This window comes from Mesoplodon bidens, assembly GCF_964165515.1.
Source record: "Mesoplodon bidens genome assembly, chromosome: 11".
NCBI classification, from domain to species: Eukaryota; Metazoa; Chordata; class Mammalia; order Artiodactyla; family Ziphiidae; genus Mesoplodon; species Mesoplodon bidens.
Window position 1 is genome coordinate 82,974,367 of NC_138167.1, and position 121,896 is coordinate 83,096,262.

The following is a 121,896-nucleotide window of genomic DNA, read 5'->3' on the forward strand; positions in this document are numbered from 1 at the left end:
CTAAGTATGGATGATCAGTAAACCTGTTTTTACTTCATCTTAACTGCCAGCTTTGTAATTATATGTTTTTTTTTAACTGAGTACAATTTTAATTTTTTTAATTTTCTTTTTTTTCTTTTTCTCTCTTTTTTTTCTTTCTTCTTTTTTGGCTGCATCGGGTCTTAGTTGTAGCATGCGGGATCTTCACTGGGGCATGGGGGATCTTTCGTGGTGGTGCGCAGTCTCTTCATTGTGGCACTTGGGCCTCTTGCTAGTTGCAGCGCTTGGGCTTCTCTCTGGTTGTGGCGTGTGAGTTTTTTTCTCTCTGTAGTTGTGGCCTGAGGGCTCCAGGGAATGTGAGCTCTGTTGTTGTGGCACGCAGGCTCCAGGGTGCGTGGTCGCTGTAGTCTGCAGCGCACAGGATCTCTAGCTGAGGCACACGAGCTCAGTAGTTGTGGTGCTTGGGCTTAGCTGCCCCGAGGCATGTGGGAACCTAGTTCCCCAACCAGGGATCGAACCCGCATCCCTTGCATTGGAAGGCAGATTCTTTACCACTGGACCACCAGAGAAGTCCCTGTAATTATATGTTTTTATCTTTACAAAGAAAACTGCCATAATCCTCCAAGATTTTCCAAGTTTGAGAATGTCTTCTCCCTTCTACTTCTTCCCTTCCCACTTTTTTAACTCGAATTTTGCCTGTTCACTTTGATTAGTGATTTTCAGTTTTAACTGTGTCTGAATTTTCTCTATCTATCTACTTACCTACCTATGAATGACAGATAAAAATTGTATATATTTAAGGTGTACAACATGATGGTCTGATATATGTATACATTGTGAAATGATTACCACAATCAAAGTAATTAATATACCCATCACCTCCCATAGTTACCTTGTGTGTGTGAGTGTGTGTGTATGGTAAGAACACTTGAGATCTACTCTTTATGCAAATTTCAAGTATACAATACATTATTACTAGCTACAGTCACCATGCTGTACACTAGGTCTCCAGAAATTAATCATCTTATAACTGAAAGTTTGTACCCTTTGATCAGTATCTCCCCTTTTCCCCTATCTTCTAGCCTCTGATAACCACCAGTCTACTCTGTTACTATGAGTTTGACCTTTATTTTAAGATTCCACGTGTAAGTGGTACCAGGCAGTATTTGCCTTATTTTACCTAGCATAATAACCTTCAGGTTCATCCACGTCATCTCACATGACAGGATTTCTTTCTGTTTTAAGGCTGAATAATATTCCTGTGGGGGGTGTGGGGTATGGGTGTGTGTGTGTGTGTGTGTGTGTGTGTGTGTGTATGTTTACAGAGAGAGAGAGAGAGATTTTTTTGATCCAGTAATCTGTTGATGGACACTTACGTTATTTGCATACCTTGGCTATTGTGAATAATGCTGCAATGAACATGGGAGTATAGATATCTCTTCAAGATAATGGTTTCATAGCCTTTGGATATACACCAAAAAGTGGGATTGCTGGATAAGAAAGGAATTTTTAAGGTTGCATAAATTTTCCTTAAAGAGTAGGTTGCTATTAATTGACTCAATTAAAAATGATTCAAACACAATTAAAATGAGTTTAAGCAAAAGAGCAAGTGACCAGGTTAGCTGAGAAGTTTAAATACAACTATATCCAGGGACCAAACCAATATTGGCAGCTTTCATTTTCTCTCTGTTTCTCCACTCTGCTCCTGTGTGTTAGTTTTCTCTTAATATAAGACAGACTCCGTGAGGTCAGAGAAGATTACTATGTGTGGTTTCATGCTATATCCTAATCTAGCAGCTTCTGTAGAAGGAATCCTCTCTACCATCATCCATCAGTTGAGTGAAAGTCTCTGATTTGTCCTGCTTAGGTCAATGCCCACTCCTGAGCCAAACACTGTGTTTAGAAGAAGAGGTTACTGTGAAAGGCCAACTTTGGTTCATGTGCCATTACTGTGGCCAAATGAGTTAGCCCCTGGGAAATGTAGCCCATAAGAACTACAGGAAGTAGAGGAGAGGCAGTTCTTGTAAAGAAAGGACGCTGGATAGAAAAAAAAAAAAAAGAAAGAGTCCAGTGTAGTAGGAAAGCAGAACTTTGGGTAAACGATATTACCCCAGAACATTTGTATTCAAGTATTTAAGGAGCCTGTGACAATTAGTGCTCTTCCAAGTTGAAAGGTTTAGTGGGGAGGGAAAACACTGGCCTTCTGCTCTGGAACTAGTAACCTTACATCATAGGAATTTGCATTGTGTTAACCTTACAACCTTATAGTTGTCCCATAGATCAACTCTTCTATTTTGCTCTTACCTCAGATAATATATTTAGCTCCTAGATATTCTGAGTATATCATCTGTGAGACAGGATAAGTGGACCCTAATATGGCATGCAGTCCTTTTCTAAAGCACTTTGAAATTCTGGGAGGACCGGGGTTATAGCATATGCTCCAGTGAACCTGTTAAGATTACTCATAATGACTCTAGGCTATGTTTAGAACTCTTTCTGAAGTGAATAAACAGATGGTCAGCAGTGGCTAAAATTGAAAGTAGTTTTAAAAATGCTGAGAATCAATTACTTTAATACTCTCCAAGCTTAAAGGTCCTTTAAAAATGACTGGACAATATTTACTAAGAAACATGTTCCTTCTGGAATGAATTCAGCTCAAGGAGAGCAGATGTGCTGTAATATTCTGAGATGTGATGTGAAAAAAAATTACTGGTTTCACATCGATATCACAGAAGTCCTGAGGCATAATTAATTGATGATGATTGCTTCAGAAAGAGTCTGAGCCCAGACTCCACCAAAAAAGGGAAATATTTTTCTCATTAACTTTCTAATAGCACATATTACTCATAAGAAATTCACATGGATGGACATGCTATGTCTTGGAAAAGTGACCCATTTAGGAGTATTCTTGAGCCAGAAACAGCAAAATGGTGGGAAAGGCGAGTTTCAGGATTCTGAATCCTAGAAACTATGCCAGTAGGATTTTCTGAGAGCCAAGAAAAGACAGTGAATCAGCCAGTCCAGCCGTGAGAATGCAGCTGTGAGATTGCTGAAGGAAATGATGAAGTAGAAAGCAAGCTCATAAAATGGACACACCAACAAGCTGAGCTCATAAAATGGACACACCAACAAGCTGAGAGCAGTATTAGCATGCTGGAGGATAAAAATCAGTATTCAGAATGACTCTGGCAAGTTAGAGACTTGGGTCTAAGGAAAAAAAAAGAAAAAATTTCAACAAGAACAGTCACAAATTGGTATGAAGAATCTGTAGGACCAACACAGGGCTGCAGGCAGAAGTTGAGTAGCAATGTGTTGAACAAGGTGGACCACACTCTAATTGAGAGTTTATGCTATATGGAAATTATCTTGTCCAACTAATTCATTTTACAGATGAAAAAAAGTCTTGCACAGAGAGAGCATTTCAATTGTCTCTGGCTATTTAACAAATTACCCTGAAAAACAGTGGCTTTAGAAAGTTGTTTGTTTGCCTATAATTCTGCAATTTTGGCAAGGCGTGGCAAGGAAAGCTTGTCATTGCTCCATTTGGCTTCAGATGGGGTGGTGTAACTATGATTAGAGAATACATCTACTTCCAAGATGGCCTCACTCATGGGCAGTCAAGCTGGTGTAGTTGGCATGGTCGGTTAGATCGGTGAGGGCTGTTGGCTGGGGATTTGTTCTCCTCCACAGGCCTCTCCATGTGGCTAGGTTGGGCTCGTGGAGAGGCCATGTGGAGCACAAATGTTCACAGCATGGCAGTCTCAAAGTAGAAATATTACATAGCAGCTGGCTTTACCCCAGAAAGTGGCGAGGTCTTCTTAAGGCTTAAGCCTGGAATGAGCAGTGTCACCTCCTCTGCATTCTATTAGTTAAAGCAGGTCTCAGTGCCAGCCCACATTCAAGGGGAGAACACCACACAGGGGCATGAATAAACAGGAGGCATGGTTCAATTTACCACAGATGAGATGTGACTTTTGTAAAGTTAACTGTATACTACTATCAATTAGAGTAAAATTTGACTCTAATATGTCTGTATAATAAAACATAGGGAAAAAAAGAGCACTGTTTTGCATGGTCAACACGGGAAAGAAAGAAAAAGAAAAGGAAGAGAAAAGAAAGAGGAAAATAGGCAGAAATTGTAAAACAATGATTCTGTTATAAGGACCATGTTCAAATCTTAGCTTCACAGCTTAAAAGAAACCTGGAAATCTTGGAGATAAGTCTGAGGAAAGCAGTAATTACAACTGGAGGATAGGAAAATAAAATTTATGATGAAAACTTTAAAAAAATTATATAGCCTGGAGAAAAGAAGACTGGAGAGTGATTTAATGATCCTCAAAGCCTGTATATGCACATTCACCACCAATCCCTATTCTCCAAGAAGAGAAAAAGAAGATATCTGTTTAAACTGATCATATAAGATTTAGGTTGAAACAACTTCCTGGAAGAGATGATGGATTAGAAAAAGGGGACACAAATTTTTCTTTCTATATGGGAAAGTTTTCTCTGCCCTGGACAAAAAGGAGCCCTCCATGATGACTCCCTCATGTTAAGCTGTGAAGCTCCTAGGGAGGGTGATGCTCTCTATAGATCAATTGTCTATATCTTCCCACCTGCATTATTATTAACCCTTTAATGCCCCTGCCTTTGCTCCCTGCCCTACATCCCACCTATATCAAAGGTTCCTTGAGGGCAGGGACTACGTCTTGATCTTCTTTTCTCAGAGCCTAAAACTTGCTCTTTACAGAATATGTGCTTAATATATAAAGTGTTTAGATACCTTTGCCCATGCTAACTGATTGGATGCTAAGCACAGTGATTAAATAATTGTCCATTTATTCAATTCAATTGACATTCACTGCACATTGACTCTGTGCCAGGCACTACACTATATGCAATGATATACTGTGGTCAGCAAAACATAGTTTCTGTCCTTATAATATAGTAAGAAACTGTATGTATATATAGTTTTTGAAGGAAAACTATAGGATTATATGAGAGGTTAGGGGAACTATTACAGAATAGTAAGTGATTATATTAGCACAGGTTGTGGAGTTGGACGGACTGTAAGTTTCTTAATTTGAACACTAAGTTTTTTGATCTGTAAAATGGAAATAATAGAATCTAACTCGTGAAATTGTTTCAAAATGTAACCGTGGTATGATGTCAGTGTCCACTGGATTCATTTTCGATTTTTGAATTTCTTTTTTGAGCAGTTCTATTTGTAAAAATTTTTCATAGAGGTCTTTATTTAAGAAGATTGATTTTTTTATCTTAGAGGTCTTAAAAAGCAAAGAGAATTTTTGCTTTTTTATTTTTTAGGTTAAAACTCATTATATCTTGAAATTACCAAACAGGTCCAATGAACTCTTTAAAATCTAACATATGGTATCTTAGAGATATTTTTCTCATATCTTCAATTACTTTGCTATGTCATCATCCTTGAAATTAGTTCATCATTACTGACCAACTATTCTTAACTGTGATTTTTTTAAAGAATAAAATAATAAGAAAATGGAAGAATTATTAAATTACCTGGAAGCATATGCACTAGTGAAATAAGTCACCACTGATATATCACTCTTCAGTTTCTTATTGTACTAAACAAAATGCTGAATCATCTTTCAAAAGGTATAAAAGATATAATAAAAACTATTTCTTTTGTTAAGATTTTTTAACACAGTTGAGAGATTTGAGTATACAAGTCAAGTTCTGGAAACAAGAGTGCTCAGAAAGGGGGAAGTAATACTTCATGTGGTACACATGACAACAAAGAAAAATAGTAAATGAATAATTAAGGTGCAGAAACACTCCCCTTGATCATCTTAAAATCTTTCCAGTCCTGGGCTGTGCTGGGTTCACAGTATGTTTTCAATAAACAATTGATTAACTGAGAGAAATCAAGGACTCAAATCCTTGAAGGACTCAAATCAGTCCTTCGTGTCAGTAAAGTGGAATGATTAGAAATATGAATCTTGCAGCCCAATTATCCTGGGTTCTAATTCCTGTGCTGCCCCTTGACTGGATGTTTGACCTTAATCAAATTACCTTTCTGAACCTCTGTTTCATCATCTATAAAAGAGACAGTAACAGTATCTACCTCAGAAGACTGATATATGAGATAATGCAGGTAAAATACTTAGAAGAGTACTCAGTAAGTATTATTGGCTTCTTTTCTTTTCCCCCTGGGTAACAGATATTTTTCATCTGCATAGCAGTCAAATGTACAAAACCAAATGTCAACAGCATTAACACAATAGTCTCACACGACTATTTTTTCCTAGAGCAGAAGCTGGCTTTTCATTTATTGTTATGACTTATGATGGGATTACATTTGTCAAGGGAATGAATTTAAAATCTGGGCCTAACTTTTTTCTTAATAAACCAGGAAAGAGAGTTCCTTGGGAATCATCAAATGACACTGAATTATAGCTTATAAAATCAAAAGGGAAGAATAAAATTCTCTTTATCATATGAAAGGGATTACAGGAAAACAACCTAAAATTTGAAACTTTTTCAGGATAAAATTAATATAATGTATGTTCAACAGAGATGTTATAATATTCTTTTCCGCTTGTACCAGCTCTTCTCCATGATTAATAAAAACAAAGCTTGGGAAATTACACTATGTTTTTTTCAAGACATCTGCCAACTAGGTGAGAATAATAATAATGGTATTAATAATTATGATAATGATAGCTAGCACTTAATAAACATCATAAGTATTTCACATGACTTATCTCATTGAAGTACCATACTGATATGATTATGTAATGGGATTACATATTTTAAAAAATGACACATAAATGGTTTTAGAAGTCGATCCCAAGAATAAGAAGGGTGCATGAGGTAGACATTGTGGTGTGCCACCCAGATTCTTCTTCGCTGACTTGTTGCTTCAGCTAGAATACTAGGAGTACTCTAGGCAGACAGCCTTACCCTATGTTAACACCTTTCAGGAATTACCTCAATCAGTCTTCTGCTGTCAGCCAGCCCTTTCCAGGATTGCCTCAGAAGCAGAGCCTGAAATCTTGCCCCAAACCATGCCCCTTCCAGGGTGGCCCCTATCCAATGGCTGGTTGATGTGGGAGTATAAACACTGAGCCACCTAGGGCCAATTTAGGACAACCCCGAACAGCCATTCTAGCTTCAGAGCTCTTTGTGGGGTCAGCTGAGACTGTGGTTGGTGTGCACCACAGCTGGATTTATCCCTCTGCTTCCTTCCCCATGTCTCAACAAGCTTTATTCCCAAGGGCACTGCTTAATAAACATCCTGCATGCTAAGCTGTGTCTCAGAGCCTGCTGCCTGAGGAACCCAATTTGCAACACTGCAAGTACACTACCAAAAAAAAGCCATCTTTACTCACACAAAATATCTCACATCTTTAATAATTTATGTTACTACATTTAGTTATTGTAAAATATGGAATCTCAAACAAGTTACATTATTCTTAGTCTTATTCTGCACATTTGTACAGCCTGTAGGTTGGAAGGAAGATAGTCATGGTATAGCTGTGCTTTGACATGCATAGCACTAGTTCCAGCTTACAGCTGTTGGTGAATATTGGGAAACAAAATTTGTCAGACTGATAACTGATCCTCTTAACCAAAATAAAATCAAAATAAAGAAAAGTAGGATCTTCTTCTGGAATAAAGAACAATTGTAAGAAATACACTCTGATTGGGGAAAATTTTAATTACAGAAATTTTATAAAATCAAAAAGGAATGATACACCTCTTTCCTCACCTCAGCCCCTGTCCCATTCCCCAGAGGTAATCGCTGTTGGTTTGGTGTGCATTATTTCCAGAACTTTTTCCATGGCTACTTATTTATACGTGTGCATATGTTTGAATATGGATTTTTAATAAAAATGGAATTTACTCTGTGTATTGCTCAGCAACCCACCTAATGGAAGGTAATCTGCTTTACTCAAACTACTAACTTAAATGTTAATCACATCTAAAAATACCTTCACCACAACATCTAAACTGGCATGTAACCAAACATCTGGGCACCATAGACTAGCCAAGTTTATACATAACATTAATCATCACAAATCCACTACTTGTCAATTTGGTACTCTTTAAACCATACCTGATATCTAAACAAAGATAATAACAAGTGTCTTAGTTCAGGCTGCTATAACAAAGTATCCTAGACTGGGTGGCTTATAAACAACAGAAATTTATTTCTCATAGTTTTGAAGTTCAGAAATCTGAGATCAGTGTGCCAACATGGTCAAGTTCTGGTGAGACTGCTCTTCCAGCAACTCTTCCAGTTACTAAGTGCTGATTTCTTGTATCCTCACATGGCAGAAAGCAGGAAGGGACAGGAAGCTCTCTTGTGACTCTTATAAGGACAGTAATCCCATTCCTGAGGGCTCTATCATCATGACCCCATCTAATCCTAATCCCAAAGGCCCCATCTCCTACTACCATCACATTGGGGGCCAGGTTTTCAACATATGAATTTTGGAAGGACACAAACATTCAGTCCATAATAATAAGGTTATACTTCCAGCTAATATAATACAACTATACTCTGTTCAACGGAAGAAGCACTAACACTTTCTCCAAAAGAAGATGCAAAGTTCCTGGGTGATGTTCACTCTTCTTGATACCATACAACTTAAATATTATAGTGTAAAGTCAATATATCTAATGTTATATGATAAGAGAATAAGAGAGAGAAGAAAACTAAGATACTTGCTAAGAATGCACACACACATATTCATAACAAAATAAGGAAGAAATACTCATGACAATTACAATTCTTATTATTACTGGTCATGTGGTCACAGCTGGTATTAATTAATTTATTTTAATAAATTTATTTTATTTATTTTTGGCTGTGTTGGGTCTTCATTCCTGTGTGTGGGCTTTCTCTAGTTGCAGTGAGCGGGGGCTACTCTTCGTTGCGGTGCGCGGGCTTCTCATTGCGGTGGCTTCTCTTGTTGCAGAGCATGGGCTCTAGGCACGCGGGCTTCAGTGGTTGTGGCATGCGGGCTCAGTAGTTGTGGCTTGCGGGTTCTACAGTGCAGGCTCAGTAGCTGTGGTGCACGGGCTTAGTTGCTCCGCGGCATGTGGGATCTTCCTGCACCAGGGCTCAAACCCGTGTCCCCTGCATTGGCAGGCAGATTCTTAACCATTGTGCCACCAGGGAAGTCCCACAGCTGGTATTTAGAATACATTCTTCCACTCCCTATTCTGTATTTCCCTTGTCCTCAGCAAGCACCTCAGCTGGTCGTGGTTCTTTACCAGGTAGATAACTCAAACTTTCATTCCTAAAGGGTCTGTGTCATTACTAGTCCTGCCTGAATTAGGTTGCTGTAGTTTTCCATCAACTTTGATCACAGGGCATGGTAATAATAAGAGATACCCTAAGAGATCTGTATGCCAGACATACACTTCCTTACCTCCACTGTGAAGTAGTAGTCCAATTTCCCCTTGGTTTTCAAGATCAGTCACCCCAGCCAACATAGTAACTCTCTTCTTTGCCTGTTTAGAGGCATGAGGAGCCCAAAGTGGCCGGGTGGCAGTCTTAACTTCCATCCATTGTTGTGTCTCCTGGTAAAGTTATTCTTCCATTTAAAACTAAGACCTCTAGGCCAGCAGAGTATGAGCTCATGAGGACAGGAAGAAAAAACTTTGCTAGTGGGTCACCAGGGGAAAAATGGTACTGCTCCCATTTCCACCCCTTGATTCCTGGACCCATGAATCCTGGCGATGGGAGAACAGCAGAAAGTACAGAGCACGTAGAGCCTCCTGGTGAACACTGTCCTAGTCCTACAAGATGCTGCCACCTCGCTGGCACTACAACTGAGTCTTCAAAGGGCCATTCCGCTATTCTATGAAGCCAGCTGCCTCAGGATGATGGGAAACATGAGTTTCATGAGCATGGTCCATTGTCACACTTCATTTGTTGTAAATTAAGTTCCTTGATCAGAAGCAATACTGTATGGATACCATGACAGTGGATAAAGCATTCTATATGTCTATGGATGGTATTTTTAGCTGAAGCACTACATGCAGGGAAGGCAAATCCACATCCAGAGTGTCTATTCCAGTAAGAACAAAATGCTGCCCCTTCCATGATGGAAGTTGTCCAATATAATCAGCCTGTCAGCAGGTAGTTGGCTGATCACCCTGGGGAAGGATGCTGTATCGGGACTCAGTGTAGGTAGCAGACGGAGCACTCAGCAGTGGCCACAGCCAGGTCAGCTGTGGTGAGTACAAGTCCATGTCACTGAGCCCAGGCATAACCCCCATCCCTGCCACTATGGCCACTTTGTTCATGAGCCCATTGGGCAATGACAGAGGTGGCTCAGGAAAGAGGCTGACTGGTATCCTCAGAATGGGTCATTCTATCCACTTGATTATTAAAATCCTCGATTAATAAAAAAAATAATAATTAAATTAAATTAAATTAAAAAATAAAATCCTCCTCTCCTGAGGATATACTTTGGTGAACATTCACATGAGACACAAATAACTTCACATTTTCACTCATTCAGAGAAGTCTACCCATATACCTCTTCCCCAAATGTCTTTGTTACCAGTTTTCCAGTCGTGCTCCTTCCAAGTCTCTGACCATCCAGCCAAACCATTGGCCACAACCCATGAGTCAGTGCATAGGTACACATCTGGCCATTTTTCCTTCCAAGAAAAATGAGCAAGCCGGTGTGATGCTTGACGTTCTGCTTACTGGGAGGATTTCCTTTCCCCTCTGCCCTTCAGGGATGTCCCAGAAGGGGCTCGTAGTACTGTAGCTGTCCATTTTCAAGTAGTGCCTGCATACTGCACAGAATCATCTGTAAACCAGGCCTAAGATTTCTCTTCCCCTATCAACTGATTGTAGGGAACTCCTGATGAGGTCACAGGCACAGGCTGGGAGAAGGAAGGTAATATAGTAGAAGTGGGAATCCTTTTACATTTATACTATAAATCTAGCTCATTCATTTTATCATTGTATTCCATTTTATCATTGCACCATAATACAACCATCCCACTGCAATGGGCTTTTAGCTTGTCTTCAATTTTATTTTTTCCTTTAAAAATGTTCCAGGGAATTTAATAGGGATTGCATTGATTCTGTAGATTTCCTTAAGTAATACAGTCATTTTTACAATATTGATTCTTCCAATCCAAGAACATGGTTTATCTTTCCTTCTGTTTGTGTCATCTTCAATTTCTCTCATCAGCATCTTATAATTTTCAGAGTATAGGTCTTTTGCCTCCTTAGGTAGGTTTATTCCTAGGTATGTTATTCTTTTTGATGCAATGGTAAATGGAATTGTTTCCTTAATTTCTCTTGATGATATTTTGTTGTTAGTGTACAGAAATGCAAATATCATATGATATCACTTTTATGTAGAATCTAAAAAAATGATACAAATGAACTTATTTACAAAACAGAAAACAGACTCACAGACATAGAAAACAAACTTACGGTTACCAAAGGGGAAAGGCTGGGGGAGGGATAAATTAGGAGTTTGGGATTAACATATACACACTACTATATATAAAATAATCAACAAGGACCTACTGTATAGCACAGGGAACTCTACTCAATATTCTGTAATAACCTATATGGGAAAAGAATCTGAAAAAGAATGGATATATACATATATGGATAACTGAATCACTTTGCTGTACACCTGAAACTAACACAACATTGTAAATCAACTATACTCTAATATAAAATAAAAAATAAATTAAAAAAATGTTCCAGGGGGACTTCCCTGGTGGTCCAGTTGTTAAGATGCCACGCTTCCAATGCAGGGGGCACGGGTTGGAAAAAAAAATGTTCCAGGGAATGAATATATGTATATGTATATATATATATATATATATATATTATATATATATATATATATAATGAATATATATATATACACACACATACATATACATATATATATATATACCCTTGTGCACTTGTGAGATTCCCATAAAAATTAGGTAATAGAAGTAGAAAATAAAATATTAACTGTGGCAACTAGATTGCCTACCCTGAAAAAAACAAAGATGCATCAAGATATTTAAACAACCATTTAGAAATCTATTACAGGTATCCCTGACCACTCAGAAAAGAAACTAATGAAATTCTCAAGAAAATGTGTGTGTGTGTGTGTGTGTGAGGGAGAGAGAGAGAGACAGAGAGAGAGAGGGAGAGAGAAAGAATCTACAGTTGACACTTGAACAACACATGAGTTAGGGGCATCGACTCTTTGTGTAATAGAAAAGCTGCATATAAATTACAGTCAGCCCTCAGTATCCCAAGTTCCTCTGTATCCACGGTTCAGCATCTGAGGATTCAACCAACCTCAGGTCGTGTAGTACTGTATTATTTACTACTGAAAAAATCCACATATAAGTGGACCCACACAGTTCAAACCCGTGTTGTTCAAGGGTAAACTGTACATATTTTATCACCTGTTTATATTATTGAGCTAACATTTAAACCAATATAGGAGCAATTCTTTTCACCCACAATTATGAGGTGGATTAGCAATTATTTTCACCCAATGAATTTTGGGTATTCAACAGTTAGATAGTTGAATATTAATTCAACTAATTAATATTAATACTAATATTAATACTAATTAATACCAATTCAATTAATACTAATTGAATTAATATTAATTCAACTAATTGGACTAATTCAATAGTCCAACTTATAAATTCTTCTGCTTGGGACTTCCCTGGTGGTCCAGTGGGTAAGACTCCACACTCCCAATGTAGGGGGCTTGGGTTCAATCCCTAGTCGGGGAACTAGATCCTGCACGCATGCCGCAACTAAGAGTCCACATGCCGCAACGAAGATCCCGCGTTCCGCAACTAAGACCCAGCACAGCCAAAATAAATAAATAAACAAATAATTTAAAAAAAAATCCTTCTGTTCACTGCAAGCACAGATCCATAAATTACCTACTCGATCAGTTAGGTATTTAGTACTCTCTGATGATTCCTTCTATCCCAGGAGACGATCCAATCTTGGGGATAATTATTTAAAGAATGCATTTCAAATTCAGTAGAAGTCTTATACTTATGCAAAATAATAGATCTTTTCTAACTTTGCCAAACTAGTGATCTTAACAATTTATACTTTATAAGTCAAAGAAGCTCGTTCCATTCTAGCCAAGAATATAATTTTTCAGTTTCTTTTATGAAGGACTTATAAGTTTCATACTTTGGTGGCTGGTTATATTTCATTTCACTGAACTGAAAATAGCCATCTCATAACATGGACAACTAAAATGTGTATCTCTATTTACAATTCATTGAGTTAGTAGAGATTTCACCTCTTACTCACAGAGCAAAAACTTCAGGCAAAGTGCTTTAAATCTTTGTCAATTTCAAAAGAAACCAACCTCCAAGCTAGACAGGGGTCTCTTCTCTGGTGGACCTTCTGCAAGCAGAGGCTGACTGTTACTCACAAAACCTTACACGTGAGTCACGCTGTGAAAAATTGCTCCACATTTTTAAAAAATAGCTTAAATTCCATTATCTGAGATTTTATTAGGGGTCTTTAAAGCCTTTCAGTCTTCTTTAAAAAAATCTCTTAAAATAAAAATTCCTGGGAGAGTTAATCCCTTAAGCCAAGAGAGCAGCAATCATCTTCATTAAATAATTTAGAAATGAGATGCAGGGTTTGGGCAAGGAGATGAAATCAAGAAAGGAGGTGGCCAGAGAGCCAAAAAACAATTTTTGGCCTATTCTACAATATTACCAATAATCTACCCTCATACGATTTCAGGTAATAAATGAATCATTAATATAAGCCCATGCTAACTTAGTTAGGCTTGGATATGAATTTATCTTCTAAAATATTTCAGAATATCGATCTGATAACTCTGGATGATACCTTATTTATAGATAGCTCTTCTCTTAGACACACTTTCTTTTCAACTCATGAACTTTCTATACCTTGTTCTTTCTAGAAATCATCAATACTTGGCTAACTCTGGAGAATGGATCTTCTGTTATTCTCCCATCCCCCTAGAGTTAACCATTATCTTTACTTTTATCATAATCATGTCCTTGCTTCCTTTAGTTTTACCACTCATGTATGTATCCTTAAATAATATAATTTAGGTTTGTCTATTTTTGAACTTTATAGAAATGGAATCATACTGTATGTATTCTCTTTTGTTCCATATTGTTGCTTATAGCTATACTTGCGCATTTTCATTTCTGCCTAATTTTCCGTTTTCTAAATATCCTTTAATTTATTCCTCCATTGTACAGTTGATGGATATTTATGACATTTCCATTTGGGGACTACTAAGAACAATGCTGTTATGAATACTGTTAAACATGAACTCTGATAAACATAAGCACACAGTACATTCCTAGGAATGGAATTCTTATGTCATAGGATATGAGTATCTTCAACTTTACCTGATGATGCAACCTAATTTCCAAAGCAGTTGTGCCAATTTATATTGCCGTTAGAAACCTATGACCGCTCCAGCTGCTTCTTCCCCTGGCCAGTCCTTGATATTGTCAGATGTACTAATTTTCGCAAATCTGGTAGGTGTGTAAAGGTATCCCACTAATCTACACAGCGCTGATAGAAATGAGGTTGAGCATCTTTTTCATAAATTTTATCAACCATCTGGATATCCTTTATTGTGAAATGGTGAAATGTTATGTTTAGTGATTTCTGTGACTTGTTTAAGGGCACTTAACCCTTGAGGTATTCTCCTGTATTGTCTCCCAATAGCTTTATAGTTTTGACTTTCATATTTAAGTCATTAATCTACCTGGTATTGATTTTTGTCTATGGTATGAGGTAGAAGTCAATTTCATTTTTTTCCATAGAGATACCCAATTGTTCCAGCACCAATCCTCCAGAGCAAGAAAAAAGAGGCTTCTGAGTTGTTTTTCTTTTTCTTTTAATCCAAGTGTAGGAAACCTCTAGCCCTTGACTCAAATGTTTTCAGCTCACAGAGAAGGTAACAAGAAGGAGTTCAATTTATTCCAATAGCTGTTAAAACTCAAAAGAGTTTTCTTTATGTTGTTAGTTGTAATAATTTAAGAGAGGCTAAATGTGGAAATAGGATTTTCTATCTAAAAGTGAGATTTCGCATGCCTAATTTATAGTATAGAAAATAGGCTTGGGACTTCTCAGGCGATCTGGTGGTTAGGACTCTGCGCTTCTACTGCAGGGGGCACAGGTTTGATCCCTGGTCAGGGAACTAAGATCCCTCATGCCCTGTGTCACGGCCAAAAAAAAAAAAGAAAATAGGCTTAACTATATTAAAAATGAAAAAATATTATCCATAAATTATTCCTGGGCTTATAATATTTAACCTAATTCAATTCAACAAACACTTGAGAAGTAAAATATAACATTTATTTTATGCCTAAAGGATATGGGTATTTACTTCTTTGCTTATTTATTTATTTTCACAATATTTGCAAATAAATTGAGTTTTGAGTTTTTTTACACTCAAGGCTTTGGCAGAATTGAGGCCATATCTCTATCTCATAAACTTTATCCTATTGGCATGGCATCTTTATATTGAAATCTTCTCACCAACATTACTGCCCAATGGTCAACTATTTGAAGAGCTCAATATTGAACCAAGTTTGACCAATCCCTATTTTTCCCATCACTGAATAAAATTCAACTTGGAGGGTCCTTCCAGAAGCCTGATCCTTCTTCCTCCTCTTGCCTCTTCCAGTCTTGCCTTCTTCAGACTAAACAACATTAAGATTCTTTCATTCTTCCTTGATGTCCTAATTTCATATCCCCTCATCACCCTAGCTCTTCTGAAGGAAGGGGCTGATCATAAAATTGACTAGCAGAAAGTAGAATAAATTGTCACCTTCTTTACCTCAGATATAATACTTTCATTAATGTATTTCCTTTTTTAAAGATTTATTTATTTTTATTTTTTTATTTTTTTGGCCGCGTCGGGTCTTAGTTGCGGCACGCAAGAACTTCATTGAGGCACGCGGGATCTTTCGTTGCAGCGTGCAGTCTCCTCTCTAGTTGTGGCATGAGGGTTTTCTCTTCTCTAGTTGTGGCGCGCAGGTTCCAGAGCACGTGGGCTCTGTAGTTTGCAGCACTCAGTCTCTCTAGTTGAGGTGCACAGGCTCAGTAGTTGTGGCGCACGGGTTTAGTTGCCCCACTGCATGTGGGTCTTAGTTCCCTGACCCGCATATCCTGCACTGGAAGGCGGATTCTTTACCATTGGACCACCAGGGAAGTCCCAATGTATTTCCTTTTTTTGAAGCCACTTTCCACAGTTTTTGTATGCCATCTACAACTAGCCATAATAATGACATAAAATTAAATGTTTATTTTTAACACTATCAAATAGCATTTTGTTCACATTTAAAAAGTGACTGAGTCTAATATTTCTACATTTCTCTCATTCTTAAAAAATAACCTGTTATGTTGCTTATGTACTTATAGATGATCCCAAATGGTTTAAAGCACATACACATTTCTTGAGAGGAAATAGAACCACTTCTAGTATAACATGTATCTAAGAGACTTTTATATTTCACTCTTCAGGTAAAGATTTTTTTAGTCACTTTGTTTTCTTCATGATTTTTTTTTAAGTGGAACAAGGAAAACTCTGTTTCTCTGCTTATTCACAGTTCTCAGCATGTGAAGGGGACAACACCTTTTCCCCTTTTGAAAGTTTTTTTTTCTAGCATAGCCAATTATAATTTTGAAGGCTTTCCTTTATTCAACTGTAGAGGGTTTTTTCTTTTTGAAGAATTATGACTGATGATCCAAAAAAACTCAATTATGCCTAGCAAAATTCCATTATCTAATTTCCCAAGGGTTACTAGTGAGCCCTGCCCCATGGCCAGGATACACAAGAACTCTGTTTTAAAGCAGTTCCACGTGAATGCCTGTTTCTCCCTTGTGTCCTCCATGACTGGGAATTACCTCTTTGAAAAACATAATGCCATGTCGAATGTGCGTTTTTCGTTAAAATGTGGCCTGTTACTAGGCTGGTATCTGTGCTCCACATTCAAGTAACCCTTTGGCCAAATTCACACCCACATATTTTGGACATTCTTCTGGCCTAAAGCTGCACCCAGAGCATCTGTTCTGTGAAAAGGATTAATGGACAAAAATGTGTGTGCAGGTCAGGAGCAAGTTTAGTGACTGCACTTCCCCCTTCTGATTCTTGATCAGCCCACAAAATGTGTGAGACCACTATCAGCCACATGGAGTCTATGGCTCACTTTAAATCTTAAAATTTTTAAATTTATAGATGGGAAAAGAGCAAGAAAAAAAAAAACTTAGAGAATATTTTCTTTCTTTGTTTTAGTTCCTGGCCATTTGATAACCTCTTAGGGTTTCTAATATTAGACTCTTAAAGAAAGTCTTTTCCTTAGGATATTCCATTATAATCAAGAATCTAAGAAAAGTTTGGGTTTTTTTCCCACAAGTGTAAAGAACAAGGAAAATACTATTTTAAATCTTAAAACTGAGGAGGAAAAAGCTTATGTACATTTTCCTTTACCCAGAACTCTTTCTTTTCCTCATTTCTCTGCATCACCTCTAGAAAATAAATAAATAAATAAATAAAGGTAACCAATTATCGGAAGTGGAACTTAACATATATTTAAGAAAAATGTATTTTGGGGACTTCCCTGGTGGTCCAGTGGTTAAGAATCCGCCTTCCGATGCAGGGGATGCTGGTTCGATTCCTGGTTGGGGAACTAAGATCCCACAAGCCACAGGGCAACTAAGCCCGCGTGCCGCAACTAGAGAGAAGCCCACATGCCACAACTAGAGAGAAGCCCACATGTTACAATGAAGAGCCTATGCACCGCAACAAAAGAAACAGTGTGCCACAACTAAGACCAGATGCAGCCAAAAATAGATAAATAAATAAATATTTTTTAAAATAATAATAAAATAAAATGAAATACCAATTACTAAAAAAAAAGAAAAATGTATTTTAAAATATAGATATTGATTTTGATATACCTTGTTTTTTTAAAAAAATTAATGCCATGCATAAAGAGGACACTAAAGACTGATGAATAGACATTATTCTAAAAATCTCCCAAGTTATACTATTTATATAAATCCTCAGCCAAATTTCCCTCTTGTATATAGAGTTAAATGGTCATAAAGATGACTAAAGACGGACTTCCCTGGTGGCGCAGTGGTTAAGAATCCACCTACCAATGCAGGGGACATGGGTTTGATTCCTAGTCCAGGAAGATCCCACATGCCTCGGAGCAACTAAGCCCAAGCGCCACAACTACTAAGCCTGCGCTCTAGAGCCCGCGAGCCACAACTACTGAAGCCCGTGCGCCTAGAGTCCGTGCTCCACAACAAGAGAAGCCACCAGAATGAGAAGCCTGCACACCTCAACGAAGAGCAGCCCCCACTCGCCGCAACTAAAGAAAGCCTGTGCACAGCAATGAAGACCCAACGCAGCCAAAAATAAATAAATAAAATAAGTAAATTTATTTTTTAAAAAAAGATGACTAAAGAAGTCTCAAAAAAAAAAAGAAGTCTCACATAGTTATGCCTAAGGAGATGGGTTTAGGGAATATATAGCGAGAACTACTCTTTTATAAGCAAAGATATAACATTTCTCTCTATCCCTCTACTATATACCAGGGCCATTTGTCACCCAGGCAATAAGGAGCCAACACCTTCAGGCATCCTGCAGTAGAAACCTGTTGGTGACCTTGAGTAGTAAGTTGTCCTTCACAGCATTCTGCGCCTGGAATAGCTACTATGATTGCCTCTCATTTTCCCTTCCAGTCTATAAAAACAGAATTGAGTTTCCTCCCCACTGTGTCACTCCCCACACTTAGGGAGGCAAGAACAGAACCTAAGAACTGGTCAATAAATGTGGCATAGGTTAACGGAAGAAGTTACAGAAACACTGACAGAACTTTGCAAGAAAGCAGTTTCAACTACAATGCATCCCCATAGCACTGGCCAAAGACATAGTGAGAGTAATGCCACAGAAAGGAACTAAAGTAAAAGAGTAAATACTAATTCCTCAAGATATGGCTTTAGTTCCCAAGCCAGCAGAATTCAAGTGTAATTTTGCTTTATTGTGTATTTTGTGACATGTCATCTTTCATTAAACCATTCACATCCACTAACCTCTGAACTTATTTCTTAAAAAAGGAAACAAGGGTCTACACAAAATGACACTGGTTATTTTAAATTGTTTTCACTATTTTTTTCATCATTTTAATTTAAATCGACACCTTTCAAAGGTTAGTGAGTCTGGATGAGAAGTAGAAGGAACGAATCTACGTTTGCTTTTTTTTTAGGTAACCAAGTAGAAAAGACAGCGGCTTTGCTGAAAAGTATTATCCCAGAGCACCCCCTTCTGGCAAAATGCACTAAGGAAAGTGCTTCATGGAAAAAGTCAAAAGTGTTTCAAATCTTCAATATAAAGAGGTAGATACTGCTTTTCCACCCTTAAGACCTTTTCTCCTTTTTTGATGGGAAATTAGAAAGCCCCTTAGCAACTTCCCTGGTGTTCCAGTGGTTAAGACTCCGCGCTTCCAATGCAGGAGGAGCAGGTTTGATCCCTGGTCCGGGAACCAAGATCCCACATGCCGCGCAGCCAAAAAATAAAATTAAAAAAAATAAAAAGAAATCCCCTTGGCACTCAAAAGAACAGTCTCAGTTCACTTTATAAGTAGATTCATTTACTACTTCAAAAGTTAATTTTTTTTTCATTCTAGAATAACATGGAACCCTATACTTTAGATTCATTCAATCACGGCAAACCTAAACAAACCCAGTTTTTATACTCCTGATGAGCTTAATTCCCAGATGGATTCTTATACCACCAGCTGGACTTGAAGTATTTTGTGACATGTCATCTTTCATTAAACCATTCACATCCACTAACCTCTGAACTCCTCTTGTATGTCAGCTCCAGAGCCCGTTCATGTTATGAGCACCGTCTGAGCTGTTATTCACTGAACAGGATCATTGATTCTTATTGTTAAGTTCATGAAAGACTCCAGCTATAAACATGGTTTTCTTGAGGGGTCTTGCTGCAGCTGGATAGACAAGAGATGAGATAATAATTCTGAACCAAGCAGGCAAATGTTTATAATAATTTAGCATGACAGGAAATTCACACATAACTTCTGTATTCTGGGTTTTTTTTAACACATTATTTAGACTTTACAAGTATTCTGTAAGTTAAGAATAAGTCTCTATGTTCTTATATTAAACGTCAGAAAAAGGCATTCAAATTTAAACGTATGACAGAGCCTGGTTTAGTAGTATCTTTAAATGCTGATCAAGAGAATAATAGTAGATATTGAGTTTTTCTTTCCCTTTGAGAAAACATTATTAACCTATGATCATGCTATCCGGAAGACACAATATATATCCCATCATAGCAGGGTTCCAAAAAGGTCAGCCCTAACTAGAGAAGCCTGAGCCCTACAGAGTTAGATGAGATCTAGGTGTTAAACATGGGACCAAAGCCAGGGGATGGTGACTTGAGAAACAGGCTCACGGGTACAAGACTAAATACCAGGTTAGAGGGGGCAAGGGCAGAAGGGATAACTGATAGACAAAAGGCCCAAACCAAATGTACAAACCAGCTGTTCCCCACCATGAGTGGGCCAGCTGCTGCCACGGCTTGGGTCCTCATGAACAGAGTTGGGGCAGCGTATCCTCCCCAGAGCAAGCAGGAGTGGGCATATCCTGAGAGGTAAGTCCAATAAACACTCTTAAGGACTTCTAAGGAGCAAAGCAAGTAACCAAGGTCAAGCAGGTCCAGTGGGCAGGTAACATGACCTAGAGCCAGAAAAGGGGCCAGAGTAGGCCCTGGGGAATGACTGTGAACAAAGCTTTGCCTTGTTTTGGTTGTTGAGTAAGGCTGGATAAAAGGTAAAGGGTGAGGGTGAGAAAGACAGAGACTGGGAGATTGAGAGACTATTTAGCCCTGAGTTGGAATTTTTTAAACGTTTATTTCCTTCTCTTCCCCCTACCAACATGTCCCAGCACTCAAAACAGAACATAAATTGTGGAATACTTACCTTCTCTTTGCCTACAAGGTCTATTATGACTTCAAGTCCCTCTCACTGTTTATTATTTCAAAGAGAAAATTTCTTTTCCCTAAAATCAATCCAGTGGGTTGGTCATAACCTAATCCTTGGTCCTTTAGAGAAATGTTAGTTCCAGGAAACTCAAGGTCTCTTGAAGCCTCTTTTAACCAGTGATGAAACTTGCTTCATTCGAATGTACCTCCCTCACCTGTCCCAGCCTTGGCCTTGAAGATGACTGTACATCCAACTGAACTTCAAGCACTAGGTAGTTGAATTAGCTGCTCTAATTTCAGTGGTCCGCCCCTCCACCAGCAATGATGGCTCCTTATTCCAGAATGTCCCGGTAATTACCATTAGAGTCCACTAGAGGTCACCTTACTGTCACTTGCAATGGACGGGGAAATTTCAGAGCTTCATTTCCCCTAAAAAAGGTTATGAAGGGCCTCCCTGGTGGCGCAGTGGTTGAGAGTCCGCCTGCCGATGCAGGGGATACGGGTTCGTGCCCCGGTCTGGGAGGATCCCATATGCCGCAGAGCGGCTGGGCCCGTGAGCCATGGCCGCTGGGCCTGCGCGTCCGGAGCCTGTGCTCCGCAGCGGGAGAGGCCACAACAGTGAGAGGCCCGCATACCGAAAAAAAAAAAGGTTATGAAAACAGGAATAAAGACGCAGACGTAGAGAATGGATTTGAGGACATGAGGAGGGGGAAGGGTAAGCTGGAACGAAGTGAGAGAGTGGCATGGACATATATATACACTACCAAATGTAAAACAGATAGCTAGTGGGAAGCAGCCGCATAGCACAGGGAGATCAGCTCGGTGCTTTGTGACCACTGTGACCACCTAGAGGGGTGGGATAGGGAGGGTGTGAGGGAGACCCAAGAGGGAGGAGATATGGGGATATATGTACATGTATAGCTGATTCACTTTGTTATAAAGCAGAAACTGACACACCATTGTAAAGCAATTATACTCCAATAAAGATGCTAAAAAAAAAGGGTTATGAAATAGTGTTGGTATTGAAGTTGTAAAAAAATATAATAGCAAATTGGAAATAAATTCTCTTTCCCATGCCACAGTGCACAGTGTTCCAAGAATTTCAAACATATGAGCCTAAAAATGCCCATGGAAATTATGGAAAAGTGGGAGGAAAACAGTTTACTGTTTCTCAAAAGCCACATTCACTACTTATTCCTTCATGTTAGATCAGAACCCATGTGACTCTAGAAGGACACTAGGGCAGACAGGTTCCTAACTTGGAGATGGTACACTCATGGGTATGAGAAGGTCTGTGAACCTCTAAAATTGTGCATTTTTCTGAGGACAGAAAGATTCTCAAAGAGGTTTCAGAGATGAGAGAGAGAGAGAGGGAGGGAAATTCAGAACCACTGAAAAATGACTTTTTTCCCACTCTTTATGACACCAAAGAAAATTCAAGCAGAAATTTGGACTCAGAAACCCCCTCCAATGCTGACTACCTCAGCCAGAGACAGATCAAGGAACTGACATTTGAGACCTTGTTCTTTAGAAAAAGCCTGAATGACAGAACTGAAAGGCTAGCAAAGCCTCAGCATTCACCACCAAACTAAAAGTTACAGAATAAATGATAATTGTTGATGGTTAGGGCAGAATGCAGGTTGAAAACAAAAGGAAGATAAATGAGAATGGCTCACCAGGACCTGAAACCCCAGGCCCTGGGGACAAATGGGGATCATTGACAGAGAAAAAGGGGTGGAAACCCCCAGTGTGATGCAGATTTGTTTGAAGCTGAGTGACCAGCTCCTCGAGATGGGGCTCCCCACAGGCCAGCTCACCCCTCCCCCACAGCCCGTGTGAGCTCACAATACCTAGCCTTCTGATGGCAGTTGCCTCATAGGGATTTAAACTGATCAAAACGGAAAGCTTTGGATGAGTGGAGCTGAAGCCTGCCATCAGTGTGTAGTTGGAGAATTCAGAAAGGTCTGAAGTGTGGGCAGGTGAGGCTGATGGGAAAGAGAATTCAGAGAACTGTGATTTCTTTCTGTTCCTTTAGGGATTGAAGATTTGGGCTTTGATGTGTACTTAAACCATCTCGGTGGAGTTTGGAGTTTAGGATGCATTAGAAAATTAAGGCCTTTGTTTTTTACTGTTATTCCTGACCCTTCCCATCTATAAACTAAAAGTGACTTATTAACAATATCTAGCAAAAATCCTGTCCATTTGAAGATGGGGCTACGTATCCTTGTACCTAACTACTCTCCCTAATCCTTTGGGGAAAAGACCATGTTCTTTTGTTTTAGCACTGGGCTCCATCAGAACGGGCCAGGCTTAAGAAAAGAACTGGGTTTTATACTATGTCTTAAAAGCAAGCAAACTGGAAATCCTAGAGTGAAATCATCTCAAACTAGAGGCATAGCCCAGTTTTGGAGCAGTATGCTATCCCTAGCGTCCTAAAGATACCAACCAGTTCTTTTTAAGTGAAAGGATCAAACAGGCATCACTGTCTGCAAGCCCTCTGGGGAGAATAAGCCGAATTTATACTTTCAAGCCAGTGACATCCAGTAGGCTAGACAAGCAAGTACAAACAGAACCAAAAGACTGCAAGACTGATTCCAGCTCCAAAACAAGTTCTGTGATCTTACCTTCTCTCTACCACAGATAATCCATTTGACCTGACATGCAGTGTATTACAGAGCAAAGATTTAAAGCCCAGGCATTCATCCTTTGGGAACTCTTGAGTTCTAAATGCCAATGTAGTCACTTTCTAGTTGGGTGATTTTGAAGTTATTTAACCTGTTTCCTCACCTGTAAAATGGGAGTAATAAGATCTAACTTGTAAGGATTAGGGTCGTGTGTGTGTATGTGTGTGAACTATCTCAGCCTCCCTCTCAGATGAGAGGGTAAGACAAAATACCATGTACTACACAGAAAGCACCTTAAGAAAAAAAAGTACTCTATAAAGTACTATCCACAACAGTGATGTAAAGAATATTGAGGGCTCTCTTCTGCCATCACGCACAACAAAAATAGATTAAGACTTGTTTCAGACCTATTGAAATTGCTCTTTCAATCACTTGTAGGATGAAAAAGAAGCTACCAGAAGACTAATTCCCACTCAACAACAGGAAAAGTTACAAACAGTGGTCCTAAAACAGAAGGGCTGCTTCTGGAAACTGAGTTCTTTGTTACTAGTAGTAGAACCTTAGGAAGGGGAAATAAGATTGGAGGGGAATGAGAAAGGGACTCAAGGATGTCCAGATCATCTACTGGCCTGTATTGTATAAGGTATTTTTTCAAACCTAAAAACTCTTCGCTAGAGAAACTATAGAAGGAAATTCTACATCAAGGCTCTACTCTTGACCTAGATTACTACTCTTGCACGACTTCCCAATAAGCATCTTTCCTATACAGGTTACGCTAACTAAAGAAAAAATGTCATTACCTGCTTCTTTGCACGTATTCTTAAAAACACTCAGTCACAGGGACTAAAAACCTAGCTCCAGGAGACAATGGCTTAAAAAGCAAAAGCTACATTAATAATGTAACAGAGAATTTTGCAGTATTATTCAGATTAGTCAAAAACAGATCTTTTGTATATTTGAATTCTCCAGTTTATCTTTTTTTTTTTTTTTTTTTTTTTTCTTTTTGCGGTATGCGGGCCTCTCACTGTTGTGGCCTCTCCCGTTGCGGAGCACAGGCTCCGGACGCGCAGGCCCAGCGGCCACGGCTCACGGGCCCAGCCGCTCCGCGGCATATGGGATCCTCCCAGACCGGGGCACGAACCCGTATCCCCTGCATCGGCAGGCGGACCCTCAACCACTGCGCCACCAGGGAGGCCCCTCCAGTTTATCTTTTAATGAAATAGTTAGTTGCCTTTCATAAGAATTCTAAGAAAAGCAAAAATATTTTTTATAAGAGTATCTGACTGCCTATTTACACTAAGCTTTTAAAAAGTTAAAATAGTCTAGAAGCCACCAAACAGATCTTGTGTGTGATATACCTAACGTAGACCCAAGGCAGAGAGCCTCCTTTGCCTCAGTGTGTGTACAGACCAGGACATTGTAACATAGTGGAAACATGAACAGGAATCTCTGGAGTCAAACTTCCTGGATGCAATTCCTGGTGTTGCCATCTGCTAGCTACATGACCTAAAGTAAGTTATTTGATCTCTCTGTACCCCAGTGGCTTCATCTTTTAAATGGAAATAACACTATACTTCATGGACTTATTGTGAGGATTAAATGACAAAATACTGATAAAACTGCTTGCACAGTCCCCAGGCATGTAAGTGAGTGCTTATAAAATAATAGCAACTATTAACAGTGGCTCCATCTGGATGGGTGAAAACAGACCTTTTGAAATATTTAAGAACGAAATTTTTATTATAGAAATAACATATGCTTACTGTAAAATGTGGAAATGACTACAAAGAATTTAAAAAGAACATTAAAAACCCCTGATCCTACCAGTCAGAGAAAAGGTATTTAACATTTGGCTTATGTCTTCTATTTTTCCTTGCACACTTTTTCCTAGTTGGGGACCACATGTACACAGTTTGATAGAATGAGGACTAGGGTTTGGAATCTGGACTGTGAGATTATGCTGCACTTCTTTCAGTGTCATAGGTGAGCTAAATTCCCAGAGATACCACCTTGAAAACCATATTTTCCTTTTCCTATTCTTCACTATTCTTTTTCTCCAGGAACTTGCTATCTACCTAGTAAGGACATAGCCCTATGATCCTTGGCTTCTTAATGTAAATTTTGTCACTTTCAAATGTATATCTCTTTCCTTAAGAGCCTCTGGAGGTACCCTCTCCTTATATAGTTCACAACTTCTCCTTCCCCTTTCTCTCCAACACCCCAACTCCAGATTCAGTCAGGCTCCACAGCCTGCCCTGCAGAATTCCTCCCCTGATTGTTGTGGAGAATGATATTTAGAGATGGAACGTCTTCCCAAAACAACTTCCTTCAACATGCTTTAATTATACAAATTACATAAAGCTTCATAGATATAATTACCCATTTATACCCATATTAGATGTAGGACAAGCATAACTTTAATCTGGATAGTCAAGTAATTGATTATTCCCTACTCTATAATAAGGACCAGTGGTTGGCAAAGTCAGGGATCATCAACTGCTACCATCTAATCTAGCAATTTTAACTCTAGTTCACTCTTACTATAGCTATTGCTATTTTCAGCAATAAAATATGTCACCATAATAATAAGGTACTATCCCTACCATCAGCAACCACCTACCATTTATCATATGCCTAAATAATTGGTTATATCTATTAGTTTTTACATATATTAACTCATTCAACCCTCAAAACAACTCTGTGAGATCACCTATTTTGCAGGTGAAGAATAGAGGATTTGAATCAAGGTCTTTTTTAAATCCAAATCCACTGAAATTTTATTCTAATTCATACCTTGAAAACCTTCTTTGGATCACTCCTAATTCTGGAGTCTGGGCACAGTAATATTTCATGATACCCTAAAAAAATCTTCTAGATCTATGCTACAATATTAGAGCTGAGAGAAAGACATTAAAAAAACAACTGTGGGGCTTCCCTGGTGGCGCAGTGGTTGGGAGTCCGCCTGCCGATGCAGGGAACAACGGGTTGGTGCCCCGGTCCGGGAAGATCCCACGTGCCGCGGAGCGGCTGGGCCCGTGAGCCATGGCCGCTGAGCCTGCGCGTCCAGAGCCTGTGCTCCACAACGGGAGAGGCCACAACAGTGAGAGGCCCACGTACCGCAAAAAAAAGAAAACAAACAAACAAACAAAAAAACAACAACTGTGTCTGGGAAGGCAGTCCTCTTTGAAAGGGTATACTTTCTGGAGGAAAAAACGTGAAATGGGGAGACACAGAGAAAATGCCTGTCCAACTAGCCAAATTGGCTAAATCAATCCTAGAGGCAGCTATCCCATCCAGCACAAGCACAGCCTCACGAAAACTGGTTGGTAATAAGACATTTCAGGTAACCAAACCCCCTGGAGAAGGAGCAAAACAGTTCAGTGTGCCATCAAGTACTTCCGCTCTTTGGCTGACAGAATTAAATAGAGGGTCTTAGGTTAAATCTTTCTTATATGACAATTATCCTCTCCCTTGGTGAATTATTTTCCAGCCCAAACCCCATAATCTGGAGTAACAGTATAATCTGTGCATTTTCTTCTGAGGGCTAAATATAAAGTAAAAGCTCAATTTTCCAAAATGCTCTGGGAAAAGATACCTTTTAATCCATTTCCCTGCCTCTCTGTGACGGGTCCTTTACCTGGCCAATGGCAGTGAGAGCAGCAAGGGACTCAGGGAGAACAAGCTGCCACTGCGCTGCCATTTTCAAGCCTCTCAAAATGAACAGAAAACAAGCAAAAAAATTTAATATCTGTCATCCTATCTATAATATCCATCTCTGGTTCCTCCCCACCCCCACCTCCATTATCTGGCTCATCTGAAGCTTCTGGCTGGTCTTAGACCCTCATAGAAGCAACTTTCTTATTATTGATCTGGCTGATGATGGCTCAGAGAGCCACGTTGGAGAGCACAGCACATGCAGCATGCACATGTACTCACACACGTGTACACACATGTACACATGAGATGGCCAGCAGGACACACATACACAAAGGATATGCAGAAAGAGATGCACCACAGAATTAAAGTAATGTTATTCTAGAGCATAAGCAAAGAGCAGTATTAAGAGTTGAAAGGAAATATAAATGAACACTGGTAGTCAAATGAACTTAGAAAATTTAATCTCAGAAGTCTGACTAAATGGAGGTATGATTTCATAAGACCAGTCTTTACTCAATGACCACATATAGCAAAAGGTCAAGAAGGCTCCAAGGCAGACTGCAAGGCGTACTATCAATACCAGTATCGTAACTTGATTGTTGCTCCATGATTTAATAAGGACTGTTACATCCATTCTCTCATTAGAGCCTTACCATAGTTCAGGAAGGTGAAACTAAGGCATCATTTTTGTTGTTTGCATTCAATTCCTTCCTTCCTTCCTCCAACAAAATATAGAGTGCCTAACATGTGCCAAAGAGTGTTTGAGGTACTGAAAATTCAGCAGTGAACAAGACAGATGAGAGTTGCTGTTCTCATACAGCTTACATTCTAGTAGGAGACAGACAATATACAATTTGCTTATGTATATATATAAACAAATTATATAGTTATTTAGAACATACTATTAGAACAATGAAGTAATTTAGAAAGTACAAAATGCTACAGAAAAATAAATAAGTGTAATGGGAAGTGCTGGGGGAGAGGTGCAATTTTATTTTATTTTTTTTTTAATTTTTATTTTTTTTGCGGTACGCGGGCCTCTCACTGCCGTGGCCTCTCCCGTCGCGGAGCACAGGCTCCGGACGCGCAGGCTCAGCGGGCATGGCTCAAGGGACCAGCCGCTCCGCGGAACGTGGGATCCTCCCGGACCGGGGCACGAACCCGTGTCCCCTGCATCTGCAGGCGGACTCTCAACCAGTGCGCCACCAGGGAAGCCCGGGGGGGTTGCAATTTTAAATAGCAGTGTCAAGACAGGCGTTATTTGAAAGAGTATATCTGGGAGAAGAGTGGTCTAATCAGAGGGAACAAACATTCTGTGTAAAAAGTCCAGGGGCGGGAGCTTGCCTGGACTGTTTAAAGTGCAACAAAAAGACAACTGTGATGAAGAAAATGATAAGAGGTGAGGAAAGACAAGGGGGAAGGGGCAGGGCCAGATCTTTTAGGACCTTAAACGTCTTCGTAAGGACTTTAGCTTTTACTCTAAGAGCAATAGGAAGCCATCCTGGCTGTTTTGACGACCAAAGACTGTAGGGTGGCAAGAGTAGAAGCAGGGAGACTAGTTAAAATGCTATGATAATAATCCAAGCAAGAGATGACCGCAGCTTGGTCCATGGTGATAGCAGTGGAAGTAGTGAGAAATGGATTCTGAATATTATTTGAAAGTAGAAGGGACCTCTTGATGTAGAATGTGGGTGGCAAAGGCACATGGTGCCAAGGAAGATGCTAACATTTTTGGCCTGTGCAACTAAAAGGGCAAAGATGCTATTTACTGAAATTAGAAAAAATAGAGCAGATTTGAAGAATCTGAATTCAGTTTTGCAAATGTTCAGTTTAGATATCTATTTGTCATCCAAGTAGAGATGTTGAATAGGCAGATATATTGAGTCAGAAGTTAATGGGAGAAGTCTGGGTTGGGGATAAAATTTGGGAATTGTCTTCATTTAGATGGCATTTAAAACCACATACATAGCGACCTCCCTGGTGGTGCAGTGGTTAAGAATCCACCTGCCAATGCAGGGGACACAGGTTCGATCCCTGGTCCAGGAAGATCCCACATGCTGTGGAGCAACTAAGCCTGTGCGCCACAGCTACCGACCCTGCAATCCAGAGCCCGTGAGCCACAACTACTGAGCCCACATGCCGCAACTACTGAAGCCCGCGAGCCTAGAGCCTGTGTTCTGCAACAAGAAGCCACCACAATGAGAAGCCCGTGCACCGCAAGGAAGAGTAGCCTCCACTTGCCATAACTAGAGAAAGTACGTGCGCAGCAACAAAGACCCAATGCAGCCAATAAATAAATAAATAAATAAATAAATAACCAACCCCTCCCCCCCCACACACATGTATAGATGAAATTACTAAGAGAGTGAGAAAGAGGTAAGGACCAAGAAATGAGCCTTAGTGCTCTCCAATGTAAAAGGTGGGGGGAAAAGGGAAGGATTCAGCAAAGGAAACTGAAAAGGAACAACCAGTGAGGGAGGAGAAAAACCAGGAGTGTGTGGAATTCCTGGGAGGCAAAGGAAAGAGAGTATTTCTAGGAGGAGGAAGTGATCAATTGTGTTGATGCCCCTAATGATGAAAATTAAAAACTGACCACTGTATTTAACAATGTGGAAGTTACCGGAAGCTCAACAAGAGTTGCTTCTATGGAATGATGGAGACGGAAGCCTTATTGGAATGAGTTTAAAAGATAATGGGAAGAAAGGACTTTTGCCATTAAGAGAACAGAGGAATGGAGCAATTGTTGCTGGAGTTAAGAGATGGTATTTTTAAGAAGGGAGAAATAACAGCATGTTTCTATGGTATTAGTAATAATCCAGCAAAGAGGAAAACTGATGCCACAGGAGACAGAGGGAAGGATTACAGTGTACTTGAGTAGATGAGTGGGTATGCAATCTCATTCACAAACCAAGGCACAGAAGAGTGATTTATTCACGATTATGCAACTAATAAATGATAGAGCCTATATTTGAACCCAAGCCCCATGGTCTGCATTTCTCTACCACACCATAATGGAGAAGGTCTTGGTGTCTGTCACCCGCTATAACGTGCCTGGCAAATGGTCATCAACCTCTGCCTAATTACATTATCTCAGAACATTGCTGATTTCATAGGCAATTCATTTCGACATATGGAGTGTTTATCTAATATGTGTCAGGCTCCAGATTGGTGGGGATAGAGGAAGGAAGAATATAGACGTGAATGACATACTTTCTCTAAGGAAACTTACAATTTGGTGAAGCTTAAATAACTAAGAGAAGACAAAAAGAAGTTAGTGTACTACTGGACAGTTCTAATGATGAAAGTATTTCCTCACACTGAGGCACACTCTTAACTCTAGGCAATGTCTCCCAATTTGCTTCTAAATCTGCCCTCTCCTGGAACAATGACTAGGGAATGTGGATGAATCACAAGTCCTTCTTACTGGTAGAAAACTGTTCCAACTAGGATCCAGGAATAAACAATAGATCACAAGCCCGTAAGCATATATAAGGTAAAAGTAATGAAACCACCAACATGAACTTATTTTATATCTTTATTTTCAACCCCACATTTTGTAGAATGAAAGGCAATTCATACTTAAGGTATTGAACTCAGTAGTGCGACTACTGCAGGGTTTTACAATATGGAGATAGCTTACATTCCAGAAAATTCTCAAACTTCTTCAATTCTCTTGACAAATGTTTTAAATATTTCAGAAGAATAATGCTTTTTGAGTACAAAAACATGAGTTCTATCCCTTAGCAAAATACCTTATGTGTGTATGTGTGTGACTTCTTTAGGTTATTATAATGTCTTGTCAGTTCTTTTTATTAAAACAGATATAAGCTCCATTTCAAAGTCCCATGGACTTACAGAAAACAGAATTTGTGATCCAAGTATCTTTTTCTTTCTATCTAATAACAGAGCATTTGCATGAAAAAAAATGCATTCTCTTCTATCTAGGGTATTCTTTAAGGAAACCAAATCTCCAATGTATTGTATCTGCAGCAACTAACTGTGATGATAACTAAAGAAGAGCTAATATTTTGATGAAGAAAAGCATCAGGAGCAGGCAGACATAAGAAAGCCACAATCTATATATTTCCTAGGCCTGGAATTCCCATGGGCACTCCTTTTAGCAAACACCTATTCAGTCTTTTAAGAGCCTTTGCAAATGTTAACTCCTTGGCAAGTCTTCCCCACTGCATGCCCATCCTCATCCCCACCTTACAGTCCCTTTGCTGCACTCTCATAGCATTTTGTAAACAACTCTATTGGAAACTACATTGAATTTATTGTCTCTAATTTACTTCCTTGAATTTATCTGTCTCCAAATCTGTGAGCTTCTTGAGGGGAGGGGGTTATTGTATCTTGTCTTTGTGTTCCCAGTGTACCACATAGTGCCTGGAACATGGAAGGTATTCAATAAATGCTGATGGAATGAAGGAATGATGAATGAGTCAGTGAATGAATGAAATAAAATGGAAAAGCAAAAACAGAACTAAGGGTTAGGAATAAAAAGAGCAGTGAGGGCTTCCCTGGTGGCACAGTGGTAGAGAATCCGCCTGCCAATGCAGGGGACATGGGTTCCAGCCCTGGTCCGGGAAGATCCCACATGCCGCGGAGCAACTAAGCCCGTGTGCCACAACTACTGAGCTTGTGCTCTAGAGCCCGTGAGCCACAACTACTGAGCCTGCGTGCCGCAACTACTGAAGCCCGTGCGCCTAGAGCCCGTGCTCCACAACGAGAGAAGCCACCGCAATGAGAAGCCCGCGCACTGCAACAAAGAGTAGCCCCTGCTCTCCGCAACTAGAGAAAGCCCGTCCGCAGCAATGAAGACCCAACACAGCCAAAAATAAATAAAGAAAATAAATAAAGAAAAAAAAAAGAGCAGTGAATTTTAATAACTAAGAGGTTCCCTTATTTAGTCACACCCCTTCATTTTACAGAGGAGGAAATTGAAATGTGTATTAGTTAAATGACTTGTCTAAACTAGTTACTGTCAGAAGCAAGGCTATAGAGCAACAAGTGTTTGAATCTCAACTAAGCCCCTGAACTTTTTTCATTATTATAACACCGACCACACTGTGTTGTCAGTCTTCCCATTACGTCTAATTCCTTGAAGACAGTAATGATGTCTTATCTATCTCTAAACTATCCTTTGATTATAATGATGAAGGTAATGAATATAGCCCAAGGTACCATAGAAATAACCTCAAAATTAGACATGTAGACTTACAGTCCCCTTTAACACAACTTGGCTATACTAATTTCCAGACTGCCAAAGATATCTGAGTGGGCTTTAGTGAAATAGTGAAACAACCCTGAGCTTTAGAACCAAACACAACTGAGTTTAAATCCCAGCTCTGAAATTTACTGTGTGATATTATTTAAATTTTTTGAACTCAGTTGCCTCATCTGCTACCCAGATCAGGAAACAGGGTATATGGGGGGAGTTGAAGATGATTCTAAGTTACCTAAAATAAATGGTTGACTAGATGATGATTCTATTATCAAAAACTAGGGAGTAAAAGAAAAAGAGGAGATTGGGGACTGGGAGGAAGGGAAGGACAAAAGATATTTAAGACATTAAATCTTTTGCAAGTAGGCACAAGTGGGCATTAAAAAGAGAGGGAAAGAGATCTAAGATACTGAAAATTCTTGGTTGGAGATTTTTCCTTAGGAAACAAAGCCACTTCTGATCCTAAACTGCACAAAGACATAAAAGAGACTGGGGTAGGGGGTGGGGGAAATGGAGAAAACAGTTTGTTCAGTGAGGCTCTGGAGGGCAGAAATAGGATCAGAGAGTAAATGTTACAAGTAAATTTTGATTTGCCCCCCAGAAGAATTTTCCAATAACATGAGGACCTGGTTATGGAGTCACTACATCTTGGAGGAAAGAGCTCTGCTTTGGAATCCTGGAAGCTTAAGTATCCCATTGTTTTACTTTGGACCAGTCATTTTACCCCCCACTTCAGCTGTCTCATCTGCAAAATTCAGACCAAAGATTTTATCCTTTTTGTTTGGATGCTGGGGCTTATTAGGACACTTCCTGTATCCCTGAGTGTAACAGAAGAAATTGATTCGTGACCATCAATGCATTTCACAATCAAATGCAGATGAATAAATGAGGATATAGCTCAGATCAAGAAGAGGAGGAAACACCTCGTGTATGAACCAGTTGATCCTCACACCCACCCTTATAATGCATAAGTTAGAGAACACATGCATTTCTGTTTCTTCTCTGAGACCTTTCTTTCTTGTTTTTCTGCTCACTCTCCAAGGTCATGAGTTTACCTATGGGTGAATAAGTTATGGTGGAAGAGCTTCTATAAGTTATAATAGAATGGCCTTTAAATCGATTTGGACACCTTGAAACGTATGTCAAATTAGCTTGGCAAGGCAGCTATCTAACAGAAGGTAAACTGTAGGTAAAATTCTCTAAACTATGTTTTCTCATTATAATCTACACAAATTCTGTTTGGGGGTTCCAAAACACTATTCTGTCTGATTTAGGCAGTCAGATTTAAATCCATTTTTTTCACAAGTAGACAAGCTGAGAGGGGAAAAATGGTTTTAATAACTATTACTCAAATCACTTCTATGGTATCTATAAGGTACACGGTAAAGAGCAATGCCTGGTCCTAAGAAGACTTGTCTTCTAATCCTAGTCTGATAATTGCTGTGTGGTTTCAGACAAGTCCCTTATTACCTTAATTTCCTCAGCTATATAATGCGAAGTATGAAGTAAGAGAATGTGTACGAAAATCCTTTGAGAGGTCTAAACTGTTCTGCAGTGAACGACTTTATTACTAATGCATAATTCTTCTTTTCCTCGTTCTATTTATGTTGAAATGATGTCCTTAATATATCTTTGGGATAACTCATAATTCTCTCTTCCCTCCAACAGATTTGTAAATCAAATTGTGGGAGGCATTTTGGGAGAAAGGTAAAAGATTTAGTGAAAAAACTTGCTAAAGAAATAAAGCCAAAATGCCTCTGAAAAAGGTAAGGGTGCGATAAATGAAAAAAATCAAAGACCTACATTTAATGTGTTCATAAGACGGATACTGTGTCTGTATTATTTTTCAAATTTGTCAGTTAAAAAACAAAAGTAGTGGCGTAATAAGAAGTTTAGTATTACTTTAATCAAAGCTGACAACGATGAAAACCATTTATTGTTGTATTTGAACCACTAATTTCAGATGAAATCTAAAACACTCAAGTTCCAATTGTTAACACTGACATGCCAACAAAAACCTTAAGGATATCTTCTGTAGCTAGCTAGATTACACTGTTGTTATGCACTTACTTGAGAAAACAAAATATGTATGTAACTAAATCCTACTGTATCTCTACAGTGGCTTCAATAAAACATACGCAGTCAGTCAAAAGTTGAATAAATTACACTATATAGCTTAATTTAAAATCTATGTTGTCATCCACTGAATCCTGATAACTATACTTTTCAATTTAGTGTATGTGGTTAGAGCATTGCCTAGCCTAAATGAGTCCAAGGTTGCATTTCTATTCCTACAAGAGTTAGTTAACTTGAGAGAAAAAATGGACTAGATAAAATTGTGGATGGACAGCCTGGGCAAAAAACTCCTTGAAATGCCATCTTCACAAATGAAGTACCATAACACTCCAAACTACAGATAAATAGGGAAAATACAAAAAGCTCTACCTAATCTAAATATAGAAACAGGGCATGTTGGGATCCAGTTAGGAAAAGGTTTTCCTCCCTATTGTTAAACCTAACACTTCCCAAAGCAGATCTTGTTCTAATGTGTGCATTTGAGCAAGCTGATTAAATTCTGAGCATGTTTCCTCAACTGTAAAATGACGATAATAACACTGACCTCCACAGGATAGTTGTGAGAATTATGGTAAACAGTGAATACAACTGTGTGGTGATAGATGTAAACTATATTTTTGGTGGTGAGCACACTGTATATAGATGCAGAAATATAATGTTGTACACATCAAACTTATATAATATTATAAGCAAAGTTACCTCAGTAAAAAAATAAATCTAAAAATTTAAATGAGGGAAAATCAATGAATACAAGCTAACTACTAAGTGAAAGCAGCAATAGCATTAGCAGGAGCAGCACCAGCGGCAGCCAGTGTTCTCATTCTCTCCTGATGCCTGCATAGGTCTTTAGAATAAAAACTAAGAGCGTTTGAAGAAGGAAAGGGTGATCAGTTTTAGCCAGTGGTGGAGGAATATCAATGGCTTTTGAATTTGACAAGAAAGGAACTGCTGGTGACCCTGTTTTAAGGGAACATTTTCAAAGCAGAAAGGTGGGAAGCCTGATTATAGGTGGCTAACAGAAAACACATGAAAAGAAAATGGAGGTAGCACGTACAAACCAGGGATTTTCAACATTTTGTATCCACCAATCACTCTCATAGAGACATGATTTTTAAAAAATCGGGGAAGGACTGTTTCTAGGCTTTTTATTATAGTTCTCATTTATAGAACGTTTTAGGATTGAGAAAAATACTACTAACTGAGACTGTCTTGTTCCACGGTTCTAATTCACAAACATGAAAAACGTTCCATTAGTTCTTGACAATATATAAAGGTATTATTATTTCTACAGAACACTTTGATGATGAATTAAAAATTGCTAAGTACAGTGGGCAGGGGGAGGCCAGACATATCTCTAAGTAGATATGGAGATTGAAGGAGAATGAATTTTTAGGGATTGTGATGAAATGTAGTTTCATGCCAACTAAATTATTTCTATGCCATTGAGATCTACTGATACAAGCTTCTCATTGATGACATAAAGGAGAAGAGAAATAAAGTGGTTGAGACAAGAAGTAATAGGTCAAGCAATTACTTCCAAGTTGTAGAAAACTGCATGTTTTAGAGCAGAGGGTAAGGGGCCGGCAAAAGGGAAGAGAACGAAGATACAGAACAAGGGGAAAAGCTTAGCAACAAAATGCCTCACATGTTAGGATAAGATTCAGTAATATTTGCACCTAGCATTTGTTGGGAACCATTATCATTTAAAAATTTTGTTAGATCTCTGTTTTGTTTGTGTGTTTGTTTGTTTTTTGCTGCACTGCGCAGCATGTGGGATCTTAGTTCCCCCGACCACGGATCAAACTTGTGGAGTCTTAAGCACTGGACCACCAGGGAAGTCCCACATCGCTGTCTTATACATAATAACAGCTAACAGTTATACTACAACTTAAATCGGATTTTTATTGTTGTCAATATAAATTAGGTAGAAACATCATTTATCCACCTTTTAGACTTAAAATTTACCTTGAATTAATGTAGCTTCGTAGTTTACAAAAGCTTTCATATAATCCTCACAAAAACAAAGTGAATCTGCAGTCAGTTTTGTAATTCTTATTTTCAGATAGAGTAACTGAAGGCATGAAGGTTAAATGACTTGCAAATGAGGTTTTTTTAAATCTTCTTAAGTACAGAGTTGATTATGAAGAGTTATTCTTCTCAGAGAATTCTTAGGTTTTTGGTAGATATTTAAAGCGTTGGACTTACTGACTAGCACTTAGTCTTCCATAAAATGTTTTGCATGCATTCAGATTCCCTCTTTCTGTTTCCCCTAAGACCTGTGTCCTGATGTTGCTCCACTCTTGATCAAGCCTCCCAGAGGCAACATAATATCCATGCACAATTCTCATTTTCCCTCCTTATTCCCTAAACTTAACAACTTATTTCCCATTATTTTCAGAGCACTGTTAACTTACCTAATTCATTAACTTGCACTAAGATATCAGAACTAATAACAGTTTAACAAATTACCTCCTCCCAGATTTGCATTTTAACCTGGGCCTCTTAAACTTTTTAATAATATGGGCATTTCTGACCCTCAGAACAGGGTCAAAGAAGCTTGGTTTCTCCTGACATCCCATCACACCACCACAGCAAAAGCACACTTTATAGGCCTTTTTGTAGGAATAACCCTAATATTCATTACATGATCATATTAAACAAAATAATAAGGGGGAATAAGACTAGTTAAAATTATAATTCTTTTGCACAGTTTAATTTTGTGATTGGCTAATGATAATGGTAAAACCAGATTTAATCTTAATTCAATAAAATGTTATGGACATAAGCAAGTAAATTAAATGTTTAAGCCATCCTTTAATACTATCATTGATTTTTTTTTTTTTTTTGCTGTACATGGGCCTCTCACTGTTGTGGCCTCTCCCATTGCGGAGCACAGGCTCCGGATGCGCAGGCTCAGCAGCCATAGCTAACAGGCCCAGCCGCTCCGCGGCATGTGGGATCTTCCCAGACCGGGGCACGAACCTGCGTCCCCTACATCGGCAGGCGGACTCTCAACCACTGCGCCACCAGGGAAGCCCTATCATTGATTTTTAAGAAGAGATAATTTCATAAGTGTTTAATGGTGAATTTATACGAATTTCCTATGATCATTCCTGAGGCATTTTAGAGTTTTCATACAAACAGACAAAAGAAAGAAAACTTTATACTTGTTAAAAAAAACCTCCTTCATGTCACTTTTTTTTTTCTGACTGACTCATCCTTCATTGTTTTTCTAAAGATCAGGAGCCATATATTTAGTTTTGAAAATTAAGAAATCTATGTCAAGTGTCTTTTCTGCTTAGTTCTGTAAGTACTAGTTCCAGAATCATAGATAAAATGAAATAGATGGGGCTATCTCCTTTGCATACAATCGCCTTGCCCCTTAAGAATCTCCTGTGGAAATATGGTTTTCTAGGACTTCATTAATCTCTGGTTAGCTGAGGAAAGGGAGGCTTACAGACACTACTTACAGACGGCTGAACCAATGATTATTATCGAGACGGCCTTTGACCTGAAAGGAAGCAATAAGATGGCAGAGAAAAGAAAGGTGATCATCCTAGTTCTTGCACATGAAGAATTGTTAGCTCTTTTTATCGCATGCATACATCCTGCATCTACAGTACATGGTTTCCTTTATATGATGCAGTACCTACTGCATTGACTGCTGTTCTCTATTCAGCTTTCTTTTTAACAACCCAGGAGCAACACTGCAGGATTTTAATTTCCAAATGGCTTGGGAAGATGTAAATAATTATACAAACAACTATGGTTAACTACCTATGCTTTTCTTATTCGACTTTTTTTTTTTTTTAAAGTGGGCTTGGGGCTTCCCTGATGATGCAGTGGTTAAGAATCCGCCTGCCAATGCAGGGGACACGGGTTCGATCTCTGGTCCAGGAAGATCCCACATGCCGCGGAGCAGCTAAGCCCGTGCGCCACAACTACTGAGACTGCGCTCTAGAGCCCACGAGCCACAGCTACGGAGCTCGCATGCCACAACTCCTGAAGCCTGCGTGCCTAGAGCCCATGCTCTGCAACAAGAGAAGCCACCACAATGAGAAGCCCGTGCACCGCAGCAAAGAGTAGCCCCCGCTGGCCACAACTAGAGAAAGCCCGTGCGCAGCAACGAAGACCCAACGCAGCCAAAAATAAATAAATAATTAAATAATTTTAAGAAAAAAAAGAAGTGGGCTTAAAGAAATGTACAGGATATAAAATAAAATTTAGGTACCTCAATTATCTTCCCTCATGAACAATTACTAGTATCTTTTTGGCATGGTTTATTAAAACGTTAAAAGTTAAAATTTCCACCCCTAATGTTTTTCCTTTCCCTTCTCTCTCGCTGCTTTTCCAGATCCTTTCCCCCCTGCTGTAAGAAAGGGAGACTAAAACTTTGTTCTGCATGTTTCTCAGAGTACTGTAATTAATCTGAAACTTAACAGTATTTATCCTCCAACTATTACTTTAGTACAGAAGTAAAACTCAATTCAAAGGATTATAAATATGGGCTTCCCTGGTGGCGCAGTGGTTGAGAGTCCGCCTGCCGATGCAGGGGACACGGGTTCGTGCCCCTATCCCGGAAGATCCCACGTGCTGCGCAGCGGCTGGGGCCGCGAGCCATGGCCGCGGAGCCTGTGTGTCCGGAGCCTGTGCTCCGCAACGGGGGAGGCCACAGCAGTGAGAGGCCCGCGTACAGCAAAAAGAAAAAAAAAAAAAAAAAAAAAAGGATTATAAATATGAACAAAACTCAGTTCTTGACCTCAAGGAACTTTACAGGGTGGTAATAATCCTAAGAGAAATAATAATGATAAATACATTTACTTTTCTCTTTACACGGAAGGAAGGGTTTACACACGCAAAACTTCATTTGATATTTAATACATCCTTGTAAGAAAGACAGGACAGATAATATTTTCCCAACATTACAGAGGAGAAAGAGATAAAACATGCAACATATGTAAAGAAGTAAAAATAACTAAATTCATATACTGTGATCATAAATAAATATTTATATAGTTATCTATGTATATATATGTGTTGACTTTTAACAACACGAGTTTGAATTACACAGGTCCACTTACACATGGATTTTTTTCAATAAATAAGTACTACTGTACTACAGGGTCCATGGTTGGTTGAATCTGTGGATGTGGAGAAACTGTAGGATATGGAGCACTGACTGTAAAGTTATACTTGGATTTTTGACTGCAGGGAGGGGTCGCCGCTCCTAACCCTCACCGTTTTCAAGGGTCAACTGTACACACACACACACACACACACACACACCATAGCTTACCCTTGGAAAGGTGTCTTGGCTTAAGAAAATATTTATCCCATTAATCTGCTACAATGCTTAAAATTTCATTTTAGAAACTCCATACTCTGGTATCCACAAGAAGTCCATTAGAACACAGACCTAAATAGAGAGAAATGCAAAAAACATTACTAGATGCTAATAATTTACAAGTGGGTCAATTTACTACATGATAATTGGGCTCCTTAGAAAAATGGAAGGTTGCGATAACAGTCCTAGAACAAAATGGGGAGAGTTTTGATGGGAGGAAAGAGAGAAAGGCCTTGATAAATTGAAGTAAAGCCCTGGGCACGAGCAGCCTGACGATCCCTGAAAAACTGAGTACGGTGGAGGTGGTGAGGATGTTAAAAGGACAGAGACATTCACTAGCTTCACAATTTTTCTTCCATTAATGCCAAAATCCTGGGCTCAGTTTCAGCTTCCAGTAGGCCTACATTGGTAATTCACCTCCAAGGTACAAGTTTCCCTCACAGACCTCTAAATAAACACTTAATGGTCTTTAAAATTAAATCACCTTTGGTACCACCTACTTCTCAACTTGCACTTACCTCCCCTATCTGCCACCATCCTCGTTATTTCCTTTTTTTAAAAAAAAGGCTAGTTCTAAAGCCATTTTTTCTGTTCTCTTTCCTCTCTATTCACTTACTGAAGCCAAATCTTGCCGTCGGCGGTCATCGGCGGTTCTGTTTTCAACACTACTCTCAACTTCTTTCTTACGTATCTGCCACAGATTTAAGGTTCTTTGGGTCATTCATTTAAAAAAAATTCAACTGCACTGTGTTGCTGCATGTAAATCAAATTTTAGGTCTGAGCTCTTCAGTATTCTTTTTACCTACTTCTCCATTCAATCCTTCATCTCCTTGTAACATTTAAATGAAGGCTGTGGATTTTTCAGTGCCTAGCATGCTGCCAGGCACATAGGTACTCAAAAAATGTCATAAGTTATAACTTTATATTAAACTTTAAAGTTGGATGGGAACATCCAGTATGTAAAACTCTGAAAATCCTTGAAAGTGGCTTCCTCAAAGCTAACAAGCTCCTAAATTCTTCATTTGTCTACAATTAGGATTCCTGTTATTTCTCAGATTCATGAAAGACTGGACTAGAAAATTCTAAAAATCAAAGCATAAAAAGCAGCTCTAAAGTTTAAAAAATTTGCAGTGTGTTTTGTCTTCCTTTAATTCATTCACACCTACTTCTCAGGATATAGAAACAAAACCAGTTTGTGTTGCATCCACTTCAGAAGAAGCTGGATATGGCCTCAGAATTGAGTATTCGAGTCATTAAATCTTAATCTTGTTTAGGAAACTGTCTGCTTACCTTGGGAAAGGGGCAAACTGCCATTTCTTCCCACATGGAGACTGTGGAAACAAGGGAAACCCCTACACATCTTTCCCACAATCCCATATTATTCTAGGGAACTTCTAATTTTGTTAATTCGTTAAACATTTTAAGAGCATTTTCGGCCAGCACTGTGCTCAGTAAGGTATACGAATGGAGCAAGTGCATAGTCCTTGCCCCTGAAGTTACAATGCAGAGAGAGAACCAGGCGGGGAACTCAGAACAAAAGCTGTGACTGCATAATAATGTACTAGTGGGGGTAGGGGATGGGGAATCTGGAAGCCCAGTTGTTGCTAGGAAAGTGGTTTCCAGAAGGTGAAAGCTTTTAGGCCAGCTCCGCAAGAGGCTGATTGTAATGATTTGCAGGAGTGAAAGTTGGAGGGCCTTCTACTTAGGAGATAAACATCTGTCCTGATTTAAAGGTGGGAAGTGCCTGAAGTGAGGGAGAAGGTAAGGAGACTGACTTCCTAGCAGTCAAAAGGCTGATTTGGGGAAAGACTGATTTTGAGGATGTAATAGGCAAGTTTGGGGAAGTCAGTTGATGAAGGTGGGAAGGGACTGAGATTTTTTCGTCGTTGTTAAATAAAAAACTTAGATTTGACGTGGTGGTAAAAAACAAATAGGGAAATTACATGAGAAGAAGGATTTTATGACAGCTATGTAAAAATGAGATTACAATAGAGAGGTCCCGGAGCTCAGGAAACAAGCTAGATACGTCATAATTTAGGCCTAGGTTGTTAAGACCTGGAATAAAATGGTAGCTGAGGAAATTTTCAAAGTTGAATAAATGGTAGTAATAATAAAGAAAAGGCTACGCTACAAACTATCCAGTTACTACTCTTTAATTATCAACCCAATTAACAATGATCTCCAGATAATTTATCTCCAGTTCCTCCTTCCTACCCAGCACCTCTCCCTAGCTTACACCTTTGTATCAAAGACATTTTATTCAGGACACCCTCTTCAGTACCCTCCACCTCTGCCTGTTCAGCTTGCCTTTGCTTCATCTTCTTCTCATTTCACCTCCTCCTCTTCATTTAGTCAAATCATTTTAGCCCTTAAAAGACCCAGCCACCCTTCCCTTGAAGCCATTTATGATCTCAGAAAATTCTCTCTGAAATTCTGTCTGCTAGTCACTTTGACCACTTGCAACTTATTTTCTGATTAGAATTTTTGACTATTGATGGTCTTCATTCTAATTAATTCTAAATTTTTTTAAAAATTATGATCATTGTAGAAAGTAAAAATCACTTGTAGTCTCACCACCATTATTAAAATGTTGATGTATTCCTTCCAAATGTTGTTGAATGTGAATAATTTATACATATTTTAAAATACAGTATATACATCTTTGCATCTTGCTTTTACTTTCAGTTATTTTAGAGGCTCCTAGAATCCAAGCAGTTCTACTCAGAATCTTGTAAAGACCCATGTTACTGCTGCTTCTCTGTAACTCAGCTGCTACTCCCTATATCCTCTGATTATTCGTGATTTCTGCTTCCTTGTGGTTCTTGCTGCCTGGTGTAAACCACTTGCCTACCCAATGCACCTTTAAACCATTATTCAATCCACTTCAACCCCTCTTTCTCCTTGAACAGTGTTTGGGTAGAGCTTTAACAAGCTTTCTACAGATCTATTGCCCTTGGGTCTATTGTCCATGCCAGTCCACAAACTGCTGCAAAGAGGGAAAAGGGGTCATGTAGTGCCATAAGATAATTTTTGAAGGAAACTTTTAGAGGAATGGGAATGGCAGATACAGTTGTTTTGACCTATATTCCTTCATTTCTTACTTTTTGAAAATAAGATTTTAGATGACTATATAATATTCTGTCCTGTGACTATTCCAGATGTACCTAACCATTCCAATAGTAATGAACAGTTAGCGCGTTTCTGATTTTCACTCTTCTAAATAACAGTGAAATGAATAGCCTTCTAAGCTGCCTGAGTCTCAGGTAAAAACTCTTTGGATATCTAAAAGTTGAATTACTACATCAGAGGTGGCACTCTTGATAGAGTTTGCCAAACAAAGTTCCAGAAGGGTTTTATGACATTAAAATACGAGCAAGGATTTTGACTTTTGTTATATTTTGCTTTCTAGGAACCACAGGGAAATCTATACTGTATGCTAGAAATACTTAATTGGAAGAAGTATTTGCTCTCATGTAATGAATTTAGTGCATTTTAGAAATGAAGGTGGTAGGGAAGATTACAAGACAGCAGTTTGTGTTTTGAGTGGGAGGAATGCACTGGGGACAGACTTGAATTGGAAAGAATTATTATGCACTTAAGTACATAGAAAAATAGAATGAAAGGCATATTAAACTATACAAATTCATTCTTTATCTTTAACCTTTATGTGCATAACTACGTTTTATGCAGTTGAACCTTCATGTACATATTTGGTATTTTTTCAAGTATTAATTGATAAGGCTATTGCCATTTTGTGATCTGCGTAAGAATTCCCGAGGCCAATATGCCAGAAGCTAATTAACCATTTCCTTTTGGTTATATTTGGTTTTTTTTCCCTTCAAATTTTTGTTGTTTGGATAATATGCTATGAATAGCTTTGTGCACTCATTTTTTTAAGGTCATATCATTGAAAGATGTTCCCCAAAGTGGAACTGATTAAAAGATATGAACAATTTTATAGCTTGCCTTATATATCGGAAGATATTGTACTCCATTGACATGTTAACTTCGCACATTTGTCTCGCTGATTCTTCAAGTTCCCCCCTTAGGAAGACAGTGTCTTTTCATTTTCCACACTCCCCACGGGGTAGCGGAGCAGAACTGGCTCAGAGCCGAGCGCAAAGTAAAAGCTCAATAAACAGTAACGGATTAACCTTCCCGTACATATGGGCTTGACTTTCCTCTTCTCCAGATTTTTATCCCTCAGTCTCTTCCCTTCGTTTCTTTTCGGAATCTACTTCATTACCTAAAACTGGCAATTTCAGGTAAAGTAACGCTGGACAGAGGTGACTTTCGTGTCCCTTACCTCTGATTTCTCAGGGAGTTTCCCATTCTGGAACCTTCCTTGCCCGACTGCCGTCTGAAGAAGCCAAATTCAAAGCAGTCGCCGCCACTTGAGCTCACACCTGAGGGCATCCTCGAGAAGGAAACGTTTTCTTGAAAACTTTCTACGCCAATTTGGGCAGATTCTGACGACAACGAGATTGGCGCGCGTTTCTGTCAACCAATTCGGCGCTGAGTGGCAGAAATTCTATGAAGGAGTAAGGACGCCCGGGGGATATTGTGCATCTCACAGGCTGTGAGGAAACACTGGATGCCCCCTCCCAGGCCCCGACGGCTACGACAGGTGCGAAGCCCGCCCCGGAGGAGCTTCTACTGCCCGCGCAGAGCCACAGGCGGCGCCGGGGGACGTCCATCCCCGGACGCCCAGTCGGAGCCCAGGCGCGGGTTTCCCCCCTCAGGCCGGCAACCCACGGGTCCGCAGTCGCCACGCAGCGCGGCCCGCCCCCTTGAAGGCTTGGGAGGGGAGGGAGGCGGGGTCGGCCGCGGCGTCACCGCTGACGTAGCCGCCCGACCGGGCCGCCGCCGCCGCTGCTGCTGCTGTCGCCGCGGCACCGGGGAACGGGGAAGGGGGGCGCGGGAGACGAGGGATAAGATGGCCGCTCCGGCTCGAGCTGGTGAGTGGGCGTGAGAGGCGCGCGCGGCTGCAGCGGTTGGCGGAGCGAGGCTCCCTGCTGGAGCAGAAATCCGACGGGAGCCCCCAGGGCCGGGAGGCACTTAGCGACGTTTTCCCGCCGCGCAGGGCGCAGGGGTCCTGAGGGAGGGAGAGGGGCTGCCGAGGGACTGAGGGGAGCGAGCCTAGGGGAGCGTGGAGGAGGAGGTGGCGGCAGCGGCGGCGGGTCCGGCGAATTTAGAATTGGCGCCTCTGGGAAGTTAAGGTGGGTCGAGCGATGCCCTGGCCGGTTCCGGCACCTCATGAGTCCCCGGAGATGCTGCCAGGAGCGGCGTTCCCTGTGGCCAGGGGCACCGCGTAGCCACCCTGCGCTCGGCTGGGGGCGGGGGACGAGTTGGGAGAAGGGGCAAAATTGGGGGACTTGAGGGGATGCAGAGGGGGAGTTGTGCCCCGACCCCGCGTGCCGGACCGTGGAGGAGATGTAATCGCGAATCTGATCGCGTATCTGATGCGGGCTGGGGCGCTCTGTGGAGCTGGCACTGTCGAGATAAAACCGCATCCTCCTCCTGGCTCTGAGTGCTGCCAAGTGATGCTCGAAGCGCCCCTGGGATGCTTTGGAAGGGCGGTTCTAGTCCTCCATTTAGAAGGAATGTCTTGCCTTCCCTCCATTGATCGGGTCCCGGCACTGCCAGCACCTGCTGCCACTTAGAGACACTTGGGATTTTTGAATACCAGCTTTCTAAACCATTCCCGCTGGCCTTCGGGGAAGGAATGCTAATAGGCTAAACTTATTTGGGGGGCATAAAGAAATGTGTCCGCATAGGGAGAAGAAAATGACTGCTCAAGTTTACGAAATAGTAGGACTCGCCCTCTCCTCCACCCCCGCAATAAAAAAGAAAGTGAAACATGGTAATTGTTTCAACTTCAAGTTTGAGCTGTTGTAAATTCTACTGGTAACTGGATAATTTCTTGCAGTTTTAATTTTGGAAGTTAAAAAATTAGCAAGTCTTGAGAGAGCCGCTTTATCCTCAAACCCCCGCTCCCCATTTTTAAGCCTTAATTGTCAGATCCTGCGAGTAACGGGGTTGTGAAATTAGCATAGAAATAACGACTTTCAGGCCCTGCACTTGAATTCCTTATTATCTGTTAAGTAGCTGCCTGTGGGGTAAAAGTAGGGGGGTGGTAATGTTGGGCCTGGAATTCCATTTTGAGTTGTCTTTAAAACCAGCTTTAGGTATAAACAAGGAAAAAGAATTGGCTGTTCACTGTGATCAAATTAGGAAAGCCAAGCATAAGTTAAGCACATGTTTATAGAATATTTCATAATCACAGTGAGATTCAGTACTTAGTTGTCTTGAAAGATGAACACTTTGTATTCTTGGAACCCTAATCTTTTTATCCTTAATTTAGCGTCTTAGGCCATTTGAAAGAGATTTAATACATTTTGTCTCATTTAGCCTCTCTCCCCCGCACTGCCATTTCTCTAGCTTTTTGTGTCCTAGCCATTAATTTTGCAATGGGTAGCAGATTTTTCAATCCAATATTTATCATTGTAGACTATTCATATTGAAATTGAGACACATTCTGATATTGAACAGAGAGTTCAATACATACATGGTAGAAAGTTGAAGTGTTTTGACTGGTTTGATTGTGCATGTCTTATTTTTCATTGAAAATATTAATGTCCCACATTTTTTTTTAAGCTTAAAAAATTTAAGTGATTGGTGAATCCGCGTTTAGTGTAATATACAATGATAAACTTTTTGGAATATTTAAAATGGGAAATCCGTTGAAGACTTGGGTTAAATGTTTGAAGTATATTGTTTCTACCCAATTGTCTTTACCCCCTTTTTCACATATTTTTTTTCTTGCACTCCAAAAAGAAAGAAATAGGTATCATATATACCTCTACCAAACTTTTCCACTACACACTTGAATCTTACTGAGTGTTATAGCATTGGTAGTACATAAGAGAATTTTCTGCTCGTTGGATTGTTTGAAGGCAGAGTCTGATTGTATTTTATTTGTAACCCTAGCACCTGACTTACTGCTTAACATGGAGGAAAAACCTCCGTAAATGTTCGCTCAATTGGGTTTTTGGATCATACAGAAGTACAGGGAAAGGCAATATTTTGGCATCTTGGTAGCAGAAAAAAACTGTGCTTTTGAAGTTTTTCTCCTTCCTGGCAATGTTAGCCAGAAGGAACACTGCCAGATTCTAATGGAGTTGTCTGGTTGAGGGAGATTAGAGAGAGGCTGAGAGCATGGGCTTAGGAGTCTAATCAAGGTAGGAAATGTGTGCCCAATCATTTCCTGAATTCAGTAATGGGGACAGTTTTACCATTAGGCCCAGCCCAAACAGGTGACAAGTAACTAAAATATAAAAGGATTCTACCAATACTGGCTTCTGACAAAGATTACTATAAGAAGTACAATTGATTTTTCATAGCACTTTCAGACATCATAAACACTTTATTATCAGAAATTCATTTTTAATGGAGTTTTACATGCCATAGAAAACTAATTTATAGTCCAAGAATATACTTGTTAGGCCAAGTCATATATGTACTAGAATAATAGTCTGGCCATTTCACACAAAGTATTTGAGCTCAATTTACTAGACCCACAGTAGAATGCTCAATCTTTTTATGAATGTTTCCCCTGTTGTTATGAAGTTAGCTGCAGTAGGTTGATGTAATTATAAATATTTTGGAACAAAATTGCCCATGAATGAAATACTTGTAAGTTGTGGTGGGTGAGGAAATCAAATAATCTGGCAGCGGAACTTGCTTTTCCTTAGATGGTCAACTAGATACAATCTCTGTGCCTCAGGAGAGGCATGCTAGAGACTTGAAGAAGGCCCAGGGAAAGAGTATCCTTTATTGTTTAATAAGTTTCAAGCAAGATCCGGGTAATTATAGATTCTAGATCTCTAGAGGAAGAAAGAATAGCCAGAGCCTTTCTAAGGATAAAGGAAAGGAAATACATCATGATTGACAAGGAGAGGTGCCAAAACACATAATAGACATAATAGCATACCTAAGACAGAGCAGAGAGAGTTTGAGAGCCCATTGTGTTTATTCATTCAATAATTTGTTCATTCAAAAATATTGAATTCCTTTATATGTACCAGGCACTATGCTTGGCCCTTGGCATTTTATAAACATCTCTTAAGAGAACAGGGTACTATGGTGGTTCCGTGAAATAAATGGAAAATTGAAAACTGCTTATAAGGAGTGGGTAAGGTTTGCCCTAATTACTGTGGATAGTTATTTTCATTCCTATCCAGATGCATGTAAAGATTGTGGTGGTTAGTAATTCCTAAGGCCTACTTCCTATTGAAATTGCCATTTCCTCCTATCTTTTATCATGGAAAATAACAAATCTTCCTACTTTTAATAGCTTCTAGAGGATCTGTTTAGGTTATTTGGTATTGTTAAAAGAAAAATAAGTTTTGTTACAAAAATTTTCTTTGTTAAATGAAGATTCAACATATGCCATCCCTCTTGGGAAGTCTCAGGAGAATTTTCTTTAATGAGATAAAGATGGTTACTGTGACAATTTTATTTAAATATTCTACTTTATGCCCAGTGGTACATGTTTTTTTCTTCAATAAGAATATAATTTATATAAGTATTTATATAAAATGCACATACCCATTTCCTATGAAACAATAGTTATATCCCAGTTATGAAATGTTTTAAAAATTGAACTTATTCACCATGTGGTCATTGGTATATAAAAACACTTAACAAAAGATGTGTGGGAAATGGCTGGTCATAGATAAGAGTAGAAAAGTACATATTGTGCCACAATTTGAAAACTCTTACATACCATGTTAAGGAGTTTGAATTTATCATGTGGTCTTATAAGAGTTTTTAAACAATCCTTTGATAGTTGTAAAAACTGTGCCTATAAGACACACTAGGCATTATATAAAATGTAAATCTTATATGATGATTATTTGACTAAGTATGAACTATGAAAGAGGGAAGTTTCTTAATAGAGCATGATGATGTTATATTAGTGACTATTCAGATTTTAAAATACTCTTTCTAGAAATGTATATTAGCTATTTCCCTCATTTTATGTCACTTTTTAAAATAGTAATTTAGTTTGGCTATTTTTGTGTTTGTTTTTCATGGTAACTTCCAGACTTCCATAAAAACATTTTTAATGAGAAAAATCTAAAAACTATGCTACTAATTGCACTGATTAGAAAATCTAAATTACTTTCATATAACTGATCTTTGGTACCTAACCTCTTGTAGTTTCTATGCTTTCTTTCTAAGTGTCTTCTAAAGAAACTGAGGTGGAAAGTGAGTGGTCACCTGAGAAAGATCATTATGTTAAAGATAACTAAAAATTTATAGTGGAATGTTCATTTTTGAAGTAAAAAATTAGTTACCCTTCTAATTTTTCAATGATTCTTATAGCTTTTAGTAATACTTATATTTGGAGGGTATAAATATTTATTTAAATATTTATTTAAAGGGTCACTACATGTCATACCAAAATTTAAAATACCCCAATTAGGGTTGGGGAAGTATTTCTCAGTCTGCTTTTGTGTAATATCTATTTTGGGCATCTGGAAGCATGTAGGATGGGTCAAGACACATGGTAGGCTTTGGTTAAGAACAGAGGAAGTAGGATAATGGCATCACAAACTATCTGGAAACTGCCTTAGCTGGGCAAAACGGCCACTTGGTTAAGAGGAGGGGGTAGTTTTGGTCACTAGTGATCAATGACTTTCTATTCTTAACCACTGATTTAAAAGACACAAAGAAAATTGAAGCGGGCCTGCAGTTAATACTAGTTGACTGACTGTGCCAAGAATTTGGTAGCCTGAAACAGTATGGCTATAGAACCTAGAGGATCTTCATAAAGCCCTTACCTTTTCTTATGAAGGAGATAAAAGATGTTTGAGAAGTAGTCCCTCCCTTACCACAGGGAACCTACCTAGCAGATAGTTGGCAGAGAAAGGATGTGCACACAGATAAACCCAAGGATTCACATTTGGCACAATTCAAGCCTTTTAGGAAGTTGGGAGAGAAGATTTTCTTAACTAGAAATACTTTATGAAGGAGTTGGGCCTTGGAGGATAGATAAAATTTTTTAAAGGTGGAAGTGAGGGAATGAGGAAGATGAGTTCAGGAAATGAACTGGAGATTATTCCTTTTGGCTGGAGTGCTCATGACAGAGGGGTAATAAGATGAGACGAAGAAGATAGGCTGGAATCTGGAGAATTTTGAAAGCACGACTGTCAAATGTAAAGTATTTTTTTACTGCAGTATTTGAAAAACTGCCATTTAGTGATTTGTGAGCAGCATTTTCTTTTTTTCTTTTTCTTTTTTTTTGCGGTACACGGGCCTCTCACTGTTGTGGCCTCTCCCGTTGCGGAGCACAGGCTCCGGACGCACAGGCTCAGCAGCCATGGCTCACGGGCCCAGCCGCTCCGCGGTATGTGGGATCCTCCCGGACCGGGGCACGAACCCGTGTCCCCTGCATCGGCAGGCGGACTCTCAACCACTGCGCCACCACGGAAGCCCAGCATTTTCTTTTTAAATAAAATAGAATAGGAAATATCAGAATACATTATTTTTATAAGGATTGTTTGTGAAACTTTTGCTCCAGGTATGTGTGTTACATGTATACACACATTTACTGGAACCTGATGTAAAGTTTCTAAGGAGTCTTAGTCGAAGTTAGAAATCCACTGCTTTACTTGACTATGAGGAACAGAGGGTTTTAAGTACAAGCGTTAAAGGCTCAAAGCAAACTTGAAGATTAATTTGGCAGGATAGTACTATGAAGGAAAGCGAGAGTCCGGATGATGAGAGACCAGTTTGGAGGTTACTGCTGTGCTTCAGAGTGATTTGTCCATAATGAGAATGATAGTTCTGGAAATGGAAAGGAATGAAGGCTTGGGGAATGATAACCCTACTATATATGACAAATTGAATGTTTGCATGGAAAAGATGGGAGGGAGGAATCAAAAAAAAAAAGTTTAAGATTTCTAGCCTGGGTACTTGAATGATAATACAGTATCTTTAATAAGAGAATATTGGAAAAGCTAATTCTGTGAAGGCAAAATGTATAGGTAAGCTGAGTTGAAGTGTGCCTGGCACTGACTGGTTCAGAAGGGCTAGGTCTGAAGATAAAGACTTGGCAGATGGCTATCTACACCTGACCATTGAACCTCTGCTGGTAGAAAGGGTTCATTACAAGAAGAGGTTTGAAGAGCCATTAAAATAGATTCCACAGTGTCCTCACTGTGTGGTAAGTATAAGCAGTTTTGTGCTGTCGAACCGTAACAAGTTAAATATTTTACCTGTAATCTTATTTGATATTTGTGTGTGATATAAACCTTTGACTATAAATACCATATCTAATAAGATCTTATGTTTTATTTCTCTTCTAGTCATTTTAGCTTTCTATTTTATAATTGCTTTAATGATATGCTAACTCTGTAAAATAATTAGGTTTCAACAAGTCAAATACAATTATTTTGTAAACTTTAGAGATTTGCTGAAGGGAATTGTAAAAATAAAGATGCTTGCTCATTTATATGGCATGAAAAGTTTGAATAGCTTGAATGGTTTTCTTTGAACAAATTAAAATTTTTATTGTCTTTAAGCAGTGAAGAATGCAAAGCAAAGCTTTCAGAATATTTATAAATCCATCTGTCTTTAAAATAAAGAGAGCATATCTGGTTTAAAAATAGCTATTTCATAGCTGTTAATTGGAATTTAAAGTGTGAAACTTTTAAAAATATGAGAAAATGATATAGGTAACTTTAATCTTTATATATAGATTTCATTCAAAATATCTTGACTATTTGTATATTGCTATTACATATAGATACAGGTAATGTTTTACCAGAATCTACATGGGGGGTACAAAAATATTTTGTTAACTCTCTATAAAATGAATATACTGCCCCAAATCACTTCTCCTATCTGCTGGTGCCAAACAGAGCTAATACATAGCTTCTCAGCAGTGGATTAGCAAATGAAAAGAAGTGCTCTGAACCCAGTAGAGAAAAATAGGAAGTGTCAAGAAATACTCCCATCCCCCTTTCTTCTCTTCCAAGCTTGTAGATCTTTGTGTGACGAGGCCCCTTTGGGGTACTCTAGTAACTGTCTCCGAGTTGTGTCCAGGCTTTTAGATCTTTGTGTGATGAGGCCCCTTTGGGTTATGCTAGTAACTGTCTCCGAGCTGTGGCCAGGCCCCTTTGGGGTACTCTAGTAACTGTCTCTGAGCAGTGGCTCCAGGCAGCAGAGCAAACTGGAGATGTCTGGTAGCAGCAGCCTGGCTCTCTAGCTCCTTCATTCTTCCCTGCCCTTCTCTTGGTCGTCCACCCCCTACTGGTTTCTTTCATAAATAGACTGAGCAAGTGGGCCCCCTACTCTAAAATATTAATCTCATGATCTGTCATTCCACCATTCTGGTTTCACTTCTTTGGATTTTTTAAAAGATTTAATCTGAAAGATCCCCTTTTAAAATGCAAATACCCCTGGGAGAGGTCTGACCTTAGTCCTCAGCTGACATCTTAATTATCAGTTAGTACCTAAGTTTGCCTTAGTACACATTTGCCTGAGAAGAACCCCTGGCTAAAAGTGATAAAACTAGAGGGAAGCTAGCATTTATAATATTAATATTAATAATAGTAGTAGTAATATTATTATTATTATTGGCAGGTAAGATGTACTAAGGGCCATATTATTAAGTGCCAGGAATTGTTGTAAGTGCTTTACAAATATAAATCTCCCTAATTCCCTCATCAACCCTATTGATGTTATTACTACTGTTATTTTACAGATAAGAAAACTGAGGTATGTGGAACATAAATAATTGTCTATGTCACGTAATAAATGCAGCCGAGGGTTAGACTCAGGCATTTGGATTCCTTAGGGCTGTTTTGCTGTTAGACCTCTTGCCTGCTATATTGCCTCTCAGAGAGATGGCATCTGATCAACATTTCACCCTTTTTACAATTTCGCATCAAATGGAATTATGCTATTTGATTATAGGCCACTTCCTGTTGAAAGTCAGGGGCCTTGCCATCATCTAAATAGATTTTTTTTTTTTTTTTTTGCGGTACGTGGGCCTCTCACTGTTGTGGCCTCTCCCGTTGCGGAGCACAGGCTCCGGACGCGCAGGCCCAGCGGCCATGGCTCACGGGCCCAGCGGCATGTGGGATCCTCCCAGACTGGGGCACGAACCTGTGTCCCCTGCATCGGCAGGCGGACTCTCAACCACTGCGCCACCAGGGAAGCCCTGTGGGTTTGTTTCTTGAAATAAGCTTCTAATCTCAGGTAATGCTTAGCCTGCCAGAATGTAGAAGTTCATTATATTGCCACTCACTTCATATTTTTCCTTTTTTTTCTTAATTTGCTTATACATCCTTGCACATTCCTGAGAGTCTATTCAAATACAAAGACAGAATGGGAGAATACTATTCTCTTTCCTTAAGGCAAACTGTGAAGTCTATCAAATCAGAGTCTATCATTACAGAGCCATGAATTAAAGGTCATTATTGATTTACTACTGGAAAGCCAAATTTTAAATGGTAGTTAATTAGAATATTTAGTATTTTTATTTAGTATTATTTAAATAAATAGAATGTAATATTGATTTGTTCACTATAGCTATGTGTCAGATAAATATTTATTGTTTACTGAGCATTTACTATGTGCCAGATATTTTGTTATCTCAGTCCTTTAACAATTCTGTGAAGGTGGTTTGATTTTCCCTGTTTTACAGATGAAGTTTAGAGAAGTTAGAATATTTGCTCAAATCAGACATATAAACAGTATGTGGCAGAGGTAGCATTCAAACCTAAGTCTTTCTACTTCAAAACCCATGCTTTTAACTGTGATTATATTTTAGTAGCTCCACTTAGGGCTCTCAGAATATAGACACTAATGAGATGTATTTGGGTCTTGCCAGTCCCAATTTTTAAGAAAACGAATATTTTTGTAAACTGCCTTCAGACTATTGGATAAAAGGGCATATGAAAAGAGACTGCTACCCATTCTTTACCAGTAGATGGTGGCATAAAATTAAAAACAAAGTTTTTAAAAGGAACCATCAGAGAAAGTAAAGTGATGTGTGCGTGCTTTGAGAGCAAGGTGGATGGAAGATTAGTGAAGTCTAGAGTAAATGAAAAGTGAGAACTGCCTATGGTATTATGACGGGCAGCCCAAGCACTGGGAGCAGAGAGAACAATTTTATAAAATTATTCCTGGAAAAATAAAATAATTCCTGGAAAAATACCTTGTGAAAAAGAAAAATATTGGCTTTTTGTTTTTCTTTTATTAAAAATTGACATTGTTCTGCTTAGTTTTCAGATGCTTCAAATGTTATGAACAGAGACTTATTTGGATTATGTGTTTCTCAGCTAGACTAAATAAATGCTGACAATGGATAAGTGCAAACACATTGGGCAGTTGCAGCTTGCTCAAGACCATTCCATCCTCAACCCTCAGAAATGGCATTGTGTGGACTGCAATACAACTGAGTCTATTTGGGCTTGCCTTAGCTGTTCCCATGTGGCCTGTGGAAGATATATTGAAGAACATGCACTCAAGCACTTTCAAGAAAGCAGTCATCCTGTTGCATTGGAGGTGAACAAGATGTATGTTTTTTGTTACCTTTGTGATGATTATGTTCTTAATGATAATGCAATTGGAGACCTGAAGTTACTACGAAGTACGTTAAGTGCAATCAAAAGTCAAAATTATCACTGCACCACTCGTAGTGGAAGGGTTTTACGGTCTGTGGGTACAAGTGATGATTCTTATTTCTTACATGATGACACCCAATCTCTGCTTCAAAATGAAGATCAAACGTATACTGCTCTTTGGCACAGGAGAAGGATACTAATGGGTAAAATCTTTCGAACTTGGTTTGAACAGTCACCCACTGGAAGAAAAAGGCAAGAACAATTTCAGGAAAAAATAGCAAAAAGAGAAGCAAAGAAAAGACGGCAAGAATTAGAGTATCAAGTTAAAGCAGAATTGGAAAGTGTGCCTCCAAGAAAGAGTTTACGTTTGCAAGGTCTCTCTGAGTCCACCACAGTAGAGATAGTTCCTGTTCAAGTACCACTGCAAGCCTCAGCATCACCAGCAAAAGATGAAGTAGTATCTACCTCAGAAGATATAAGACTAAAAGAAGCCAGTGACTCCTCTGTTAAACAAAGACCAATAGTAACTCCTGGTGTAACAGGATTGAGAAATTTGGGAAATACTTGCTATATGAATTCTGTTCTTCAAGTGTTAAGTCATTTACTTATTTTTCGACAGTGTTTTTTAAAACTTGATCTGAACCAATGGCTAGCTGTGACAGCTAGTGATAAAACAAGATCATCTTATAAGCATCCTCCAATCACAGATACAGTATATCAAATGAATGAATGCCAAGAAAAAGAAACATGCTCTGTTCGCTCCAGACATCCAAGTTTATCATCAGGACTAAGCGGTGGAGCACCAAAGAGTAGAAAGATGGAACTTATTCAGCCAAGGGAGCCAAGTTCACAATACATTTCTCTCTGTCATGAATTGCATACTTTGTTCCAAGTCATGTGGTCTGGAAAGTGGGCCTTGGTCTCACCATTTGCTATGCTACACTCAGTATGGAGACTAATTCCTGCTTTTCGTGGTTATGCCCAACAAGATGCTCAGGAATTTCTTTGTGAGCTTTTGGATAAAATACAACATGAACTAGAGACAACTGGTACCAGGTTACCAGCTCTTATCCCCACTTCTCAAAGAAAACTTATCAAGCAGGTTCTGAATGTTGTAAATAACATCTTTCATGGACAACTTCTTAGTCAGGTATGGATTTTTTTAAAATCTTATTTTCATCTTGGGGAATTCATAAAGTGAAGCCTAAAAAAATGCATATTCTCTGTATATCTAGTATGTTAGCACTAGTACTGTTCTCAGGTCAAAATTGGTCACTTTTACAATGTATGAAGAAGTCAGCTCACTCTTATAGTTGTTTCCTTCATGAATCATTGGAAGTAGTTTTACATCCATGGTATTAAAGCTTTTTGATGGGGAGAGGGAATCAGGAAACAGAACTTCATAGGTTAATAATATTGCATTCGTTCTCTGAGGGATTGAGAAGAGTTTAATCCCACAAGGAACAGATTTGAAGATACTTTTGTACTGGGAATGGATTTGGTGTACACTTGAGAAATTTCAGGGACAAAGGAGTAGCCCTGGAGGATTTCCTATAGAACCGAAGGGGGCAAGGTTTGAAAACTTTAACAAGTAGGTAGCAAAATTTTAAGGTAAATAAATGTGATTTCATCTAGAAAGATCCTAAATGGTTTTCCTTTATTTTAATTATACCTGCAAAAATTTCCCTTGTGAAAGTCACAAAATCAGAATCTTCCATCTAATTAATGATTCTCTAGAATGAGTGGACTTGTTGGTAGACTATTACTAAACATCGGCTCTCTACTTTTCCAGAGCATAGAGCTTTAAAAAAACTTTATTCAAAACTGAGTTATTTTAGTGAAGTGGATGGACCTAGAGTCTGTCATACAGAGTGAAGTAAGTCAGTATGCATATGGCTGATTCGCTTTGTTGTGCAACAGAAACTAACACAGTATTGTGAAGTAATTATACTCCAATAAAGATCTATTAAAAAGTTTATTTGCAAGAGGGATGAGATATGGGGATATATGTATAGCTGATTCACTTTGTTATAAAGCAGAAACTAACACACCATTGTAAAGCAATTATACTCCAATAAAGATGTTAAAAAAAAAAAAGTTTGTTTTTTAACTGAGGCAATTAGGCCCCTATACACATGCCTCTGTTCCTCAGTTCAGCTTTCATGGTAATGGTACCACCTTTTGTTTTTATAGCATACTTTTCTGGAATGTAGTTTAAATATTTCAAATGTATTTCTTCTTAGGGAATATCTATGAAGTTTATTTCCCTTCATATTTCAGAAATGTATAGATTCTACATTGTGTCAATTAGCACATAAGAGTTGTGCTTCTTGTGTTGCATGCAATTTTATTTTTCCACCATCTTTCTCTGTCATTTTAAACTTTTTATGCAGAAGTTAAAATACACAATTATAAAGAAAATAATATATACCATATAGAAAATCTATATGGTACAGTAAATCTATGCAGAAGAAAAATCATCCCTTAGTACCATAACTCCACATAACCCACACATAAAACTATTAATATTTTGGTATATTTCCATCTAGGTTTTTTTTTTTCTTCTGAATATTTATACATATTTTTCCCCCTAATTGTATGGTCATGTTGAATTTACCTGCTTTTTTCACTTTTTCATTTAATAATGTAAGGATTTTTCATAGTCATCAAAATATTTGATCATTCTTTTCACAACATTTCAGTGTCCATCATATGTATATACCATAACTTATTTAACCATTTCCATATTGTTGACTTGTAAACTGTTTCCAGACATCATTATAATGTCACGATCAATTAATACGGTTTTTCTAATGATTTCCTTAGGACAGAATCCTAGAAGTAGAATTACTTTGTCAAAGATTAGGACTTTTGATACTTGGCTTCAAATTTCTTTCCAGAAAGTTACCATTTTGTATTTTGAATAGTGCGAGAATGGTTATGTGCTAGTTTTTTCCTTTATGGATGAATTTTGAAATTAATAAAAATTGTTATGCTAGCATTTTGCTTTCTTCCTTTCAATGTGTAATAAACACTTAGGAAACTGGTCATCTCAGGAGATTCAGAGGTTGGAATGCCCCGCCCCACCCCACCCCCACACGAAATTCAAGAAACTGTTCTCAAAAGGTCAGACCACGGTCCTAGTGAGTCCCCAAACTAAACACCAGGAGTATTATTTTCTTTGTGTCAATGTGTTAAATCTAAAATCTACATTAAAATTGGCCTCTTTATTTTTTTGTTTGTTCCAGGAATATAGCTTTTATGAAAGAGTTTAGTGATATTTCATATCATGTGTGGATGTTTAGATCTACATAGTCTGTCTTCAGTTATGGGCAGTGTTTGTTGACATTAAATCCTGCTGAATGCTTTACTGAAATTATTATTCTTTCCTTTTCCAGTTACTGTGTTTCCTACATAAGTTGTTAGAAAGGCCTCATATTCTGTGTGGTTCCTATATTTTGATGAGGATTTTAATGTAGTGATGTTTGCTTTAAGTGGGAGTATTTATATTATATATATATATTTATGTTATATGTACTATCTTTTGAAATTATCAGTTGGAAGGGCTTCAAAATATATACTAAATATACCATATATAAAAATATACTATATTTTAAAATCTGTATATAAAAATATACTAATAGTATTTTACTTATATCATGGTTAAGAGGTTATAGGGATTTGGGGAGAGAAAATTAATCAGTGAAAGATGAGGAAGGAAAAAGGGCAAAGAACCTCAAGTCTAATAATCTAAACACATTAAATTAAATGCATATAAATATATATCATATATATTATATATGTATAGACACACATACACACACACATATATATATACACACAATGGGTATATAACTGAGTCCATGGTTTGGTTTTCTACTAAATTCAGACTTGACTAATGCCCTTGGAGCTTTTCGAATGCCTAGTAGCTAAAGCCCATCAATGCATAATGGGTTTACGGAAGAAAAAAATTATTCCCTGAAAATAATATAAAACAGATTATTCAGAATTCTGATAGTGCATTTTCAGAAGAAGAGCTAATTTACTGGCAGTGACTTCTAGTGAAAGGAATAAATATTTTGACAGAAGGATTGTAATCTGAGAAACTAATATTTTTATTTGCAGGTTACATGTCTTGCATGTGACAACAAATCAAACACCATAGAACCTTTCTGGGACTTGTCACTGGAATTTCCAGAAAGATACCAATGCAGTGGAAAAGATATTGCTTCCCAGCCATGTCTGGTTACTGAAATGTTGGCCAAATTCACAGAAACTGAAGCTTTAGAAGGAAAAATCTACGTATGTGACCAGTGTAATTGTAAGTAGAAGCTGTATATTCTCTTTGCTTTTCTAAGGTTAGCAAAGAGAAACACAAATGAAGGAAGCTGGAACAAATTCCTTTAGTAGCAGGTATAGAAATAAACTGTTAGTTTATCAAAAGAAACTTGGCTGGATAGTTCTACTTTTTAATTGGCATTTGTGAACTATATGTTTGTTTTGCCTTATTGATGACATTAAAACTTTTTTGATCCTATAGTAAAGTATAGAAAGGATTCATAAAATAAAATTTAAATTTAATATGTGAGGGCAGAATAAAGTAGCAAATGAGAATAGTAAAAGATAACCATGTTATTTAGTACTGAATGAAATGTTTGCTTTATGAGTCTTTTTGCTACATATCAAAACATTGATATATAGATAATATGTGTGTGTGTGTGTGTGTGTGTGTGTGTGTCTACATACTTATATAATAGGAAATAAGACATATAGCTGGACTGCTGCTATGGACTTTGGCTTCATAAAAAAAATTTATTCAAAAACCATCTACTGACTGTCTCTTCTATGTTAGTAATTGTTCTAGTTGCTGTGGATAGAGGTAAGACGCTTTCAAGATGCTCACATACCTAATGGAGGAAACAGACAATTAAGATCTACTATGATAAGCTCTCTGATAGAGGCGAGCATAGGAACCCAGCACTGGGGGATGAAATAGCCATTTCAATTAAAGAAGCATCATCCTCCAGGCAAATGGTATATAAAACCACATCGGATCTTCTGTGTCTTTATCCAGTTTCTTTATCTCTGTCAATGTGTACATGGCATTTTAGTGTTTATATTTGCAGATATTCTCTCCTTAAGCTCCATGTCTGAAAAAATGATTCTAGGGCTTTAGATACTAAACTTCTAAGGTAATATAAAAGCAACATGGGCTGTTCCAGCATTGAAAACATGGCACATGAGTTGATACTATTCTAGAACACATACTAACATTGTTTTCTGTGTGCTGCCTAATATAAAATCTGTTAATTTATAGGAGCCTAAGATTTATAAGGTTAAAAGAAAATAAACCTTTATCAAATTTGTATAGTGAAGTATTTTTTTCTTGGACATAAATGTGAATGGTCCTAGATGCTTTCATCACCAAATCTGGGAGTAGAAAGATATGAATAAATGCAGAATATGGCTTTATAACATGTTTGTGTGTGTCTCCTGGGTCCACCAAATAAGGGCCTAAAAGAGCTGCTTTAATTTAATACATAATGGCAAATGTTTAAAATTATAATTCAAGGAGTTAACGTCGTTTGTCTAGCTACACTTGGACCATATATTTGTGGATGACAATCCAAAGGTAGGTCTTTGACATTCAGCAGCAGCCCAATACCTGGATCTCAGGGGCATAGACCTGGAGGAAAGCTTTCTGGTAGCAAGAGGAGATGGGTTAGAGGACAGCCTCATGGTGGACTGATTCTACTTCCTACATGAGAAGCAGCTGCTGCTACGGCTGGAGTCGCAGTTGTACAAGTTGAAGAATAGCTCCTGGACATCAAGAGCAAATTTTGGTAGCCAGTGGCCCAGTCAGGACAAGGTCCATAGGTGGACCTCTAGAGAACCAGGGGGGTAAACAAAAAGAATCCTCAGTTCCACTTGTTTAAGATTTGGTACTAAAATAGCAAGATACTGAAGGAGACCTCAGATGCTGAGCTAGTAAAGGCTTGCTTTCTTGGGCAGTGCTGGGGTGGATCCCCAGGAAGCAGGGATGGGTGTTCTTGGAAGGAAGGTCCCATGCCCCGGGGATCCTGATTAGCCTTAAGAAATGAACTGACCATGAAACTTTTTAATTAGACTTTGGTAAGAGTATATTAAAGTATATTTAGGGAGAGTTTTAACTTTTCCTGTTAGTTGGCATAGCCAAATCCATTTAAAAATATTATAGCACAGTATCATTCTTTTGCCTTATTTTCAGGATTATATTAAATCATGTACAGTATATATAGGGGATTGGTTCCAGGAGCGCCCACTTTTATACCAAAATCTACCGATGCTCAAGTTCCATAGTAGGTCGTCTGTATCTGCAGATTTCGCATCAGTGGATTCAACCAACTGCGGATGTAAATTTCGATCCATGGTTGAATCTGTGCATGCGAAACCTGCAGAGGGCCGACTGTACATTTATTGAAAAAAATAATAATCTGCATGTAAGTGGACCCATGTAGTCCAAGACTTTGTTGTTCAAGAGTCAACTGTGCTTATTTGTTTACATGTCTGTATACCTTGACTAGCTCATAAGTTTTGTGTGTTTACATGATTCTAAGTATCTTGAGGGCAAGGCCATGCCTTTATCTCTAGCACAGTAACGCAGTAGATGTTTAATTGATAATACATGTCTGAATTATTTTGAGTTTACTCAGCTTTTCCTTATATCCTTAAATTTGCATCTCATTCTGTCTTTAATATCACAGCAAAGCGTAGAAGGTTTTCCTCAAAACCAGTTGTGCTCACAGAAGCTCAGAAACAGCTTATGATTTGCCACCTACCTCAGGTACTCAGACTACATCTCAAACGATTCAGGTTAGTAGTAGAATAAATTTTAATACTTGGCTAGATGACTTATCTACTTCTGTTTTTTTTTTTTTTTTTAAGGAAAAACATCCTGTCATTGTCTCTAGCCCTAATCATAGACACCATGTTCAATAACTCTCCTTGATTATCTTCCCTTGCAGAATGTACTGCTGATCAGCAGACCCCTTGTATTTCAGTCTGCTAGTATCATTCTCCTTGTAAGTCTCTGCTTATAGCATCTAATATTCAGCATATTTTAGGTATAAAATTTTTTAAATTTAAATCTATAACTTGAGAGTATTTGATTTGAGAGTATTCCCCATATTTTAGGTATAAAATTTTTTAAATTTAAATCTATAACTTGAGAGTATTTGACCCAATTGCTTCATGCTTGGAAAATATTTGAACAATAGTATAGCAGTTCAGTTCCAAGCAGTTAAAAACAAAAACAAACAACTTCAGTTTTCAGAAATACATTTAGATTAGTTGGCAAATCTGTTGGTTAATCAAAGCGTATGGTTTCATACCTTGTAATAACCATGTTAACTTGAGAGTTTATTGTTCTCTTAAGAAATGAGAAGTTACTTTATGTGCTATGATTTGAAAACTATTGAGATCATGTTTCTTGTACATATTAGTTGTTGCTGGTTTCTTTCTTTTTTAAATTAAAGGAATACATGTTTAAAAAAAAATTCAAACATTACAGAAGGTAATGTAAAAGCCCAAACTAAAAGTACCTCTTTCTCTCAGTCCCACTTCCCAGAGATAATCACTGTTAATGGAAATAACTGACTAAAGTTATTTATTTAAGCTGTTAAAAGTACAGTCAGCAGATACCATGTGAGTGCTTTTTAATGCCAGATGTTGTTTCATATTCTTTGGGGAATATAAGGTTGGATTCTTTTCTCAACAAGATTATAATCAGGCATGCACAGAAATAATGGTGAAGTAGAAATATCAAGTATCACAAACTATATACAAAATGATTTATCAGCGCCTTGGAGGAGAGAGTTAGGCGAAATCTAAACATTCCCAAAGCCTCTCTAATGGCATAGAGGACTTTGTATAATTTAAATCTCAGTTCATATTTCATCTCTTTAGAGAGGACTTCCCTGACCATCCTATTTAAAAGTAGCACCACCCAACCTTCAGTGTCACGTTACCTACCCTATTTTTGCTTCATGGCAAAAACCACTATCTGCAATAGTTTATTTACTTATTTCTCTCCCCACGAACAGAAACTCAGTAATGACAGGGATCTTGTCGTTTTCATTCCTATATTCCAAAGCCTAGAACTGAGTACATAGTAGATGCCCCAAAATATTAAGTGAATGAATGGGGTGTATACAGGAGGAGCACTTTAGCCTGAGAGCAACTTCAACAAAGGTATGAAGGAAGGAAAGGGTATATAACAAAAGTTTAGTGAAAAGTCTGGTGAGACCTGCCATGGTGTGTAAAATCAAGTGGAATGAAAACAGGAAGATTGTTAGGAGGTGAATATTGTTCAGGGCCAGGGAGCATGGAGAGGTGAGAACATGTAAGATTCCATAAAGACAGAATTGAAAGTACTTAAATTTCTGGTACTTAAATTGGTACTTAATTGGCTACTATAAATTGTTGAAGAACCTCCTGTTCTTTATAATTGCCTCTTTAATCTGCCATTTAAAGCTCGCCTTAATTTAAACCTATTTGACCCCCTTCCATCTTCTGCCCAAAACATTTTTGACGTTTCATGCCCTATTTCTGATTCAGAGACCATTTTTATGCCGCTTTTACCACCACATTTATCTCTTTCCTTTCTCTTCATCTATTCAGAAAGTACTATTGTATTTGCCAGTGTATACAATACATAGGGTATATAAGATAAAAGGGAGAATGGGATTGGGGAGGGGAGCCCAAGAGCTTTTAAGAAGCGTAAGAAACAACATTTCTAATACCTTAGAAGCTCTGATGTGTGTGCCTCCTAGTCCTATTCCCTCTCCCTCTCAGAAGTAAACCATTATGAATTTTGGGTATAGTGTTATCTTGTTCTTTATCATTTTACTGTATTTTTATCAGCAGAAAAAAAATGGGTACCCACATATTGATAGAAATGAGTATTTTTTCTTTTTTTAATTTTTATTTTATATTGGAGTATAGTTGATTTACAATGTTGCACTAGTTTTAGGTGTACAGCAAAGTGATTCAGTTATATGTGTATCTATTGTTTTTTAGATTCTTCTCCCACATAGGTTATTACAGAATATTGAGTAGAGTTCCCTGTGCTATATAGTAGGTCCTTGTTGATTATCTATTTTATATATAGTGATGTGTATAGGTTAATCCCAACCTCCTAATTTCTCCCTCCCCCGTATCTTTCCCCTTTGGTAACAATAAATTGGTTTTCAAAATCTGTGAGTCTGTTTCTGTTTTGTAAATAAGTTCATTTGTATCATTTTAGATTCCACATGTAAGTGATGTCATGTATTTGTCTTTCTCTGACTTCACTTAGTATGATGATCTCTAGGTCCATCCATGTTGCTGCAAATGGCAGAAATGAATATTTTCTAATTAGATAACTTTTTAGCATAATTAAATAATTTAAGGTTTGAATTTTATGGTAAAATAAAAGAGAGATAAAGTGAGAATGACAGGAACTTTGGTTAAGCAAGTCCCATTATTTTCCATGCTTGGTCTTCCATCTTTACTAAGATTAAAGGTACACTGGATACAGGATTTTTTAATACATTTAATAGGGAAAGATTGGGATATGACCTCTAGTCCAGCAGATGACATAATTTGCAAGTCTCACCTTTAGTTCCATACCACATTTTACATCATACTAATAAGCATTTTCACGTTTTTTTCTTCATAAAACCTGTCTATATGCCCCTCTCCCTTCTCTACCTCCTACTGTCCTAACCTCATGTTTTAATACTTTTTTAAAAAATTATTTATTTTTGGCTGTATTGGGTCTTTGTTGCTGCACACAGGCTTTCTCTAGTTGTGGCGAGAGGGGACTACTCTTCATTGCGGTGCGCGGGCTTCTCATTGTGGTGGCTTCTCTTGTTGCGGAGCACAGGCTCTTAGGTGCGTGGGCTTCAGTAGTTGTGGCATGTGGGCTCAGTAGTTGTGGTTCGCGGGCTCTAGAGCGCAGGCTCGTAGTTGTGGCACACGGGCTTAGTTGCTCCACAGCATGTGGGATCTGCCCTGACCAGGGCTCAAACCCGTGTCCCCTGCATTGGCAGGCGGATTCTTAACCCCTGCACCACCAGGGAAGCCCCAATACTTTAATACTGTATTTTCATCCGTCTCTCTTTTGCCTCTGCACCATACCACCCCAAGTTGGATTATAATCTCTTGAAAGAACTAACATACATTACATTATTTTTCTCCTGTAGCACCAATTCATACTATGCATAAGATGAAAACATTGCTTTACATGCATAGACCCCATACTGGGAAGCATGACCAACAGATTGAGAAACTGACAGTACAGGGACATTATTTGAGTTTTGTCACTAACAGGTGTTATACTGATCTACACACAGGGAAGGGTCACAGTTTCTACTTTTTTAGTATGAAGAGCTCTTAAGTGTTCTGAGGAATTAGAGGTGCCCTGTTTTGTTTTTTCTCCACCCCTGGCCAAGAAAGGTCCAGGTTATGTCTCCCAGGAACAAACTCTAGGTTCTGGGACATCCTCCTCAAAGTACGGACAAGACAGTAATGAATTAAAAACCCTTTGGTGTGTTGAATTTCTCTCTTCAAAGGGGGAAAATGCCATAGTGCCATATTTTTCTGAAAGTTAATTTTCTTCCTATACTGTCATCTAACTACAGAAGCCAAATTTATTTTACAACCTGACTGTACCTGTTTGGTAAATAAGCCTACATTCCTCTATTTATAGCCAACTTTAGCATTGAAAAGATTTTCTATTTACACTATTTATTATATATGATTGTACTCTACGCTGAGGCCTTCTATTATTATGAGTTTGGACCTAGTACGTGGTTATTTTCCCTTGACTTTGTTGATAATTTTACCCTGATTTGTTCGTAGGTGGTCGGGACATAATAACCGAGAGAAGATCGGTGTTCATGTTGGCTTTGAAGAAATCTTAAACATGGAGCCCTATTGCTGCAGGGAATCGCTGAAATCCCTCAGACCAGAATGTTTTATCTATGATTTATCTGCTGTAGTAATGCACCACGGGAAAGGATTTGGCTCAGGACACTACACTGCCTACTGTTATAATTCCGAAGGAGGTAGAGACGAGAAAAAGTATTTTATCTTGGGTTAGACTTTTGGAAGCCGGAGTTCAGGCTTTCGGGGTTTCTAAACTGACCACTAAGTAATCTTAAGCAAAGCCACTTGACCTCTAGTTTTCTTGCAAGAAGAATGCTTCTGCAGTATTGTTCATAAAAAACAGGGGGTTATGTGCAGAAAATGGGATATTTTATGTAGGATTGTGGTAGTTTTGAGTTAAAAGAGCTGAAGGGATAAAATAGTAAGGATGGTCTCAGTAATTAAAAAGTCAGAGAGTGCTAAAGGCACACTTCCAAGAGTAGGTCCTCTGTTTATCGGTTTAATTCAGTTACTTTCGTTAAAGAACAAAGCATCTAATGAACTGGGGGATCACAGATATTTGGAACAAACTGAGTTCAAGTTCTAACATATAAAACTCACTTTTACTTACTGCCTCCATGAACCTTAGAAAAAAGAAGATATGGACAAAAGGCCCAAATAACCCATGAAGGCAATTAATTTAACACTACCATGAGTTGTACACTATTTGCTTTACAGTATAATTACCAGCAAAGCATGAACTTGGTAAGATTATACCAGGAATTAAAGCTAGTGTCAAGTGAAATAATCGGTCAGATTCTGTAACTTCAAATTACTTCTAGGATAAAGGTAGATAATTCCAGAGTAACATACTGCCCAAGCTGTATATCTAATTAAAAGAAATAAATTGGCTAGACAATTATTTTCCCTTTGAAAAAAGCTTAACCCTCACTGAAACTGTCTTTAAATCCATGTTTTCATTTATACTAGAAACTTCTAAAGTTCCTTTGTAAACATTAAGATGTATTTCTGTGCTTCACTCTAGGGTTCTGGGTACACTGCAATGATTCCAAGCTAAGCATGTGCACTATGGATGAAGTACGCAAGGCCCAAGCTTATATCTTATTTTATACCCAGCGAGTTACTGAGAATGGACATTCTAAACTCTTGCCTCCAGAACTCCTGTCTGGTAGCCAACATCCCAATGAAGAAGCTGATGCCTCTTCTAATGAAATGCTTAGCTGATCCAAAGACAGTGGGGCTTTCTTCTTGTGATTTGTATATATACTTTTTTTTTTTTTTTTGTATACATACTTTTTAAAAGGGCTGACAATTTTGAGCTTGTTTTTATTTTTACTTACTAATCAGTGCACACTATGTTTACACATTTTGTATCTAACTACAACAAATCTCTTTTTTACAGATGAAGTTAGCATAAGTATATGTGTATCAATGTCAGCAGGTAACTAAACTTCTCAAGTACTTGGGAGTTTTAAACTTTTAGTGTTTACCTCAGCCTGGTGTTACCTCTTTTATATTTTGATGTCTTAATTGGCTCAGATCATTTGTGCAATCTTCTACTGAAGAAGTTCAGGTGGCATCATTTTATACATTTCTTATTTATCTTTTATAGCTATTTTCTATACAAATTCTTATCAGACAGAATATTAGACTTTTTTCACTAATAGTCTTACCAAAAAAAAAAAGGCATTTCTTTCAGATTTGTATACTGAAGTCACCTTTGCCCCCTAAAGGGAGTTAAACTACTACAAAGTGAAATATCAAGGTATCACTTAAATACTCATTGATCACACTCATTAATATTCCTGAGGCTTTGTGTGTTACAGGGCTCAGAACAGACATTATTTTGGTTATTGGAACTTCCTTTTTCAAAAATTTATTAAGTTTTAATAACTTCTTTATTTGGCATAGTCAAACTGTATACAAATGAAGATGACAGCTTTATAAATAGCATGTTTAAATGACTTCAGTACTATGGACATGAAAACAATGATGGCCGAGACTTATAATGACTGTCTGGCAGCAAATAGGTTTGTCCAGACTCTAATAAAGCAGTCATAAAGAAACTGAATGTAGCAAACAGTATATTATGATATAATACAAGTACAGTTCAACTTGGATATGAGTTCATTTTATATATTTAACATTAGATCTCTTAAAGCTTTGTACTATATTGTATCTTGAAATTTTTAGTTTAAAGGGATAAAAATAAGTCTTGAGGAGAAAAAATTGCATAGGACTGAGATATTGGCATCTGGGCAAAATATTCAGTATCTCATTTTTCTAAATAACTAAAGCCTAGATTAAGTTACTCTTGCTAGGATTATGTGACTACTAAGAGCCTCTTAGATATTCAAACACTGGGCCCTGACTTTCTTAAAATTAAAAATCATACTTGCATTTTATTAAAAATATAGTATGTAATACTCTTTGCTCTTCCCTAACAACCTTATTAGATCTCTTTAAAGTCCTATAGCTGCTAATTTAATTTTATTCAGAAAGATGAGAATCCACTAACCTCTATAGAAGAGCTATGTAAGATCTTAGCTAAGTGTTAACCACTGGAACATCATTTATCTTTTTTCTCAAGTGGGTTGTGCCTGCAGGTTGAAATCATTTGAGGCAGCTGATCATGAAGTGCAATGAGAATTTATCACTGAACAGACAGATCATTCATGCCAAAACTACAGCTTGAGTATTAAATGGCTATGGTTTAAAATCATTCATCTATTGAATAGCTATGCAAGTTGTTACCTCAACTGTTAACATTATTATACCTCATTAAAGATTTACCGTGGTCAAGATACCTGAGTCTAGCGTTTCTTAATGTCAAGGATTGCTTTATACTTAAACTGCTACACCTTTTAGTACCTAATTTTAGTGGAACAGTTAAAAACAACTCTGGAAGCTATGTTGTTTACAATGGTATAGCTGCTTGTTTCAGTACTTACTTCAATGTAAATATATGAGAAAGTAGTAAGTAAGTGACTTAGCCCTTTACTTTTTAAATCCTTTAAACTAAAATCTACGGGGGAGGCTCTGTGTGTCTGAAGCCAAGGAAAGGGGGTACATGGGAACTCTGTACTTTATGCTCAGTTTTGCTACGAACCTAAAACTCATCTAAAAAAATGACGGCTATTAAAATAACAAAACTAAAACCTAGTCAATGAACAGAAACTTAGATTTCTTACAGTACATCTCATTGTGGACTTACACATTCTGCTAAGTTGATCTAACAAAAAACAACGTGTTTTGGTTGTAAAATAATTTACTAAAGGCACTATTGTTAAACATCAAGCTAATAATTTGTTACCAATAAGGTACATCATTGTAAACATGACAAAATGATTTCAAGAGATACATGGCTAGTAGGTGAACAATACAATTTTTAAGTAACAGCTTTCCTATTTACAAGATCATATCCCTTGCCATTCTGGGGCATATGCAGTGATGCCACTGCTCCCAACTTGGGAAGGGAGCTTCAAGCTTATAATCGGTTTGAGATCACTACTGCTAAAGAGGTTTTACAAAGCTACAAATTCTTGACTCAATTCAAAAGTTCTTGGGTTTAGGAATCCAGATACTTTATACCTCCCACCAAAGCACATCAAAAAGGTATGGACTCAAAGCCCCAAAAGAGCTAATAGCTGGAGGGCCCCAGCCCTGTAACATGTCCAGGCGTGAACTGGTGAGCTCTGCCACTTGCACATCATCAGAGGGAATGGTGAGATTATTCAAAGGTAGCTACTGAACATTAGCACCGTAATAAACATGGCTCATATAGCTAAAAACTATACTGTTTATCCCACAAGGTAACATTTATAGCTCTAATCTGAAAGAGCAACTTTTTAATGTATCATAAATGATTTAGTACAGAAGTCAGGTTTCTTAGGAGAAAAATGTTAAACAAAATACAAACTAAACAGCATCCCAGAGGCAATCTTATTGTGCTAAAGCATATACAAATTAAGGCTTTACCCTGGTACATACAATTTTGAAATTACGTGGGAACATTCCCAATGAATCATTTACAAGGAATTCAAGCAATCTGCTCAAGAACTGTGGGGCTCAGTTCAAACGAGTGTTAGGCATCTTACATTTAACTGCTGCACTTAGCTGCTATGAGCATCACTGTAACCTCACTTCCTGAAATACCGCCCATGATGTTATGAATTCAAGCCAGTACAGGGGGCAGAGAATTTGGTTGACTAATGAAAAAGCCTAAAAATTAACTAGAACAAGATCCAAACATGGGAAGTACTCCTGGTTTCCTTTATTTGTGTGGTTTTAAGCACCCTTTTCACTTACTAAGCTGAATACATTTCTCAATAAATAACTACCACTGGACAAAGGATCTAAAGGTTGAGATTTTAGTAAATCAAGGTTTTAAGTTGGTACAATGTTCCTACTAATATGTTTTAATTAGATCTTTCCAATGTCAGGAGAAAAATGAAAGACGAGGACTAATATGGTCCTAAAAAGAAAATAAAGGTAAAATATTCCTAAAGCTGTATATTAATTTATGAAGATTCTCCTCCCACTTTATGCATGTATAGATCTTGTTTAGCCACTATGTCAGAAGAAAAGTTTCAGTGTGGAGGTCTACAATCCAGATAAAAGGCTCTACATTTTCCTACATTAAGCTAAACTATTTCCTGTACAGAATTATAACCACAGACATTGAAATGTAGCTCTCAGATCTGAAAACGTCTTTATTTTTTAGAAAATGGATTCCAGGAAGGTTAAAAAGCAATACCAGAGGGTATAGGTGCAGAACTGGATGTAGTCATTCAAAGCATTCAATTAAGAATATGGCAATATAAATATCTGAAAAGCATCTCTTAGGTGTTTGAAACAAAATGTGTTAGGTCATTCCTAATTAATTGGAGCTTTATAGCATTTCCTAGACAGAAGGAAAACAGTTAACATTTCAAAGTCCTGAAAGCCTTTTCCTTGGTTAATTACATTAAATGGTTTGCCTTTTATCAAATTCCTTCCTTTTTAAACATGGATAAAAGTATGACATACGTCCACTGTTAAACAGACAACACGTTGCAAATTCTGGTATAATGTATTCCAACAAAGCTTAGAAAATAAAAGGTGTTGCGGTGGCTCTGGACTAAGTTTAATAGTCATCTCCTCTGCTGACAACTTCTTTACATGTTGGACGCAAAAGTATGGTATGTTCAAACTGCGCTGTATATGATCCTTTAATGTCACATAATGGTGGATATGGATCTACAATACCCAAGTCACACAGATTCTTCAGAGCCATCAAATATTTACTTTCTCCCAAACGATCCAGCCATCTGCGGCAGAAGGCAAGGGTGCCAAAGTTTTCATTGATGACATTTAACAAGTGTTTTGTTCTTGGAAGCCTAAGACAAGAAAATCCAAGATTAATAGTTGGCTAAAAAGATAGCAACTCATTTCCCTCATTAAGGAAAACTCAAACCAAAGCTATGACTTCACTTAGTAATTAAAGTTCAAAAAACTCTTTTTTGCTGCCTCTTTCAACATTCAAAAACCAGAATGTATAATACCCAATTATAGATGGCAGATGAATAGGAGACCAGATGAAGGCTACCTTATATTTATGTGTCTATGCATGTGTGTGTTAAATTCCAAGTACAGACTCATCAATAGTATGAAGGTGGGAATTTCCCTTTTGGGGGAAATTTCGGCAGTAAGCTGAAAGACCTGAACAAAAAGTAGACACTTCAACCATCTCCGAAAAGTAAAAAAAGTAAATAAAAATATAAAGTTTACCAATGAGAAAATACTAAGAACAAAAACCTAGGAATGCCGGCAAAATGATAATCTCTGAAATTATTACCCTTGTTGGAAACTGGATATGAAGACAATACTTACATCATTCTCATCTCAATTAAAATTTTTAACAGGAGAATTTTTCTGCTGAATTATAGAAATCCACAGAACTTATTTTTAGGCCATAAAACTGTGCATTTATGAATGTGCCACTGTGGATGTCCGTCACACTTTTTAAAATGCTGTTAACTGGGAAGAGAAACTCATCAGTCATATAAAAACTACAGTCTCTCACCTTATTGGCACGTGTCCAACATCAAAATTTTTCATGTAATGTGAACATTCCATATCATCATGAACCACGCCTTTTCCTGTGCTACCAAAGGTTTCAATGGCATATACTTCTCCTTCCTAAAAATACATATATAAGGGTCAAGGGTAGAGAAGAAAAATTCAGAAATTCAGAACTAATTACAATTCCCATCTCAACTTCAGGCTGAGGTAGTCCCAATACCTGGTAGTCCTTATCTACCTTTTCCTGTTTTATCTCCTTAGCACTTTTGGTCTTTGTGTCATCTATTAAAATGTAAGCTTTACATGAGCAGGGAATTTTGTTCGCTACTACTGAATACATTCCAGTGCCTACTAAAGAGACAGGCACCTACGAGATGCTCAGTAAATATTCACCAAGTGTTGAATGAACCTTTGACATGCCTCACTTCCACAGCTGACTGAGCCCCAGTCTGACCAGACACAATCTGCACACTCACACAGCCCAATTCCTGTCAGGGTGAGTATGGACGGCAAATTAATTTTGTTCAACATACTATATACTCAACTACTACTAGCTTCATAGTTTGGTAGAAAAAAAAAGTCAAAATGCTTCACAAAAGAACAGTGTTAATGGCATACATACCTCCATTCTTGTTGCCTCTCCTCCTTTCACAATGGGCACTGTTTTCCCAGCATGTATTCTATATGGCCCAATTGAATGGCCATTTAGATTACGGATTGGTTTCACTGGCATAACAGAAAAAAAAAAAGTTATTCAGGGTCTCTAAAAGCACAAACAGGTATGGCTCTATTAAATAACCCCACATTAAGATAGTTAAATACAAACTGGAAAACTACTGGGATATTGCAATGTTACTGATTAAAAACTAGAAGGAGTAGGGAAAATGATGGAAAAAGAATAAACTATGTGATGAGGACATGATGGGGGTCCATCTAGCGAGTTACTGTTAATAAAAATACAGTCATAAAATATCATGTATATAAGCATTACAAACATGAAAAATATGTATTTTCATGGTTATGGACCAAAAGGTAATTTGAAAATGACGATTCTGTGTCAAAATAATAGAACTAAGAAACCTTAAATTTTATTATTACACCAACATTTCAAATGTTATAAAAGAAAATCTAAACAATCCCAAGGTCCTGGGATCACTGATAGAATAAACAAATTGTTGAGTACATTCACACAACGCAACACTTACTCAACAATAAAAATGAAAAGCTACAGATACACTGACCTGAAATAAAACCAAATGAGCAAAAGGCGGCAAAATTATATACATACGATGCAATTCCATACACACACACAAACAGTTCAAAATTAAGCATAATTAAACTAATGTTTAGAGATGCATAATAAATGGTAAAGACAAAGAAAAGGAAATGCCAATCCTTAGTACTCAAGACAGTGGCTTATTAGAAGAAGGCTTCTGCAACTGAGAAGGGGTATATAGAATAGGGGGGGCTTCTGAATGCTGGCAGTATTCTTTGTCAAGGGGTAAGGTACATAACTTTTACAATTGTTCAGTTGAAGTTTTACATTGTGTGTATTTTCAGTTTTTATTATATTCCACAATGAAGGTTAAAAGAAAAAAATCTAGTTCTACAGTGCTAGAATCTTCAGTGTGAGTTACCATTCTTCTAGGGCAGAATTAGGTAGCAAGGTTTTTTTTTCAAATCTTTAATAATGACAAGCATATTACAAATTTAGGGGGTGGTACAGAAAAATAAGACTCTTAATTAGCTCTTAAAAAAAAAACTTCCTTCTGGGCTTCCCTGGTGGCACAGTGGTTGAGAGTCCGCCTGCCGATGCAGGGGACACGGGTTCGTGCCCCGGTCCAGGAAGATCCCACATGCCGCGGAGCGGCTGGGCCCGTTAGCCATGGCCGCTGAGCCTGCGCGTCCGGAGCCTGTGCTCCGCAATGGGAGAGGCCACAGCAGTGAGAGGCCCGTGTACCGCAAAAAAAAAAAAAAAAAAAAAACTTCCTTCTTATATAAATGATAAGCTAAATTTATTTTAAAATTCAGCAAGCATTATTATTCCTCTAACACCTGACAAACTGACTCCCCAGGCCAACCAAAAACACATTTAAATAAAAAGATTTCTTAGCCATACCAACCTAACACATATAACTAAGTTACATAGAAGAAGCAGGGCTCGGGGGTATCCATTTTTATAGTATACAGGTTGTGTACAGTGGCAGGCTAATTCTGGAACGAATGGCTATAAAGGTAATTTTCCAATTCTATAGCTTCTTGATCAAGGTAAATAAAACCACTCCCTTGATGGCCCAGCCCAGTTCTGTTATGTGGTTTTTGGGAATTGCTTCTTGAAGTTCAGCCTACAGTCCATTTCTTCACCTTCCCAATATCATGATTTGTCTATACTCTTTACACTTAAACCAGTAAAAATGAATTCTGTCACCCTCAACTAAGAACCCTGATCAACAAAATAACTGGTATAAAAAAGGTGGGTACCGAAATAATAGAACCTAAAATGTTGCATTGGCTTAGTGGAAGAGGTAAGAAAGTAGATATTAAGGATTCCAACACTGCAGGCTAGAACTGTTATGTGGTGACTAAACATTAAGTCAAATTGTCACCTAATATCCTTGAAAGGCAGACCACATGCCAACCAAAGTTGTAGAATTAGGAGAAAATAGAAGGGAAAGATGATTTGAGAGAGACGTGAATACGTATTTGTTGTGGCACCGATCTCAAAACTGGGAGTGGGAAACAACAAATATTTGTTGAATACTAATAAATTCCAGGCACTGTCATAAAATTTATATTTCTCAAAAACAAAGCAAAACAAAACACGGTATCTTGAATCCTATTACAATCAAAGAAACCTGGGTTTCTTAGAGGGACTTCCTTGGTGGTGCAGTGGTTAAGAATCCGCCTACCAATGCAGGGGACACCAGTTCGATCCCTGGTCCGGGAAGATCCCACATGCCACGGAGCAGCTAAGCTCGTGAGCCACAACTACTGAGCCTGCGCTCTAGAGCCCACGAGCCACAACTACTGAAGCCTGCATGCCTAGAGCCCAAGCTCCGCAACAAGAGAAGCCACGGCAATGAGAAGCACACACACCACAACGAAGAGTAGCCCCCTCTCGCCACAACTGAAGAAAGACTGCATGCATCAACAAAGACCCAAGGCAGCCAAAAATAAATAAAATTAAATCTTAAAAAAAAAAACTCTTTAAAAAGAAACTTGGGTTCTTAGAGGTGACAGAATTTATCTAAACTCAAAGATAGACCTGCCTAACCCCAAAGCATGTTTTCTTCATTAGCCCGTAACACCTCCCATCCAAGTGTGAGAAGTCTTAAGAATTTTTAACTTGTACACACGTTCACAGGTTTAAGGATCTGCAAGAGAGCAACAAGGACAAGCTCTGTGTCAGGTTTAAGAGGAAGAACCACTGTGCAGTTGGTGGAACACCACAGGCCAAAAGTATCTACAGGGGAATGCAAAGAATGGTGAATGATGTGAATTTACTGAGGGACAAGGAAGCGTGAGAGTCTCCATGCTAAATTAGATTACAAAGGAGTCAGGATTTGGTTAAAGGAAATGTAGGAAACATTCTATAAGAAAGTTTTTAAGACAGGAGTTACAGAGAGCATGAGCACAGATTAGGAAGGAGAATGGTGGCTGGAAAGTGGTCAGATAAACCCTGGGAGTTGGAGAAAGGCTGGACTGACAACACCAGAAAGCACAGGTGATTCTGGGATTGTGTACACAGGCACTGGCTGGGAAAGACTAGGCAGCAAGGGGAATAAGATTAAAGGAAGGACACACAAGGAATTAACTGGCCTCTAAATTTTGAATTCAACTTAAAAAAAAGGTGGGGAGAGTCATCAATGGAAAGGGCCTCTGGCTTCTGTCTGAGCCTGTGATTAGTCACAGAAAATCTAGCCTACATTTCAGCCATCCTGGATAAATCCCCAGGTGTCTTCTTATCAGCTACCAGGGTAGATGACAACAATTCCCACCAGCTAGCTACCACAGAATTCCTACCGTGAACAGGTCATTTCCCTTGTTTTTCCTCTTTATGTTCCCAATTCCCAAGAGATAAAGATGAAGCAGCTAATCTAAAGAAAGAACTCAACGCTATCTTGCAAAATTATTTCTGCCAAGGTCACAGACATTTCAAAATAAGATGCATTTTTAGAGAACATACCTTGATATGTCTTCCCATCTATTTCAACTTCGTAGGATTCCATAACTTCTTGGATGGCCTCACCAACATCACATAGACGGACATCGATTCCAGCACACTAAAAATAGAATCATGTATACTCTGTTATTCAAAGTGCAGAATTTTATAGCAACTTAACTTCTTAATATCTTAAAATAAGGGACAAGCAGAAATGACTTCCTCTATAAAAGCCTTCCATACACTGTATTACAATAACCCACTTAAAACCCTAAGGGTGGTGGACCAGTCTTACATAACCCAAACAGGTTATAAAGTGCTCAAAATATGTTGAATGAAATGGTGCTTACAGTTCACATACCTTTATTCCAGTGTTAGTGGCATCTTTTACAGCTTTTAATAATGTATCATATTTGGGATTAAAAGTGACAGTAAAAGCGCAGTCAATAATCCTACCTGAAAGAGAAAATTTGTCTTTAAGTTTACTTATCAGCTAGTCAAATGATCTACTTTATAGTATCTACTCTATTAATTAAGCTTGCTAGTTAACAGAAACATAAAATGATGGGCTCAAATGAAGGCAGCACATCAAGTACCCAGACAGCAATCATAATCAAAGGGAAAAAAAGTGTAAGTAAGTTATACAAAGGTTTTGAAATGAAAAAATTAATTCCAAGGTTGGTATATACTACTTCAAGACAGCACCAATTCAATATTCACCCAGGCAGTTATACAAAACAAATATACAAAACAAATCAAAGTGAGAAAAGCCTGGGGAACTAAGGAAGAGCACGGTGGGCAGAGAAAATGTATAGGTCCACAGGACACTAACCATCAGACTAGCTTCTCCAATTTAGTAAAACCTCAGGTAAGTATTTAAATCTAAGCTTTGCTTTCTCACCTGTTAAGTGAAAGTAACAGGGTTTGGGAGAGAATATAGAAAAGTTAACAATTATATATAAAGGTTGGTAAACTCAAAGGTTCTAAGTAAATGTTTTTTGTTATTATATGAATAAAAAATGTCTACAACAATGAACTGAATGAGATGTAAGATTCTATTTTTCATGCCTTGATACAATAGGTAATAAACCTCAATTACCCAATAGTTTTCACTGTACTCCACTAAGTAGGATGCTTTAAAGTAAATCTCAAAATCTACCTCAACACAGCTCTACTGAAGAGTGAGGCATCAAGAAGAAAACGTGGGCTTCCCTGGTGGCACAGTGGTTGGGAATCTGCCTGCCAATGCAGGGGACACGGGTTTGAGCCCTGGTCCGGGAAGATCCCACATGCCACGGAGTAACTAGGCCCGTGTGCCACAACTGCTGAGCCTGCGCCCTTGAGCCCGTGAGCCACAACTACTGAAGCCTGCGTGCCTAGAGCCTGTGCTCCACAACAAGAGAAGCCATTGCAGTGAGAGGCCCTCGCACAACAACGAAGAGTGGCCCCCGCTCGCTGCAACTGGGAAAAGCCAGCGCGCAGCAACGAAAGACCCAATGCAGCCAAAAATAAATAAATAAAATAAATAAATTTATTAAAAAAAAAAAAAGAAGAAGAAAACGTGAGAGTTCAGTATCTACAGCCCCACCCAACAGGGCCAAAAGTAGAGTTTTCAGGAGGAGGGTGGAGTGGGAATTATTTCTAACAACTCACCACTTATATGTGTTCCAAAGTCTATCTTACAGATGTCATCATACTGTAATACTGTTGTGTCACCAGCATTGGGAGTATAATGGGCAGCACAGTTATTCAGAGAACACCCAGTAGGAAATGCCAGGCCTGCATTTAATCCATTCTCTTTTATTAACTTCCGTGAACAGTCTTCCAACTTTTCACTTAAAAAAAAAAAAAAGGAATTCGTTTACTTTTATGTTCCTACCCGTATATATCTTACAGCTCATCAACTCCAGAAAGTTTACTAAAACTCTTAAATTACTTTCTGGGAGTGATCTGAGCACTTTCTGCATGGGACTAAATAACAGTCCTTTGACGTTATGAACACAGTAGTTCATCTCTAAAAAATAAAGAGAATTTAATTCCACTAGAAATCTGGAGAAACAGAAAAACATGATCCACTTTCAACTTGATTTACCAGGAAATAAGATTCTTGACTTAGACTGATTTAAATGCTGATTACATTTTATTTTCTCAATGCTGCATGTTTTGAATATTCTTGGGATCAGGGTATTAAGTTGCCCTATAGCTTATTATTTCTCAAGGGGAAAGCTGGAGAAATAATTACTTTTATTGATTTCTTCATTGCATTATAAATGTTTTGTGTCCCAGAATTTTAATTTAATACGATTTACTGGAGAGCAAAGTAACAGATTTCCAAACAGAAAATAAGAATCAGTAATGTGTACATTTGTACACATGAGAGTACATGAGTACAAAATAGGGTGAATGAAGCTGCAAATGTCCTCTTACGGTTTCCTCATTACATCGACGCTACAAGAATTTAGAAGGTATTTCTAGAACCTTCACTTAAAGTTTTTTGGCAAAGCATTACATAATGAAAGCCAAACATTACAATTGGAGAGTTAGCTCTAAACAATTTTTTTTATCATGTTCTTACAAAAACATATCCCTTTTACCAGATTTCTATCATTGTCATCCCAGGCTTGATCCAGCTCATGACATATTTTCTAACTTGTCGATGTGCTTCTGCAGCTTCTCGAAAATCGTTCCAAATCTCTTCACTAGCTTGATCTAGTGCTTTCTTTTCTTCACTTGTAGTTCTCCAAGCAGCTGTTCGCCTTTATAGTATGCATAGTATAGCATTAGTCATTTAATAAACAGAAAAATAAGCATAACAGCTGAGAGATAAAAATATACTAAGATATTTTGGATAAAAAATTATATATTCAGTTTCTTTTATTAGAAGTCGGCAAAGTTTCTGAAATACAAGTACAACCAAACCTAATCAAGTTAAACCTTTCATAAGACTCTTAGAAAAAAAAAATCCTCAAGTGAGATTTTATTCATAGTCAGAGGGACTAATACCCTACACCACATAAAATAACACAAAAGTAGAGAACCAGAAAAGTCAGAAAAGAGTCCTAGAAACAAAGCAGAGGGGAGGAAAAAAAGTCAACCTTCCCCTTGAGCTAATATAAATTTTAAGGATGCACCAAATATTAACATTTAACTTCACCAACAGGGCAGTACTAATCCAAAGACTTGACCTGGCAACCTGCATATACCTTACTCAAAACATAAAACACTATGTGCTTTTGCAGGATTTTTCTAATTGTATATATGTTAGAGGTAATCTTCCTTGAAGGAGATGGCTCATATTTGAAAACTGCCAAGGATAACAAACAGATTTTTATATTCAGTATTTGCAAATGAGAAGATCTACTGACTCCCCCTTTTTTTTTTTTTTTTTGCGGTACGCGGGCCTCTCACTGTTGTGGCCTCTCCCGTTGCGGAGCACAGGCTCCGGACGTGCAGGCTCCTCAGCGGCCATGGCTCACGGGCCCAGCCGCTCTGCTGCATGTGGGATCTTCCCGGACCGGGGCACGAACTCGTGTCCCCTGCATCGGCAGGCGGACTCTCAACCACTGCGCCACCAGGGAAGCCCTACTGACTCCCTTTTTAAGCAGTACATTTCAAAAACAATAACTGCTTCGAGTGAAAATCTTTTTTAAAGTTACAGCTTTCACAGATTCTTAAGCAATACTGAATACAGAATTCACAAGTCAGTGATCACGGAAGTATAAATTATACTTAGTATAAGAGTGATGCCTTCAAGAAATAACTCTTATTTGCCTCAAAGCCAGTGGTCAGCAAACTATAGCCTGCAGGCAAATCCAGCCTGGCACTTGTTTTGTAAATAAAATTTTTTTGCAACAGGACTTCCCTGGTGGCACAGTGGTTAAGAATCCACCTGCCGGGCTTCCCTGGTGGCGCAGTGGTTAAGAAGCCGCCTGCCAATGCAGGGGACACGGGTTCGAGCCCTTGTCCGGGAAGATCCCACATGCCGCAGAGCAACTTAGCCTGTGCGCCACAACTACTGAGCCTGCGCTCTACAGCCCACGAGCCACAACTACTGAAGCCTGCGTGCCTAGAGCCCGTGCTCCGCAACAGGAGAAGCCACCGCAATGAGAAGCCTGCACACCACAACGAAGAGTAACCCCTGCTCGCCATAACCAGAGAAAGCCCACACAGAGCAACAAAGACCCAATGCAGCCAAAAATAAATAAAATAAAATTAATTTTTAAAAAAAGAATCCACCTGTCAAGGCAGGGGACAGGGGTTCAATCCCTGGTACAGGAAGATCCCACATGCCGTGCAGCAGCTAAGCCCGTGAGCCACAACTACTGAGCCCACGTGCCACAACTACTGAAGCCCGCGCGCCTAGAGCCCATGCTCCGCAACGAGAGAAGCCACTGCAATGAGAAGCCTGTGCACCACAACAAAGAGTAGCCCCCACTCGTTGCAACCAGAGAAAGCCTGTGCGCAGCAACGAAAACCCAATGCAACCAAAAATAAATAAACAAAAATAAAACTAAAAAATAAAAAGTTAAAAAAAAATTTTTTGCAACGTAGCTATGCTCATTCATTTATATGCCATCTATACCTACTTTCATGCTACAACAGCAGAAGTGAATTAACATTCAAGACCTGAAATATTTACAATATGACCCTCTACAAAAAAGAGTTTACCCAACTGCTTTAAACTACAGCCCCCTAAGTTAATGCCCCAAAATGCTTTCAGAGTTTCTCTGTGTCAGCATCAAGTTCATTATTATTACTTCCTATTGCAGCAGCTACCTGTGCCAACATCTACTTCCTCTGATTTGCTACAAAGGCCCAAAGGAGCTGTCCTATGTGAAATTGAGGGTATTTAAGAGTCACAGAGGCTTCTATAGCTTATTTACTGTTTGGAAATATATTTTGGATCTATCTACTGATGTTATTAGAAAACTGAAATATTATCAGTTTAAGGTCAATTTTAAACCCCTTACATACTTATATGTGTTATCAATTACTTTTATAGGAATAGTAAAAACTAAGAGGCAACTTGTAATCAAAGTATTCAAACACCCTCAGAGCAGAAAGTAACAGGATAAGATCCTTTAAAAAGTATATTCTCAAGATGTGACTCAACCTTTTTCAGCTGCAGTACACTTAAGAGTTGCTCACTCCATGCCCGGACAGACAAGCCACAATTTCCTGACCTCCAGTTGTAACTCTAGCCCTGTCTCTCCCAGAAGTCCAAAAATCTTTCCTGAAAACCAGGAATCCAAACATTCTAAGAATAAATCATTCTTAGGCACAAGAGTACTAGCTTTATTCTCAGATCAATCTTTAAGCAAAATAAATCACAATTCTTCATCTTTTTACATGGACCATAATCCTGGCACATATACCTACAGCCACACCTGACAGTAAAGTCTGAAAGCACCTTCTGCTTCAAAAGCCAAAGATTTCTGTGGAAAGTAAAAATATCAACTAATATTTACTCTAGGGTGGTAAGATAAAAGACTATGTCCACAGGGAACTGATGGATATTATGCATGTAGGGATGTGAAAAGGGAATTGGTCATTATCAATTCCCATTTCGTCTCCTCAGTCCAACCCTTAAGATTCTTCAAATCGACTTCTTATAGGTTAAAACATAAGTGTAATTAAATTTCAAATGCTATTTGACATTTTAGAATCAGAACATAATACAATAAAGATACCCAATACTGAAATCAATAGATCTCATGACTATCTTACACTTCTGAAGGTTGAATGGCTCTTTTTTTTTTTTTTTCTTTTGGCCTCAGGGTGGCATGTGGGATCTTAGTTCCCTGACCAGGGATCGAACCCGCACCCCTTGCAGGGGAAGCATGGAGTCTTAACCACTGGACCGCCAGGAAAAATCCCTGGCTAACTCTTAGAAGCAGTGGATTCTTCAAAAGATTATAGAATGTTCTGCATTGTTAGTAAAGAACTATCAATCAACTGAATTAAATAAATTCTTTTGCTAAGTCTTCAGTTCAAGTTGAAAGTCATTAGAGATATTCGAGAGCTTACTGCCAGGGTCTATAATTATAATTACAGGCCCAAATGAAAGAGAAAGATTATGAAGGAGTCTTCCCTTTACCTAAATTAGAATTTTTGACAGTCTATTTAACAAAAATTTATAAATAAGATGAAAAAAATCATTCTAAGTCATACCAATTATTCCAAAAGGCAGTTAAACTGAGAGTCAGGTGAGACATGCTTTAAAAAAAAATTATGTCTGTAAAACAAAACTATCAAAACAACTGCTTGAAAGAGAATCTTTATAGGAAGTGTTTATAGAATATATAGGGACTTCCCTGGTGGTCCAGTGGTTAAGAATCCAACTTCCAACGCAAGGGACATGCGTTCGATCCCTGGTTGGGGAACTAAGATCCCACATGCTGTGGGGCAACTAAGTGCACACGCTATACTAGAGGGCCCACGCGCCGCAATGAAGAGCCTGCACGCCACAATGAAAGATCCCACGTGCCGCAACTAAGACCCAACGCAGCCAAAAATAAATAAATAAATATTTTAAAATAATAATAATATAGAGTATGTAAATTCTTCACACCCCTTGATATTTCTGAGTCTTTTTAATATTTCATCATCTTTACTGGTGGATTATTAAAAGCAGAAAAATATAAGTAAAACCAAAAGATACAAAGGTATCTATTAATTTCTAAGAGTCACGTTTCTGAACTCACTGCAGATAACTTAAAAAGTGATTATACATGCATTCTTAAAGCACTATATGACACATTTACAAAAACCATTTAAAATGCATATCTATAAAATAAATACAGGGCTTTCCTGGTGGCGCAGCGGTTGAGAGTTCGCCTGCCGATGCAGGGGACACAGGTTCGTGCCCCGGTCCGGGAAGATCCCACATGCCCCGGAGCGGCTGGGCCAGTGAGCCATGGCTGCTGAGCCTGTGCGTCCAGAGCCTGTGCTCCGCAACAGGAGAGGCCACAACAGTGAGAGGCCCGCGTACCACAAAAAAAAAAAAAAAAAATCTTTAGCCCAGAAATAATTAAGAATGATGCAGATATGACACCAATTCCTTCCTCTGGATATTGGTATTTAAAGAGGAAAAAAAAGGGAACTCCCTGGCAGTCCAGGGGTTAGGACTCTGGGCTCTCACTGCCAAAGGCCTGGGTCCAATCCCTGGTTGGGGAACTAAGATCCCACAAGCCACAGAGCATGGCCCAAAAAAGAAAAAAAGAGAGAGAGAGAGAAAGCATGTTTAACTGCCTATAAGAAGAAATTATAGTTGATCCCCAGCTGGTTAAGGAAAATTCTTCTTATAGAATAATGTCAGCAAATAAATGTAGAAGGCATGACAGAATTAGAAATTCACCATTATTAAGTCCTCACAAAATAACTGATAAAGCAAGGATCATCAATGGATATTAAAATAATTAAGTGAAAGGTTTTTAAAAATGGATTTTCCAACAGTACCAAAGTATCCCACAGATTACCTGGAAACTGCAAAAAGAACAAAGTACCTTTAAAAAAGAAAACAGCTGGCTGTCACCAAATTAACCAAGTGATCAAATACAGTAAAACTAATAGTAAACAGTGGTTTTCAATCACAGGCAGAATTAAGGAAATTTTTACTTTCTTCTTTTTGCTTATCTGTATTTCCTAACTGTCCTAAAATGAACATGTATTGCTTGTAAAATTAACAAGTGTCTCAAAAAACTGCCTACTGAATTTAGAAATATATATCAAGAATTTCAAAATAATTCTTTGTTCTATTTCTAGAGATCTAGAAAAAGGGAAAAATCAGATCCAATTAACGTACCAAGATGTTCATCACAGAAATTTTCCTAGTGGCAAAAAACTGAAAACAGTATTAATGTTCAAAAATAGGGTAACAGCTAATAAAATTATGCTAGATACAGAACAGAACAGCATTATAGCTATTAAAACTGGTTTCAAAAAATTTTAATGACACAGGAAATGCACGCAGAATGTTGAATTTTTTTAAGCAGCAACAACCATCCTAGTAAAAACTGATTAAAAAATCATGGATTTCCACACGTAAGGAAGATGTTCCTAAGGAATGAGATATTTACATTCTCAAAATTCCCACAAATTACTAATTACAAGAGGAAAAACAATAATGATATAATAGAGAAACTGGTTAATACCTTATCCAAGTGAAAGAAATTGACATCGTGTGCCTTCGTATTTGACAACCCTGAAAAGGACACAATATCTACTGATCTAGTAACCCACCCCAGAATGCACAACCTACTCTCAAATACTTCAGAAAAACAGTATGTGTACAGATTCACCAATATAACATTTTTCCACATTTGCCTTCTATCTTTCTATCTTCCAAGGAGAAAATGGAGTGTTATTTGTATATTATACATAAGTGTCATATTCCACTGAGATTAAGAACGATAAAGCATATGTGACAAAATGTTAAAGATACTCTGAGAAAGGTACGCAGGAGTTCTGGGTACTAGTCTCACAGAATGGAATTACTTCTGTTAAGTATGAAATTACTTCAAAATAAAAAGTTAACATAATGCACTCAACCTGGGTGGCAGTTACACAGGTAAGTTCTTTGTAATAATTCATGTAATTTTCAATCAAGGAAGGCAAGATACAAAACTATATTTAATACTTTACCAAATCCGTAAGAATATTGATTGTAATCTATTTACAAGTAGTCAAAACTGATTATATGAATCTCAAAAAAAAATGAGATTTATTAAAGAACAAACATAACCACAGTATCTTAATTTCTTTTGTATTTCTCCAGGACAGCACACAACATTGCTTCCAATACTTTAGAGAAGTATTATCCCAAGAGATATTATAATATATAATTAATATCTTCCTGTATTGTTTCAAAAACGGAACTTATTCCACCTATACAATGTTTAGTTTGCATTAGAAAATGATAGCAAAAAGGAAAAGGTAGTTTCTAAGATTTACAAAATCTCAATTATTTTTTCTTGTATTGAACATTACTTCAAGTGTTCCACCATATTCATGTTGTTAAAAATATTAAGTGTGTTAACAAGTATAGGAAATCTATGGCTTTCTTCCCCTTTAGCAATAAGAAAACAGAAATGGAAATGGGAATTAAAATATCTCAATCACATCAGTAACAAAACAATAGAACACTTAAGAACAAACTTAACAAAAAAGGGACAGGACCTACATTAAAAAAAAAATCAGAATAAGGTGGAAAATATATGACGACGATGGAGAAGTCAATGTGATATAAGTGTCAGTTTTCTGAAACATACATAAATATGATGTGATTCCAATAAGAAAGGCATTTTTCTGTGGGTATGTGTATTAAAACTAAAAATATGACCAAAAGTAGCTGAGAAAAGTAAAAAAAGAACTGTTTGGTTGGCTTGTGTGGCAGAGGAGAAACAACTGACTTATCAAACTATCAAAATAAACAGCATTAGTATAGAAACAGACAAATAGATGAGTGGAATAGAATAAATAATACAGAAATTGGTTCCATTATATAAGGTAACAGACTTCCATTATGTAAGAATAGTATATGGGGCTTCCCTGGTGGCACAGTGGTTGAGAGTCCACCTGCCGATGCAGGGGATACGGGTTCGTGCCCCGATGCGGGAGGATCCCACATGCCGCAGAGCGGCTGGGCCTGTGAGCCCGCGCGTCCGAAGCCTGTGCTCCGCAACCGAAGAGGCCACAGCAGTGAGAGGCCCGCGTACAGCAAAAAAAAAAAAAAAAAAAAAAAAAAAAAAAAAGAGAGAATAGTATATGGCAAAAGTGGTCATTCAATTAAATAGAATGAACTACTTCAGAAACAATTCTAGCACAACTAGCTATTCCTTTGAAAGAAAGTAAAATTAGCACTCCCAACCTCAGACAAAAAACTCTAGACCAATTAAAGATGTAATAAAACAAAAAATTAGAGTTTGAGAAAATAGAAGAGACTGCTAGGAACCCAGAAGTACAAAATATGAATATATACTGTTATATAAAATCTTTAAATGTGCATCAACAGACAAATGGATAAAGAAGATGTGGTACATATATACAATGGAATATTACTCAGCCATAGAAAGAAATGAAATTTGCTCATTTGTGGAGACATGAATGGACCTAGAGACTGTCATACAGAGTGAAGTAAGTCAGAAAAACAAATATCGTATATTAACACATATATGTGGAATCTAGAAAAATGGTACAGATGAACTGGTCTGCAGGGCAGAAACAGAGACACAGATGTAGAGAACAAATGTATGGACACCAAGGGGGGAAAGTGGGGGGTGGGGGTGGGATGAATTGGGAGATTGGGATTGACATGTGTACACTAATATATATAAATAGATAACTAATAAGAACCTGCTGTATAGCACAGGGAACTCTACTTCACTTCGCTGTACAGCAGAAACACAACGTTGTAAAACAACTATACCCCAATAAAAAATAAAAGTATAATCTTTAAACTTCTGCAAGAGCAAAAGAATAAAGCCAATAATCAAAAGATGCTCAAAAATCACTAGCAATCTGGGAATCATAAAGTATTAATATATTCTTTGATTCAGCAATCCCACTCCTGGAGAACTATCACATAATAAAACTGCCAGCACATAAGGAGATATATATGTGTATTCCCAAACACATATATGTATATATACATATATATGTATATACTTAAGAGAGATCTTTATTGCAAATGGTTTACAACAGCAAAAAAAACAACAAAAAAAACAACAAAGTGAATGCTCATCAATTACAAAATGGTGGAATAAAGTACGGTATATTCATGCCACAGATTATGAAGCCATTCAAAAGAATAACAGAGCTATTCTGATTGACTTAGAGGGACTTCCAAGATGCAGCCCCGATGAGCAAGGCATGGAGGAGGAAAGTGTGCCTACGATTCTGTTTTTGTAAACAAATAATAACCAAAACAGTCTCCTTACACAAACAGAGATAGATGTACACATACATGAGCATAAAACATATGGAAGGCTACCTGCTAAGTGGTTACATGGGTCGGGAAGGAAGAGGAAACAAGCAAAAAAAAAAAAAAAAAAGATTATATTAAAAAGATTATATCACATCATATGTACTATGAAAATTTATGTACTTAATATAAAACTGCATGTTTGTGACACTTTAAAAATAAATGTTTTAAGACAGGGATAGTGACTGATGTATTCAAATTCAAAGAAAAGATGCCCATGCCATAAAATATAACATCATGTTCCTTTCTAAGTTTAAAGAAAAACAATGATGTCTTTACAGGTCAAAGAAACAGTGCTACAGTAGAAGCTTTCTTAACCAACTATTGCAACCACTGAATTAACCAATCAATGCTCCTGATCCCCCTGTAAACCATACAGACCAATGCCCACTGTAGTCTGAATACTAGTGGCTAGGTTCCTGTTTTGAATAATAATAATAGCAGCTAACACTTACCTAATGCTTACTATGTGTCTGTCACTCTTCTAAATGCTTTACGTATTATTATTCCTATGAAGAGCTCATTTTATGGATGAGGAAATGAAAGCACAGACATGATAAATTACTTGCCCAAGTCACAAAGCTAATAAGTGTCAGAACTGGGATTCAAATGCAGATAGTTAGGTCCCAGCTTCCAGGCTCTTAACTAGTCTACATAATGCCACTTCAAGTGTCTACTAACCAAATAAAATGCATTCTTTCAGAACACTTCCAAGAATCAGGTTATCTGTGCCCAAACCAGTGTAAGTCATCTGTACTTGTTATTGTAATTATGTAGTTTAATTATACATTACATAAAAAGAATTGTTTCTATGAAAACTAAATTGACTACTCAGGGAAGTTTCAATAAAGGCAAGTCGTCAAAAAATACTTCTGTCAAATGGAACTGTAAATGATTTCAGGAAAAAAAACAATGTAGATATAGGCATCAGCCCGCAGATTACTTAGTTCTTACTGTTCACAGAAACTCAAAATGGAACAGACCAGACAGTGCATTATGGATTCAGCCCATGGAAAAAAAAAAAAAGTGGAGTTCAATGCAATCCATGCTCAAAGATCAAGAATGATGAAAAACAAATGTTTGTTTTAAGTTAACTTTTATCAATAAAGATTAACCAACTACTGGTCCCAATCATTTTGGATAAGAGGGCTTCTACTGTATCTTCTCTGCAACAAATTCATAAGCTTTTTTATTAAGGTAGTGGAGCAAAGCCCTAAGAAAAATCAAATCTGCTTTATTGCTAAACTACAACTTTCAAAAGTCAAACTGGAAGTTATTTTATGATCCTTACCCATCTTGTGTGGGTGGGTACTCGCATTCTTGTCCTTTGGGAAATACACCATTAGGATACAGGTCACATATTGGAACTGAGGGAGGGTCTGTTTGAACTTTTGCTGTGAGATACAAATAAAGCATTAACTTCTGTAGTTAAAAACAAAATTAAGCAGTTAGCATTAGTTTTTCTCAGTTCCTAATAGTTATTATATGTCCTGACTTTAAGGAACCTCCCTGGTATCAATTTACAGTTTAAAACAGAAGATATTTCACCACAATAGCCACCTCCTGATTTATAATTAATTACTTGGGAATAAAAATATTCAACTCCTCAGAACTTCATTATGTATTTAAACAGTATATGCCTTGGCACAAAGAACACTTCTAATGTTTTTGTCTTCATTTACTATACTGGAAATGGAATAGCATACAGAGGCTGGCTTTCGCAAATAAAAATCAAAGAAGCAACAGGAAAATAAAAAAGAAATCCTATAGCGATAAAGTAAAAATATCAAGCTATTATGTATTAATAAAATAGGTAAAAAACTTATTCCAAGGGTATATTATGTATAAAAGTTAGTATACATCGTATGTATACTATGTATACATACATACTTAGTATGTTAGTATGTATACATACTCCAGGGCTAAAAGACTTTAGGTAGCCATATACAAATTTCCAGATACTTGAAAAAAGTTACAGTACTTAGCATATGTTTTAAGGACACATTATTTCCCAAACTATATTCTAAGACACCAGTGTTCCAAAATGCTTTTTAAAAATATTTAGAGATGTGTCTTCTAAAAATCTGTTTAAATGCGTAAGAACTAGTTCTTATATAGTTCTTATTCTACAAAGAACTTTCTTTTAGTAACAAGTGCTGTATCCAAGGAATGTCAGGAAGTTACGTAAGACTTAATTTATGCAATAATATATGAGTTTCAATGTATACCTGCAGCATGTAACAACTACTGAGTTGAAGTGTGTGGTTTTCTTTTGATTTTAACCAGTCTTATGGGTTTTTATCTGAAATTTTAACATATATTTTAGATTTTTTTGTTCTGCAATGGGAAACAAAAGGACGCATATAAAGAAAAATTTGACAATTTACTGAGCCAAATCATTTATCTGCAGAACCATTTTTTAGTCCCCTCTTTTAATCTGAATATTCAATATTTCACAAACACCCACCATTTTCCTCTTTTTTATGTAATGTTTAGAAGTGTCCTATGGACAAATAAACTTGGGGAATGCTGTTTTAGGTTCCTCCGAAGAGGAAACGTTTAGAATTTGAAATCAAAAACGACCTTAGAGGTCATCTAATTTAGCTTCACACTCAAATCCAGGAATCCTCTAACACCCTGACGGATGGCACTAAGTGCCTGACAGTGGAGGCAATCACTATTCCCAAGCTAAAATACATTCATCTGGGGAGAACTGTAACTGTTAGAAAGCTCTTCCAACACTAATCTCCCTGCTACTTTCATCTGTTAGTGCTACTTAACTCCTTGCAGTTAAAAAAAATTTATTTTTCATTTCTACTGCTTCCTTCCTCTCTATGATGAGAAACCACTTTAAGGGATGTGGTTCTTAACACTTTCACTCATATTCATCAACCTTGTCAGTGTTCCTTTTAAGTTGGTACTAGAATTGACTTCTATTAATAGTTCAAATAAGGTACAATTAGTATAATACACTGTTGATTCTAAAAATCCTACTGCTACTGAAAGGTTAAGATTCCTAGCTTTTTGGTTCACACTGTATAAGCACTCAAAAGCCTTAGGATTCTATCACCTTATACTAACCTTATATATGCTTATTTAAATTTCAGCTTGTTAATATTAGCCTATTGTCTCAGTTTTCTTTTGAAATCTTGATTTCTGTCAGCCAAAGTATTATCATCCTCAGCTTTATATTTCACTTACAAATCTAATAAAGATGGCTTTTATCTTGTCCACAAATTATTAAGACAAAATAGTTAAAGGACTCAAAAAGTTCATTAGAGAAAAAATAAAGAATTTGTCACTGAAATAAGTTGAAGCCTAGCCTTTACCACTTATTAGCTGTGACTTGGACAAATGCCTAAATGTGCCAAGCCTCGGTTTTCCTCATCTACAAAATGAGGAACTAGATGAAATCTTGGATAACCTTTGAAACTTATAACGTACTATGTCCAAGTTATTATCTAAAACTATGAATAATTATAAATATCTGTATTGCAGTTATTGTTAACTATCACTTACAATTCTCTCACTTTATAGATGAGGAAAATGAGGGCAGTAAACTGCCCCTGATTACAGTATTTGGCTTATTTCATAAGTGATTTATGACAGCCTACACAAATAAGAGACATTCAAAGCAAATCAGAGAGCAAAAATCAAAACACAGAAAGAACCTAAAATAGAACCTGAAATAAGGCCAATACAAAACCAGATTTGGCTCTAAATCCTCTAGTAGCCAGTATCAAAAAAAAAAAAAAAAGGCTAGGTTATTTGCATAGTTCATGGTGCTTCTGCAATAAAACACATTAACTACTCAGGAAAAGCACAATTATTCTTGATACTAAGACCAGACAAAAAAGGGTCTCTCAAGACTGCTCATAAAGAAATATAATGAACAGTAAGTTCAACAACATCCTCAGAGGAGACACAACAAAGGCTGATGGCATCAAAATAAAACATCTGTCAGTGGAAGAGTTCTACCAAGGGCAAGTACAAAGCAGCCTCTTAACGCTCCTCCCTGCTTATCTACCTTCATTAGGAAGCAATTTTAGAGTATTTGGAGAAATAGATCTTTCTTTCTTAAGCCATTCTCAGGTAATACGTCTCACAAGCACACTACAAACAATTTTTGAATGGAAGGAACATGACATCATAATACCTGGAGATTCCTGGAATGCAAGTAATCTGTGCTCATTAAATACAGATTATGCTAGGGGCAGAACTGACATCCTGATTAGAAGGATCTAACCAGGATAGATGCCTGACTAGAAAGAAGGCTATTCCATCTCCACCTAGGGACATATCAGGGGAATGGCTGGCAAAGCCAATAGGTTTCTTAAAAAAATAATTTAAGTATTTCAACCCAGAGATAAAAATGAAAGTCAAACCCTCAATATTCTCATTCATAAAATTTCAGCCTAAAGATTTTAAAGGAAGGTTTAGCCAGACACTCAGTGGTCCCCAATAACCAAAGGGCATCCAAGATTAGAACTTGTTCTGATTCTCAACCCAACCTTTATTCCCCAATACTATACAGTCTCCCCTTAGTCTCCCTAAGAGATTCAGGTCTATGAAGATGTTTGGTTATATCATTTATAGAAACAAAATACAAGGAGGATCATATTTTAAGTGAATTTGAAATACTACAATACATGTTATTAATAAAAATTCACCATACACACAAATTTTAAATAATGGGACTCCTCATTAAATATTTGTCAAGAATCTCGTAATACCAAAACTGGCAGGTGAACTGCAAACTATGTTTATCCTATTACCACTTGGTGGCATTACTTTAGTCATCACTGACAAAATTATTTGAATTATTCAAATTTTAAATTATAAAGTTTTTAGGAACTCATCCCTAATGTGCAGTAAAATAACAACAAATTTATTATTAACAACCCCTGGCTGAATAACAGCTAAGGAAAATAACAAGACTGTTAAACCAAAGTACTTGCCAAATAGCTGTGAGTTTCACTAAATTCTACCTCTATTAAGCCTACATTTATTTCCCTAACATATACCAGGATCTTAAGCAACTTCAAATCTACTCTTCAAACCTGCTGGTTAATAACCACTTCTAATGTGGCAAGTAGGATTAACTAAAGACACTAACGTCCTCTCTTCTTCTTCTTCTTTTTCTTCTTCTTTCCAGTTGCTCCATCTCCATCACCATCTCCATCTAAGAAAAGACACGTCAAGATCACTTAAGCCTTATAAGCAGAGGGACGAAACAAGCACAAGCAGACAAGTACACACGTACACACACACACACACACACACACTGAGTGCATTTTAAATAGCATACAACAAAGTTGACCCAATACTCTTAGAATTTTGTATATTGCTAGCTTTAAGTATCAGAATTTGACTTGTGCAATCAAAAGCACTAGTAAACTTTACTTTGACTTACTCTACAAAAAGAATTTTTCAGATATTTTTAAGAATAAAACATGTATTAAATAACATCTTTTTTTAAAGCAAAGAAAAATCACTAGTGTTACTGAAATACCTGTAATAATGACTATATGACTTCATCTGAAATAATAACAGTAAGTTTATTTATGCTTTGCAGTTAAACACCTGTATTTCATGACCTCATGTGATCCTAAAGCAACGCTATGAGGTAACAAGGAATGTTTAAGGGACACGACCAAGATAATCCTAACAGATAAATAGCAAAATTGAACCAAGAATATCACCTGATTCCTAATCCAGTGAGAGGTAAGTGGGGTCTCATCTTTTAAAATATCTTTTCCTGGGACTGCCCTGGTGGTCCAGTGGTAAAGAATCCGCCTTCCAGTGCAGGGGACTCAGGATCGATCCCTGGTTGGGGAACTAAGATCCCACATGCCACGGGGCAACTAAGCCCGTGCACCACAACTAGAGAGAAGCCCACATGCCCACACGCTGCAACCAAGGGCCCATGCGCCGCAATGAAAGATCCTGCATGCCTCAAAGAAAGAAGATCCCATGTGCCGCAACTAAGACCAGACGCAGCCAAAACAAACAAACAAACAAACAAACAAAATATCTATTCCTGCATAGTTGTTATTAGAGAAAAAGAGTTCTTCTTTCTGGATCAAATTGTATACAAAAATATTTCTACTTTTCCTAGGTTCATAGTTTTCAGATTTTCAAAAGAACCCGATGACCAAAAATAAGAACTATTTCAAAAAACAGCTGGCAAAAGAATACACAAAATAGCCATGATCTGCCTGTCGGTTTTCACAACTTTGCTTGAAGCTCAATGACCATACACTTAAACTTTGAGAAAAAATAAAGAATACGATTATGACCAAGATTAAAGTGAGTTAAAATATTTTAAATAAAGATATCAAAAATAGACCTGGGCTTCCCTGGTGGCGCAGTGGTTGAGGGTCCGCCTGCCGATGCAGGGGACACGAGTTCGTGCCCCAGTCCGGGAAGATCCCACATGCCGCGGAGCAGCTGGGCCGGCAAGCCATGGCTGCTGAGCCTGTGCGTCCAGAGCCTGTGCTCCGCAATGGGAGAGGCCACAACAGTGAGAGGCCCGTGTACCGCAAGAAAAAAAAAAAAAAAAAAAATAGACCTAAGTGTCTGAATTTCTAAAAATGCTGCTCAATAAATTTCAACAATCATTTCTGAAGTATGCTAATCTACCCACAAATAACTAAAATAACTAAGAGAAAATAACTAGGATATTCACTAAGCTTATTTTGGTAATCATTTTATGATGTATCTAAGTCAAATCATTATGCTGTATATGTTAAACTCACACAGAACTGTATGTCAGTTTTATCTTAATAAAACCAGAAGGAAACAAATAATGAATGAATAAACAAACGAAAGACAGGAAAAAAATTGCTCAAAAGCTCCCTCAATGAATCGTCTCATAATGAGGGCAGTTTGCACTGCTCACTACACTTTGTCCTGCCCCCAAATGGTCTCTTTCGTTTGGTTTTAAGTCCCATTCCTTCCAATGAGCTTTCCATCAGCATTCAGCCCACAATTCCACCTCCAAATTTCAATAATTTTTTTTTTTTTCTGCGTTTCGCGGGCCTCTCACTGTTGTGGCCTCTCCCGTTGTGGAGCACAGGCTCCGGACGCGCAGGCTCAGCGGCCATGGCTCACGGGCCCCACCGCTCCGCGGCATGTGGGATCTTCCCGGACCGGGGCACGAACCCACATTCCCTGCATCGGCAGGCGGACTCTCAACCACTGCGCCACCAGGGAAGCCCCCGAAATTTCAATAAATTTTATTGCAGATACCAGTATATCTTTCCAACTCTATATTTTGTCTCTCCACAATAATCAGTTTTCCTTTAGAAAAAAGACATTGAAATATTAGCTTTCCATCCTCTCAAAGACTTCTCACAACAGTTTAATAGTACTGGTTGATCCTGATTATCAAAATGAATTAGGAAAACGATGAACCCAAACTGGAGAAAGCTACTGATAATTCCTAAAATCTTCTTTAGTACACTGAAGATTTCCATTCTGACAAGCAAAATTTCCTCCTTCAACGTCAAGAGATTCATGTAACTTTGCAGAGGTGCAATGAAACAAGGCAGGCACTCTCTTCAAATTAGCACTGTGACTGATATTCTACACACAGTGGGTCAACAGCAACCTATTATATTACCTTGAATTTACAAATACCTTTCTTGTTAAGAGTTCAAAATATGTTTATAATCTGAAGCATAAACCAAGGCAGAATGGACAAGAGATTTGCTTAAGGAAAAGGAAAAGCTAACTACTCCCTTGAATCTGAAACCAAGCAGGATACTGTGGGGCCTTCCTGGGGACAGACCCCAAGTCTCTCACCTCTTTTGTAAAAAAGCTTTATACTCCTAGGCTTTCCCTGAGTTCCAAAGAGCAAATTTAATCAGAGATGTGAGAAGAATGCAAAAACAAAGGAAACACAATCAAACAAGACTAAATAATAATAGTTTGGCCATAAAAACAAAGGACCTTTAGTTTCTCCTCAAGGGCTACATATAATATCTTGAACCATATCCTGGAGTTGGTTTGCAGATACTAACCCCCCCACCAGGTGGAAAAAGTTAGCTGTATGCTGACCACCAGCACACAGACTCCAGATCAGTTGAAAACAGAAAACTAATAACTGAGATTCCCAAAAAGTCACCCTGTTACTGCACAACCAACCAATCAGAAGAATGTCCACAAGCTGATCAGGCACCTGGCAACCCTCACCTCTAATGTTGCCTTTAAAAACCCTTCTCTAAAAGCCTTCAGGTCTTTTGGGCATGAGCTGCCCATTCTCCTTGCTTGGCATTTTGCAATAAATGCTGTACTTTCCTTTGCTGCAACCTGGTGTCTGAGTTTGGTAACAATTCTTGGCACTTTTTTCCACTAAATTTGACTGTAAGCTCCTTGAAGGCAGAGAATTTATCCTTCTAAAGGAAAAACAACTGCTCTGCATTATCCTAACATGATAAAGTACAGCAAGTATTTGCTGCTAAGGACTGGAAGGCATAAGCCCAAGCTGGCAGTGCTTGAGGCAGAACAGTAGATCATAGCAATAGATAATTAAGAATGGGAGAGCCCTATCTCCTCTTCTGCCAAAAGAGGCTGTAAAATAAAAATAGTCCTCCTAACTAATCACTCCCTCCACTGTCTTACTGATCGCATCAATCCCTGCAATTCCAAGAGTTGTTGTCTTTAAAGAAATCTTTGGCAAAAGCTCCAAAATACCACAAGGATCTGGGGTCAGGAAATTCATAATAGATTTGAGAAGCACTCCAACATGCTCCTTTGACAATAAAGAGAAGTACCTTTGATAGAGTAAAAGGAATAGACTTGGAATCCGGTGCCAGGTTTGAAACTCTGGCTCTGTTATTCTACACAAACTAGCTGTGTCACGTTGGGCAAATCATATAACTATCACTTCCTGTTTGCTTGGTTTTTGTGAGGGTAAAAGGAGAATGGATGAAAGTATCCTAAGATAGTGCCTAGTACATGTTATTTGTTCAATAAAAGTTAGTTAAATAAACAGTCATTCAATTTTATCTTATTAATACTCACCCACTACTCGGCCTTTTGTTAAGTACATTTTTAAAGTTGAGATCTGTGTTATCTGAGCATTCAACATATCCAACTTTTTAAAGAGTTGCTAATAACTAAATACATTTTCCTTTTCATCTGTGACATTGAGGCTTTAACATCAGTTAAGTAAAACATCAGAGAATATTGGACTATATGGACAAATAAGCAACTCTGGTTAAAGAATGTCATATTTTCTTGCTTTCCTAACCACAAAAATCAAATTAACCATTTACCTTCATCGTCATCAACTCTTTCTTTCTCTTCCAATGCTTGTCTTTCCAACTGTCTTGCTACCTCATCAACCGAGGCTCCTGATTCTTTATCAGGCTCCTGTTGCTCTGCTGATCAAATATAATAACATACATCAAATCTAATAAAGATCTTCCCACTAGAATATGTTCTAAGGATTCTAAAAAACACGTTAAGTCTTCCTGATAAGTGTTCATAAAACAAAAGCAGAAACATTACTTGAAGCAGAATAAAATTTATTTAATGACAGAAAAATCTTCCATATCTAAGTGGTACTGCCCATTCAACAAAATACTCATTACACATTCTCTGTGCTAGGAGCTAAACTGTAAGTTGTTCCCTACCCTTAAGTAGTTTTAACTTTTTTAAAGTATTTAACAATTAGACTACAACAAATAATTTATTAACCAAGCAAGGACTTAAGATGGGCCATAAATGCTGAAGGCCTTAGTAAGAGGATTTCTGTGGAGCCCTGGGGGCTTCAGGGGTTCGGGAAGAAAGAAACTGTCAAGCCGGGCTGGGTAAAATAAAAATAAGTAGGAAAAGATATTCCATTAATAAAAAACAAACTTCTCCAACAGCTAAGCACAAGAGCAGGCCCTGCAGTAGAAGTGATAAGAATGTAGCTATAGGAGTAATATGTATGCGTAAAAAGAGGTAGTATTACCATGTAGCACATAATGAAGTGACATGCTGGCTACAGCAGAGAATTTATCCTGAGAGATACAACTGTTAAAGATATATTAGGGTCAGTCTGCTAAACGCCTTAAAAGGACAAACTGAAGGGTCTGGATTTCATCTGAAAGCCAGGAACTGCCACCAGACTATGTCCTGGGATTCAATTTTGCTCTGGAAGCGTCCTAGCCCCTACAGCTCTCCCCTTTCAACTCCCATCTAGTCAAAATTTCAAAAGGATACAGGTTAGCCCTCTCTAACCTCTCTCAACTCCACTTCATCACTTCTGGCTTCTCCACTGTCCTCTCACTTTCTGTGGCTGATTTTAACAGTACAAATAACTCTTCCTAAAACCAAGGCCTTGATGCAACAAAAACACTGACTTCTCACAATCAAACAGTTACGTTTCTAACTCATAATATAATCCAATTGAAAGCTTTCAGCTGTTTTCCTTGCCTTACCAGTAGATTTCAGAGAAGCTCCATTCGGACCCACAGAATATCCTACCCAGACTGCCTACAAGTGGCATCATAATCCAGGCCTAAAAGCCCAAAAGCTTGACGATACTGTGGGATTAGGCAGGTGAAGAGTCGCACCACCACCACACATCCTGCTATTACTACTCAGTGACAAGAGCGCGTGGGCATTCACACACATACACACACCCCCCAAAAGGGCAGCGCGCCACACAAATCTCTCCGTAAACGGGGATGGTGGGGGGAGGTGCTGCTGAGGCCCTAAGACTCGGTTACTCCACCCCCAACCCTCAACGAAAATATGTCCCACGTTGCTCCAGCAAGGAGGCGGCAGTATGGGTCAGAACCAGATTTTTATGGAGGAGGCCAACCCGTGAGGAAGGTGAGAGGGCTGGGCCCTGGGCACGGCTTCAGGTCCGTCGCCCCGTCTGCGTGGGAGCTAAGCGCCGGCAACGCAGGGGCTCCGGCCCAACGACCCCACAGAAGCTGAGGCACCCTCTTCTCCACCCCTCCCCCACCAGGTCCCTAATACCACGCGAGAAGCCGCCTCTCCCCGGGACTGGGAATCTGCAGCTCGGCCCGGACACACGTTCAGTCCTGGGAATCAGTCCAGGATTCTAAGTCCCTAGTCCCTGTCAGCCCCGCCGGGCCTGAGTCGAGCCGTTCGGCCATCCCGGCGGGGACTGGGAAAACATAAAAACTCCCTTTACCTGTGGCAGCTCCTTTACTCTTCTTCTTCTTCCGTCTTTTTTTCTTGGCCGCCTCCTCAGCAGTAGAGGCAGCTCCCTCCTCCCTGTCGTCTGGATCCAGGTCGCCATTCAGGTGGCTCCCGCAGGACGCTGCCTCCTCCACACCCGCCATGTTGCCCGAGAGAGCGCGAGGAACTAAGACAGGGCGGCGAGGGCCCGCTCCTTCTTCACCCACCTACACCAGCGACGCCGGAAGCTGCTCTCGATGGTACGGGCGCGGGGAATGCTGGGACGTTGGAGGACTCGACTGTGAGGATTGCGCGTGGAGCTGGGCCGGGCTCGCCTCAGGCGGGCGTGGCCGTGGAGGTCGGGAAAACCGCGCGAAACCTGACCCGTGCCTCGTCCCGCGCCTCGGGCAAACCTGCCTGCTAGGGTCAAGTTGAATGCCCGTGCCTGCCCTGTGGACAGGCGCTGCCCGCGCGCGGGAGAGGGGCCTCTCGGCTGGAACCGGAAAGTTTTATATTCGTGGTTTTATACAGCGCACCGGAAGCGAGGAGAGGGGCGAAAAAATGCCTTCACGTGTACACACTTCTTTTTTTATGACTCAAAAGGACTGCGTTTTTATTCACAACTACAGCTCACGGCGAGGCCGTCCAATCACTTAAGGAGATGTACCTACAAAGGGGCCTGACTGAAGAGGCAGGCAGAGGATAAGAGATCAGGAGGCGTCTATTATTAGAGAAGCCAAGGAAAGACAGCGTCTCAAGGAGGAGGGAGTGATCAACTGCGTTGAGTGCTCAGAGGTCAAGTAAGAGGATGAAAAATGCCAGATGTATATATTATAGTGACATGGAAACCACTGGTGACCTTAGCAAGAGCTATTTAGGTAGAGAGATGGAAGCCAGATTAGAGAGTTGAGGAATGAGAGGAAATAGAGAATCTCTTCGTCTTTCAAGTTTCAGCTTAAATGCCACTCCCTCAGAGAATCCTTCCTCAACAATCTATATCAGGCCCTGCTCATACAACCACGCATTGAATTCTTAACTTTTTTTCATGGCAATTTGTAATTAATTTATTTGTGTGATTATTTGTTTTATGTGTGTCTCTCCAACTACCTTGACCTCCATGAAGACAGGAACCTCGCCTGTTTTGTACTCTTATTACCAGCACCTACCTCTAACCTAAAGCATTGTAGGAGCCCAGTAAATACTCATTGTATAAATAGCACTTAAGAAGTGCCAAGTACTTTACATTCATTATCTCATTTAATCCACTTTTGAGTTGGAGAAATTAGAGCTAGAGAGTTTTGGTCACTTGCACCAGGTCATACAGGAAGTAAATAGCAGAGTTAGAATCCAAACCCAAGTAATCAGGCGCCAGAAATTTAGTAATTCTGTATTGTGCCTTTCCAGTTGAAATTCCTAATCAGTTCAATAAATATGTATTGATTGTAGACTAGAAGTAATTTTTCTTGGTGGAAGATACAAAAGTGAAAGAAAAGTACCCTCAAGAAAGTTTAGCATTCAATGAGACATATAAATAAATAATAAAATAAGATGCTAATACTTTCCTTACATCATTTATTATTTTCTAGTCCAAGTTAGTCTGTCATAAAGATGAAGATTTTTAAAAGGGTCTAAAAGATCTTAAGATTGGGGGCAAGGATGTGGCTGTCAACCTCAGGAGGAATCAAAGCTCACCCTGGTTGTGGTGCAAAGCTACTGCCAAAAGCATCCTTATAAGTAAGATCTGCTGTATGAAAAATGCCTTCAAGCTTTGTTGTGAATCTTCCCAGTTCCACTGTAAGTTCTGGGAACACTTGGGCCATGGCTACTACCTCAGACCCAGTCCAGTAGACACAGGATCCTATAGGGTCAGTAGATAAATTTTGACAAAGGGTGTTTGAGGTATAAGTTGATCTACAGAATTATCAATGTCAAAATTTGTTCAATGAAAAAAAGTAATGCTAAAGTGCACTGATAACACAAAGTACTGTTTCTTTGCTGCAAAGGGATTGTACTCTACTTTTCCCCCTTTCTTTCCGAAAAGAGGCAAGAAAATGAAACTTTCAAGGTAATAGTAAAAAAAAAAAAAAAAAAAAAACATATCTTGACAGTACGGTAGTGAATATTTACTGGATGATAATTTTCCAGGACACTGCAGAGTCTGAGATAACTGAATAATTGTACTTAACAGCCCATCACTCCTTATTTTCACCAATTTTCTTCATTTGGTTTTCTCTATAAGAGGAAGTTGAATGGGGTAAAGGAATAAGAAATGTTGAAAACCTAAGTAAGAATCTAAGAGAACCTGTATTAAATATAACTCAATACCAGCATAGATGAGAATATTTTTTCTAGCTAATCACATGAAGTCATTTTGTCTTAGATGGTTAACCAGATAAGCAGACAAAAATAAGTTTTTTTTCCTTAGAGACTTTTCCTATTGTAAAATCAATGTAATAAGATATATTTATTATTTTGTCCCAAAAATGTATTTTTGGTGCGAAAATATTAATTCCAAACTGAGCAACATAATTAGCCTCCATCTTATTTTCTTTGAAGTCCTTGGTTAGTGGTGTGGCTTAGGACAAATCACTTAATCGCTCCAAATTTCAGTTTCCTTATTTGTAAAATGAGGATAATAATAGTACCACATCATAGGATATGGAAATTAAATTCCAAGATGGAGAAAAAGCACCTGTGACGGCGCAACGTCTGACACAGTAATGATATGTGTTGGCCAACATTGCTGTGAATAAGCCATGCTCTTGAAATTGTTCCATTTGTGTGTATTATATGATGGCCTGACTATCCTAAGGCACACATGTATTTTGTGACCTTTGGCAATGGGTTAACAAGAAATATATTAAGAAAAAAATGGGAAAGCTTGTTTTCTTGACATTAAGGGAAATACTGAGGATTTTTTTCCATATCTTTATGGTTTAAAAAGTGCTATATAACTTTTAAAATGTATAGATGATATGGCATAGATACAGATACATAAATACAGTCACATTGGGGGTTAAGGCTTCAACATATGAATTGGAGGGAGGGAGCACAATTCAGACCATAACACAGACCTTGGAGAAGGGGCAGGGAATTGCTCCTGACTGAGAGCCCCTGGCATAAAGGAATGAAAGAATGTGGTGAGAAATAAAATATTGCCTGCCATATTAGTAAACAAAGGATGTCGCAGTCATCAGTGATTGCAGCCATCCCCAGTGGTGAGCCCCGGGGTAGTTGAGGGTGGAAACAAGGGAACCCTGCCGTCTAGCAGCCATAGGACTGCAGCCACCCCTGATGAAGCAGCCTGAGGAAACCGGATGCTGGCCCCGATAGCTGTGGTGCATATCAAAGGAAGGATTTCAGTGAGCCCAGACTCTTGCATCTTCCCATACGTAGAGAAACACTAAATTCCTTAACTTGGGATATCTAGTTTTCTTTTATTAACAGTAGCCCTTTGTTCCGACTACATGGTGGTGGTGCAAAAACTCCCATATATCCTGGCTGCCCGCTTTTGATCTTTGGAACAGTTTCCTCAGCGTTTATCTGAAAGGCTGTCTCCTGGGCTTGAAGTCCTAAGAATGTCTGCTGATAAAACATAGCTCTCAACTTTTAGGTTGTGCATTATTTTTCATTTGACAGTGGCATGTTTAGGGGAAATTCTTGCTGAAGAGTAGGTGAATTGAGACCAGGTTGTAAATAGCCTTCTATGCTACCCTGAAGAGTGGCTTTTATTGTAAGGTCTCAAGGTGATATGTGACGAGGGCTATTTAAAATTTAATATTTTAAAAAATGCTTAAAATCTACCACGACAGACATGTCCCCAGCATGGCAATACAATGAATAGTACTGTGTAGCCATTAAAAGCCAGTAAAATGATATTCATGTAGATTCTGTGGATAAATGTATATGGTTATATAATATATACAGATGTCTGCAAGCTAGGGAAATGTGGTCATTTTTGCTTTGTGAAAGATCACTCTGATGGCAGTTTAGATTCTAGAGCAGTGGTTTCCATCCAGTAAATCCATGTGTTTTATTTTAAAAGCCAGATATATTTAAAGAACTGTATTCTATTCTGAGAGTATGGTACTTTGTAGTTTTTGAAGTTGAACAGTCTTTTAATAAGTCTAAAATTATTAGTATGAAATAACAGAGTAGAGGATGGTTTCTTGTGCCCTGAAAATTTTTTGGAAAAAGGGGGGCCCACACCATGTCTGTTCTCAAAACCATTTTTTAAACTTTTATCAGCAGTGATATCCCTAAGTCTGATGGCTTGTATTCTAAAGAAAGAAAAATTGGCAACGGCAGAGCCTGCTGGTAGGGGAAACTTGCTAATATGTTATTGTTGATAACAATATTGATGAGAACTTATGTGAAGGCTGTTGGGGGCTAGAGAGGAGAGATTGGATTGCAGAAACATGTCTAATTTAGAATTAAGAGAACTTAATGGTCCACTGAATATGGAGAGGGAGGAGTTGAAGATGACACGCCAAGCCAGGTTTCTGGCTTGGGTTCCCGGATGGATAGCAGTACCACTCCCTGAGATAGGGAATAAAGGAGGAGGAGGAGGTCTTGGAGGAGACGGAAGGGAAGATAAGCTTTAGGCATTTTAAGTTTGAGATGCCTGCATGGCATCCAGGCAGAGATATCTGGTAGTAAGTTAGAAATATGGATGTGGAGATACAGACATGAGAGTCATTAGGGCTTGGGTGTGGTAGAAGGCTTAAGAATGAAGTGCTTCAGGGAAAAGGATAAAAAACCAAACACAACCCAGAGGGACACTAATGTTTGGGGGTTTTGTTTGTTTATAAGAAACAATGGTGGGAAATTCTGTAAAGGAAACTACAAAAGAATGGTAGGACGAGAAGGAGAAAGTAGAGAATAATCATGTGGAAGTAAGGAGAGAAAAAAGTTTTACAAAACAAAAGTTTGGTCAGCTATATGAACTGCTGAATAAAGATCAAGTAGTACAAAGTCTTAAACTAGACCATTGATTTTAGCTATTATAAGGCCACTGGTGGGATTTCACTGGTGGGACTTCCCTGGTGGTCCAGTGGTTAAGAATCCGCCTTCCAATGCAGGGGACATGGCTTTGATCCCTGGTCAGAGAACTAAGATCCCACATGCTGCGGGGCAACTAAGCATGCACGCCACAACTAGAGAGCCCGCATACTGCAATTACAGAGCCCACACACTGCAACTACTGAGCCCGCGCACTCTGGAGCCCACACGCCACAACTAGAGAGAAGCCTGTGCACTGCTACTAAGACCCGATGCAGCCAAAAATAAATAAGTAAATAATTTTTTTTTAAAAAGAAGGCCCTGGTGACTTTAGAGAGATCAATATCATGAAAGGGCACAAAAAAAGGATTCTCACAAGAGATTGGGATGCACTATCCTAGACACTAGCTCATAGAGCAAAGGATCCTTTTATCTCAAAACTACTTCATCAATGACTCTTGCAATGCCCTCCTCTTGTTCTCCTGGAGAGTGCCTTTCTTGAAATTAAATGTGACTCCCTTGCCACATTCTCTTCTGTAATTCTTTACCTATTTTAGTTCTGTCCAAAAACATCCTGTTACTTTTTATCTTACAATATATTATTATCTCCTTTTGTAACTGGAGAATAGTTAGATCCTTAATGATAGAACTTCTTTATCCTCCCCATAATATCCAAATATTTAGGCTGGACTTTGGGAAACACATATATGGCTCCAAGCAATATTCCTATAGCCAAGATATCAGGAGTACTATTGCCCACATGGAAGTTTCAAGTGTTCATTGACCAGGGCTACATGGGAATCAGTATCCAGGGTTTACAAAAGAAGATTAGAGCCACATGAAATACTGGAGGACAAATGACAGTACCATTTACAGGCTCTCTCTATCCATCACTCCAGTTAATGAGTCCCACTATTTATTAAAGAATGAGGGTTATTTTAGTGTTGAAAGCAGAGGTAGTTAAGAGTTGAACTAGGAATACACTATGACTGAGGTTGTAATATGGAAAAGGGTTAGACAGGTTCTCAAACCTTTGGACACAGGACCCTTTTTATACTTGAAAAATTACAGAGGACCACACAGATTTTTTGTTTATATTATACCACAGACTGAACATTTGTTTCCCAAATTCATATGTTGAAACCCATGTGATGGTGTTTGGAGGTGGGACTTCTGGGAGTTGATTAGGTCATGAGTGCTGTGCCCTCATGAATGGGATTAGTACTCTTAGGAGAGACCCCAGAGAGCTCCCTCACCCCTTTCCACCACGGGAGGACACAGTGAGAAGACCGCTGTCTATGAACCAGGGAGCTGGACCTCAGCAGACATTGAATCAACTTGACATTGTCTCCCAGTCACTGAGGTTTGGTTGATTTTGGGCAGACACCTGCCAGGACTCCCAGGAGCTGAGAATCCCTAGAGCTCTCAATCCTAATATTGCTTCTGTAACATTTGGTGAAGACAATGAATTTTAAGAAAAGTGGTAAATGCCACGAGGGAGATGTTTCCAGAACCTGAAGTATTGTCAGCAGACTTTGCTAATGCCGCTAAACAAGCAGTGCTACCAGACACCTGACCATGGAATGACTTCATTCAACCAATAAGTGTCATCTGCCACCCACAGGTGTACAGTCACAGCCAGCAGTACAGACTTGGTCCCTGCCCTCCAAGGCTTCAAGTCTGTACAGAGAGATTAAGAATGTATATACCATTAATCAATGGAAAATAAGGAATAAAGTGCTGTTGGAGCAGTATAGATAGATAGAACACTGAGGAAGTTTTGAGGAGGGAGAAATTTTTCTAAAGGATTTTTTAGGAAGCCTTTGAGTAGGGTCTCGAGCGATGAGGAGAATTTGGATACTGGGTCAGGGACCGTAAACGTTTACTGAACACTTACTATACACTAGGTACCATGCTAAACACTGTTCTTGCAAGATTTCATTTAACATCCAGGACACACCTAAGGGGTAACAATATTTAATCCCACCATGCCCTTCTCACCCCCAAAGACCCAGCGAGTAAGCAGCAGAACAGGGGCATGAAGGAGGGACGGTGCAGGCAAATCAGAAGAATGCTAAGCAGTTTGGTTTCACTGATGCTTAGAATGTGGAAGGTAGGATAGGCAGGGTTGGGACCAGATCATGGAGGGCCTTGACCCTAGGCTAGAATTGGAAGCAAATAATGAAGTCCAAATCCTTTAAAATCTACAATGATAAAGCAAGCAGGCACTGTGTGAGGCAGCTCTAAAATGGCTTTCAAGTTTGTTGTAAGAAATCAAAACCCAATCATCTCACATTTAAATGTAGAATTATTTTTATGGCTCAGCTATACAAGTTGCAGTGACATCTGAAGAGATGAATATCAATTCAATAATGGCCTATTTCTGCAAACCCTAACTGAAACTTTTAAGTCTAGAGTTGGACTCTAAATCTTGAATTAAAAAACCATAAAGTCTTCACCTAACCCAGCATTCACCTAATCCAGTATTCACCTAGCCCATGAATTAAAAATAAGCTCCATGCATAAGAAAGCCCACCTGATGTGCAATCGTTGTTTCATATGGTTTGCATGCTCTAGTTCAATTTCCAGCCCAGTCCTGTGCACAGAGGACACCTGGTAGAGGGACAGCCGTATACAGTCCTGATAACACACTAGCAGAGCATACTAGCTATGAGATCTTCAGCAATCATGTACCTCTCTTAGCACACTAACTGGCACATTGGAATTAATCAGGGATGCTCAGAAGGTGTCTCCAGGGGCCCTAATGTTGATATACTCTGTGTTCCCCTGTGAAGGCAAACGTGGGGATGGAGGAGTAAGTGGTCATGGGAAGACAAGAGAGTATCACTGAGACCGGAGCTCCTAGCAGCCTGTTCTTTACAGGGTGGGAGATCAGAGCCTTACTCCAAACACACCTGATGTCTTTGATGATAACTCCCTGCCTCCTTCTCTGAGCTCTCTGCTGCTGTCCAGCCACTGGCAAAGGTGGTATTGTTGCTCTTTGTGGCTCATGTTGTATACAAACCATACATGAAAAAGTTCTCTTTTTTTTATCGTTTTGCTCTTTGGGGTGTAAGATAGCTAATTCTAGAAATAACGTTAATACACTTGAAGAAAAACAAAGGGAGGCCTTGCTGACATTTTTTGAAGTGTCAGTAACTAAGATATTGTGGTATTGGCACCAGGCTAGTTAGACCAGTGGAGCAGAATAGATAGCCCCAAACAGCCCCATACACATATGGAAACTTGATATACAACAGAGATAACATTACAAACCAGAGAGGAAATAATGGCCTATTCTAAATGTGGTGCTACAACTGCTTATCTATCATCTATCTATCTATCTATCTATCTATATCTATCTATCTATCTATATTAGATTCCCAATTCCCATCATAAACCCCAGGTAGACTAAAGAGTTACATATAAAATGCCAAAATAATAAAACATTTGGAAGAAGCATAAGGAGACTATCATTATCACCTTGAGGTAGAAAATGAATTCTTAAACACAAGAAAACCCCCCACAAATATAAGGGAAAGGGTGGATAAGTTTAACTACATTATAATTAAAGTCTTATGTACAAAAAAAAAATGTACAGAAATTTCATTGCAGCAGTTTGTGATAGTGGAAAATTGGAAACTACCTAAATGTCCATTAACAAGAGACTGTATAAATTGTGGACAACTGCTAATTTGTTTTGACCATCCAGCCTCTGAACCTACGTTCCACATGAGGGGATTCCCCTACCTGCTGAAGCGAGCTCATTTCCACTCTAGAGGCCCAAAATGCCAGATTCTTGCTTTCTCAGTCTCTTCTGAAGTTAGGGTCCAGGCACATGATTCAGGCTCCACCAATCCCAAGAGCCTGCCCCAGACTTTCAGGCAGCTGCAGAGGCTGCCGAGACCCCCTTCAGGTGGGAGGAGCAGCTCCAGTGGCTTCCAGAAGCTACAGTGGCTGTAGCTCTCGTAGCCGTGTCCTGGTCAGGGCCAGCAGTGCAAACTGTAGAGTCTCTTCCACAGCTGTGACTGTGGTGTCCCCACTGGATGTTTTCCCCAGCAGTGAAGCCTGCAAACCTGATTCTTCCACCCTTCCAAGGTTTTCTAAGTTCTTTAATAAGTTCCTTTATTTTTGTTTATTTACTTAAATCAGTCAGTTTGTTTCTGTTGCTGGCAGCTAAGAATCTTAACCCTGATAGATTATGGATTATGACATATTTGTATAACATACATGAGAATAGCATATACCAAGAACAGGGTACAAAGTTGAGTGAAATCAGGCAAGACTCCTTGGAAATTTCGGTTATATCTAAAATTATAATAATGAAAAAAATGGGGAATTCCTTGGCAGTCCGGTGGTTAGGACTCCACCTTTCACTGCTGAAGGCCTGGGTTCAATCCCTGGTCAGGGAATTAGTATCCTACAAGCCATGTGGCACGGCCAAAACTATATATATATTTATAGCAAATGTAGTAAAATATTAAGATTTGATAAAGCTGGGTAGTAGTTTGTTTTATTATTCTTCATATTTTTGAATATATGAACTATTCCACTACATGCACACACTAGCATACACACATATATATAAACTTTTACTATAAGGAGTACACAATTGATCAGAGCAAAAATACTCTATTGAAATTATCTGCCTCTCTTTCCATAAAAGAAGATCCACTTCTAAGTTGGCCTGTATCTAAATTCACTAATAAACATTATGCTGAGAAAGGGGAAAAAAAGACATTGAAAATAGATCTGGGGGGCATTAAGGCAAGTACTGATATACTGTCTTATATTTGCAAGCATGGATTATCTTATGACAAGTAAATCATTATGTAGAAATGTGCTTCTATCGAGGGGAGACATCAAGACATTTCAAAAAGCATGACTTCAACAAACATAATTGGGTATTTTTCACATTTATTAATACTAAGTTCCTCAGGTTCAGGGTAAAGATAATGAAGCCAACATTGAATAATTTAATGATAATAAAAAAATACTCTTCTAGCTATCCAGGAATGCCAGTTTTAAGCAACTTTTTTGAAAACAAACCTCAGCATCTTTTAATAATTCTTTAAGTATAATTAAAATGCACAAAACTTGATTTTTTTCCCCCTAAAAAAAAAACTTGGTTTTTTTTAGCCACATGGCATGCAGGATCTTAGTTCCCTGACCAGAGATGGAACCAATGTGCCCTGCAGGGGAAACACAGAGTCTTAACCACTGGACCACCAGAGAAGTCCCACAAAACTTGGTTTTTTAAGCCTCATAACTTCCCTAGAACTTTTGGGGAAATGTGAACTTACCCCGACATTACAGATGTCAATACTGAGGCACAAAGGAGTCAGAAAATTTACAGTCACATTGAGAGTGACAGATCCGGATTTAGCATTCTGATTTCTATTCTGGCTATTGGGTTACATGTCTTATCCCCTCTATTAATAGACATAAATCAACTCAGAAGTATGCTATAGGTATTTCATCTTCAGAAGTCAGGCAGCAGTACAATAATAGAAAAAAATGCACACTGGTTCAAATTCCAGCTGTCACTTACGACTTGTGTGTTTTTGGTCAAATTATTGAACTTCCCAAGCCTCAGTGTCCCCATTTCTAAGAGGAAATAGTAAATATCTTACAGACCAGCATTCTTCTTACATTGTTAAACTGCAATTAACATTCTATTGTCATTCTTACTGGTCAATTATTTGCAATCATTTGGATTAATTAGACCCCTGAATACCTAGCTTAGTTTGTTTCAGAGCCATAGGTGCCTATATAGCTGAAAATTTTTACATTAAACTCTTCTAGTGTATTGACAATTATTTTAGCATATTGGCAAATAAAATTCTGTCCAGAATTAAATTTCAATCCTTTACTAAAGTAGCCACTTTGGTTCTTTGGCCCTTTAGAAAATGATGTTCTTTCTCTCCTTTCAGTTCTTTAAAACATGATTTCTACCATTACATTTCTAGGCTTCCTCTCCCCATTGAGAGCAAGGAGGTGCGGCTTGCTTCCCAGCTGGTTTGTCCTGTGGTCCTAAGGCGGACATTGTGTGGGAATGAAGGGAACACGTGCCAGTGTAGCACTTGCTGCACCCCTGGAGTGACAGACCTGGAGTGTGATCACATAATAAACAGCCAGCCATTCCCTGTGGATCAGATCACTATAGTTTATGTGTTCTCATCTAAGGAAAAGGGCAAGACCGTGAAAGAAGTGGCCAAACTGTACAGGGAGCTGAGATCTAGAAGCATGCCTTGCATTCAGGTGAGCGTCATGTGTATAAAGGCAAATTGTGGAATAATGTTTCCTTGCATATTATACCTTAGTACATTTCCTCAGCCAAAGGGTCATGGAAGGAGTTTTTCCTCCACTTTTTTTTTATTGAGGTATGACCTTCATATAATAAAGATCACAACTCTTAAGGATACATAGCTTAATGAACTTTGACCGATGTATACACCTATAAAGTCACCACCCAGATCAAGATATAGAATATTTACAGACCGGAAAAACTCCCTCTTGCCCCTTCTCGGTCAATACTCGACCCACCTACCCATCCCAGGTAACCACTATGCTGACTTCTATCACCATAAATTAATTTTGTCTGTTTTAGACCTTCATATACATGGAATCATACAGGGTGCACATTTCAAAACACACAGTACTTTTTTATGTTTCCTCTGTCAGAGAATAAGAATGGTAAAAACCGGTTATGCCAACATCCTCCCACTCTGCAGCCATGGCAGACATTACTGATCCATTATTTTCAACTGAGCCTGGACTGGCCGCTAAACTCTTATTTCTAATTACACTTCAAATAGCCACTACAAGTTGATCTGTGTAGGCACTAATGAAACATCTTCCACATGATAGCCTGTACCCACAACACATTTAATAAGTCTCTAAGTCTTATCGATTCTATTACCATGACATTTTTTTTTTCCTATTTGTTCCTTCATTTCAATCCCAAAGCTTCTGCTTATTTTAGACTTTCAACACTTCCCACCTGATTTTCTCCAACGGACTCTCAGGCTGATTTTCCTGCTTCTGTTCCTGGCTGCTCTGATATTTCCTACACATTGCAAGGTGTTCTTTTTAATATCCAAACATGACTGCACCAGGCTTCTGCTTAAAACTCTCTAAGGACTTCTTGTAGGGTCTAGTCCAAGGTCCTTTGTGTGATACTGAAGGTCGCTCTTACTGGGGCTCTTCACACCCGGCCTGGTCTGTTCCTTATCCAAACCCCAGTGACAGCCCCAGGGGATACTTTACAGAACCATTGCAGAGCCCAGGTCTTGTTCTTCATTAGGCTGAAGCATGTGAAAGCTGAGGGCTTGGACCACATTGCCCCTTGTGGAACTACTTTCAATGAGTTGCCTTTTAGGATGTTGCCCTGAATATGCCCTGAGCTTCTTTTGAGGGATGTTAAATTATCTGCTACAGATCCAGTGTCTCCTATATGAAGCCAAATGTGAAAATGTCTCTCTGAATGAGAAGTTAGAAACGCTTTATTACCCATGAGGAACAGGTAGGTTTCTTCTTCCCTGGTAATGAGATTTTTGGTACCCAACTGAGTTTTTCTTTTCACTTTGCCTGAAAGTACAGAGCAAAGTTTTAGACTGAATTATAACAATAGGGTAAGAACTTATGGATCACTAATCTGAAATCCATTTCTTCTTTTTGTATCTAGAGCTTCTGTTTATATTGAAATCTTCTCATTGTAATTTTTATAATTTATGATTTTCTTTATGCTATTCTTCCTATAAACCATCTCAGGTCTTTTGCTAAAAAGGCAGACTATAAACAAACAAACAAATTTAAAATGTAAATTTGGCTAAGGAAATATTATTTTGTCTAGTAGAGTTGAGAGTAAACTTGCAAGGAGGTGACATGTCAATTTGTAACTTTGGATGGGGAAGAAAGAATCTGGGCATAACTGGCTGTGTACGCTATGCTTCCAAAAAGTAGATTCTGTTTTAGCTCATAAAAAGGGAAAGAATGATCCCATACCAGGGACCCTAAAGGGAATATAAATAAAAATGGAGATGGTTATAAAACACAGGAAATTCACGGGAGAATCCCAGTCTCCCCCAAAAGAGTTGCCTGGCCTTAGTTCTCTTCCATTCCACCTAACCAGACACCTGTGAGGCCTCCTGCTTGGTGCTGAAATTGCTAAGTTATGCGTGGAAGCTGAACAGCAGTGGGAATTCACTGGATACTCTGGTGAAAGCATCCAGGGTATAGACAAAGCCCTCAAAAGGGTATCCTGAGCCCCAGAGGCCGTTTGGTGGGTTTGGGGAGCACAGGGAGCACAGATTCTGGGAGAAGCAGCCCTACCCTCCCAGCCTGCACTAAAGCTGGGGTCCTCTGCTCACAGGCTGGAAGCTTCCTGATGGCAGGATCATGTCTTGCTCACAGTGTAGCCCCAGTGCCTATCACTGGATCTAAGGACATGGTTAACACTTAAAACATACTTGTCAAATGAATAAATGGATCAATGAATGAGTGAATGATTCTTCATCCTGAGGGCCAGTTATGGGGATATATGGTCGCTGCTAATTCTTTCTTGGTCTCATGAGAGGTGCTTCTTGGACTATTGTGAACTGAGCTAGGTCTCCCCTAAAGAGACAGACAAGCCGAGTGGATGAGAGAGCAAGACTTTAGTCAGGAGTTCAGCTCCTCGCTGGAATGGCAACAAAGTGCATCAAACCCAAGGGCTCTGATATCCTTGGTGTAGACAGTGCCTGCCCACCTCACCATCCCCTCATGCCTGGCAACTAATAGACAGTAAATGTTTGCTGAACTGATCAGAAATGGCAAAGTCAGAATAAGATCAAGAGAGCAAATATTTATTGAGTGCTTACTGCGTTGCAACGACTGTTTACCTGTAATACTATTTGATTCTCAAAAGAACTCTAAATAGCTGTCTTTCTGCATATGATATTGAGTACAGGTCAGTAACTGAGATGAAGGACAGTTAGTCACTTGTCCAAGGTTACTCGCTTAGGAAGCTGGTGGGCTGAGGTTCAGACCAGGCAGTCTTACACTAGGACCTGTGCTCATAGGCACCACAGCATGCCATATAGCAGTATGGAGTAAGAAAATCAGCAGCTAATGGAAGCAAGAGTGGAGCTGAATGAGGTGAATGGATTGGGAGGAATGGTTCATATTAGCATTTCAGGAATATGTGCTTGGGCTTGTGTGGGTAGGAGGTGTGGAAGGGGCTTCGTATGTTTGCCCAGCAGGAATTGTAGAGGCCAGTGCAGCTGATAAAAGAAGCCATTCCTGGCTGAACGCTTTTAACAATGAGGAAATGATTCCAAAACACTATCTACTTGGATATAATCAGTCCAAGGAGCATTTTTGACAGCACAGTTCTATATATTCATTAAATCAGATAACCGACATTTACTGAGTTCCTACAAATGATGGAGCATGTGACAGGAACTAGAGGTAGAATAATGAATTAGACTCTGATTTTGTCCATGAGGAGAAGACAATCCAGAGAACAGAATCACAACACAGTGAATTGAGTGATGGATCAGAAGTGTGAACAGAATATTCGGGTCCGAAGTGTCTTATAGGACCAATAAGAATTAACTTGGTAGAGAACATGTCCCATAAACTGCATTTTGGAAGGCATGTTGGAAAAATGCATGTCGGAAGGCAAGAGGATAGGAAATTGGAAGATGAATTTGGGAGACTGGAAATAAATGAGTATTGGGGGGTGCATGTTGAAGGAGCTAGCAGCTAGAGGTTCAAGAAAGCCTGATTGTGAGATCTAATAAGGAATTTGAACTCTCCTTGACAGTAAGAGCATTCATGAAAGGATTTTAAGCAGAGAAGTAACATGAAGATATTTTTTATTTTAGAAGGATCATTTTAACAGAATGATCCAGAAAATTTCAGAGTGACAGGGAGGCCTGTTACTACATTTTACCAGGTGAGAAATGATCAGGCTGTGACAGTGGGATGGAAAAGGATGCTGAGTATGAGTGAGAGTTAGAAGCAAGACTATAAAATTTAGTATGTTGAGTGAGGGAAGAGTTTAAATGTCTCTCAGCTTCTCATATGGACAATTAGAAGAATGGGCAGTGCCCCTTGTTGAGATAGGGAATTCACGAGGAGAAGAAGAAATGTCTGTCATCTATCACTGCATAACAAACCCCCCAGAAACTTAGAATCTTAAAGAAATGGTCATATGTTTGCTCAGGACCCTGCTCAGGACTTAACAGGGATGGCTTGACTCCGCTTCAGGTAGCACTGGCTGGGGAAGGTTGAGTACAGCTGGAGGATTGAAGAACAGCCTCATTCACATGGCTGGCAGGTGGTGCATCCGCCATTTGGGAGCTCAGTTATGGCTGCTGGCCAGGGGTCTCTGTCCTCCTCAGGAGGGCCTTTCCACAAAGCTGCTCAGATTTCCTCACACCATGGGGTCTGTGTTCTGAGAAGGAGTGTTCCAATAGGTGAAAATGGAAGCTGGAGATCTCTGCAGTTACGCAGTATGTGATTAGTCAAAACACGCCAAAGGCCAGACCAGAGGAGTGGAAATAGACCCCCATCACTCGACGAGTGGCATGGCAAAGGATTTATAGCCATCTTTAATCTGCCATAACAACATTTGAAGAAAAAGATGAAAAAAATAGACTGGGAATGCTGACTTGAGGTACCTGAGTGGCATCAAAATGGAGACATCAAGAAGTAAGCAATTCAATCTACAGGTCTGGCTCTCAGAGGAGAGCACTAGCTTTGGAAGATACTTGGTGTAGACATAAATAGTTAAACGTTTGGGTTACCCAAGGACTGTGTGAAGAGGGTGAATGGTGGGAGGCAAAACTGGAGATTTTAGTACAGTAGATGTTTAGAGGCCAAGTAGAGAAAAGGCGTGCATGACAAAGACTAGGATGGAAGACAGAGAAATAGGAAGAAAACAGAAGAGAATGGGGCCACAGAAGCCCAGGAGACAGAAAAAAAGGTACGATTCAAAAATTTAAAATGCCACGAAGCGGTCAAGTAATAAAAGAAACATGAAACTGTCCACTGGGCTTGGCAATACAGAGAGAGGTCTTTGGTGGCTTATGAAGGCATTTCTAATAGAGTGGTGGGGATAGAGTCGGGAATTTTTGGTTCAAAGATACAAATACTGATGAAGGGAGCAAAAGATTTGTTACTTGGGATTTAATGTCTTTACAATTATTTCTTTTTCTTTTTTCAGTGTTGTTTGGATTCCTTTCGATTGATCAAATACAACATCATCTCTGCATCCAAATTTACTGGCAGCAAAAGTCCACTTCTGGTTCAAAGGCACAATGTCATCCCAGGAAATTTTTTGGTATGTGATTTGAGATATATAACTCTTTTAAATGACTGTTGTGTATGATGCTTGCCAGACTTAGAAATAATTCACAGAGTGCACAGTAGGCTAGCAGGAATGCAGAAATGAATCAGCTTGAATCACAACCTTCTGTGGTACCCCTGTGACTGCAGGTCTTCTTATAGCTGTTGGATTATCCTTATAATTACTCTTAGTGAAGTTAAAAATTGGATTCCCTGTTAACACTGAGGTGGCCAAAGGGGGAAATGATAACCAATTCATAAAATTATAAAAATTTAGTAAAATAATGTACGTAAAGTGCTTGTTTCAATTCCTGGCACATCATGGACACGTAATAAATGTTAATTCCCTTCCAGGAATTTTTCAGTTCAACAAATGTTTATTGAATGCTCTGTGCCAAGCACAGTATTGGGAACCGAGGATACAAAAATTAAAAAGCCACAGTCCCTCCTGCCACGGAGCTTCTAGTCCAGTGGAGAGAGCTGCAGCCTAAGGCTTCCTGCAAAGTGTGATATGTGAGCTAGGCTCTAAAGGTGGGAGGGATTTTGATAGAAAGAGGTAGGAAGAAGGAGGAGGAGAAAGAAGTTCCAGAGAGAAGGAATATTATTAGTAAAGGTAAAGGTTTGGGGCACAAGGTACCTATAGATCTGATTTTTAGTCCTGCATCTCCCCTTATAACCTGGGTTAATCTCAACTGGTAGAGGTGAGGACTGGATTAGATCAGTGGCTCTCAACCCTGGCTGATGCCTTAGGTGCATGAAAAAATAATGATTTCTGGACCTTGCCCTAGAACAATTAAATCAGTATTTCTGTGGGTGAGACCCAGCATCAGTATTCTCTTTACATCAACTTTATTATGATATATTTTACATACAATATAAATGCACTCACTTTAAGTGTACAGTCCCAACAACTTTTGACAAATGTATATACTCATGTAACCACCTGTATAATTGAGATAGAAAATATTACCATCACCCCCCAAATTTTCTTTTGACTCTTTAGCTGTAAGTCCTTCCAACTTCATCTCCAGGCAATCACTTATCTGATGTCACTATAGATTAGGTTTGCCTTTTCTAGAATTTCATCTTAAAGGATTCATACAATAAGCATTCTTTTGTCTGGCTATTTGGGATATCGGTGCTTTTTAAAAGCTTCCTTATATGATTTTAATGAGAAGCAATGAACTGGATGATCTCACAGGACCCTTCCGGCTAAAAAAAATACCATGATTTCATCTGCTAGTCTAGAGGTACTTTATAAAAGTTGAATTTTAGGAGTAACAAACATGACTGCTGTTGTAATAATTATGATGTTTCTAACACTAATATTTATAGGCAAAGAGCCTCTTACCTTAATATGAAAGTAAGCCAGCTTGTTGCAAGTGTTCAAATGACAGTTTAGACAAGAGAAAGAGACTTAAGACAAATGAGATGGAACAGAGGCTGCATCTGTACATGTCTTTTGAGATATATACTAAATAGAGAAAGCAAAGGTAGCTCATCCACTGATTTCACTACAGTAAAGTGAATAACTTCCTCAGATTTCAACACACATATGCACACAAAAAAATCTGTTTTCAGTTTTCAAAATACACATCCCTGTCACTATGAACAATGAACAATGAATGTTACTCTGTGATCGGGAAGTCTTCCCACAGACCTGGCGGGTGATCAAATATTACCCTGCTCCTGCAAGCCTGTTGGATCCTGTGAGTCTTGGTAGACTGTGCAAGGTTGGCTTATAGTCTGTGTTTCCTATAAATTTACTGGTAGCTTAGAAGAAAAAAAAAAAGCAGTAGCACAATGAAAATGTATGTCCTCCTTAAGTTGCACTCATCTGTGACATCCAAATCAAAGACTTGTCAGCTGAGGTCCTCCCAGTTCCCTGTAAGAGAATATCAACAATTACTCATGATCACCTAAAACAAACAGGTTCCTATTCAAACACTGGCTCTCAGTATCTGCCTTGCAAGCCAAGAGCAAGGCTAAGGTCTCAGCCTGCCTAGTTGACTGTCCACTGGGTGACAGTGTTGATCCATCTGAAATAAATGTGCTTTGTCTCTGGGCCAGCAAACTCTGGGAAAGACTGGAGCCAGATGGAGTTCTGAGGGTCTTGAGGAGGCTCTGCCTTTCTTCAAGAGCAAGGCAGAATGGTTCTGTTTTCTTTATCTTTCAAGAGAAAATGTGAGGTGAATAGTTCTGATGTTACCATGTTGGGCCTGGGTTTCTTTGGGCAAAGCAGTACAGAGAATGGATGTGATTTTCCATAATAAATTAACCTGCATTTTCCTGACAATTTAATGAAGGCAGAAAGCTTGCAAAGAGCATTGTGAAAACTCAGCTGAAAATCCATTTTAGCATTTTGCTTAAATGCATTAAGATGGAACAATTCTTTACCCAAGGTGTTTATTCTAATACAGACATGCTAGGGTGTGGGATGTGCATTATCCAGGGCTCTGAAGAGGGACAATTGTCTTCGTGGAATGTTATTTCCAAATTGCCATGTCATGGTTTTTCATTATTGTATTTTGGACATAAGCCCTATCTTCAAAATGAGAATTGATAGGAAATAACAAATACTGTAGTAAGATTCAGTGTAATCAGCAGAAATGATGGAAATGTGTCATGATAATGCAGTAGAGGAGAGGGAATGATGGAGCCAGTCATCCTTTTAAAATGGATCCCCATCTTAAAAGGACAAGACAGGAAGTGAATTGAGTGCTGGCTTCAGAGTGCTTGCTTAAGAGGGTTGGTCTGAGTAATTGTTTGTGCTCCACTCTCACCCCCCAAAATGGGGAGGATCATGATTCAAAAATATTGAGACCCTTCATTATATAGTAAACAATAAAGTCATGTTAATGTGGGACTCTGTTCCAAATTCTTTTCTGTCAGGTTGAAAGACTAAAATAGAATGATCATTTTAAGAAATTGGGACATCCCTGGTGGTCCAGTGGTTAAGACTCCATGCTCCCAATGCAGGGGGTGGGGGTTCAACCCCTGCTAGGGGAACTAAGATTCCCCCCGTCCCCCCAAAAAAGAAATTACACCACAAAACTTTTTTGGTTTTTTTAGAAGTATTTTCCCCCTTTGCTTTATTTGATATTATTTGGTCCTGTCTGTTTATACTAATTCAACATGTTTATGTTTTATCACACTTAACATAACAAAGGTTTGGGGGGGTTATATTTAAAAATACATCTAAACTGCAGTAGTATTTTCTTAGGGATTTCTACTTGTCTCCTGAGAACCTCAAGTGAGGGTTAGAAATACAGTTTGTCTGGCTGTGTGCAGATTGGGCTTTCACTCCCTGGGACTCGCACAGACATTGAGCAACACAGAACAAAGGGCCATAGAAGCAGAATGTGAGGCTCTTGAGCCATAAGTGACTTCCTTGTCTCTGCTCTTTGCCCACTTCAAGGCCTATCCCGGACTGACCTACCACACCCAGACAGCTTACCTAGGACACACTGTAATCACAAACACTTTTTTTTTTTTTTTTTTTGTGGTACGCGGGCCTCTCACTATTGTGGCCGCTCCCGTTGCAGAGCACAGGCTCCAGACACGCAGGCCCAGAGGCCATGGCTCACGGGCCCAGCCGCTCCACGGCATGTGGGATCTTCCCAGACTGGGGCACGAACCTGTGTCCCCTGCATCGGCAGGCGGACTCTCAACCACTGCGCCACCAGGGAAGCCCCACAAACACTTCGACATTCTCTTCAGTGTATATCAAGGACATTTTATCAAAGTTTTGGTATTCTTTACTCAGCCCGTGTTCTCAACCATTTTATCAGCAGAAAGGGTAAAAGGATTTATGAGAGGAGACCCTGGGTAGGGGAAGTTGAGAACTTTCTGGGACCCACCAGAGCAGAGAGGATTCTCCTGGGAAACAAACCCAACCTGGATACTTCTTTTTTTAAAAAATTTAATTAATTAATTAATTTATTTTTAGCTGTGTTGGGTCTTCGTTGCTGCACGCGGGCTTCCTCTAGTTGCGGCGAGCGGGGGCTACTCTTCGTTGCGGTGCGCGGGGGCTACTCTTCATTGCAGTGCGTGGGCTTCTCATTGCAGTGGCTTCTCTCATTGTGGAGCACGGGCTCTAGGCGCACGGGCTTCAGTAGCTGCAGCACGTGGGCTCAGTAGTTGTGGCTCATGGGCTCTAGAGCACAGGCTCAGTAGTTGTGGCACACGAGCTTAGTTGCTCCGCGGCATGTGGGATCTTCCCGGGCCAGGGATCGAACCTGTGTCCCCTGCATTGGTAGGCGGATTCTCAACCGCTGCGCCACTGGGGAAGCCCCCAACCTGGATCCTTCTGGTGTGTCTGCCTTCTTCACCAATGTCACAACGAAAGTAAAACTCATAAGAGAATGGGGTAAAGATGTGTGCACCCACAGAGACTCTCTGTAGAGATGCGCACAGATCCTTTTATCTTCCTATGTCTTCTACCTTCTTAGTTTTCCAATCATGAAGGTCTCTGGAGTCTTATCTGGGCTGTTCTGTGAGAAGTCAGCACCACAGAATATTGGCAGGGGAGGGTTCTACTGATGTAACCCAATTTTTGGAAATGTAGAAAAGCATAAAGAAGGAAATAAAAATCATCCATACTCTTACTACCCAGAAATAAACACTGCTAATGGTTCAGTGTACTCCCTTGCAATGTTTACACACACACACACACACACACACACACACACACCCCGAATTCGGGTCTTAAGGCACATATAATAATATAAGTATTTCCCTATATTACTAAGTATTGTTTCTACATTCTTTTACAGCAACACCATTTATGTTGGCTGATCATATTCCAATATATGGCTGTACCACGACTTATTACTTAATATATCTTTTATTTTTGGATATTAAATTATTTTAAAGAACATTAGAAAAAATGAGAGCTGTCTAATAATGTTGGAATTCATAGCCTTGCAAAGCAGTGAGCTCTCCTTTTGAAGAGGCTAGAATATAATTTTTAGGGGATATCTCAGAAGGAACTCCTACCCTAAGAGGGTACCTTCTTTCTATTCTCTGGCCCCATTTCTCTTGGCAATTATTTTTCTTCCTAGTATCTGTCCTCTTTCCTTGTGCTTCAGTCTCACCTCAGCTTTATCATCCTGGTCGTCTCCTTTTCCCTCCTTAGTGCAAGGTTCAGAAAGCACTGCTTTTGCATCCCTGTCTCTACCATAGGGCTTTGCAGTCAAATGCTCTACCAATGTTCTATATCCCCACTATCATAAGGCTTCTCTCTTTCCTGGCCAATCTGACCAGATGCTCTCTAGGCCCAATAACTTTTTTTTGGTTTTTTTTTGGCCATGCTGTGCGGCTTGCGGGATCTTAGTTCACTGACCAGGGATCAAACTCGGCAGTGAAAGCCCCGAGTCCTAACCGCTGGTCCGCCAGGGAATTCCCAAGCTTTTCTGTTTAATAGTTGAGTAGCTTGGCATCACATCATAAAAATATCCTAGGCCTTCTTAAAAATGGAATACTATTCAGGGTGGGCATATGAAAGAGTTGGTAGAAGAAGTTTAAATATGTTTAAAACAAGAAAAAAATCTTTAAGGGGGATGCTCTTTCTTCTCGTACCAGCTCCTCGGGCCCATACAATAATATTAGTATGTGTAAATAAGAGTGAAAACAACTCTGTTCTGTCATTAGTTATAAAGTTTAGCAACACTGTATTACCCTCTTGAGATCCTCAATTCTGACTTTAATCACTTTAGGGCAGGGACTCTGCTCTCCTTATTTCTGTTGCATCCTTTACAGTAGCTACAAATCAGTATTTGTACAGTTGATTTGTGGTGAAAGTAAATTTAATATTTAGGATCCAAAATCAAAAGGGCATCCCTAAATTTTTCCAAAAGCTAGTACATAGCTTTCATTTCCTATTTAGAGTTTTCCTATCCTGCTATCTTGTCCACCTCTAACATTTCCTATTTAGAGATGGCTGTTTAATCGATATAAGTTAAACTAAGCCTGCAGTTTAAGTTCAGACAAAGAAATCTTTTGGACATACCTCAGCAACCCTTATCATCAATCAAAGGGAATAAGCCATTGTCCTCAGAATGATGTGTTTACAGAGAATTATAGACACAATTCTGAATGCTTCTGATAAAACACCGACTTGCAGAGCTTCAGACTCAAATAGATGACTGACCCACTGCTGGTTTCTAAAGTGCTGATTTGCCCTTTTCTCAGCTTCTCCCAAGTTGGCTGTAATTTTGCACTTGCATTGAGAAACAGTGTTCTTTGTTTAGGGTCAAACTGCCTAGGTTTTAGAAAAAAAGATCAAAGTCTTTGTTGGATATCAAACTTCTTTAGTGAGCCTTTTTCTTCCTAAACCTCATGGTTTTCTCCTTTGACACTGGGTTTGACTCAAATTTAGTACAAATGACTAATAATAACTTGAATTAAATAACATTTTAGTTTATAGAGCAGTCTGTGTACCTCATTTTGTTGAATTCTTATAACAGTTCTGTGGGGTTGGCAAGCCAAATGTGGTTTGTCTTTTCCTGACTGGGGAAGCTGAGTTTGAGTGAAGTGGCTTACCCACTTGATTACCCCAGCTAATCAATCCTGGGATTGGATTGGCAACTTCCAATTCAATACTCTTTCTACTGCATGTAAAAAATAAGGAGAGGGAATGTAAAGTGATGCAGTCATTGTGGAAAACAGTATGGTGGTTTCTCAAAAAATTCAACATAGAATTTTCATATGATCCAGCAACTCCACTTCTGGGCATATATCAAAAAGAATTGAAGGGCTTCCCTGGTGGTGCAGTGGTTAAGAGTCCGCCTGCCAATGCAGGGGACACGGGTTCGTGCCCCGGTCCGGGAAGATCCCACATGCCGCGGAGCGGCTGGGCCCGTGAGCCATGGCTGCTGAGCCTGCGCGTCTGGAGCCTGTGCTCCGCAATGGGAGAGGCCACAACAGTGAGAGGCCCGTGTACCGCAAAAAAAAAAAAAAAAAAAGAATTGAAAGCAGGGACTTGAACAGCTATTTGCTTCATGACAGCATTATTCACAAAAGCAAAAAGGTGGAAACAACACAAATGTCCATCAAGAGATGAAGGGATAAACAAAATGTGGTATGTATCTACAATGAAATATTACTCAGCCTTAAAAAGGAATGGAATTCTGATACATGCTGTAACATGGGTGAACCTTGAAGATGTTATGCTAGGTGAAATAAGTGAGACAGAAAAGGACAAATACTATATGATTCCACTTATATGAGATACCTAGAACAGTCAAATGCATAGAGGCAGAAAATAGAACAGTGGTCACCAGGGCCTAGGCTGAGGGGAGAATGCAAAGTTCTTGTTTAAAGGGTACAGAGTTTCAGTTTGGGATGATGAAAAAATTCTAGAGATGGATATTGGTGATGGTTGCATAACGATGTGAATGATGTGAATGTGCTTAATGCCACTGAATTGTATCCTTAAAGATGGCTAAAGTGGTAAATTTTGTTATGTAAATTCTACTACAATAACAAAAAAGTCGGGGTGGGGGTGAGTATAGGAAAAGCAGTAAACCTTGATTCTAGCCCTGGTTCTGCCTCTAACTGGTTGCGTGACCACAGATAACCTTTTTAGTCCTCAATTTCTTTATCTGTAAATCTAGGGGGACTGGATTAGATGATCTCTTGGTATCCTTCCAACAGTCATCAGAAAAATGCATGTTCTGAGGACAAAGCCATATCAGGATTTCTATTGGGGTCCCACGTGATGGTCAAACATT

General features: G+C 38.7%; 2 protein-coding genes across 4 annotated transcripts; one reads left to right on the forward strand and one right to left on the reverse strand.

The window, feature by feature from the left end:
- Nucleotides 1-44,812: 44,812 nt before the first annotated feature.
- Nucleotides 44,813-70,075, forward strand: USP44 (ubiquitin specific peptidase 44). 2 transcript variants are annotated; one of them, XM_081249750.1, is made up of 6 exons: nt 44,813-44,885; nt 54,228-55,719; nt 58,695-58,890; nt 61,313-61,421; nt 65,451-65,656; nt 66,502-70,075. In XM_081249750.1, the coding sequence occupies exons 2-6, from the start codon at nt 54,298-54,300 to the stop codon at nt 66,699-66,701; spliced, it is 2,133 nt and encodes a 710-aa protein (XP_081105876.1). In that variant the 5' UTR covers nt 44,813-44,885; nt 54,228-54,297; the 3' UTR covers nt 66,702-70,075. The 2 variants fall into 2 exon arrangements, with proteins under 2 accessions (XP_081105876.1, XP_081105877.1); XM_081249751.1 differs by lacking the exon at nt 44,813-44,885 and adding an exon at nt 45,088-45,146.
- A 96-nt stretch (nt 70,076-70,171) lies between these two features.
- Nucleotides 70,172-98,084, reverse strand: METAP2 (methionyl aminopeptidase 2). Of its 2 annotated transcripts, none has more exons than XM_081249753.1 (11): nt 97,842-98,084; nt 95,965-96,069; nt 91,800-91,865; nt 87,975-88,077; nt 78,297-78,458; nt 77,356-77,537; nt 76,064-76,158; nt 75,727-75,823; nt 72,163-72,266; nt 71,542-71,657; nt 70,172-70,855 (listed from the first exon to the last, which is right to left on the reverse strand). In XM_081249753.1, exons 1-11 carry the CDS (start codon nt 97,990-97,992, stop codon nt 70,603-70,605), a joined length of 1,434 nt encoding a protein of 477 aa, XP_081105879.1. In that variant the 5' UTR covers nt 97,993-98,084; the 3' UTR covers nt 70,172-70,602. The 2 variants fall into 2 exon arrangements, with proteins under 2 accessions (XP_081105879.1, XP_081105878.1); XM_081249752.1 differs by having other exon boundaries at nt 95,965-96,072; nt 97,842-98,083.
- Nucleotides 98,085-121,896: the final 23,812 nt, after the last annotated feature.

Excerpts from the sequence above, each read along its gene's own strand:
- USP44 (XM_081249750.1), top strand. The coding sequence starts at position 54,298 with ATGCTGACAATGGATAAGTGCAAACACATTGGGCAGTTGCAGCTTGCT. Across the intron at positions 55,720-58,694 it reads ATGGACAACTTCTTAGTCAG|GTTACATGTCTTGCATGTGA; the intron begins GTATGGATTTTT and ends TTTTATTTGCAG. Across the intron at positions 58,891-61,312 it reads CGTATGTGACCAGTGTAATT|CAAAGCGTAGAAGGTTTTCC; the intron begins GTAAGTAGAAGC and ends TTAATATCACAG.
- METAP2 (XM_081249752.1), bottom strand. The coding sequence starts at position 97,992 with ATGGCGGGTGTGGAGGAGGCAGCGTCCTGCGGGAGCCACCTGAATGGC. Across the intron at positions 77,538-78,296 it reads ATGACAATGATAGAAATCTG|TGAAAAGTTGGAAGACTGTT; the intron begins GTAAAAGGGATA and ends TTTTTTTTTAAG. Across the intron at positions 75,824-76,063 it reads CCACTAACACTGGAATAAAG|TGTGCTGGAATCGATGTCCG; the intron begins GTATGTGAACTG and ends TTCTATTTTTAG.